The sequence below is a fragment of the Anabas testudineus genome, chromosome 9, assembly GCF_900324465.2.
Source record: "Anabas testudineus chromosome 9, fAnaTes1.2, whole genome shotgun sequence".
NCBI lineage: Eukaryota > Metazoa > Chordata > Actinopteri > Anabantiformes > Anabantidae > Anabas > Anabas testudineus.
The window spans coordinates 2,969,109-3,113,287 of record NC_046618.1 but is presented as its reverse complement, the minus strand read 5'-3'; the positions used below and the strand labels follow the sequence as shown (position 1 = coordinate 3,113,287).

The 144,179-nt window shown below is 39.4% G+C and overlaps 1 protein-coding gene across 1 annotated transcript; it reads right to left on the bottom strand.

Moving 5' to 3' along the window:
* Positions 1 to 26,029: 26,029 nt before the first annotated feature.
* zmat4a (zinc finger, matrin-type 4a) lies at positions 26,030 to 125,733 on the bottom strand. Its single transcript, XM_026343823.1, is given in 9 exon segments — positions 26,030 to 26,095; positions 41,322 to 41,418; positions 52,948 to 53,169; positions 66,614 to 66,770; positions 87,080 to 87,169; positions 107,629 to 107,730; positions 125,516 to 125,626; positions 125,628 to 125,681; positions 125,683 to 125,733. Coding segments are annotated over 9 exon segments (912 nt in total). The 3' UTR covers positions 26,030 to 26,067.
* Between the last annotated feature and the right edge of the window lie 18,446 nt (positions 125,734 to 144,179).

Genomic DNA, 144,179 nt, shown 5'->3' with positions numbered 1-144,179 from the left:
TTCATACATCAAAGAAATCTCTAGAACTGCCTTTTTTCACCTAAGAAACATTGCTAAAATTAGGAGCATCCTGTCCCAAAGTGATGCTGAAAAACTAGTCCATGCATTTGTTACTTCCAGACTGGACTATTGTAATTCATTATTAATAGGATGTCCCAATAACTCATTAAAGAGCCTCCAGTTAATCCAAAATGCTGCAGCCAGAGTTCTGACTGGAATTAGCAAGAGAGATCATATTTCTCCTACGTTAGCTTCTCTCCATTGGCTCCCTGTTAAATCCAGAATTGAATTTAAAATTCTTCTCCTAACTTATAAATCCCTTAATAATCAGGCTCCATCTTCTCTTAAAGAACTCATAGTTCCATATCTTCCAAGCAGAACTCTTCGTTCTCAGGCTGCAGGTTTACCTGTGGTTCCTAGAGTTTCCAAATGTAGAATGGGAGGCAGAGCCTTTAGCTACCAAGCCCCTCTCCTGTGGAACCAGCTCCCAGTTCAGGTTCGGGAGGCAGACACCCTCTCCACATTTAAGACTAGACTTAAAACTTTCCTTTTTTATAAAGCTTATAGTTAGAGATGGGTCAGGTGACTCTGAACCATCTCTTAGTTATGCTCATATAGCTTAATCTGCTGGGGGACCTCTATTGATAAACTGAGCTCATCTTCTCTCTCCTGTATCAATGCAAATGCCACCATTGCATGTCATTAACTTTGTGTCTTCTCTCTCTCTGTCTCCCTCTCTCTGTACTTTTCTGCAGGTATCCTCGGCCTGGAGCTGTACATCTCCAGAATCCAGTTCATCTTCCCCAACCGGTCGAGGCAGATGGCCGCCCACTATGAGCCTGGTTCTGCTGGAGGTTTCTTCCTCTAAAGGGAGTTTTTCCTCTCCACTGTTGCCTAAAGCTTGCTCAAATGGGATTGTTGTGTTTTCTCTATAATTTTTTGTATAAATATTTTCTGTAAGGTCTTAAACCTTACACTGTAAAGTGCCTTGAGATAACTTCTGTTGTAAATTGGCGCTATACAAATAAAATTGAATTGAATTGAAATTCTAACAAGATAAAAATTAAATGCATGTTGTGAAATTAAAGTGATGCATTCAAATCCAGCATATACATATTTGTGCATTTACCTACTTTGCTCACTGACATTTCAGTCAGCTAAAAATCTTTGTTCCTCTATTTAAATATCAACTTCTACAGTATTATTGGTCGCCTTTGTTATGTTCACACAGTGTAGTCTACATGGGAAATGTAATGGCATAGGTTAAATTGAAATTACATTCCCTACAAAAACATATTTGTATAGTGACAGAATTCTTAGGTGACAGTGTTGAGCAGATTAGATATGAACTGTCATCTTCACTTCTCTGCAGAGATGCTCTTTGAGGATTGTCTTGGCTTTGGTTGAGCCACTTTAGGACAGTCAGAGACTCTGGAGCAGGGTTAGTATTGCCTGTATGGATGGTATTAGACATATGATTAACATTGTCTAGTGTTTGCAAGTAACATTTGACAAATTATAGGTCATAAGACCACAAAATGCCCTTATTATTTCAGAATCCTTTTAACGCTACTTGACAAACTCCAAACTGATTAAAAGAGTGTCACTTGCACTAAGATCCTCCTGTATGGTCAGTTGGTTTGGCTAGATGCCCACTACAGGAAAAGTCTGAGTTGATCTAGACTACTTCAATTTCCCATTTATTTAGGCCATTAGTTATAAGTTTTTTTTCGATCTACCTCACCACAAAATCTTATTGTGGAGGTCTATAAAGAGCTCCTTGGAGTGTTGGTTTGGGTTTTGTCCTCACATGCAGAATGAATTGTAGAATTACAATCACATTTTTTACACTCCCCTGCAAAAGTATTGGAAAAAGAACCCTATAGAACGTTACCTGCTAAAGAGGAGACTAAAGGGAGCAACCACCCAAAACAAACAACACGTAAATAAGGCTGCAGTGAAAGCCTGGAAAAGCATCACAAAAGAAGAATGCAAAAGTTTGGTGATGTCAGTGGGTCACATGCTTAATGCAGTTGTTGTAAGCAAACGATTCTCAACTAAATATTAAGCCTTATTAGCTTGAATCTATTTTAAGTCTACATTTTTTAATACTTCACATGAAAAATGGGTGTATTCAAAGAAAAGGCATGTATTGGATCTAGAGGTAAACAACTGGAAATAAAAGCTGAACTCCTCATATTCATCTTTTTTAAGTCAAAGTCAAATGTTTTTAGTCTACAGCAAAAAAATATATATACATATAGGAACTGGCCTCACTGTTCCAATACCTTTGGAGGGGAATGTATATAAACAAGTGTGTGACTTTCTAATCTATGTTCTGTCTCTGAATACTATAATATATAATAATATAATTGAGAGTTTTTGATGAATTAATATGCACATTGTTGATGTTGTGAATCTGTCTGAACACTTCCTAAAGTGACTATACAGCCATTTACTGCAGCATTCATTTAGTTTAAATGAGCATGAGCCACACTCTAATTTAAGATATAGCAACACAAGAGAATGACTGCAGACTGCATTTCTTTTGCCCTGAGAGCAGGGGATTGCAGATAATGTCACTTGCATTTCTTTCAAGATTAATTGCACACAGCATGTGAAATTGAAGGCAGTCGACTAAGATGTAACCAGCACTATCTAAAGCCCCTTGCTTCACCTTGATACATGCCTGGCAGATATCCAATATCACTCAAAGATTCGTTTTTGAGATTTTCCACAGAAGGCTGAGAATGTCATGTCTCACAGCTGGTGAAACATTTGTCCCGCCTGCTATTTCAGAACCCTGTCCTGATTCTGAGAATAGCTATGTTAACTTTATGAACACAGAAAAATGTCACGTCCTCTGCACATTACCCCCGTCGTACCTCTGAGAAATTATGTCAGCAATAGTCTCTACCTTTGGTCTTTATGAATGCCTGATGTGTCTGTCCTCTGACAAGAGGGCACAATATAACTAAGGAATGGACTTGGGTTGAAATGTCAAATGAGATGACGCTGAATGTGTGATGTATGAGGGGCAGGGTTAGAGCGTAAGGACAGAGCTGAGAGAGGAACCACTAACTCACAGCAGTGATTGACAGAAAGATGTGTCACCCATTGAGAAATATTAAAGTAATTACCTGTTGACCTTAAAGATACAAATGCATGAAGGGGAATGATGAAGTTATAGTAATCCACTGTTAAATGAGGAGGTAGACAAAACTACTTTACTCCTGTAACAACACTGAACACACTAGTTTAACTAAAGGGAACTGCACATCTTGAAATTGACTTGTCTATGTGATGTCTTAGTTGCTAATAGTTTAGTAATATTGAATATCATGGAAATGATTCATTTATTTGTTGACATGTAGACATGATCAATGCTAGCCTCATTATCGGTGGAAAGGAATTGACATAACGATGATGAATGGATGAACTAATCATCATAGTAAATGATGAAATGAATGAAAAACACACAGTTACACACAATTATGATGTCATGGATTGATTGTGATTTAGAGATTTTGTTTTTATGAAGTCATTTGAAGGTCAGCATCAATACATATGTGAGATCTGACAAACCGCTATTTTACCACTTGCTCTGACAACAGCTGTTGCATGTTTAAAAAGTGACTTCAATGATTCAATGATGATCATTAAGAAACAAAACCAACTTGGTTTAGTTTAAGTGCTACATGATGGGGTTTAGTAAACAGATTGTGGTTCAGGGTAAAACAAAAAATGTACCTTTTATAGCCATCACTGCCACGATAATCATCAGCAATCATGGTTAATGCTATGGAATAGTGAGGAATAGTTAAAACAACATTTCACATTAGATTTAAATGTCAGTTTCCTGTGGGTAAGTGTTTGTTGTGGGTTTTGTGACTTGACTAGCCATACCAACAATCCTCCCTCCTACAGGCTTTGTCTAAATATTACATAACTTACTTCTTACCTTGTGTCACTATTACTACAGCTGCGTGCATCGCAACTGTGCATCACTATATCATTGGTTGCAATAACTATGTATGGACAATATGGATGATTTTTAATGGATGGATGTATTTTAATGGACAGTCTCAATAAATCTGGAAATGTTGAGTATAAAATCAGAAACGTAGTAATAAGTTCTGTACCCTTCACCCCATGTAAAACTGTCTCGATTGCCGTGAACTGTGCAGCTCTCAGGTGGACGGAAATGCAAGTGAATGCATTTGAGGCTGACAACAAACAACAATACAAAACATCCTTGTTACTTTAAATATATTAAATATATATCACTATTAGCAAATTCCCCTTAGGAAAACAAACACAAAAAAAAAAACAGTCAGGCAATGAGACAACGCGTGAAGTGAAAGACAATTTCTTGTTTAAAAGATCCAATCAAACCAAATAAAAAGAGATTCATTCATTTTATGTAAAAACAAGCTCCAAATATGGACAGAATACGTAAATATCAGGAGCAAACTGAATAACTGTATATATTCCATAAATCTGATCATCGGTAGGGGACACCTTCACCTGATATGAATTGCTAATATGAAACCGGTGGTTGCTGCTGATGTTCCTGCAGATAAGCAGCACCATGTAATTTGTTTGCCTGTGTGATGATATTTATTCTGCTCTAATGCTAAGTGATTCAGTTACTGTTTGATATGTGACTACTGTTAGACCTGTGTGCACTCATTGGTCCCAGACATGAAAAATTGAATTGTTTCCTCTGTAAATAAAGATGCTCGGGTCCATTCATTAGTGTTTCTACAGGACTCTTGTGTATGCTCTTGTCTCTGCAGTATGCCACAGTGGTGGAGAGACCCGTGGATTACACTATGTTTACTGCACCACCTGAGAAATGATGATTACAGGCCAAAATGAGCCCCTTGTGGCCACTCAGGTTTCAATGAGCCCCTGCTCATGTGTATGTGGACTTTAAGGGAGAAAAGGGCTTGTTTGGAAGAGAGCCTTCACAAAAGAGCAGACTCGTGCTAATGTATCTAACTTACAAACAGCAAAATGAGCCAAAGGATTGTGCCAACAGGTGTAAAAGCCCCTGCTGATTAGAAATTCAACCAATTACAAAACAAACACTACCGTAGCCAGAGTAAGAGGCACCATCTGGTTCATGAAATACAACCAGAATTCACAGTTGGCTTCTTGGAACTTCTCTGTGACTGATGAAAAACATAATATTTATAGCATATAAATATATAAAGCACATGCTGTGGTGAGACCAGCCAACATTAGCACAGATATTGCTGTAATCATCAGACAACACTGTCTCCAAAAATGTAGGATTATATACAACCAAACTGGAACAGCAAATATTTGTTTAGTAAGAATTATCCTGAAAACAGTTCCTTTTCTGTTAAAGCCATAAAAAAAAAAAAAAAAAAAAAAAAAAAAAGATTTCAAAAACAAAATAAAAAAGAAGGTCTGGACATTACATTTAATACAGTTGTTAGGTTTGGCTACCACGGTCTCTGACTTAAATCGGGTTCAGACAGCAAAATGTAGTCCAACCAATGCTCTGCTCTGAATGTGAATGTGTGACAGTATAAATAACAAAATAATAATTAAAAGGTAAATAACGACTTACACACACATTGATCCCCTTGTTTTTGGGGAGCTGCAAGACAGTACATGTCATCACTTCTACAGGGTTCTGGTGTCTTATCTGAGGACATCTCAACACATATCCAGGAGAAGGAAGAAATTCAACCACTGACCCCAAAGGTTCATAGACAACTGCCATACCAACTGAGCTATTGCCGCACCAACCACCAGCTACCCAAACCACCTCCTTTAACTCACCTACTGTGAAAACATATAATACTACCTTCATACATATTCAAGATTCAAGATTCAATCCCAGAGGAAAATAGCTTTGCCTTTTTACAGCTGCTCTCAAGTCAGACAGAGGGGGGAGTTGTACAGTTTGATGGCCACAGGCAGAAAAGATCTCATGTGGTGCTCAGGAAAATCAGCTAAACAGCGATGTGATTGGCTGATACACGTATCTATTCATCCATCTCTATAACAGTCTGTTTATTTGAACGCGCATTTTGTCCTGTTCTTCTGAACGCATACTGAATCGAGAAGTGCTGAAGAAACGAAACAACAACAGTAGTAATATTATTGTGATTTGATATGAAATAAATATTAATAACTATTACATAAAGATTCTGCTGATTTTAATATGATTTTGAGAAAGAAAACATTGACAGTAAGCTTATGAGCTTATGTTTGTCAGAAAATGGAGTACTGTACAAGAAGGTATACGAACATACAGAGTAAACCCATTAGTTTGATTTATTAGGTAAACAGATTTAATCAACATTTAGTGGCTCAATATTAGCAACTGTAAAAATGCCTCCTTAGCTCTATTATAAATTGTTTAATTCAAGCCTTCAGTTAAGTTGCTCACTCCACTAGTGTTATTACTTGGGCATAGAGTCCTGTGGTAAGAGTATTGAAAGTCTCAAATTGTCAGTCATAATTTATAGCATATATTTTTAAATATTCTATAAACTCACATTAAGTAGCTAATAACTAATACAGTAAAAATAAATATTAAATAATAAAATAATAATAATAATAATAAAAATAGTTACATAAAACCTGTACTTATTATAGGTCTCATTACAAATACAGAGAGACAGAAATGTGAGAATGCAAGAAGAGATTAAACAAAGAAACTACATTTCTAGTATGTGAAAATGTGCAATATTGCACCTGAACACATGCTTTTTCATTTGTTTTTGAGGAATTTACATTGTTTTTTCCCAGATTTTTTGTTAAGCAGATGCAATGTACGTGTGTTATTTTTATATTTTACACTTTTACACACAGCTGATTTTGATGTATCTCAGATAGTTTCTTTATCTCCCCTGTTACTGTTTTCAGAAAAACAATATCAGGACTCTCTACATAAGTTTCAACTCTCCTCAGTCAAGATGATAACAAATCTCAATGTGGCCCCTGATGATATTCAATTTTACCATGCTGGATAAAAAAACAGTTCTGTACGACATGCACAATTCAACAAGCTAAGTATAGCTAAAAAGGCAGTTATAATATTTATGAGAACGTGTGCTGAACCTCTGTCAGTGCAGCTGCAGTCACAGCGAGGATGGAGCTGGTAGGGAAACTCCACACAAGTGGCAAAATATTGGTCTTCATATCTGGCATTGATGAGCACTTTGATTAAGCAATAGCAAAATACTTCTTCTAATAAACTTTGTAATAATAACAGCTGCTGCTGCATCTTCGTCTTTGTCTGCATAATATTCATTGATTCCCAGACACCTAGGTAGAGCATGCAGGTGGAACTGAGCAACTCAATGACACACAACATATCGCTACTTCACAGCTTTTTAACTCAGTCTCATAAAACCCACACATCATACACACTAAGCTGGAATCACGAGTGATTTTTATGTTGGGATAGAAACACATCGTTATTTCTAAAAATAGTAAAAAAGTTACTGGTTTAACATGTCATCATCAGATTGGCATTTAGACATTCAGTGAGATTCAGTCAGTCAGTTTTCATCAGACTTGTTGCGAGTGCAGAATAGAGCTTGACTGACATTGTTATTTTTACCTCATGATCTGATTCTGCAGTCTGACATTTTACAGAATTTGTAGAGTAGATAAAAAAAATGAACTGAAGTTGGGAAAAATGCCTGCATACAGGCAAACAATGTCAACAGCTTTTATTTTTAATACTTCAGATCTGTGGTACCTTAATCTAGATATGCTTATCCTACACTAATAATAATAATATTAATAATAATGGTGATGATGATTAATTATTATTACATGTCTGTATTACTTTACAGCCCATTGTGTTACATTATACATTTTAAAATGATTGCTGACAGGACATTCTGCAAAACAGTCATTAAGCATCACTCTCTGGACTGTTGTAGTAGTTCCACCACATGTAAAGTGTGGTGTGTAATCATGTGCGTGTCTATTCATTCATACAAAGGTGCAGAAAGTAATCAGTCAAATGTTTGTTTGTTTTCAGTGTTTTTTTTTCTTTTCTCTTTTTAACATTTTACATTTGTAGAGAATACATTTAAAATTATTCAAGAATACAGATAGAATTATGTAGTAAACAATAAAGCTGCTACTGACAGACCCCCTCATCTTCTGTAACTCTTCTGAGATTCTAATCTCTGTCCTGATTTTGATATTCTGGCTTGCTTTCTGACTTCTGACCCTGCCTCCATCCCTCGGATCTGACTGTTTCACTGTTTTGTACTTTTTCTACCTAAACCTCTGGGTTTGTTTTGGATCCATCTCTGTTTTTTCCTCTGCCTGTGTGACGTGGAATGTGTCTTGGACCCAGCTCATTGGACTGTGGATACTTGTTACTGTTGCCGATCCTAGTTTGTGTGCTTGGTGATTACTTTGTGTTGGTGTCTCCCCACTCACTGACCACGCGGCAGAAGCCACTTGTGGGAGCTGCCATCTTGTGTCTCCCGAGTGTCCAACTCATCCCAAACCATCTCAGTTGAATTGAGATCAGGTGATTGTTAATGTCAGGTCATCTGATGTAGTAGACGATTACTCTCCTTCTAGGAGAAATGGATTTTGCATAAGCTAGAGATGTCTCATTGACCTGTTGGAAAACCCATGATAGTCCCAACAACTGCAAACCAAATAGGATAACATGTTGCTGCAAAATACTGTGGCAGCCTTAACCAGACATGTACTTGTGGGATCAGTGAGCTGTTCTGAATGGAAGGTCACATTTGTCTGACTTGGACTCTCCAGCTGTTACTCCCTCACAACCCCACACATGAAATAAATACATAAAGACACAAACAGTAGTTTAGTGTTATCCTCTATCAGCCGTATTTCCTGTCCCAGTTACTCCTATTTAGTCAGGAACTGTCTAACCTCAGAAATGTTTGTTCAGCTTCAACTTTTCTGCTGGGGGGAGCACATGTCCTTTGCTACTTGCTAGTTTTAACCTAAAAGTTGAAATTGCTGAGGGGCAACTAGAGATTTATTAATAAGTACTAGATTCATGCAGTGGCTATGAGAAAATGGTGTTGAATTTCTGGATATACAGTTTATATAAGTACAGTCTGTTGCAGTATTGGAGAGCAGCACAATTCAGCACAAACATGAATAATAAGTTGTGACAGAAAAGAACATCCACATATTGTAGCTTAGCTGGATTTCCAGGTGTGCTCATCGATTTATCTTGAGGCTTGGCAAATCCCTCTGCATGCTGCAGCATTCTGGTTTATTAAAAAGCACAAAGTTGAGTGACTGTAGTCTGCATTTCTGCATCTGAATCAGTTTGTTGGTTTATTATTACTCCGATCTGGAAAACTATGCCACAGTATTTAGCCTGGCAAGTTTGTTTTACTTGAAAAAGTTACTAGACTCTATTCTACAATAGTTTTTCCCTCAGTGGTTTGGTTGACTCTTTATTTTAGGTTTGTTCCAATCTTGAAAACAAAATTTCCCTGGCTGCCTTAGAAAGGCAACTTACCAGAACTTACTGTAAGGTAGAAAGGAAGATCAATGATACACTGAACCTTCCACAAAATCCCATTCAAATTACAGATTTCTCCATCACTAATAAAACTCCAGCGTGGGAACACAGCTGGTTTCAACAGTGTCTCGTATCTTGTGGAACTATGCGTGTTAAGTACGACCGTTTTGGCACGTGATCTAAGGCTCATTTAATAGTTTGTAGTGGTATTTTGAGAACACAATTTCCCATTAGCCCTTGACATTTGCAGGCTCAATGTCAGTGCTTGATAGAAAACATGCACCTTTTTCTGCCCCGGTCAGCTCTGTGCCACAATGACTATTGAGCTCAATTATTAGTTATTTATTATTAATTTATACAACATGAAGCTTTTGATTTGGCATTCCTTACAATGAGATCTGAATCTGTTATTATACATTCATACGTATCATTCTATCCAAAATGTTTATGTAACACCTTATAACTATTTTTCTAAATGTGTCTCCTTTCTTTGAGTGTGCCTGCCCCCCCCCACGATTTAAAACATTCTAGACCTGCCTTTGGTTTGTTAATGACTCAATTCTGTTTAAATGGTGTAAATACTTTAGTTGTTAGTTAGTTAGTTGTTCACTAAAGGTAAGTCATTAACTTTCTGGTGCCTTTTAAGAGCCACATGTCAGCATTGTGTCAGCAATCAATAAATATCTGTACCAATATGACCAAGACCGACTGCAGTCATTTGTTATACCCGGAGAGTAAAGCAATCTCCTTCAATTTCTAATGATGCCCAATAAATGCTCTGCAAAAGTGTTTACTCCATCTGATAACTTTTACTGCATTATCTATTTTTTAACGACAGTAAATTATTCACACGCTGGTCTGCAAATGTGCTCTGATGCTGCAGCAGGGAACCGGCAGTGAGACCATTTAATAGTTTGGTTTTTGCGAGTGTTACAAATTTCCAATGTTTCCGGCTAGGTTAAGCAGAATTTCTGCTGCATTATTGAAAAGGACGTTCCCTAAATGCTGCTGTCTCTGCAGCATGTACCCGAGGAGAGATTGATGGGCAGGTATTACTAGAAGGGAGAAATATTTCCATAGATATGCTTTTCCTTGAGTGCAATTTGTCAGCTCCAGCAGGCGACATTTCAGATGACACTGCATCAAGCAAACCCCAGATAAAATGACATTCTACTCTAACTATAATCTTGCGCAATCCGCATGCATTTGTTTTTTTTTTTTACTTGTGTAGGTGTGCATGTGCATCCTGGTGGTGATTCAGCAGGCTGATAGAAATCCTTCCAAAACACAAATATCTAAATTGCATTTGACATTATAGATGGAATTTAATTTAGCCGAACAAATCAGCTTTCTCGGGCTTCACGCGTCTGGTGAAACTTTTAAATCACCAAAATACATTTACAGAGACAATATCATTCATGGGAGCAGAATTCATTTCAGCTTCACCTTAACCAACCCGGATGCAAAGCAGCTACTACTGAGGGACTACACCATAAAGGTACAGCAATGTTTTGTCGCTTGAAGAATGTGTAGTAATTTTCCATAAAGGTTTTAAAGGTACTTCAGTATCTTCTAATGTATGTTCACATGTTTCTGGCCTAATTTTAAATAACATTCTATGCTCACGCCCGTGTCTGTTTTGCCACAGGATTTGTTTGCTGTAATTGTCTCTTCCCTTCATAGTGGCCAATAAAGGAACATAAACTAACATGCTTCCAATCTAAGTATCTGTTGGGGAACAGTCTTGATTTCTAATCATTTTGAGTTTAAATGGAAAAAAAAGCGTTTTCTACATGATGTCATACAGTTTTCATCAGCACTACATCCTTGCTGAGATGAAGAAACACCCTTTCATCTTGTCTGTCGATGTAGAGACTTGGACTGCAGGGTGGAGACGAGGACGGACAGTTTGATAAAGAAGATCAAATGAAGTCGATATGATTCAGTGAGAGCAGCCGTAATCGGAGCGGTCACAGTTGGCCGCCAGCACCGGCTGCCTGTCTGTTGAACTGACACTGGATCCAGAACAAGACAGCTTTTGTACAGGCCTGGGCTGACTCTGCCGCGGCGTCCCTGGAAGAAGATTGACAGAGGGACAGAAACTCTCTGCTGGTCTGTCCCATCTCACTTCAGCTGATGAACATAACCTGATAGGGTTCAGACAACACTTTGAGGAGGCGCTGCCTGATATCAGCTAGCCAGTCAGTCTGAGCCTGGCAGCAGGTGAGCTGAGATCCTGTTGACAAGACGCTTACAGAGCACATAAACAAACACACGTGTGTGTGTGTGTATACTGTATAGTTTTATGCTCAGGCTCCATTGTAGCCAGTTTTCTCAGCATCCAGGTAGAAGATGTTGCACATGACTGTGGACACAATTACATCCGACACCTTATGTTCATGTAATGCAGATCCTTTACATTAAGAAATGGATCTTTTAGTTAAAGTCACAGTAAAAATATATGTATAAGTAAACAAGAGGGATTTAATCAAATCTATCAGATTGAATTGGCTCTCTCGTGTGGCTGTGGTTGGCATAATAACAGCCGGATGAGCATCTGTCAGGCTAATTTTGACATTTATTGCCACCTTTGGAACTGGTAAGACTTCTGTCTGTGTGTGTATTCTGCTGAATTGTCTGAAGTGTCCGTATAAACCCGTTCATAGTTCAAGCCATTTTCCTTGTTTTCTCTCACATACCTTCCATACCCGATTCCTAATCTTAATTGGATAAACTTGCCAGTTTTGCAAATCAGACTATACTCAATAATCTACAATGACACAGTAAAAAAATGTTCCATGCCTTCAGTTCAGTAACTTAACTTTGCACTCAAATTTGCCCATTTTTACATGTGCTAAACACTATTCAGGTCTACATGACTCTTTGCCTGTTTTGCATTCAGGAGGTGGTTGGTTTCAGATTGCAGGCCTCCCAGAGTGCAGAGCTTTTTTCACCTAGTTCAGTGGTTGTGAGAAGCAGTCCCTTCCCCAGTCATTAGACTAATTGAACCGTCATGAGCTTAAGAGAAAGAAACTCCTCAGGTGTTCTCCAAGACTCAATTTGTTTTAAATCTGTCTCCAATTATCACATAGTAATGTGATCAGTTGGCAGCTGCTCATTTGGAATAGTATCAGCAAAGTTCTGTCCAAATGTGCACATGATGAAGATTCAGGCTTAAATATTCTTAGAAGAAGAGACACTTGATGGGGCCATTTCAGTCACAACCACTTTAATGTTAGTTTGAACTGGTAATTATTGGTTTCACCTTGAAGTTCTAAAAGCTGTAGATGTAAGATGTAATCAAGTTAGTCAGTCATTATACTTCATGTGCCCCCTGTTTATCCCACATATATAGAAGACAGCCCGTCTCTCATCATGCCTGCATCACTTTTTTTTTATCCTTATTATACCAGACACACCAATCAAAATCCACATAAATGTAGATGACATTTCTTTTGCCTAGCAAAATCCAATCTGCAAGGGATAGCTGATGGCTTTGATCATTTGTCTTCAGTGTGATCCCACTGCTCAATCCTAGATTTCACTGATGAATAGAGGGGATGTGAGGATAGAGGATCTGGCTGTTTTATGGGTAGAAGTACATTATACAGACATTCTTAACTTAACATTGTAATATGTTAGAAGTACAAACACTGATGGCCATTATACCATGAAAAGATAAAGCCTCTTTATTGCTGGTGGACATTTTTTGTAAACGACCTTCAACCTTGACCCTCTGGCAGGCAGGGTGGCAGAGTTTGCAGGTCTGTCCCGTCTGGTGTAAAATACAACTCCCAGTTATGTCCATGCCCAAAATTGTCCCAGTTCCAGAAAAGCCTCACAGTACTTCTGTGGCTGATAGAGTATCTAATTGTAAATGAGTCATAATTAGCCTGAAGACACAAGCTGCATGACACAGAAAGTACTGCATACAGCAACACTGAAGGAGACCATCCTGCTATAAGACACTCTTTGGTTCTGGAACATAACCTTTGCACAGATTGCTTAGTTTTGACTCTCCTAAAAATAAAATTAACTGCTGGTTACAACAACTTTTGGCCGAGTAGCCAGCTAAGTAGCAGCCAAACACCGAACAAGGTGTTCAAAGGATCAACACCTCCTCTCAATGTACCCAGTGTAAGAAAGGCTTGTTATTAATGCACTGTATTGATCCCCATTTGAAACTTGTTGTTGGACAGCTGCACATACACGATGGCACTACTACATAAAAGTTCAGTGTCTTGTCTAAAGCCGCTTTGACATGTTGCCAACTGAGAAACCAAAAGTCAGCTACTGACCCTGGAATTCATAGATAATTGCTCTTCCAACTGAGCTACTGCCACCCCAAATATCCATGAAGCGTTCACTTGCAGACTGATTTGAATTTAGCCAACAAAACTTTTGGAATGTGTCACACTAGTTGAAAAGTACATGTAGTCCAGGACAGAGAAAGTCACACCGAGGACTGGAGCTTCTTTAGCAGTGTTTGGTAGTCAGCTGGTTACCAGTCAGACAATGGTCCGGTACATTTTGGGGACAATTTTTAGCAAAGCCTATGAATCTTTTAGAACATTATTCTGCTAATAAGACGGTTCACTTAAACAAGCTAAATCAGTGCACTCGACTTCTGGCCCTGGGTCAGGCTGCATTACTATATTAATGATGTCTGGGCTAAGAGATAAATTATTTTAAAGAAGAAATGTGCTGCAGAATCTTCTCTGCTGCAAATCTAAAATCTTTTTGTCACTATAGCACCTTCACTAATTGCACTAAGTGCCTCCGGACTTATCAGCTATTGGGTGCTCATGTCTTTGAAATGGATCAGTTAATCCTGATATTTTTAAAGAAATCATAATGACACACAAGGTAACTAACACCTGTGTAAAGTGAATGTTGGAGCATCTTCAGGATGGCTTTTTTAGGTACAATGTACAATGCACAAAATGTTTTCAGTAGGTGACAGGTCTGGACTCCAGGTAGGCCAGTTTAGCAACTACTGTATTTATTTAGATTTTACTCAGTCTCAACTTTTAGGAAAATTGTAGCACATCCAGCTACAGTGAGTTTGTCCCCACCCCCAGATAGCATTTGAATGGACCACTTGAGGCAAAATGGTGAAATAGGAAGTAAACCCAAATATCCCAAATCGTATATAGGTCACCTTTTGCAAAGACATGTTCGGTTTATTTGGTCTATTCTTGGCTGACATGTGACCTTGCCGTGGCCCAGATACAGTACAGGAGCAGACAACCAAAGTACCATCATTCCATGTTGTGTGTGGACCAAATGTGTGTCAAGTGTAAGCTGGATCTGGGCCGTAGCTACTTTGCTGTCTGGGCCATCACTGCTTAAAGTTAAACTTTGTCACAGACAGTATTCAGTGAGTTTGTAACACTATTTAAAGTTGTAATTCAATTTCTATTGCTGACAGTTTAGTTACATAGAAAAAGCCATTTGAGGGACCTTCAATACTATTGGGTCCTTGAAACCTGTTCGAATACCAGTGATTATGAAAAGCAGTTGGATGCCAATAATCAAACTGACCTTTCACATTTTCTATTTGCAGTTTAACTTTTAGCTAACAACAGTACGGTGAATTGAGCTGGAGGTCTCCAGGAACCACAGCTGAAAGAAGACAACTAAAGTGTGAATGTATTTGTTGCCAAGATGTGGCCAAGCACATTCAACACAGGAGGAGCCTTTGAATGAGATGTGAAGGTACAGCCAAGCTTTAGATCTTGTCTGTTGATTCCTTTTGTCCCACTCTTTTTCTCTCCTTCACCCCATCTGAATATTACACACATGTGTCACTCTGTCACTGGATCCTCTGGAAGTGACAGTTCCATTTACCCCATGGAGGGTGTCAAGAGCTCGAGTTGGGCTGTCTCCAAGTCTTTCCATCTGTTTTGATGAGCAAAATGAAGGGATGAGTTGCTTCGAAATAATCATCAACTTGAATCCTTCTTAATTGAATTAATAGAAACATGTTATATTTGACGTCAAGTGTGCTGCCAGTCACAGCAGATTTATTAAGATTCATACAGCACCATGTAACACTAATGCAGGGTTTTGGTATTACTCATATGTGGCTATCTTGATACATTAAATATATAAATCATTACTGTTTTTACCTTTACATATTTTTCTGTAAAAGCTTATCTTCCATGCCAGGAGGACTTTAATCAGAATAGGTGTCACATGTTTTTTTCAATGGCTATCTTGCGTGGGAATGGCTTTTCAGATATTTCCTTAATGTTGGTTATTTCAGATGCAAATGGAAATTTCCAGCAGCACACACCCACATCTAACAGAAAACCAAATGAGCTGAGGACGACGTGCAGCAGAAATGTGACCCACTATTTCTCTGGGAATACTCAGAAATCTGGATAGTGCACTATTTCTATCTGCACTCCATCACTCCACACATACACGGCCTGCAGAGGAGGCTCAGCAGCCCCATAACTACCAGAGGATTCCAGCAGCACTGACCACCCAGCTGGGGGATCAATACGCTGCCTGCCTCTGGCCTCTGGAACATATAACAGTATCATCAGCACCGGCTGCAGTCGATGCTAATAGAAGAACAGTGATTAAAAGTTAGGTGTAATATTTAATCAGACAATGTCTGGCTAATGCTTCGCTTGCTACTTGTGTTCAAAGAGGCACTGGTATAGTAGTGGAATATTGTTTTCCAAACATTACTGTGTTTTAAATTGATAGCAAAGTGTAGTTAGGACTTCACACATCCTGATTTTGTCAGCTCTGCAGTACGAACGACAGCATGTGCACTGCTGCATTAGTGTTTTGTACTTACAGTAAATAATACTATGCAGGAAGTGTGTGTACTTCACTCACAGTGCAGTCTGAGCATCTCAGACTGTTCAACGGCCGTTCACACAACAACCTGCATCATGATTGGATGCGAGACAATATGCCACATGTGATCTCAGCAACCTTCAAGGTGTAAATAAACTATTGACTTCACTGAAGTGAAAAACCTCTTAATCAGTCAATTAGAATAGAAGTAACCGACAGGCAAAACGTCTTTAAAAACCTCAAGCATCTTTAGGATTGTACGGTGATGTGGTTTTTGTAGCCCAGATCTAACATTAAAATAAAAAAATAGGTGCAGAATAGTATTTTAAAATAGTATATGAACATGATACATGTTTGTGGAGTCTACTCAGTGTTGTTTTTGTGGTTTAGATGTGCAGGTCTGCGTGTTTCCCATGAGTAATGAGCAAATACAAGAATTAGTGACGTGCCAAGATGGAGTAGAGTTGAGCTTAATGAGTGTAGTCAATGAATCTTTGATGAAGTCAGTATGTCAGGACTCTCCCCATGACAGAGTGGTCAGGAGTCCCCCTTGGTGTGGGCTTGCATACAGATGAGCGTCATGAAATCACAATGCAGCCTACCTCACATGGACCCACAAACACACACACTCACACACACACAAACACACACAGCCTTCAAGCGAAAAGGAAAAAAAAAAATGCTGATTAAAAATACATGACTGGGCTTATTGGAGGACTTGCAAATTTGCATACATTACTCTACACCCTAAAGGTGCTGCTGGGAATTGCGTGCCACTGTGCAATACCTGCAACATGCAGCCCCAGCACTGTGTAATTAACCTGCTAAACATGCACCCGCTGAAAAACATTATATTCAACTATCAGAAATGCAGACTCAAGGGAAAGTAAACAGTTACTGTACACGTGTTTCAGCACAGTTGATTCAGACAAATGGATTGTTAAGCACACGTCTTTGTCTGCTGCTATGAGAGGATGTGACAGTAATCTAACCAATCAGTCACTTGATGAATCTTTGAAAAACAGTTTCAAGAAGCAGCACAAACAAATCCTTTTCAGCTAAAGGTCAAGCTCCTTCTTTCGTCAATAGACTTGAGGGACTCGGTGACGCTTTCCAGTGATATTGTTTTCAAGCTCTCTGGGGGTGTGAGATAGAATGTGACTGGGAAGGAGACCGTCCTGCTGCCCTTTAAGCCCATCAATCATGAATGGGCGGCATTTGTTGCTGAATAATGAGCGAGACTAGCATCCAGGTGCTGGAAAACTGTTCTTGATAGTCACGTCAATCTCAGACAGTCAGATCACCTTAAATATTTCAACACGTTTCAAAAGCTCAAACATTTATGTATGTACAGTATGATATACTGCTTCTACACATATTCATGACTGAATTGGTGATTTTCTCTATATGGTTCAGTTTACCACTGTATGCTGAAGCCTGGCACTTTGATTGTGTGCAGCTCTGCTACTGTAGTCCAGTTCACTAGAGATAATGATGGTCCCCACAGGATAATACATGTTAGAAGAGCCCTGACCTTTTTTTTTAGCACCCTGAGGTTAACATTAATGGTTTTAAGAAAAATGTTATAGCACTTGTGAAAGGGTTGCCACAGAGTTTGCTGCAGATGTTCATGTCATGTGATCATTGTTTGTGATCCCTTTCTATTTAACATGATGGCTCACAGAGTCATTGCCGTGGTTTGAGGTAGTGTAGTGGTGTGTTGAACAGTGAATCGCCATGTTTTACCAATAAAACAGTGAAGGCTGAGTCTGGACCATACAATTACCATCCACTTTACACAACTATCTATCTCACACTCCAATCTAATAGGATACACTGAAAAAGTGTGTGAATATTTAATCCCCATGCTGAAGAGTTTAGCCTTCGTCACTATTGCAGCCTTCTGAGATGTGCTATGAACTGGATATTCTGTAGCATAGCTTAGTGTTGCCTCCACCCAGTCTATGCATGTGGTCTGGTTTGGAAACCAAGGATATATTAGTGAAATCGCTGGTAGGCGCAGGAATGCCAAAAATTTAACAAATAATATTGCATTAACAAGAAGCACTTGTTCCAGCTTTGAACAGTTCCTATTTTTGACTAAGGCCTTCCGGATATTACCATGCTCATATGCAGTGGCTGTCTTGGACATCTCTAACCTTTAACATGTAACTTTGCATTTCAAAGCCTGTTTCTACCTAATATACTTATGACTATGTGGTAATACACGAACATCGTATCATTAGGAAACGTATTTGGGTTGCAAACATGTCTGCAACAAAAACATATTCTGATCTTAGTATAGCTTTATAAAAACATAATTCTTAGGACACAGGATACCACATACTGGGTGATCTAAGATCTAAGCAGCTCAAGTAAGACAATAAAGTAAATACTTAACACTTTTCTGCAGATTTGATAATAATAAATTGATGCTTCACTGAGTTCAATCTCCCCAGTCATCTGCTATTTCTAAGAACACTTTTATCTTTGTGGAATCTTGTGATTTAAAGATTTTGTCAGAAAATGCAGCTTTAAAAAAAAACATTTTGAGGAGGAAGTGACCTTTTACATATATAAAATGATCTTCCATGACATGTGAGGGCATGTGAGTCAGGGTGGTATGTGGACAGATATACCTTGACATGCCTAAATTCCCTCTAGACATAATCTGGTTGTCCAGCCATGCAAGAGCAAAGTGGATAAGACAGCCTGCTAATCTATTCTCCCTTCTGGAAATTTCATCAGCATTATATGACTCATATGAAATGATGTGGGTTCTTGTTTAATACATATTAATGCACATGTGGCATCTCTAAGAGTGCAATGCTCCAAATAAATACTTCATGAACTCTACTCGGGAATGCTCGACAGTAATAGGCCTATCCTTTAGAGTCATTCTTCTTTTTATCAAAAGCCTGTCAAAAATGTCAGTGTTGGTTTAGCGGGGAAGAAAAACACAAGCCACAAGTGTTGTGTCTTGGTAGTAACACGTAGCTATTAGGTATATATTGGGTATCCACCACACTGTGAAACAGTACAAAAAATAATAATAATTACATCCAGCCTGGACAGTTTTCACATGGTAGAAATAGTAACAAGAAAATATAGTTTCAATATCTGAACTGAAAAAAAAAATAACCATATGCTAGCCTAAGGGTATTAGGGGTAAATTCTTACATATTACATCAATGGAAAAACTAAAAAAAGAAATCTGTCTTGGAATCTGCACTAATTTCAATGTGAGGAACGGGATGAGTTCAGCATTGCAAGCAGAGGAAATAAAATGGCTCATGTCCCACTTTTCTATTCTCTGCCATCAAATCTTGTTGTTCTCATAGACAACATATACTGTAGCACAGTATTTACTCTACTGGTCAAAACTTTGAGTTAACTTAGAAAAGTTACTAATCTAATTTAAAATATATATATATATATTTAAATTAAGCAAATTTGATCCCTTCCACTGAAGCACATATTCTGACACTGCTTGTCGTCCTCACTTGTTATAATGATGTCTGTGCCTCAAGTTTCCAGTAGAACATGGCTTAAAAATAGCATTTTGCTAGAAGATGATACATAGTTAATATAGCTTAGGTATTCTATTTCATTACAGCATCCCCAATCATATTCATTGTCAAATCCTCCAACTGGATAGATCTCATTTCTCTCTAATCTCTCTCTCACTCTCTATTATGCATACTCCTGTGTTGTATTTAATTAGTTGAGGAAGGATTTTACTTTTCCAGACTACAGCTTATTTTCATACACCTTTGCTTCCATAAAAGCATGACTGAATATATAAAATATATATAAATTTAGATGTCTTAATGTGGATACAGTGACAGCTAAGCAGCACACATTCAGGGTGGGACACTCCCTGAATATCGCAGTGCATGTACAATTCACTCCCGTAATGAGAGCACCACTTGCAGTCAGTTTCAGGGGAGTTTAAGCAGGCTGCGTTTCAGCCTCAGGAAATTATAAGGCAAAAAAAATGTACATATATTTTATTAATATGACATTAAAAATGGATTTGAGTTCATTACTTTCTCTGATAACTTTCATCATTCTTGTAGAGAGAGTGTTTCATTTCCTCTGAACAGGCATTAGTGGTTTGATGCAATAAATGCTAAATATTCTTTATCCAGACATGGCTGATTTATGGGACCAGAGTTAACAGGACACAGAGCTAAAAACTCAATTACATCTCAGTATCTATCACAAATACTGGGTAGCTGGTAATAAATTAACTGTCACAGGCTGTTTACTTCAAATGAATGGACAGTAACGCTCAGGTGTCTGTGCCCCTCACACAGCAACACGCAACTCTGTGGTGTCTTCATATGATAGGTCAGGTGCCTGTATGAATATTTTACTTGGTGCTCTTGTTGATCACACTGACACTTAAACGCTCCCTTTCCAATACAATTCAAGTGTAATTTGACAGAGGACAACACTCAAAGTCACTCTCTTTGGCTTTTAAAAATGTGTTTTATATATATATATTATCTAAATCTAATAGTGTTCTGAGTTAATAAAATTAAGATAGGTTAACTGTCTTGTTTGTATCAAATTCCCTCATTGTGTCCCCATGAGTTACAGTGAAGGACAATAACAAAAACAGGGAATAAGGAATGGATCTCTGCAAAATGTCCACTAAATTAAAGCCTCTTATTAACCCCAGAATGATCTTTTGCGGCCAATAAAAAATCATCAAAGTCATCAATTTACACATGGTCATATACATAATATCATCATAATAATAATGATAATAAGTTTATTTGTCTTTGATTAGTTTTTATGGAGGAATGGTAAATGTTCCATACCAAATTTAACTTATGCTAATGAAATCACATTTTAGCGCACTGCATATCTTGTCTTATACATTGGATACCATCTGCATGGATTGTAGAGGCCAATGGCACATGGTGCTCTAGCAATGCTTCCTAAATCACTTCTAATTCTTTTAGATTAGGAATAGAGCCATTATGTTATGTTATGTTATGTTATGTTATGTTATGTTATGTTATGTTATGTTATGTTATGTTATGTTATGTTATGTTATGTTATGTTATGTTATGTTTAAACACACATGATTTTGTTTTTCTTTTTCTAATGTTTGTCGTCTCTCATGGCTCAAACCATCTGTGAATGTTGTAGAAATAAGCCTCTTCCTCTTCTTCTTTTCAAAGGCAGAGACAGAATTGTTGCAACCCCTACAAATTTCCACAGCTGAGATGCTTCCAGCCAGGCGGCCTCCACCCCTCTTCACTGCCCTTATCACACTTAGGTACAACATAAAAGATAATATTAGTCCACCTCTGGAAACCACACCTTGGTAAATATAAAAGGTCCCTTCACATCAGGTATAAACGGGAATGAGCAAGTGTATGTAAACACATCTTGCCTTTCAACTACCCGTGCTTTAATTTCAAAGAACTTAAAAGTAAGTTATTTAAAAAAAAACTGTTCTCTGATTAACCCAGAGTTTTGATGTGCTCACAGTTGAGTGATGAATGCAGTCTGATCCATTTTAACATCCTTTAGAGGTCAGTCTAGATACCCCAGTATTACTGTGGTTCCTTTTGTACACGCCTTCTCATCCAGAAACCAATTTGGGAACCTTTCCCATTTACATTCTATTATTCAAATGTTAAAAGAGTGAATTAATGAGTCTTCCTGTTGTCTGCATTTGCCTAATTAGAATAATCTATCTTCATAGGTCAGAACACACAGCACTGCTGGAATGTTTCACTAGAAACTCTAACCGAAAGTAAGAATAAGTGGATTCATGGTAAGACACACCTACTGCCAGTGCTGGGCCAACATGTGTGTCCTCCACAGGTAGAGTTCTCCCTGGTCATTTCTATGTAAATTAGATCTAAAAATGACAGAGGAAAAACAGTTTTCCTTAGAAACTCGTCAGTCAGAGAAACCTGTGTCCACTTTCGCTGTGGACATAGCAGACTCATGAAACAGCCTCATGGGGAAAGGTGGAGCCATTACTAATGTTGGCAAATAGGAAGAAAAGGTTAGATTCCTTATTATTCCAAGCATTGTTCCCAGTTGTGTACCAGACCTGAACCCCATTGAATTGGTGTAGGAGAAGCTGGAGTGAAGAGTTCAGAAACACTGCCTCCCCAGCAGGAAGTGGTGTAGAAGACCTGGGAGGATGAATATATACAGCTGAATATCTACAAAAACTGATCAGTAGAGTGTCACAGATTTGTCAGACACTTATTGCTGCAAAAAGGTATTTTCCTCTTATGAGATTGAAGTAATCTGACCATTTTGTGTTCAAATATGTGCTGGTTAATTTTCTGTGTTTTGTAATTCATTTATATGATTGAGTAACCAACAAAACAAAACTAGAATACAAATGTGTGTAGATTAAGAGCTCTGATGCCTCAGTGGTGTGTGTGTGTGTGTGTGTGTGTGTGTGTAATTATAAATTGCTTTCTGCCTTTGCCATCTTGAGATTGATGTAGCAGGTTAACAACATTAATTACAATAATTAGAATAACACACTATATAGTCAGACGTTACTATAATTACAAGAGGAAAAAGCAACACAATAAAAGCAACACAATAAAAGCAACACAATAAAAACAAGCACAGTACAACGTAGAGTTTGTATAGTTGCGAGTGTCTTTAATTCTTTTCTCAGACACAGTAGAGCACATAACCCAGAGCACAAGGGAAGTATAGGGTGTATGATAGGTGGACATCCTGTGATGAAGGAGACAAGACTGATCCAAAGCAACAGTTAGACTGAAGCATTTTTGCAGTTCAGTGAAGTTATTACTATTTTTCGACTTGCAATAACAAATCATTCGTGCACTTCCTATTTGCAATATAAAAAACAAAAAACATTTCTATAACTGTTGATGATCATGGTGGCGGTGCCTCTCCCATCAGCTGGCGGCTCTGACATCTGCCAGCACCAGTGTGATTTCAGTCCATTGTGTTTTATACAGATCTTCAGCTCTACAATAATGATTTTACCTGTCAGTAATGAACTTAAGAAGTGTCTGCAAAATGAAAGGCTTTAACACGAGTCAAAGCTACATCGCTGATTAAACAGTTCTGCAGTTGACACAGCAATGAAAATAACAGTAGAAATCACTTACTGTACTGTAAACATATAGCCATTACAAATTAATATGAATCACAACAGTAATATATTATTCATTGTTAATAATTTGCCTCAATTTCTCATTTATACAACACTGGCTTGAATTTCTTTACATGACATGTAAGAAACAAGAATGCTACATACTCTTTGAATTAGATATACTGGATATAAGTAAAGCTGAATTACCCTTTAAAACACTTCACAATATCAATTCTTTTTGTGAAACCATTGCAGTTCCGGTTTAGTCTGTTATGTACCAACACACTCTACAAGGCTCTACTGTGGAATGAATTCAGTACATGTGAATGTTCGGCGCTCAACACCATTGTTAAATTTCACTAAAACAACCAGCAACACCTCCCTGAGATGAAGACCATAATAAAATGAAAGCCCGTTAGGCAGAGGAAATATTACATTAGGCTGTACTATATGCTGCATTTACATAGTGAAAGAAAAATTGGGAGTTAAATGTTTAATTTGTATTAAGATGTAGTTTCTATCAGTTAAGTAATTTAGTAAATGTAAATGCTACAACAAATTGTTGTGAAACACATAAGCAGTCAGATGACAGGTGGTAAACAGGTCAGTAGTTACAGCATGATGACCACTTTAGTTGTAGTTAAATGCTAAATTTAGCACTAATCCTTTACTGCATGAGAAAGCTGTGTGCATCCCCAAGTATACTAGGAGGCTAAAGTTAAAGCAGTAAGTCAGTAGTGAGCTGTTATTGATGTTAACACAGGACGGTTCACGACTGGATAGGATCTCAACTGAATTTAAGTGGGAATCTTGTTGGGTGGAATAACTTTGCACATGGGTTATGACTGAATCAGTCTTCTTCACTCACATTGTCACTCACCTATGTATGAAGGCAAACGTGTTTATAGCTCTTCAGAACTTCACATTCTAAGCAGGAAGCAGAATTTGAACCGTGCTCACTGTCCATCCACGTGGCCCATTCCTGCATAAAGAGGCTGTGATTGTAGGATAACAGGTGGTCTTACCAAAGCTTGGCGTGTGTATACTGACATTTAACTGCGTCAAATGATGACATCCAGTTCAAACTGTGGTAGTGTAGTGTACAGCAGCTGTGACACATTAAGAATGGGGGTTAGCACCTCAGCTGATCCTGACGGTAAAACTCCCACTTGATGGATGTTAAACCTTATTTATGGCCACAGATTTTGTTTTGCTTCTGTGCTGTGTCTGTGTTGAGTTGTATCAGCTGCTCAGCTGGTGTGTGGTTTTAATGTGTGGGTGCACGCTGACTGTAGCTGAGATTCTAATACGCGGCTGTGGTCCATGGCAATGTATGATTACCCATACAGTATTATGCTATTTCTGTGCAACAGAGATGTTTCTTATATCTAGGATACCCACAGAAGATAATGGAAGGGTCCATGGATGGATGTAAGTCATATGTTAATATGTCTGTTTACAACCTGTATGACTGACTGACTGCATTTCTTGTCCAACTGAACCTCTTTGTATTTTCGCAGTCCTGGGAATAATGTCTGTCCATTATTAGAGTAAAGTAAGTGCTGAGATCTAGGAGTGTGGTGCAACTGCTGCAACAAACTGGGGCAGAAAACATGAGATGTAACCGACTCCAGGATCTCAGCAATTAAAGAATACAGAGTTACTACCAACAGGATTGATGGCCAAAACCAGGAAAATAACAGCTAAGTTATAATGAACCAGAGCTATGATTTAACGGTTTTAAAAATATAATCCTCCTGTGTAGATGCAGATGTATTTTATTAGTTCTGCTGGTCTCCTTAAAGCACTATCACAGCCACAGACACATTTACTGTTCAAGACAGCAAACAGAAGGTAATACCATAACAACACATACTGTAGTAAGAGTTCCACCAGCGTTATTGCCATAAACCCCTTTAAGGGGATAAACTGTAGTTCCCTCCAAGCACATATGCAATGAAAGCATTATAGTTAAGTTGCACTGTGTGTATGATACAAAATCTAAGGGCAATGAGAATAGTTCTCTCAAACACTAAACATGTCGTTTTCTTTTAACTGCAGATAAATATGCTCTGTTCCATTCAAGTAAAAGCAAACAAAGAGTTAAAAACAACCCTCATATTCTCAAGTCATACTGCCACTTACAGTACTTAGCATCCCGTGGAATTGAGAGTATAATTTAGTCCATGCATTTTTAGAAAGGCTGTTTCAGATTCACCGCTCCCACACTGTCAGTGGATAAAAACACAGTACACAGCTGCAGTGGAATGTCAAAGTTCAATGATTTAAGAGTGGCAACAAATTTGGAGGAAATGATTAAACTGTACTGTATACTGACAGAGAGGAGAGTTGATGCAGTACTAGAGCAACACACACACGTACGCGTGCGCGCGCACACACACACACACACACACACACACAAAAAAAAAATCTCTTGATCTTCCTCCTTGTAAAGGGTGGCTGAAAGAGACGAAGTGAAAAGAGAAAAAAAAATAAATCAAAATGATGTGGAGGAGAGCAGAAGCAGGGCAGAGGCAGAAAAAAGCAGGGCAAGCTGACCACAGCTTGTCTGACATCAATCCAATAATTGGTTTTTATCTTCATCCCATGCTCACTGGACACATATCTGATTCTTCAGACTGTTGGAGGAAAGAAGACAGACAAGAGAGAAGAAAGGGTCAGGCTTATCAGCGATACGTTGCAAGTATCATGTTGTTAAATCTGCAGCAGGCAAATTATTTATGCAGAAACCTCACATCAGTACGGGTGTCACACCAGAAATCGGTTTTAGAAAGCATTACCAATGTTGTCAGTTACAGAGTATTAAAGCTTTACTATTTACTTATGTGGATAAAGAACAAGTCCATTAACTGTACCCAGATGGAGCTTTTTTTTAACCACCACAATATCTCATCTACAACATACAGCACCACATTCAGTTTTGTGAATACAGTGTTATTGGTTGAGGTTGTTTAAGGTCAGGGAAAGGTTGTCAGCTGGCTTAATCACAAAATATGTAACAGTCACTTTACACACGTCTGTATTTAAGTTCCCTTATCGTAACCAAAGTGACAACCTCACATGAGACTCTGGACTCAAACTCTATCTTTTAATTCTAAGTTACATTTTACTCACAAAGGTTGTTGGGAATTCTCTGAATCCATCTTTCCACTTCATCTGTCCTCCCACAGCTCTTTTGGCTGGGGCTGGACGGATTGATCCCCAAATACCACCAATACATATCTTTGATTTTGAGTATTGATAATAACTCTCAGTAGGATCAGCATCAGCAGGATTGATACCAAAAGTAGGATCAGCATCAGCAGGATTGATACCAAACCCCCACTGCTGTTCAGCAAACGTACTGAGCATGTTGGAATGAATGTAGTCTTCGACATGTGTTCAAGTGCCACTTTTTGCTCCTGACAAAGGTGAAACAACAGTTGGCCTTCAGTGTTGATAGTTTGTTGAAGTCAGTTTAGTGTGTCCCTGCCCTAAATCACACTTCCAGGGTCCTGCTTGTTATCCAGCTACTATCTCCAACCACTGAAGTTACATATGCACTCGGTGTAGTTCTGGACAGAGGTTGGCTTAATGCCACATTTATGATTTCACCTTTTAGAGATTCAAAACCGCCCACTCTTAAGATTGGAATTTCAAAATAGTTAAATAGCTTAAAACTGTAGAGATTGAATTTGGTAATTTAGTAAAGGCCTCCACCATTACCCTAATCCATACGAGTCTAATTATCCTTGTTTTCCATATTTCCAGCCCTTGAACATTTGGGCTAACCTTTAGAAAGTCTAGAGCTAATCTGCAGTATGAACAACCTGCTGAAGCCTGCAGGTGATTGACTGCATAAAGTAGCACACTCATTCAGTTTCTCACGCAACATAAAATTAAATAACCCCACAGGGGAAAAGGTTCCTCCACCAGATTCAAGACTCAATTATAACTGAGTAAAAACCTGAAGTGACTCTTAGAGGTGATTAGTTGTAGCATTGTTATTCAGAGTAGAAATTCATGATTCTCAAAAGAATATACCTGGAGCTATTGTGATGTATAAGAACATCATAATAATTTAGATTGTACTTATCAGCAATGTGCTGATTGTATTATCAACAATGTGAAGATAAAGAGCACAGCAGCAGGTCTTATCAGTCCCAGGATTAAAAACAAAAACGCATCCCTCTGTGCTTTATGAGGGTTTCATTTCACATGTTTAAGAAAGCTCTCCTTTTTTTTTCCTTCAGTGTTTTCATTGAATAGGTGAGTGGATGACCTTCCAAACGTCAGTCCGGCAGCCTAACACTAACAGATGGCTGAGTCAGTTTATCACTGGACAATCACTGTCCTTATCTCCTGTCAGCCAGCAGAACTGATACACTCGCAGGCTCAATCGCTCAACTCACTGAAGACTGTGTCAGGACACACCAAGGGCTGGCTATCTCATGCACAGCATCAACAACACAACCGGTGCACCTGTGGTTTAATAGCACAGATGGAAATGAAACAAGAGGAAAACTGTCAGTGCCCCTGTGGGGATAAACGATGACAGAGTAACTGGGGCGGAAACACAACAGATTGACAGCGCTGTTTTTGTTGCTTTATTTTACTCCACATAATCAATGCGGCTTCCTCCGTCAGTGCGGTGGGAATTGCATGTTGTCTTCAGGTGAACTAGGCAGAGTAATCACAGTCTACTCAGTAAACGGAACATCTTGCTGCGCGTGTCCCACAAGGACAAAACTGCCACAACATGACAACAACAGCCACACAACTGTCGCTTATTTTCCTGGAGAGCCTAATGTAGCAGAACGCACCAATGCAGCAGAATATAGACGCAGAGATACCCACAAATGCTTTCACTCGCTGTACTCCTTCAGATTTTGGGAAATATCACAGAAACCCTGGTGCTAAGAGACATTCATATAGCACAAGGATAATAAACATGGCTTTCAATCCAATTCACTTACTTACTATTCTGTACAACTTCCTGCGTTAAATTGGATTAAATGCAGATGTAACGAAGAGGAAAAAGTCTATAAAGCTGGATAAATCTCTCTGTTTTCAATAAAAACATTTATTGGCTTTTGCCCCAGCAACACACGTGTGAGTTTTTGCAAACTAGAGCTATGGCGGCGGTTTTGTCACTGAGGAAACTGTGTGTGAGTGAGATACTCTAAATGAACATTTCACAGATTATCAAAGGAAAAGCTTTTCTGCAGCCATTTAGGAGTAAAGTAAAACTCAGAAGAAAGTGAATGATGCAGCAGGATAATGATGCTAGACATCAGAATACATTCAGTACAGACACAACAGCCACTTTTTGCCCAGACCTCAAATGTAACCATCCTAACAATGCATTAAACAGAGCACAGTTTGTGCCACTCGATGCACTTTTAGTGTCTTTCAGCTGATTGTTTTAGTTTCACCTCCTGCAACTTTGCTGATGTGGTTCACCTTCCTGCTCCAGCTTCTGGGAGCTGGTTTCCTGTGGAGGAAATGTGTGCTACAAAGTTAGTAACTTACTTCTGAACATACTGGAGAATTTGGCAGATTGAACAACAGCCAGAGTCAGACATTATTCTTAGAAATAGGTGGACATAACATAAGGTAAACCAGCCAATCAAATAAATCAAGTGCAACCAGTCAATCTAGTCGAGCTTCGTACATTTAACTGGACTTAGTTCATATAATGTGTTTAACAGAGTCAGTGAAGTAGCTACGTCCTTAAAACCTGTTCAGTGGATTGCACATTTGCCAATGTACCAATGAAGCTGCCAAACAAACAATAAAAACTAAGAAATCTAACAATACATTTGTTACATTTTAAAATCGTACTCTCTCCTGTATTTCTTTGTTGTCTATACTGCAGACGCTCTTTTGCAAAGTTCTCTGTACACAATATTTCCACACTGTCAACTAGTCAAGTGCAAAGATATTTAAAATCCTAAGATGTAAAATTAGTGTTTAGAGGAAAATGTTTGAGCTTTGTAAAAATGTCAGTTGTCACGCTCACAAAAATGACCAATTTAACATTCCAGCTATTCTTCTGACAACGCTGAATAGTTATCACAATAAAAGTCACACATGGACATGTTCTCTCTTTACGTTTCTCATTAACGTAGGAAGTGAGAACGTGGTGGTATGATATTAAAATGAAGAGTGGGCTGGTGTGAAATTAAAATGAAGAGGTGTAAGAAGACTATTAAAATATCTCTGGAGTGAATAAATAGATGCAACCTAAAGACCTTTGGAGAAAAAAAGCCTGCACATTCTGAAAATACCAGTAATTGATTGCTTCTCCTTTGTATTCTGCTTTAATTTGAGATCCTCTAAACTCCTGGTGTCATTCATATGTATGAATACATAGTCAATCCTGAGCTTTGCATTGATGTAAAACCTGCGTTAATTATAGTGCATTCAGGATTATGTGATTCTGCTCTTTCCATAAATCCCTAGATGAAATATACATCAAATCAGTCTCATTCATATAGTGTATTTTCCCCTGTGAGGCATTTTACATTACGTCGTCCTACATCAAATCATATTTTATTGGATATAATGCAGCTGGCAAACCCCAGTGTGTGCCTCAGTGTGAAGGTCTCAGCCCACAGCAGGATTCTCTTTTCTTTTCAAAACACAGTTGATAACACTGCAGAATTTAGGACTGCTTCAAAAAAATCTAGAAAGTAAAGTATAACAAAAATATTATGAGCTATTGAAGTATATCTCCAAGACACTGTCCTCGTGTAAAATACAAGTCCGTATGTTGTTTGTGCCGACTTTATTACATATGACAGGAAATTATGTAATTTAAGCGTTTTCCTACACCTGGCGTCAGAACATTAATACAATCCAGGAAAACAACTCAAACTTCATGTATGCAAGTTGTAAATAGTGTAAATTGACACTGAGCATATCAGTAAAATGTTTGGTAAAGGTGATGAAACTAACAGTAGTAAATACTAGAACATGAAATTGTGCAGAGGAACATTTAATACTGACTGCTGTGAGGTAGTTAGTTAGACTTAGTTAAAGGTTCTCTGTGTCAGAACAGTGTGAGGTTTCCCACATTACTGATGAGCACCTTGAAATGTTTCATCAGTCAAGTGAGAGGTCTAAGAAAAATGTCTTAAGATATTGGCACAAGACACAAGCGTAAATTCAGTTGCTAAACTCTGAAAACAGATTTGTGTATCTTTCATCCTTGCTGCCATTTGCCTTGCTTGACATCAAAACATCAGCACTCAAATGTACATCCACTGCCACCCGAGAGCAGGACAGGCTTTAAAAAGATGCTCGTTGGGAAGATGCATGACTTGAAGCCCTGCCTTCACACGTTTAAAGTCAAGAGCAAAACATTTTCAAGGCTGCTGTGTGTCGAGGCTCCCAGCTTTTCCTCTTAAAGGTCTTGTCAGTAATTTGCTGTGCAGTCGGTGTAGGTTACACGGCTGCACAACCTCCAGTGGCCCAGAAAAACCACCCCTCAAGACTGCATCAACTTATTCACCGTGGTTACACTGCAACTTATGTATTCCTGTGGTGTGTGACAAATTGTGTCAGCACATTACTCTAGTGAAGCATTTTTCATGCATAATTCATCCTGGAGCCTACATTCCACATGGACATTTTCAAATCCCTTTGAAGTTAATTCCCCCTTCCTTGATAAACAGCCTCGTTTGCGCCGGCTGTGTTGCAGCCTATGATTGTCTGTGTCACCTGTGTTGGACAAGTCACCTGTCTGAAACTATTTTACTGTAAAATACTGGAGTGGTAGAGAGATATACATCTAAAAATCCAGGATGCACAAAAGCTGAAAAACCATTCTAGTACTTGGTGTGTTTGTATATTCAAGGAAACTTTTAGGTTTTACACAACACACACACACAATATTTGTGATAATAAAAGACTGGGGGACATCTCAGAGGAAGTTTTTTTTCAATGGCACAAAAAACTGACTGCTTGTAAAAAGGAAAAGAAAATAATTTATTTTTGACTGCACTGAAGATGAAAAAGCATTTAACTTTTCCATTTCAATTTTTTTTCATCCAAGACAGCTGAAGCAGGAATGGTCGTAGACCCAGTTATCTAGGGAGACCCCCTAGAGCAGGCCCACCAAGACTAATGAGTTAAAAACTGGTTGCTCATATTGTGCAAAACAGAAGAACTCCCAGAGGCAGAGGAAAATAATAACTCTTTGAAGCTAGAAGGAAGTTTAATATCATTCTTATTTACTGTATACAAGTTTCCCTTCAAAGTATCAGGTCCTTTTCATCATATACTATCCTAAATAATAGCATAGCCTCTTGTCTGATCTTCTTGAACCTTAAATTCCATCAGAGGCTTTGTGTGATCCAGTGCTAGGGTCTAAGGACAGCAGGTGTCGTATTCTGCACAGAATGCAAAGCTCCCATGAGACACATTTGTGAGAGCTGCTTATATAGAAAAATAGCATGACTTGGAATAAATGAAGGAGGGTTGGCATCTCATCTAACATCAGCAGACTCCAGGGACAGTATCAGTAGAGTATCAGAAAAAGGGACAGAAGGAAAGAAAGCAGGTGAACTGACAGGAACTTGCCCCACTTGGAGGTTGACAACTGCCTGCTCTGTAGCCAACCGGGTCCCTGAGTTATCTCCCTGTGCACAGGGGAATTAATTAGGGGCTTGATGATCGGGGGAAATGAGGCTGAATAATAACAAGCATGGCCGTTTATCTCTGTAGTGATGCTTTTCTGCCCTTTGTCCTACCCAACCTGTGATGATTGTCTTGCCTGGGAGCCTCTTTTGTCATTGATACCCACCTACTTCATACACATAAATTGGTTTGTAAAAATCCCTCTACTGAGCAGCTAATGGGTGCAAGGTTTTAAAAATGGCCTGGCTGTTCACAGAACTCCCACTGTGCATTGTTGTAAATCACAGAGCCATTACACACAAGATGAGTACTGGAAAATTATGAGCACAGAAAATTCCCACTGCATCAGCGCTGTTTTCTGCTTCAGCACACAAAGCACTGTACATACTCAACCACAGGTGGTCCAAATGATTATCCGCAGCCTTCTCTCTCTCAGGTTCTCTTATTCTATCTTCTTTGTTGAATTAAGTTGTTACCTGAAGATCAGTTCTTAAGGCAAAATGCTATTTTAGTCTTTTAAAGATGCAAATATATCAGTGGTTCTAAACAGAGAAGGGTGTCATGCATGTGTATAGGTTGGAAACTTTCCAAATTTCAACAGTTCATTGCACAGACTGTTGCATCATGCATTCTAATTGGTTGATCACAGAGAAACACAAATACAGACCCTGCAAATTTCACTGACCACCACTGTCTCTGAACCTTCTTGTAAACTTTTGCTCAAGCACAATCCAAATATTTCAGCAATGGCTGCAGGAAAATCGCACACACTTCGCTTTAGATACTTTGTTGTATGTGAAGCTAAGTACATTATCCATAAGAAATGCATCCTTTTGCTTGTTCATTCAGTGCAGCCAATTCAAATATTAGCACCTTCCATTTAATAGCTGTTCATCACTTGTTATTACAGCCACAATTATGCTTCAGTAAGGGCAAACTGCATGTTTATGACAGGAACAATGACAATCACAAATTATTATTACTTTAACCCTAACAGTTACATGATATTAAAAACAGGAGAGGATTGTTTGTGTTGTTGTTACTAGTGAATCTTTCCATAAAACCAAGTTCTTAACATGAACCAAGTATTTTAGGTATCTATGTACTATACATTAACCATAGGTTATTTGCCATAACCATATTCTTTACTTTGTCTTATCAATAACTATATTATATTTTATTGATCTTTGTAGCAAAATCAGGACACACCAATGACAGAGATGCTGTCATTTTTAATATGTTGGCACATAGTTGAGCCTGCCTATGAGCCAGACAATGGTAAAATAATACATTATGCTGAACTGGATTTTCAAATACAACACACAATGTATTGGTTCATGGATGTTAGTCAAGGATGCACCAATGTTGATTTTGATTCACCAGTTCATTTCCTAGCAAAGACTTGAGCTCTTCTACAGCTGTACCAGCTTCTGCATATTGTACAGATAACAAATGCTAGCAGCTGAATCACACTTCCTCTGGAACAGTGTAAATCTGCTGTCTGAATTGCAATGACAGAAACTGTTAAGGCTTATTAGACAGGATTCTGTTACACTTTGAAGACGTGATTGTTTGCATGCGCATGTTTTACAAGTTTTATAGACACTGAATGGAAAGAAAGATTCAGGGAACCTGTCGTGATGGTGATTTGTGGAATGCAGGAGAGCGCCTCAAGGGGCTGATTGCTCCCCAGGCTAGCTTTTTGTATCAACTAGATTAACGGGCCAATGACACCTAGAGGAATTATTCACTGTCAGGTTGCTGCAGTGCTGCTGCCAATGATAATCAATGAGTGAAGAATTACAGAAAAGTATGATGCAGGCATTTTTAAATGAGTGAAACGCTACATTTAGAGAGGAGATTTGATTTGAGAGATGTTGGATGCAGGGTATGTAATGTACAGGACTGTAATGCCAGAGATTTGAGTTTGAGTTCAGAGTCCAGTATATGGTTGTGCTTAGGCAAGAAATGCTCATTGGTTAAGGCTAGAGAAAGATTGTGGTTTTGTTTATTAATAAAGTTAATTGGACTAAGTTTACTAAGCACATGAAGTGCAGTGACTTCATGTTTCTCTCTATTATGTACAGTACAAGTACAGTCTTTGTCTAACCTTAACCAAGTGTTGTGAGTGCCTAAACCCAGCCATAAGATAGTTTATGGTCAGGAAACTATATGCTATCCTGCAAGGTCAGACATTTTGGCAGAAAAGAAAACAGGATGTTGTCGATCTGATATTTTGGCAGAAAAAATGTCTTGTTGTGTACATTTTAATTATATGCTCAGTATCAACGTATGTGCGCCTTGCCATTTACATTAACTGATAACAAGTTCTCATTAGGTTAATAATAAAACATAATGCAATAACAATTACGTACTCTTTAAAAGTTTTTTTTTTGATTGCAGCTCGGTTGTATATTAAAGCCATTTTTAGGAGACAGAGTTGTTCGATTCTTAACCATAACAAAGAGCTGCTTTTGCCAACCAGCAAATCTAATGATATTAATAATGCATTCATCTTTAATTCATGTTCAGATTTGCTGGGTGTGCCCCAGTGAGCAAGGATTAATATTTACATATATACTATGCTTTTTGAATAAATTGTTTAAAAAGGCTTTTTTGTTTGCAACTTCGTTACTATTCATCTAATTAATGTTTTGGGATTGATTGGTCTTGCTCTGTGCATTTACGCTTGTGCTTCAGCAGAACCAGGCCGTGAATAGAATGTGTCTTTGTGATAATTTCTGCTTTTTTTATTTGTCATAAAGATTCTTATGAAGCTGTTTTTTTTACATGTTCTGTAAAATGCCCTGGCAAAGGCCCTGTGTGAAAATACATCGACAAATTAAAGTCTTTTTTTTTTTTTACAAAAATATTGCTATGAGTTTGATGAGTTTTCCCTTAATTATGCAGTTGCTATGGGCCTGTGCAGAGACATCAAGCTTTCTTTTGATCTTTAGTATACAGTATTATAAGTTAAATCTAAATGGCAGTAAAGTATTAAAATTCTCATCAATTATTCAGATCTCTACCCCACACATAACACATGCATTCTCATGGCCAAACTCAGTACAACTAGTTTGTACATTCTACATCTGTACTAGTTTAATTACTACTACTACATACTGTATATTGTGTCTTCTTTGGACTGTTATGCACATTCTGTTGTCCGTGTTTGTTCAGTTTGTTCCACTTTTTTATGTCACATTGTAGAGAGAACAAACACACCAAAAGGTCACCAATTGATTTTCTTTAAATCATGTTATTCATCTCTGCAGCAGTGACTGTGTGTCCTTGTTTAACTAAGCAATGGAAAAAAGAATCTGCCATCCAGCAAAACAATGACTGTTTTGAGAGGCAAAACACAGATAAACTAGCAGTAAATTGGGCAAGGTGAATGAGCAAAGGAACAATTCCGAGGAAATGCCAAGCAGCTGAACTCAATTCGAGAATGCATACCCCTTTTTCTGAGCTGCCATGGGCCAATTTCTAAAAAGAGGCAAGTGTGACGTGTAAGCACTGGGTGTTAAAGTGGACAGATGAGAGCACAAGCACTTCTATTTGTAGCCATGGAGAGGAGACATGATGCGCAATAGGGTAGAAATAGGTAAGAATTCTCTGGACTGAGTGTGGAGCAGACTACGAGGAGAAAAGGAACGCAAGACAGCACGACCAACTTGATTAAGCATGGATACAAATACATATTACAGAATGTTCTCCTGGCATGGCAGAAGACCCAGCATGAGTCAGAATACAGCACCCTACACACTACCATGTAATCTCCCCAGCCTCACCACCACATTGAGTAGATAGTGTAAAATAAACCCTTGCAGCAAAACTGAAAAACAAAACCCTTCTAATATGTCTTTTTTTACATGCTGCTGCTATTGCAGTTGGGTGAATTTGGCTAAAATCTCTCAGCAGCCATATAAGGTACTGTCATCACATTGTGTGCAGGCATTCGTGGTCTCCTGAGGTTGAATCCTTCTGGCTTTAGTGAAAACTGTCATTTAATTTGTCACTTGTCACAGATAAGTGAAATCCAAAAGATAGACTTTTGTTTAAGTGGGTTTCGAGTGGGCACTCAACTTGTCATTTCAGTTTTTAAATTATGAGGTTACATTTGTTCATGGTTTATGAGCCAATACCAGACTTTTAATACCATCTACCATTGTATTTATGATCGTGCCACTCAGACCATAAGTGAGAAGAAAAACCATTAATGTCAAACAAATTTCTAATGATTTGAAATTATCCTGCTGCTTAGCATGTGGAGATGAGCAAATGGGCAAACTAACCACAAAACCACAAACCACAAAATCAAGCAAAGAGGAAATGGTAACTATTCTGGTTCAAGCTTTTATATTTTATATAGTGACAAGGTTTAAAACTATGACTTTGTCACAAGCAGCAAATATAGTATTGCATAGCAAATCTGATTTATTTGTCTGTTCAGGCAATAAAACTGCTTATAAGAATGAAATGCACCTATACTGCCACCATTGTTTGTTCACGGAGCTATTGTTCTCTGATTTAGACATTTTGAAAAAAAAAACTCAGTTTTAGGGAGAGGAAAATGCAAGTTTTGTTTGGATTAAGGGCCAAAAGAGAAGACAAAAAGATGAGCTTATGAATTTATCCAACTTAGACATACTCACCATCACCATGGCTGACAGTTTAATATCAATGAAGTGTTTTTTTTCCTCTGCTGGTGCCTTGAATGTTGTTGAGCAACTGCAACTGTAATGAATTATGAATTATAACTTTCCATTTCCTGAATAATAATAATAATAACTGTGTGATGAATATTTAGCAAAATGAGTGGTTGACTGTCAAAATATGGTAGAGCAAGAAAAAATCTCAAATTTAGAATTCCCTAAAATAGGAGGTAATGAGAGGAAAAGAACATGTTTTTCTGAAATGAGGAATTCATTTTCAATGATTTTTATTTGACATCATGGTTAACAGTGTTCAAGTGCTCCAAGGACATGAAAGCAACTCATGGCAATCTATATGAATTAAACACTACAACCGCTCTATCAAACAATCTGAATCAGGGTCACAGTGTATATTTCAGCAGTGGACACACATCTGACTAATTAGTTTCTACGTACCAATAAAACCTCCTTCCATGCACATGTGTGTTTGTACGTATGCCTGTACGATGACTGCATATATGTGAGGTGGCTGTTTGATGAATGGTTTTCCTGGGAAGAGGTGATGGAGCAATAATTACACTGTCAGGTTGGGTTGACCTATCGACAGCAGCAGAGTCTGAACACACAGCAGGGCCGCGCCTTTCACCAATATTCAGTTTTAAATGAATACTTTAAAAAAGACAAAAATGCAAAAAGAGATAATTGAAATTGATTAAAATTGAAACGTATTCACATGCTGCATGTAGACAATCAATACAAGTATTAAGGCAACAAGCCTCAGTTTAGTGTTGCATTTCTTTTCTCGTGACCTCTGTCACCTCAAATGCTATTCTTCAAGACAAAGTGGCTGATTTGTGCTGGTTGCTTACTGATTTGACACAATCAATGGAAGTCACAATCAATATCTACAATAAAACTCATTACTCCGGAGATAGACCCAATAGTCAAGGAAAAAAAATACATTAATAATTAAAAGATGCCTCATAAGAAGGACAGAGCTGTACAGAGCCTATGACTGGTGGAGAAAATGATGAATCTCTTTATCATATAGACCTTTCTCAGTGAAACTTGCACATCTGAACTATGAAAATGAGGTCACTGGAATATGAGATGAAACATGAATAAGATAGGAGACATTACCCTAACTCTTCAAACAACTTAAATTCCTTGTATCCTTCTTATAATGCTTTGATTTGATAATGAGGCAGAATGCACTCTTTGATTAATGGGTGTTTGCACAGTTGGAGAAACAGTGAGTTGTGGTTTCCAAGGAAAAATGCCATTAAACAAAAGACTAGAAACCAATTTATTTGAACTCTTTCTGGCACAAATCCAGCTGTTTCAGAGTGAAACACAATGAACAGAGGTACTGTACTGTATGTTTGTGTGGCATTAAACCCTCTATACCCCCCACTATACACAGGAAGCGTAGAGCATGGTGGTGGTAGCAGCATGATCTGGGGCTCTTTTGCTGCCAGTGGTCCTGGTGAACTGCACAAAGTGGATGGGATAATAAAATGTTTTAAAACAATCAGCTAGACAGTTTAAATTTAGACACAATTGTGTGTCCCAACAAGACAATAATGCAAAGACAGAGACAAATCAAAGCTGTAGAATAAAACAGGCTTTTGATATACAGTATGTGCACTGTGCTTTAAATTGAAATTATGTGTAAAGCACCATCTAAAATGAATTTAATTCAGTTCAAATTTAATTAACCTCTAATAATTCTGCCAAGATTTCTATTAATGTAATCAAGAAAGTACTCTAAGTACCACAAACCACAGAAATCAGCAAGCAAGAGGACAGTGTAAGACTGAATAAAAGGAAATGGACAAATATCAGCAGCACTCCTGCCACATGAATTGCAAACTACTACCTGTTTGACCATTATACCATACAAAGAATCACATTTTTAGTTCTTACGGTATCGGGAGGCTATGACTAATTATCCCTAATCCATTGTGCTACTAAGTGTAGCTGCCAGTATGACGACAGTGCTGACTAACTGAACAACTTCCTGCAGCATCAAACCTACTTTTAGATTATAGGTGTAAAATATAAGCAGATAAGAAACAGACAATATTTCATATTTTTGAAATATGAAATCCACTTTAGAAGGCATTTTTATATCCTCTAAGGTCCTTGGTTTGAGGAAACTGGCTTTAATAGGCTTTAGATTACTGTAATCAGGCTGCTGCAGTTTATCATGCAAGTCAAACACTGAGAAAACCAGTGCATCAAACAACAGAACATCATCTATAGTGTTGTTACCTAAATACTAGGGCTGAAGTCAACAAACAGACCACCATGAAATACAACCACAATTTGATTGTCAGTTCGACTCCATTCTTCATTTCTGTGGTGAACATTGTTTGGGAGAAAGAGAGGACAGTAGAAGGAATGCCAGCAGTTTGTCTCATTAAAGGGTCCAATTGATTAAATCTCCTTTTTTCTTAGTTAACTCTGACCAGTCACAGCAGCCTACCGAAGCTTGGCTTCTCTGCAGAACCCAGAAATAACCTGAGACAATGAGCTCCTTCCTTCCAGCCAGGAATGCACACAATGCTGCTAACTATTTTTGTCTTAGCTAGACAGGTTTACCGTGACGCTCTACTAGAGTCGAAAAAGAAAGAAGCTATTTTAGGTTTTCTCTTCTTCATGTTTGGAAACTGAGAGGGTGAAAGCATGGCAGAACACTGAAACTGTGAAGAAAGGGAGAGCAAAGATCCATGCCATAAAACCAAATCAAACTAATACATCATCAGACAAAGTCCATTAGGTTAGAGTCCCCTTTTTTGGGTGCCAGCAGCAAATCAGAGGGTTTAAGCACTGGGGGTTGTTGTACTCATGTAGTCGGCTCGTTACAGGGGTATTGATCACACTTTACCTACACCTTAGTACACCTGTCATGGATGGGTAATTTGTTCCTTTCTTGAGCTAAAATAGAATTTCCTCATTTCGTGTCCTTTGTTCAGACGGGTCATACTTTATAGCTTAGTTTCCTGTTTTAAGGAGTAAGGAGTTTTATCAGTGTGACCTTCATATCAATATATGTGGCATAATTAGGCCGACACCTCAGCTAACCTGGTGAGATAAAATCATTGGTACTGAAATCACTAACCATCACTAAAGTAGCTTGAAAAGCACTTGGAAAAAGTATTTAAGTACAATAACAAAGCAGTTGTTCTTATGGTGAACTTGAACTTTCCACTCCTGGTTATGCTGTAAATAACTGCTTGCTGCATCCAGAAATAATCATGATTCGAGCAAGGAGACTGAGGGCACTGAATTGTGTCTGATTAAACCAAAACAATTAGCTGAAAGATGCTGAAATGCTTCCTAAAGCTGAGAGGGAGTGCACAGTCAGGTGATAATTCTCTGTAGGTTCACAACCACAAGCAATATTGTATTAATATACACAATACTACTACTTCTAATAATTCTGCCCCTTCATTAGCTTTTAAGATTTGTTCATCACCTTTAAATAAAATCCACAACACTTTCCATCTGAAATTTGCGTGTTTCAAACTGTTTCAAAACATATGAAGGACAGCCGGGGCAGGACCTCCAGCTTCCACCCATATATTCACCATAAAGGCCTTTGAGTAATTCTTTATTTCAGGCCTGTAGTGATACATAACACTAGACAAAATAAAACCGTCCAGTGCTCTCTGGAGTTTTGTAGTCATTCTTATTCCTTTGGGGGTACTATGTCTAAGAGAGCTTTACCCTGCTCTGATTTTGGGTGTGTGCACTGGCCAAGGAATAGTTATTGTCCACGTCCCCTTATCGGGAATTGCTTCAACAACATGAAGAATAATAGTTTGCAAGCTTGATTTTGTACTAAAAAGAAACTTTTTTTTATTATGTTATGTCAGGAAAGGACTGAACAGAAGGTACCCAGAGATGCTCTAAAAGCTAGTGTTCACTTCAGTACCAGTCCCATTTGTTCAGCTCAAACTTGTAGATCTGCTTAATGATGCATACATTTTCAAAAGCTTCATCCTGGTATTCATTTAAGATACCTATTGTTAATAGCAGGGAAGTGACTGTGTGCAGGCTTTTTAAACAGTCTTATGTTTTATAGCTCGTTTCAAGGCAGATGTCTGCTGGAGATGAATTCCAGCGGGCTGTCTGTCTGTTTTGACTGTACGGTAAGAACTTGTTGATTCTCAGTATGAGATGGGCTTCTGCAGGTGCAACAGCCACCAGTTACTGTTTCAACATGGTAAAAACAGGAAAGGGCTCAATTAGAGAATTTTCCTTAATACTGTAGACTGAGCTTAAAGGATACCCTCAGCAAAATGAGCCCATCTGAAACGTCTGTCTCAGCAATACAGCTCGCTACAATACTCTCATGATTTATGCATACAATGTGAAATGTACTGTATCTTAAGTGCAAAGGCCCTCCTTAAGAAGCAGGGGATTTCAAGGACACAGATGAAAGCAAAGAAAACAACATATTTCATGCCAAATATAGGGTCTAGCATTTTGCATTTTAAGTAGCAGCATTAAAAGTTAAACAGGAAATTAGCTTTTTTTTTTTTTTTTGTGGTGCACTCACTTGTTTTGGTGCTTTGAGCCCTGCAGATGTGCATGATACTGTGCCACCGAGTTAAGTGTGACGCTACAGACTTCACAGGTGTAGCTCCTTTTCAGACCTGCAATCAAACAGAAATGCACATTAAAATCTAGGAATGACATAGACATATATACTATTGTATACTAATCTGACATTTCCAAATGATTTTCCCTCCTGTGTACTAAATCAATACAGCATCCATCCCTGTGCAATAACATTTGCTCCATGCAGATACACTCAGTACCGTAGGGGAGCATTTCATTTTCCAGATTACCTCGCTGACAGAGCCTGGAGATGCAGTGGCAAGAATCAATTAGAATTGTGTAGACAATTAAATGTCATTCATTTCAAAATCCCAGGGAAATGAATGTAACAGTTGAACAGGACAGATGTAATTAATGATTTAATATTGCATTTACCAGGAGATTGTAGAGAGAAGAAAATAACAGTTAGTTTAAAAAGGTGTAAATATCCCTGTATCTATTCTGCTGTGTTTTACTGTCCAGATACACTTCATGTCTCCATTGTACAAACTCACGGGGCCTTTTCTGGGTTTTAGTATTTAATTGACACTGTTGTACCTGAAGAGAGATATTGACATCAACACAGCTCTATGTGCACTTCTATCACAATGCTTGGTTCAGGTCTGTTCTCAACTGTGACCAAGCAAGTATTTATGATTTGGGAAGTCTTTAAGTCTTTATTATTATTACACATAATGTTTTATTTCCCTTCAGTTAAACTCATGTCTCACAAATCACAAAGGGTACCTTTAGTGTTGGTATGGAGACACAAAATGGGAAGTGTTACTATATGAGACTGTGGCTATGAGAATGTGCTGCAAATGCTAAAAATCAACAAACCAGGTCATACAAATAACAGACAGACAATCCTCCTCATGTCCCGTACAGAGAAGACTTACAGAAACCTGGAAGCAGGCGGGAGAGTAAGTGCTGTAGTGGTAGGTGAAATACACCAGTGAGCAGGTGCATTCAGTCAGGAAGTAATCAGGGTGGAATAAACCAAATAGAGAGTAGGATCAAAACAGCAGTGGGGAAAACAGAGGACCAAAGGGACAAGAGAGTGAAATATTAAATTCGACGGTAAACCAGGAAATCAGGGAAAATATAGATTATATTCTGATTTGATGGTGATGCTAGAAAATGAGGCACTTTGATGCCTGTCCAGTCAATAGCTGTTGAAACATTTCACAGAAGAACACAAACACTGGGTGGGGCGACATATTATTAGGATTTGTCCTCTGGACGTCTGGACACCATGAGTATTGAGATATTTTGGTTCAAACTGACAATGCAACGATTTATTTTAAAAAGTTACCACAGAAGTAAGAGAAAACTTACAAAGTCACAGCAGAGAGTTATCTGTCAGGCTGCGCACAGGTGTCTGATTTATTTGCCGTCAACAAAATTTAATCAGTTGCCTAAAAATGTTTTAAATCATGTAAGCTAAACACTGTCCTCAGTGCCTGTGATAGCAGTCGCATTGAGTCAGCACCCCGTTGCTGCAAATTATGAGCACCTCGCATAATCGCTGTCATGTTATACTAATCTTATTGTAGTATGAAAAACGGCTGCCTTGATTGCCTCACTCTCGCAATTGAGTTACCTCCACTATAAATATGCCTCAGAGCAAAAGGCCAAGAGAAAATAAATGTCACCCTGCGCTCATTGAATCACATTTCCATATCCTCCTCAATCAAATTTCCCCCATGAATGATCGCTTACTGTCAATCGCTGCGCCGCGGAATAAGCCTCTGAAAATTAGAAATACTATTTTGTTCTTTGAGAGCAGAGGCAGGTGATGTAGAAAATGTGCGCCATTTGCTGACAGTTTACTTCTGAGATGTTGATGTCAGCTGTTTCCGTCCACCGTTTTTTGATGGAGTGCAATATTCCCCAAAGAGAAAGAGGCAAATCTCTCCATTTCACTCTCGTCCCGATAAGCTGTACAATAACCACTCTGTCAGTCGGCTGCCACCAGGACTGAGATTTCAATTTTGCACGGCCGTCCCCAGACACGGTCGTGAGCTGACGTTAAAGTTTTGCAGCGGGCAGCGAGGGTCCGCTCTGCAGTGGCCATTTGACAGCTTGCTTCTCAAACTATTTTTGAAAGGGTGAAACATTATACAGCAGCCAGGTTATCCATCATTGCCAGCCACCTGCAGCTCTTCCCCCGAGGTGCTGCACTGCATGAGCGATGAAGGCACCAGGAGCCTTCGGGCCTCTGCTGCGCTTCCCCTCCATCACCTTAACTTCTTACTTTCTGAGGCATCACCACTGAGCCACCGGAGACCCGTTTGTATTGGTTAACATGTCCCTTAGCCGAGGAAAAGAGAAGAAGCTCAGGAGAGGATGCAGAAAAGGAAAAAAATGCGTTCTGCAGTCTCATCTATTTAAGTTAAGATGGAATTTGTTATTATAAAACCACAGTAACAGGTTGTGGAGCTGATGCATGGGGAAGAAAATGCTGTGTGATGTTTTACATTTTCATTTGATCTTACAGTCACAGAGGAAACTTTTAAAAGGAACTAGGCTGTGGTTGTGGATGAGAACACACACCATGGCCTTTTCATGAACTCCACGCAACTGTCTCATCTGTGTAATTCAATGCATTTATTTGTTCTATAAACTCTACAGCAGATATGTTTACATATATATATATATATATATATATATATATATATATATATATATATATATATATATATATATATATATATATATATATACACAGGCCCTAATTTAAAGTGATGTTACAATAAAGTAGTTGCTGCAGGATCCGTCCTCCTTAAGGACTAGCTCATTCATTATATACAATATCCAGTATCTGTGTGTGTTTCGGTTATAATTATTTTAGTCACACACTTATTGTAAGGAAAAGTAGAGACATTGTAAATATAACATTATCGCTTAGTTACAGTGCAGTGTACCTGCTAATTTATCATCATTTTGTCAGATCACATTGTCTTGGTGGGTGATACGTATCCCTAAATGGGACAAAAACCTCCCTTTCACTCCAGCAGAACATGGAAATTGCTTCCTAGTGTGGACCTGCCACATTTACACTGACTTACCAGCGGGCCACAGATTGCTGGTCTGGGAGCTCAGTGGAGTTATTTGATTTGCACCTTAGTAAATCTCTACTTGTCTCTCCGCTAATTGAGACCTATTGCCTGAGCCCTTGGGAGGGAACATGGTGGCAGTATGAATCATCGGCAATGTAGTTCTCTACATAGACTGTTTATGAGCAGTGGAAAGGTGGTGCAGGTCTGGGGTTCATGCTAAATTAACCAGCAACCATCTGCCCTGCTCAGATGGCCCTAGTTTAGCTCATTCTCTCTGCGGCTGCAGCAGGGTGCCCAGGCTGAAAGAGCATATGCTAAATCAGAATCCACATGAAACAAAACGTTGGCTGAGTTCTGACTCTGGGACATATCATAGAGAGCTGCTTTGTGAAATTGACTTGAGAATGAAATCATCACTCAGAATTGTTTTCATCCCTTTGAAGCAATAAAACATGCATGCTCATCAAACCCCGAATAGGATTGGTCTTTGAAATTGGATGCAGTTAAGAAACATGCAATGAGTTAGGATGTAATATCTTTAGCTGGGATGAATAGTTGTGCTTCTGCTGGTCCAATCTAGTGTTTAAATTGAACCAGTTTGGACAGGCTTTGCCTTTTGTTTCCTCTCAAAGAGGACCCTGATCAGCTGCTTGTAATTTGCCCGTCTGTGAGGCAGCTATTAAGGCAGTAATAGATCTATTTTGAGGTCATGGAGGAGTGGTGAATATTAGACGCAGCCAAGAGCAACAACTTGAGAACTGTGATTGCGGGGCTCTACAGAAGGAAATGAAAAAACAGAGGAAGTGAAAAAGAAGGAGACAATGTGCTAAATCTGCCTGAAACACATCCCCGATTAATGTCTGTCAAGGGGTCTGGAGAAACACAATTTGTCAGTCGGGAGGTTTGACGGGCTCGACTATAGTCTAAACGCAGTGTTTTGGAGAGAACACTGACAGATACAAGCAGGAGTCGAACCACGGACTGAGCGACACATTGAAGAAGCAACATCTAACTGCTGCTTGATCTACAAGAACATGACTGACAGTGTTCAGACAAAGTTTTAAGATTTGTTTTTCCTTCACAGCCGTCAGGAGACCAGTTCAGTTGAGTCAGCCAGCTTGAAACATTCTGTGTACCTGCACAATATCACATCAAATACCTTTTATTCTTGTAGCTATTTTTGGTACAGTTTTTTTTTTTTTTTCCTCAATGAGTTGTTTGAATGAAAAGACCTGCCGCTGGCTGTGCCTGGTGAGCTCAAAAACACAATAGAGCCACAGATAAGATGGAAATGTATCAAATGTGGAGATGATACCAGTAAAATCCAACATTTGAGGTTGGTTCTCCCAAACCTTTTTCAAACTAAAACAAAAATGGTCATTTTGAAGCTATAAAAGAACTCTAATACCCTCTGTTTCAGTCCTGTTCAAAATGGAAAATTGCTGTACGGTTTATGTCTTTATGGAGAGGCTGAGGCTGGGAGAAGCTAATTTCAGCTGGTTAGGTGCACGGTGTGCTTTAGTAAAGGTTGGGTAAAAAACTGACCTATATGTAAGTGTGACTTAATCAAATCTTGAGCAGTTCAGTTGTTTTAAGAAAGTCTGTTCGCACAGAACATTCTGTCCCTGTACCTCACTGAACAGTATCTAGTTATGATTAAAGTAGTAGTAGTATAATTAATGGTGTGTTATTGCCCAAAGTCAACAGTACCTATGATATAGGTGCAAATTTTTAAATCTTCTTTCATACTGTACTAGCAGAGAAAAAATTTCCCAGAACACAGTGCAGTATTCTTTAGATTAAGCATTCTCTCTTAGCACTACATCAGTACTATAAGATAATATTCGATATTAAACTGCTCACTTGGCTTTTTAGCACTGTATAGGACATACTCATCCTTTCTCTGGGAGCTTTCCCAGAACAATCCGACTGGATGCCGTTGAAGAGTTAAGGTGCCTTCAGCTTGAGTGGCCTCTTCACCAGCCACCATTCATTTTATTCATCAAATCCAAGGCAGGTGGCTGCGAAGCGCCAGCAGTGCACAGTCTGTGACGATAGATATGGAGGGTGCTTAAAATGTTTCCAAGCGCTTTACAGCAGCTTCATTTTATAGGAGATGACATCATTCTATCCTGTGTATTCAACGCAGTTCTTTCCAACCTATGGTAGAAACGCTGCAGAAATATTCACTTGTACAGTGCTGCCAGCTCCTGAAAGCAGCTATTGGCTATGCTGAAAGTCGATAGAGGTAGTTAAATGAAGCCATCACCTTATTTGCATAGTTGGCCATTTGTATGTCATTGTAACAGACAATGTAGGGGAAAGGGAGGAGAACACCCAAAATATGTTTAGAACTTTCTCCTGTAGACTCTTGTTTTTGTTTTTTTTTAATAAAACAGGCCATTTCTTAAAATAACTTCATGACTTTAATGCTTTGTCTAGACCCACATTACACAAATCATTTTGTCCTGTATTGTTAAATGTTAAAATATCAAATTTAATCAAAGACTGTTATGTGCATCTGAATTCCTAGCTCTACGTCCAACTCCTCTCCTTTATCCGGGCTTGGGACTGGCAAAGTGACCCAAAGGAGACACTCTGGCAGTGACTTAGTGTGCCAGTGAGAAACATTTACATCCCGCTCTGTAGCCAGGGCGGGCTCAGCGGCAGCTTGGCACACATTTGATCCATTTAAAGTGTGGACACAGCGCTGTGGGTCTCCTCTCTGCTCTGACTGCAGCCGCGGGAGGCTGCTGTGACACTGAGCGCCTGTGAGAGCTTCGGGATGGGGGAGGGGCTCAAGGCAGCACAGGCTACTAGGTGAGGACAGTAACTGCACAATGATACGTTCTTTCACGTCGGAGTCAACAGCACAATAATAGAATGTCACATAACAACATTATATTTGGTTTGTGTTCTTACAGTAGTTCGTTGTAAAGCTCCTCACCACTTAAAAATGCTCTCAGTATCAATATACCCTACATCCCTTATATAAAGAGCTTTCTGGCTGGCTAAGGAGGAGCTGGCTCACCAGGAGACACTTTGTGAATATATTAGTATGTTGCTCAGTCTGAAATCATCTTCAGAGCATTTTCTTGTCAACAGCAGATGCAAGAGATGCAGAGCAGACAGGGAACATAATGGACTATTCCATAGCCATGGTAGTGGATTTGAGTGGAAACACCAGGTGTGGCACAGCATGAGTTTTAGTAGCTTTTGCATTATATCCAGTATTTTAATATGTTTATCAGAAAACCTGCTATCTATCCAAAGAAAAGAGCTGCGGGATTGATTGCCATTTTAACTGTGATTTTTTTGGCCTACAATTAAGGTAGGCAGCTGGATACATGGTTTCTTCCCATAGACAACGTTATAACTCAAAGTTTGAGCGCTTGATGACTAAAACATGAGAGTTTCCTGGGTCAATCATCAGTACAAAAGATAAACAGCTGTATTAGAAAACATGTTCTTTGATAAACTGTAAAAGTCACGATCTAATATCTTCTAAAATATTATACTTGCAAATGAGTCATGTGCAATAACAGGGGCAGGAGCTAACTTATCAACCATTCCACTGAGAAAAGTGCTGCTGCTATCTCCAGCTTAAATCTGAAGCCTTCTGAATTCGCAACAACTCCCATTCGTGCCTCTGGTCGACTTCCTTTCCACAGCAACGGGGATCAAGTCTCATGGGTAATGTGGTGTTTGCACTATTTTGTGATTTGCTAAAACAACATAAAAGAGAATCTTGGCTCCAGGTGGCTCAGTAGCTGGTGAGCGTGGACAGACCGGGGCCCTAATTTCTTCAAAACTAAATCCAAGAAGATGGCTGCTGCATGCATGAACAGTGTAAAAGCTGTAGTAATGCAGTGTTTATTAGCACATCTGTCTTATTTGTGTCTCATTACAGTATATGCGTGGTACACACAGCACTGGCCAACTTCTATGTGTGGACATGTTGCATTGCCAGCAATGACTAACCTGGCTAGATCTGGCGTTGTTATGGTAACCTGACTGGTATACTGGAATGTGGCCAACTTAGGCAATGACATCCTTCCTAGCTCCAACTTCTACAAACTAATAGGTGGAAGTGCAGTACACTGTGATTCATCTTGAAAGGGCGGCATTATTCTGTGAGATCATTTTCATATCACTCTCTTCCCATCAGCCGTCTTCTCTGTCGTCTTTTCTTTCAATCGCACTTGTAGAAACAGTAGAGATGTGAAAAGTCACGCTGAATATTTTTTTCTTAGATTCAAAAAGAAAAAAAAAAAAAAAGCTACAACAGAGCCTTGAAAATAGTTTTTAGAAAGGCTGATCCTGCTGGGAATATTAGGAAATAGAAAGTAACTGCTCAAGTCTACTTTGCATAATTAAATAAGTAATATTATCCTCTCTGGCAGGAAATAAGATGATTACCGTGTCTTCAGAAAGAATTCAGACCCTCTTTTGCATTTGCTGTGTAGGAGGTATGATGATAAAGCTGACATTTTGGACAAACAGAGTCCAAGAAATCAGCAAAACCTTGACACCTGACGAGCAGCTGGATGCCCCACTAGTGAACTGGCGGCTAACAGTCAGATAAACCAAGCTGCCTGTCGTCTGATTGTCTGTCACTGTCAAGAGGGGAAACCAGGGATGCTTTTTTCATTCAGTCACCATTGAAGCAGAACAGATGCAGAGGCTGCAGCTCCTGTTTCATTTAGCTGCTGCTGCACGGAGACACAATGTACTGTAGGAAGATAAAGGAGTCTGGTCTCTTTAAGGAGTTCTATTATATCCTGTGCAATAAATAGAATTAATCTGCAATTATGTCTTGGTATTACTCTATTTTTAGATAACTGCAGTGTTCCACGGTACCATGTGTCTTTATTACTAAGGTCTATGCTATTGTAAAATTAATATGATATTATATTAAGATCTGGGCTATGTTTTGACCTTTCAACAGTGTGAACAAAAATTGAACATAACAGTGATTATTGTATATTCCTAATATTTTATGCCTCTCATTTAGGAGAGTGATTATGTGAACATCTGTAATACTATATGTATAGGAGTCATTATCAAGAGAGCAAAGGCTGGATCAGTAAATCACTGCTGGACTAAAAGTTTAGAAGTAAAATATTAACAATATCTATAATTTTGTGAAAGGGAGCAAATAATTCTTGTTTATTCTAAGCTAACAATTGCTTGTTTGCTGTACAATGTCATTCAGGGCTTTTGTGGAATGCACTCATATTTTCTTTAACATATTCAAAGTGTCTACATTTGAAACATTTCAGTACATAAAGTAATGGTGGTTTATTTTCACACAAGTAAAAACTATGTGGGTCATGAGAAATGTTGATGTTGAATTCAGTCCCTAACCTTGTGCACTTACACTGGATTTAGCAGTGACTGGGAGCTTAACATAATAATAGACTCTGGTCGACTGTGGCTCCAGTTGGAGCACATTTATCAAATTAACTGGAGAACTATGGCTCTTTTCTAAGAGTTTAACAAGTTATATTTTACAGTGTATTTATATTCATTTCAAGAAAACAAAACAGAACAATAAACTTCCCATCAGCTCGGTCTGTCCACATTAGTGTCATAATGAACGACCAACAATTCATTTTTAATCTGCAAACATAACAGTCCTCACTGTTACAGTAAATGGGATATCTTTTCTCCACATTATGGACAACAAGCCAATAGTAAACTATGAACTCAATGAGTCAGCTACATCAGAATCTAATCAACTATTGGTGCATTTGAGAACAGTTATCTGCAGCACATACAGACCTGCTTTTTATATACAGATAGCTATAAAACATTTAAAGACCTCCTTTATAAGAACTAAGGGCTTTTTATTACGTTGCAGCTAACCCTTTAGGGGTCTCTGCAATTCAGACCAAGGACAAGTGAAGTGCTAATGGTCTTTCTAGAAATAGCAGTGCACCTTTACTCTCCCTCTCCGTCTTTTCCTGCTCTCACCTTTACATAGCTGCACAGACCTCTATCTGCAGTTCCCTGGATGACAGCAACCCCTTCTTTATGGGAGCTGTTGAACGTTTCAGCACGTGGCCAGTGTCCCGCCTGCACGGCTGCCTGGCCACCCGCGACGCCTGCCTTGGTCCCATCCTCGTCTCTACAGGCTCACAGTGCTGGTTTTGCCTGATAAGATGATTTGCCACTTCATTACTAATTGATAATCACTGGAGAGAAATGCTCATTAGACCAAGTGCTGAATAGTGCAGCTTGCACGCTGATATTTTCAGTCTCTTCATAATGACTGTGTTGATGTTGGCGTCTCCTCCTAACATGCTGCATAAACAGGCACTGTGGCAAAGAGATGAGACTGAAGGAGGGGAGAGCTGGTCAGAATTCAAACCACACAAATGCTTTGGGTTGTTACTGTGTATCAGCAGCAGTATATTGATGGTGAATTTACAACTTTTGAACAAGCCACAGATCTGTTTTCAGCAATACCGCTGTCTTCTGCTATCCTCCAACTCTCTAGTGATTAACACACAGTGCCGAGATCAATGCCTATATAATGAGGGAATTAGAGGAGCAGTATTCTTAGACTCTCATAGTATTGAAAAAAATAATGAAAAGCAGAACTTAACACTGAGAGTTCTTGTGGTGTTTAGAAACTTTAATTTGAATTCATTCATTTTCAGTGAACATTAGACACTGTCATCCACTTTAATGGCCATGAAAACCGTTTTTTTCACCCAGCTTCCTATAATGAATAAATGGCTCCCACAAGGGTACAGCATTTAAAAAAGTTAGAGTTCCTACACGTTAAAGACACACTGAATGCATCTTGAGTACAAGAAGAACTGTGTTGGGACTGCCATACAGACTCACATCTTGGACTTAGTTTTCTATCCATCATTCTTGTATTGTCTTTAGTGTATGTTGTTTATGTTGTTTGCTGAATATACAAAGTCCTTGTATGTGTTAGCTCTGTATGTTGATCCAATTTACAGTCACTAGGTGGATCAGATCAGATAGCTGGTCTGTAAGCAAATACAACTATAAGGAGCACAGTTTACAACTGTAGGGTCCATCTGATCCTGTGGTTTAGCAACAATAGGTCAGTAACAGTAACAGTCTGCTTCATTCCCTCTTCACTATTCTACCTCCTACATTATCCTGATTATTCAATCACTGCATGCATTTTGACCTTCTGTGTACATCTCTTCCCATTTGTACATGCTCCCTTACCACATTGCCTATCTTGAACATCTCACAGGGACCCACATCTATCCGAGCTCCACCAACCCAACCCTGTTTCTTAAAAATGACATGTCTATACAACAAGCACAAATAGATACTACTTTCAATAGGCGGGGTTGTTAAACTGTTGAATTTAATGTATTTTCTAAAAACCTGTACTGTACCTGAAATAGACATCTTGTACTCTAAACCTCATCATCCTGTACTCAAAACCACACTACAACATGAAAAAGCTGAACTGACTGGCACCAATCAATTTGTCCTCAACCAGCCACAGTGCACCTAAAAGCCATAAAGAACCAATCAGGCCTGGGATTAGGAATCCATTCGTCTGTGACGATTTGTTTTGCCATTCGCTACGGTCACGCACTGATGCCCTTTACACCTTTGGGCTCCTCTTGCTATTCTGGCAGCCAGCCTTCCACCAGCTGGAATAATATTGTGTTATAGTTATTGACATATTGTGACTGTGAGATGATAAGCAGGAATGTCTCTCATCCTCCCTAAAATTAACAGCTTGTGACACACTGGTGGATTCCAGAAGGACTCGAGCTCAGCGAGCTGTCTTTAACAGCAGAGTAGGCTTACAAACAGGCTGCTCCCTATCTGTGCCATTATCGCTGGTGCATCTGTATCACTCTTCACTCATTCTACTGCTTGGTGCATATAAAAATAGTAAGGTTTAAATTCATATCATTTACAGAGATGATCAATGAATGATCTTTAAGGCTGTGCTGATATGTTTTTTATTTTAAACAGTTCACTGAATGACTGGGTACAATGTAAATGGAGTTATCATCAGTGAATTAACCCATTGCTCCCAGCTGTACAGAGTGTTTTAGCATGATTCAGCTCATTGTACTGCTTCTCCTGTACGTTGCACAGCTTTATTGTTTTAGTTCAGCCTCGCCGCTCTCATCATCAGCATTTCCAGCCACATCAGTCAGCTGTTTACAGCTCTGACTGCTATGCTACTTGCACAGCACCAAACAGACAGAGGAAGTTAGTAGTTTCCATTCCATTCTGTTGCTTTCTTCACAAGATCCTCTCCTATTTTTCACAGTGCATTATGCTGTAAACAAGAAACCTTAAAGTCAACAAGACTGCTGCAAACTGCACTTGGTGTTTGCAAACGTCTCTTCATGTGCCAGCATGTGTCACGTATGCTGGTGACTGCTGTTTGTTTCTTGGCATGCATAGAAACACCACCCTGTATGGTGGCAAAACCTCCAGTGTGCGTTGCTTGGTGGCTCATACAGTACAGGCACCAAATAAATAAAGGGCAGTTGGCCATACCTTTCATCTCTCCCATGTCGAGAGTCTTGCCCAGCTGCTCCAGCAGGTCTGCTCTGGCTGCGTTTTTCTTGTGCTTTTTGCCATCATAATGCTGCTGGGCCATGCCAGGATTGTTGAACCAGGCGTTGCATAGCTGACAGTAGCGGTCTGAGTCGCGGCGCTGTCGCAGGGAGGTCATGGGAGATGTTTCTGGGGAGCTCTTAACAGGACTGTGGGATGCCTCTGAACAACAACAACAAAAGACAAAACTGACGTTCTATAAGGTTTTTAAGATGAAAAAGAAACTCTTGGTGATTATTAACACGTATAAGGTAGACAGTAGACTCCCAGCATGCCTCCAGGAAGCTCTTGGTTTAACTTTTATATTGTATAATATGAAGAAATATAGCGAAATAAAACTATAATTTGGTGATTGAATACGTGTAATTAATAAAATAAAATATTTTACAACGTTTTTTTGTAAAATATTTAGAAAAGATTTACAAAGTTCAAAAAGATGGGGAAAGACATGTTACAACAACAAAAAACTGCAACAAAAAGAGATCAAGATTTATGGTATCTGCTTGCTGTAGCTAGTTCAATTCAATACAGCTTATTTATATAGCACTAAATTACAGCAAAGGTCATCTCAAGGCACTTTACAGGGTTTAAGGTGTAAGAAAATAACAAATATTTAAAACTATGTAGAGAATTATATGGAAAAACCAACAATTCCACTTGAGCAGCATTAGTATAAGTTGACATTCGTTCAACCTTTATTCATTAAATCTATTTATCATATAAGACCTGACATAGGAATTCATTAATAGGGCAACATAGCTATAGAGCATTGGATGAAGGGACTGAAGATAAGGATTCTTAAACAGTTCACCCTTTCAAGATTTACAAATTATGTGCATAGAACAATGGTCTTAAGTCATCCTAAACACTGTCAGAGAGTAGTTTCATAATACTGAAGATAACAAATGCAGTGCATGGCAGTTAAGTCCATGTCTGGAAAATAGCTTTAGGGTAAATGGGAACATAACAAACCTTATTACTGGAATTGGAACTAAAAACACAAGCTGACTTTTTAAAGTGGACATTTGTAGCCTGTAGAACAGTGGAAAGGTTTTAATGAGCACTGATCAGCTGCAATGTAACAACGGATGTGGCCCTGCTACTGTAGCCCTCGGAATAACAAGCTGTTATCTCCATTAAATGCCTGAAGATGAAAACCTAAATTCTACTTGGCAAACGGAATAAAAGGCCTGCTCTTCTCGTGGCTGCCCACTTGTGCCTTTACGCATGGATGACAGCATTAACCCCGAAACGAGCGCCGCATTGGACCGAGCGCTCCCTGACACAAAGTGGCACTATCAACTTAATCAGTTTTAACACTTGAGCGCTTGGCCCACCCTAAGTCAACATTTAGTGTTGTCCCATCATTTTCCATTACACCAGTCAACATGGTTCTAAATGGTATCAAACATAAAACTACAGAATATATAGTACCTCAACTTTCAGCAGTTTGTAAAAGTTGTATGTTCTATGCTCAGTAAGTGAGTGCTCAGAGTTTCGATTTGCATTAGATTCCACATTCAACACTTAGCTGATGCTCTCATCCACAGCAGCTGACTATTACAGTATGTAGGATTTGAATCTGTAAAGGGTGACCTCTCCAACTAATAGGCCAATGTATATTGTCAGGCTTAATTTAATCCCTGTAGTCACTTTAGCAACGAGGTCAGAGGTCAGCTACAGAAGAGTGCCCCCAGAGCTGTTATGGATTTAATGCCTTGCTCAAAGAACAGTTACTTATAGGGAGTGTGCACCCACCATACAGTACAAAAACTGAATCCAAAGACAGAACACTAGTCATTCTGTAACGAGCAGACCCTCTAAAGTTCAGATTAAAGGAACCCCCCGATTTATGCTTGTCAGTAACTTAAAATACAGAGAGCGCTAACAATGTAAAATTCCACCAAAGCTGTTTAGACACCTCTGGCATTTGAGAGATTAAAGCACAACTCTTGGTTTCAACAACAACATTCCAGCAATTACCAAGCGGAGCAGAGACAGGAATGACAGTGTGTGAACGGGAGAATTTAGAAGCAGTGGGGAAGCTCAAAGATGGTGAAATATTTACTGTTATTGTTTGGAGATGACAAAGAGGTTAGAGAACAAAAGAGAAAGGAATTGTTGATTCAAAGATAATAAGAAGAATTAACACTAACACTTTTTTTTTTTTGCTCCAAACTGTATGTTGTAGTTGTTGTGGTGATTTATTTCACATGCTATAATCGAAAATAATACACTAGTATGGAGCTCAATATGGACATAGACATGGAAAGACATGAAACAGCTAACCTAGCTTTCTCGAAGAAAGAGTCATGTTGGTGGTTTCATACTGATGCATGATTAATTTGATCCTCAGCCCATCCAATTATAATAAAATAAGTAAGAGAGTAACAAAGACATGTACTGTACCTGAAGTAATCACATGTAAAATGCAGAGTCTGGTAGTAAGGTTTAAGTCTGGCAAAGTGTTTGTCTGATATTCATCTCAACAGATCAACAAGAGTTATAAAGAAGGTATTGTAGTTTGTTGGAGAATTTGTTGATCAAATCTCTTGTCTGATATATACCCACAAGTTGAGAAGAAACGAGAACCAAATGAGGAACTCAAATGTTCTTTTGCAAATATGCAGGAATTAAAGGGCTGTGATTACACTATCTAGGCAAAGATCATTTATCAGCATCAGTGCAATCTTTCTGTACAGTATTCTCCTCCAGCGAAGTGTAATCACACTCTGATTTAATATTCTCTCTGCTTTTATGACAGAGTGTCCGGGCCATTTGTCTAGCAGCCCACAAGTTTTACCTAAAGTGTTTATGTTCAATGCAAGGCAGCAGCCATTTATAACAAGCTGAGATGTTGCAGGGATGACTCTCCAGTCTCGTAGACAACCCAGCATGCACATAAAGGGATAAACCCTTTCCTCCCGTTTAGTGCATCATTAGAGCCATACTGTTTAACACCCCTCTGTGCTTTGATTGAGGGTTTAGCTCAGTTCAGAAGGCGAGGTTCATCATCATCACCAAGCGGCAGATGGTGTCTGCTTGGTGTGGCACCTGCTGCGTAAAAGGCACTTTAAAGTCGACGAAAAGGCCCTCACACCTGTATTACAGGTTCAAGCATCCACATGATAAAAATGTGCCATATTTTGCTGCATAGAGATGGATTTATGGGCTTCGGCCACAGTGCTGCAGTAAGCACTGAGAACACTCTGAAAACCCTCTGAGAGGATTGCAGCTTTTGTTCCTGAAGCCTTACAAATTCTGACATTGATGTCTGAGAAGAAAATTTATTTTTTGTGAGAATCATCGGGGCACCATGGTATGAATCATCTCAGCCTGATGGTCCTTATTTATCATCGTCAAGTCAAGGAGACAGCACACATGCCACGTTTCATAGTGGCAGCCATGTAGCTGGTTAGTCAGAGGACATGCACAGTGCAGCGTTTACTTGCCTGATAGGCTCTCTGTTGTCTGACGTAATGTGAGGGTGAGGGTTTTGGCCTGTAGATTCAGATTATGAGGAGGAGAGATTGAAGCAATCCAGCACACACACTTACAATGCAGCATTATTAGGCCCCAAACATGGTCTACACAAGTATGTTGCGTGGACCATGACACATGTCCCTGATGACCATACTCACTGTGCATTTTTATATGCCTGTGGAGCTCTGTCCACATGGTCATACAGGCTACTGAACACTCAAAGCATTTCCATGACCACAGCATTAAACGCACATGGCGTTTATTAGGATTTGTCAAGTCATATTGTTGTTGAGAACAGCAGCCATTCAAGGCACCTCGGTGTCATGTCTAATGCTTCAAAATATGCTCATGAGAAATTCAATTTGTTTGTATAGCTCCACATCACAACAGAGGTCATTTCAAGACATTTTATAGTAAGGATAAGTGCAAAGTTTAAGACCTTCCAAAATGTTTAGAGAATATACTGTATACAGAATTATATAGAAAACCCAACAACCCCACTTGAGAGGAAAAACTCCCTTTAGAGGAAGAAACCTCCGGCAGAACCAGGCTCAGAGTGGGTGGCCATCTGCATTGACCAGTTGGGGGAAGAAAAGAACAGCAGGCAACAAAAAATAACACCAAACAACAAAAATACTGGGTAAGTTGGTACGGCCAAAAACTGGGGATCAAACCATTAACCTTGCATTTTTTGAATGGTCCCACTTAACCAACTTAGTTATAGTCATCCCAGTAAAAGGTTATTGTCCTAGTACTAGACCAGCAGGCTCAGAGTATAGGCACTGAGTATTTGATTGCAGATCTGTACATCTGCAATCAAATACGGTCTATTTGATTGCAGATGTACACAGAGAAAAGCTTTGAGAGCAAAGGTTTTGCTAGTAGTGCAGCCAAGAGCCAGTATATGAATAATAGAAATGCAAATAGTTTTGAGTTCACACTTTGGCATCAAATGTTATGCTAATACATTCAGTAGTCAGAGATATTTTACTGAAAAACCCAAATGTCAATCTCATTGTAGTGCTACAGATGAAGCTACATCTTCAAAGTCATTAGGTTCATCCTCTGGAAACTATGGGGATCTGCAGAGAGTTTCCCAGGGGGCATGGGCTCACACCACACACACCCACTGCAACACCGTGACAAGGGAACCTTGAAAATACATTTTTATAGATGTCAATCTAGTAACAATTCAATGATGCAACAATACATGCAGATTGTTCACAAGGCACACGTCCCCTGCACCGCACCCTCATGTTCAACTTCCACAGTTTGAATCCTCAAGATGGAACAATTCATATGTTTTTTTTGCTTTACACACAGGCAAGCTGTTCTTCAGATTTCCAGTTTATATAGCAATAATTTACTATCGTATGTATTTATTTTACAGTTTATTTAGATAAGGTGTCTGGATATAAATCAATATTGTTCTATCCCTATCTATCGTATATATTCTAGGAGGTGGCGGAAATTTCTTTTCTTGGTTGTGGTAGTTGGGAGCTGAATTATTTATTGATGCAGTTACAGGATTTCTAGTAAATTTTTGACTATGTATGAGGTCAGAGGAAATGGAAATGATGACCTGGATCAACTGGAGAATAGAGTGAAAACAAATGGAAATGAGACAGGATTCTATAGGGTGATTTCCTGGTGGGGCATGTATATGTTGGCTATGGCTATAACCCTGTTCACGGTGACTTTAAGAATAATAGAATAGTTTGTTCTGTTCTGTCCTGTAAATGTATTTATGGAAGTCCAAACTATTTGTGGCTTCTCTGCGGATGCAGAAAGCCGGAGCCCCTGTAGCTGCTGGGCTGTCTACCTCTGGATCTGTTCAGACTGGGCTCTACACAGCTCCTTTCTTGTCTTCACACTTGGAATTTAAAGTGATTCAGATAGTGGCTTCTGTGTCCTACGGCAGGGACATTTTCCATGCCAGTTTAGTCATATAGAGTGTTTGTCTCCAGGAAGATGCATAGCACTTTTGCTAAATAAAAAGCTTATATTTCCAAAAAGGCTTTACATAAACAGCCTGATTGTAATGTGCAGACTATAATACAACATTTGTTTGGGCTCTACTGGTGAGGAGTAAAAAACAAATAGTTGGGAGGTTTTGATCCAGCAGAACTGCACATTTTAATGCTGTTCTGTGTTGATATCACTGTATGTGGGTTTGTCAGCTGTCAATTTAAAGCTCATTCTAAATAATTTATCCAGTTCTTTAATTTGCTTGTTCTGAGCTTTAGGAGGCTGTTAGTGTGAAGACTTTACTCATCCATGCTCGAACTGGTTAATAACAGAAAACTAAGAACACATTAGGAATCTAATCCACAGCATAGCAAAGCAAACACTTTGCTTTCATCCGCTCAAAGGCGAAAAGAAAAAGAGTCGCCATGTGCCACACTAATGCAACATTTTATTTCTCAGCTGAAGCAGAACACATCATTTCGCCTGCACTAGTTTCAAACATTGAGATTTGTTTAAAAGCTAAATCCCCTCCCTGCATGGCATTTGTATGCAGACAGAGAAGCAGTACAAAGTAGACCTATTTAGCGTGAACAGAGCTATAAATCTGAGGAGATTCAGCATCTGTGAGAAGAAGGGATCAAAGTGCTCTGAATCCATGCAGCTATGTCTTCCTACAATGCTGCTCTCATATGGGCTTTCCAGACCCCTCTCAACAGCCTGCAAGCTCCAGCTCTACAACTCCGGAAACGTTTTCTCATATTTTCACTTCGTCTCTGAGGAGGAATCTCTGCATGCTGTTCAGGCCATGAAAAGCCAACAACAACAACAACAACAACAACAACAAAAAACACATTCTGGAGATTACTCACTGCTATTACTCTCTGCCCTACAAATAAGAACCTGCACTACAGACTATTTGTTGTTTAGACTCTGTAAAGATGGAACGGGACCTGAATTTAAGTTTTATTGGCTGAAAGAAAGAAACCACTTGTGTACTGAGCACTCTGATCACCGTCAAGGAAAACAACAACAACTGATGGCAGAAGTCAGTGACACAGCAGAGGCAAACGCATTGCATTCAACAGTTTGAATAAGACATCACGAGAAAAATTAGGAATCCATATAAAGAACTTAGGAGAACAGTGAAAGGTTTTAGACTGGCCAAGTGACCCACCAGAACTTCACCCAATCGAACATTTTTTCATCAATTGGTCCAGTAAAAGAGGAATCCAACAATGTGCCAGTGAGTTGCAGGTTTAATTAGTATAAAAACAGGGATATAAAACCAAACATTTAGTTTTACATAATTTAAACTGTGTTCCAGCCTCATATAAGCGACTACAGGTAATCCTACAGAGAACATGGATTTGTACACCAGACTTTTCTCAATACTTACAATTATTTTTTGTTAATTACTGCCATTAAAACCCCCTGTTACAATTAAGGCAAATTTTTAATTTATCTTCTGAAACATTTATAAATAATAGTGTTACTTTATTAATTATTAATTATTGGGGAATTTCTTTGGGGACAGGCTGAAAAACTTCTCATCATATTTTGACAGGTCTTACACTTGACCTAATCAATTTTCTCCAGACTTCGCACTCAGTATTTGTCGATTGACTACAGAAGCTGTTTTCTTTCTAATATTTTAGTGTTTTATAATTCTCTGTATAAATGTATTATATTTTATCAATCTATTCTAATAAAAAGACCAATACACAAATATATAAATGGTCATTATAGCATCGCAAAAACAACAAATCTAATGGTGGCCTAAGACATTTGCACAATACTGTATGTGGAAAAAAACTACGAGGGAGAAATATCAAAATATAAAGCCCTTTAAGTGTTGCTGCTATGATTTGGATAATAGCCCAAGTTACAGTTAATGTTTGGTCATGACCATGTTCCAATTTATCTCTGAAATCCTACAATCACTTCCCAGTAAATCAGTGGAGGGGAAAACATACCCCCCTATTAAGCTGCAGATGTTAGAGGAAGTGACAATCATGGAAGCTATTGTGCTTACGGCCCAGACAACTGGAAACAGGCCAGGGTGTGGATATAGTGCTTAGAGAAACCATGTGGAGGAATATAAAAATACATGTGGCTGTGATTATATAAAATACTAATGACAAATTAACATTTATTCACCCTGCTTGAGTTCTACAATAGAAACTGAATTGGAAGCGAAATGGCACTGCAATATTGGCAGTTGCTATTTAACTAAAAACGCATGCAGATGAGCACGTGCTATATGGGTCAGTGAAAATATTCACATTAGCACAATTGTGCCTGAGTAAAAGGGCAAAGCAGGGTTATTTGTTGGCTTATAGAGGCTATGTGTAATACTGCGCCTGTGGGGAAAAAAACATTAAACATTAATTTCAACTGTCAGATGGAATTCTTGCATGTTTAGAAAGTTAATTTGAAATTCAGAACAACAGCTTACGCAGCGTATTCAGCACTATGAGTTCGGTCTGATGATGTTGCATTTTTTAAAAATTTCTATCATGGGATTAGAATGGGAGCTGTGGGACCACAGGAATGATGTACGCCATGAGTTCATAACAAGTAAGACATTTTTTAAAAAGCATCAAGTAAAGTTTAAGAGACTCTCTGACAGAACACAAATGCTATGTTCTCATCAGTTTACTTAGTTTTTTTTTTTTTTTAAATAGCATCTGCATGGCTGTTTGATGTTTGGGTTGAGTGAGGATAAAAATGCATTGCAGGCTAGAGTTTGTGCAGCTGCATATAGGCTGACAGCAGGCAGCAACAACAGAGAGTCCCAAGAGGCAGGCGGATCAACAGAGGAACTCGGCCAGCCCGCTGACATTGCTTATGAAGAAATCAATAGACCGGGCCTCCTGGTGCCCTGGATTTATCTTCCGGACAATTTCTATTTGTGACAGATCTGGGTGCCTGTACAGTAGAGGTGGGTTAAATTACTGTTTCCGAGGAGAAAACAAGCTCAGTCCACTGGCTGGCATTTCAGCTGGGATATGGGACGTTTGAACATGCCTGCACACAAATATAAATAATGTTTACACACTGCCCCCCATCCCCCCCGCACCCAAAAGAAAAAAAGTCACACATTCTAAGATTTAGTTAGACAGCTTTTAGCTTTAATTACGGCATGCATTGACTGTGGCATTGTTTCGATAAGCTTCTTCAATGTCACAACATTTAAGCCTGTCCTGAGTTGCATTAATTTAAACTTTCACCAAGATCTTGTATTGATGATGGAAGAGTCAGACCACTGGAATATGCCAGTGCCATCAGGGAAGAAAAAATCCTCTGCTGGAATAACCTGGTCATTCAGTCAGCTGACCTCATTCTTTAGACACATAATGTTGCTGAACCTAGACCTGACAACTGCAGCAACCCCAGATCATAGCACTGCCCCCACAGGCTGGTACAGTAGAAAAAGAAGCCTTTATTTGTCATATGTGCATGTTACAATGAAATTGGTCCTGCATCCCCCTGGGGGGAGCAGTGGGCAGCCACACACAGCACCTGGGGAGCTAGCATGGAGTGTCTTGCTCAAGGACACACCTGGTGTGGGTGACAGGGTTTGAACCCCAAACCTACATGCATCTAAAGCTAATGATCTACCCATTGAGCCACCAGGCCGCCTAGCATAGGCACTAAGCATAACGGGTAATTTACTTCACCCACCTCTCTTCTTTCACTGATGTGCCCATCAGACAGCAGCTGGCTATGTCACAGCTATGTTTAATTTACTATTAAACATAGCCTTTATATGATTTGATTTCACCAAACGTTTAAGTGACCACCAATCACAATCATTCAAGATGTTTTTCAGGCCATATTTTTTCCTTGAACATGATGGTTCCCCACTATCCATGTGTTGGACAGTTTTCTTTGCTTGGTTCATGCCAATAATTTGACCAGTCTGCAAAAGATTAACATCTTTTTATGACCACAGGATGTTTCTTAAGACATGGTTGTTTAAGAAATGAGAAGCTACTCACTGCATGCTGATATAGACACTGTTTATGATATATGACAATGTAATACTGTATATTGGCAATATTTGCTTTTCATGGTATTTGGTGTTCCATGGTGTTTTAAAAGGTATCTGAAGTTTATACTTCATGATAATTGTATCTGAAGATATCAGATTCGTGAAACCAGATGCAAACTAAAAAAGGAAAACACTTTTTTCTGACATGGGTGGTTGGGTGTCAGTGAAATTGATGACAGTGTCCCCCCCATCCCATCCATTCATCCCTCCCACACACACACACACACACACACAAAGGCTCTAGCAGGCATGGAGCTGCCTCTGTTCTGAACCACTGGCCACAGATGGCAAGCTTAATGGCTGTGGCATGTGGCAAAAAGAGCAAATAGCAAAGTGTGCTGGAGTGAACACTGAACACTGCATCGACAGACTGCAATCCAACTTGCAAGAAAAGACAAACTTAATCAAGTTTTGCTGATGCTTCTGATTTCTTTAATATTTGTTATTTTCCAATGCTGACTCTTCATCTTCTAATCTTCTAATTACAAAATGAGAGTTTTTTTTTTTTTGGAAATGTGTTTTGCCCCCTATGAATTTGAACTTTGGAACATTGCATCAACAAATAAAACTGTCAGGTTTTGTTTCGATCACTCCCTAAGAACATACATAAATACTTCAGCCTGAAAGGTCGATACAAACAAAGATTAAAAAATGCTTAAAAAGAACAGAGTCCATGGTTGGGTGCTGGGCTGTGAATGCAAGACAGGAAGCAGCAGCAGCAGGATGGTGCAGAAGAACTTGGAGAAAATGTGGTCTTGATTGAATTGTGAAATCCACAGAGGTAAAGATTCTTATAAGAATTGAAGACCTTATTGGCATTTCTTTCAATTCATATTACTAAGAATTTTTAATTTCCTGCAAAATACAGTCATTTGGCCTCTGTATTTGGCCTGAGCTAGAGCTGCAAACTTGAGTTTTTCTGTCCCACTTTTCACTACGCCTGAATGCTACTTTGGTGCTGCTGCAGAAAAATGAATTATTCTATTCTTTTGTCAGCCAGAGGCTTCAGGGATTGATCTGACAAACATTAGCTCAAAGACAAGAGGTCGGTGCCTCAATCTACTGATTCAGTCTTAACACTCGAGAGGGAAAATGGATGCAGTGGCTGCGGCAGTGCTAATGTAGGATAAATTCGGACTGTCCAACATTGGGAGGCTTCAGATGATACAACTATGAAAATGCACCACCTTATCAGTAGACAGAAAACTTCCAGCAAATGAAAGAAAAGTAGTGGGTAGGAACCACTGAGAGCATGAAATAAAAGACAAAGCTGTGAAGTGCATATAAATGACTCAGTACTGGGGCGCCAACAAGCTGTGGTAAACAAACAAAGCTCAAGGCTGATCTGTTCACATCCGCGCTGCTCACTGCAGTTTTGGGCTCGTCTGAAAATATATTGTTTGCCATATTCCTCATTCACTGTTTCCCCCTCTGACCTTTGCTCATTATTCTCACAACTGCCATTTTGTTAGTAGATTCAAGGTGAGCAGCTGTCAGTGGACTTAAATTGCCCGAAGGTAAAGAACAGTTGGTGATTAAGTCTAAATAAGACACTCATAGACACACACATACAAACACACACACACACACGCTTGGAAGAACACAGCCAATCACACCAGCTTTTTGGGCAAAATACAGTGTTGCAATTGGCCGTAAAAAATCAAACCATGGCACATTTTCATAGTGAAGACCAAGAGTCTACAACCATGAGAGCAGCTCTGTGAGATTCAGCAGTGCTTTGGGCTAAATGCTAACATTGACATGGTATAATAGTGCATGTTAGTATTATGCATACCAACTTCTCCTTAGTACTAAAAACAAAGTACAGTTGAGTCTAGTAGGATTGTTATTTTGCAGGTATTGTGAAAGATTTGACTAAATAACATTTTCAACTGATAGTGGTGCTCGATAAAACATTTACATCTGACAATTTATTCTGAGAACAAAAAAGAACGTACAGTGTTCATATCTCAAGGTGAGCAGGTAAATAATGGTGAAGGAGAAGAGTGAAGGTGGACTGGACTTGGCAACGGACCATCTAAAATGACAATCTTAGTGTAAGTGAAACAGAACATCATGTGTCCCATTTTTGAAAAAATGTCAGCATTGTACAATACACATAGTTTGTTCTTTTTCCTTACACAACTAACTTAGCTTTAGCAAAAGCACTGGTAATTTATAGATTTAATATCAGGACCAGACCCATGTCCAAATGGGTTTGGTGCTACATGACAATGGAGGTAGTATAATGTGATCATTTATAGCAAAATAATATTCCTAGAATTCCTTTTATAGCATTAAGTATCTTAGTAGTGAATAAAATATACTGAGACTGTGCAACAGGGAGATTATTCTCACAGGACAAATGCTGGGCATATGACTGAAATCACTGAGCCATCCCTGTCAAACCAATATTACATGAACAGATCTGCTCTGGCAGTACTTTTGTTATCTAGACAGAAACACTGACCTTTCTCACATAAATGTATTGGCTACGACACAAATGTATTCAGTTATACTAAAAATGTGACCAGCTCACATAGTGATGATGCTCTCATCTCCAATCTAGAATTCAAAAACAACCACTTGGTTGTCATGTCAGAATGTTGGCTAAAGTGTCATTTTTGTCTATATTTCCCGCATTTGTAATGGAGGCCTTGAAATAACACATTGTTGTACATTGACGTTACTCACTTGTTTGCTTAAAATGCTTGATCATTTTAATTTACTTACTCGAATAAAAAAAAAGTGTTTTCAATCCACTTTATGTTTTGTCTCTAATCTCTAAAAATTTAACGTAATTCTAGAAATTAGCCTGAAACATCCCAACACAATTGGGAACCTAACATGCACATTTCTCAACACTGCTTCTGATCCTGACTTAGCCTTTTGTCTTGCACTTGCCTGCCTGGCTGTTTTCTGCCTGTTGGACCTCTGTTTTTCCAAGACCTTTCCTTCTTGGCCCCCCTGGACAACGGATACCCCTTGTTTTTTCTTGTAATTACCGCTCTTTTTGTTCTCCCCTTTTGTCACCTTCGATATCGTCTTTTGTTTTATTACTTTCTTATATTGCCTTACCACGCTACAGCTGCCTCACCTTCATTCAGCTTCCAGCAAGTTACCTCGCAGACCCCTCCCTGGATTCAACCTCCAGCATCCCCCTGGACTCCACTGACAACCTTTCCCAAGACACCCTGCCCTCCAGTAGGCCAGTTATTTTGTCTATCCTAGTTGGGTAAACCTTCGCCATTCCGAGGCTCCCAGCTAACAACCCGGCCAGAGGGTCTGGCTCTCTATCTGGGACCTTCCCTAGAAACCTCTCTGCTGTAAGCTGGCCCCCGGTTTGTAGGTCCCTTCGATGTCTCAAAGGTTATTAATCCTGTGGCAGTGTGTCTTATGCTACCTGGCCGCTACAGATCCACCCCACTTTTCATGTGTCCAGACTCGAACTGGCCCTCACTAGTCACCTCAGACTCTCCCTCTGCCGTACGCCCTCCACTGACTATCTTTCGTAGAACATCCTGCTCTGCAGTAAGTCAGCGTGGATTTGTGCCATCACTCTGGCTTTTTAATCAAGTCCTTTAAAGATCCCTTACCGCTAGAGCCAATTGACATCTCCTTGAATTTTACCAAAACAAAATGTCTGAATTTAACACAGAAGACGTTTATTTCCTGCAAAAACAACTAGTTCATGTAATTTGTTCCCGAGCCCTTGGCCATGCTGCTATATCGATTTGGCTGCTGGGGTTATGCAGTATATTTTGACCCTTCTACTGTAGCACCTCTCTGTACATGTGAGATGCTGGCAATGCTATTTGATATGACTCCAAGTCAGCAACAACAACTGGAGCAATCAGGGGAGGACGTGCTTAGGTTGAACTGAGTGCTGTTGTACATTTGTTTCAAATCATCTACATAGTTCTGTTGCCATTAACACATGCAGAACATAACAACAGCTTTAACCATTATAAACACCTCATGTGGCATCCTGTGTCTCATTCTTTTATTATTTGTCATCTCAGTAGTTCAGTAAATACCCTTTGGAAACATGAGGCTTCTCTAATTTGTATACCCACAATGCACTTTGAAAAGGGGTCATACCTTTTGTTATTATGGCAGGCTGCTCCCCCAGTAGCAGTTTTAGCCTCTTGGCGTGGATTTTACCCTGATAATGTGACTGTGCCACCACAGCTGAGGTGAAGGACATGTTACACAATGTGCAGCACTTATTCTTGTCCACGTCGCCCTCATCGCTGCCCTAAAGAAAAGAAAAGAAAAAAAAAAACAGTTACATCTTATCAATTACACATCAATCCATCACAACATTCATCTCAAGATAGGATTCAACCCACTCTCTACCACTTCAGATGATGGGAGAGCTGCAATACTCCTTGCCAAAGGCGTTTAGATCCCGGCAGGATGCAAATGAAGCAGACTCTATATTTTAAGGGGTGATAGTAGGGCCAATATGACTGTTAGACTACTCGACTACTCCCTGGGCCACCATCTGTGCACCAAAACCCATTATCCTCAGAGAATGCAGAGGACATTGACATGCACTGAGAGATGGATGCTACTGTTTTTACTGAGGAATGGCGGGGGGGGAGGAAAATTGTGTCCTGCGAGGCAAGCTGGGTCAAGGAAGGGCTCATATTTAGAGTGGAGGAAGAGGCGAGGCAAGTGAACCCTCTGACCTCGTTCAGATGTCTGCTCCTGGTGCATTCCACCACATTTAGTAAGTGAACAGCAGGCCTGAGCACAGGGAAATGATCTCAGCTTGAGTTAAACTGAGATAATGAGCCCATTCACCTTCATGATGCACTGTATGTTTTGTGCTTTACAAATACTTTTGCATTTGGATTATGAAATCTATCTCAAAAATAAAAAGCACACACACTCAGAAGCTCAAGCCAGAGACAACTGTACACACTCACATTTGACACCTACAGTATGTGCAATTTAGAGCTACCAATATTTAACAAACATGTCTTTGGAGGTGGGAGGAAGCTGGAGTACCCGAAGAGAACCCACGCAGAAGATGGGAGAGCATGCAAACTCTGATCTTTCATGTCATTATTAAGAACAACCAAAAAACCCCCCGTAATAGTTAAAAAACGTATGTGAACCCCTCGGGCTAATTTCTGGTTGACAACCTCAACAATACCAAAACCAACCAATAACCTCAACCAGGTGCTTCCTGTAGCTGTGGATCAGACCTTCACATCATTCAGGAAGAATTTTAGCCCATTCTTCCAGGCAGAGCTGCTTTAGGTCTTTGAAGAGAGCCACACACAAAATGTCCAACGAATATGATGTCTCATGTGTATGGCTCTCTTCAAGTAGTCCAATTAAATTAAATTAAATTTTATTTGTATAGCAATTTTATTTGTAAATTACGACAGAAGGCATCTCAAGGCACTTTACAGTGTAAGGTTTAAGACCTTACAGAGTATAATCGTATAAAAAATTATATAGAAAACCCAACAATCCCATTTGAAGTTTTAGGCAACAGTGGAGAGAAAAAACTCCAGCAGAACCAGGCCCATGGTGGGCGACCATCTGCCTCGACCGGTTGGGGTGAGTGGAAAGAAGACAGAGAAAAGAACAGCAGGCAACAAAAGCAACAACAAGCAGCAGTTTCATAGCAAGCCTGCTGTGTTTTTCCATGTCAACGCATCTGGCTCTTCTTCTCCGACATGCCAGTGAGGGTACTCATTCATTGGTCCCTTCCCCATCACTAAGATCGTCAACCCTGTGGTAGAGCCACCGACTCCCTAGACCACTCCGCATACAACCGAGATTCCATGTCTCTCACTAGAAGCCAGAAGTTGCGAATGCACTTGTCCTTTTATTTTATTTTTTAGAGATAGTTATGAGATATGTTAATTTGTGTCAAAATTCTCCTTTAATTCCCAGCAGGACAGTGAGGTTGTTTCACAAAAACTATTTATCTAACTGGCCAATATGTCTTATCCTTCAATAAAAGTCTAAACGGAGCCCATAGTGCTTTAGTAAAACTGCCCATCTATACCTACTATTCAGTGCATTACATCATGAAATAACATAATAATGGCTTTGTCATAATAATAATGACAAAGCCATTGTTCTAATATACATACTGTATTCTGAGATAGCTGAATCACAGGTCAGTCTAGTTCCAATAATGCAACTGTGCAGAAATGCATAAAAGGTCTGATGGTCTGCTGGAATTATAAAATTGGAAAAATCCAGCAGTGTTGTTTATGCTTTAATGAACTGAGTCAAAGAAACACTGACTGAACTACAATCTCCGGCTGAACTGTATGTGACAAGACTTATTAATATATTTCACTGACGGAAATATGAAATATTTGGAAAAATAAAATGGTAGTGAGTGTAACAGAAAAAGTGAACCTCACCAGTGAAGCTAGTAAGGAAGCTGATTAATGGCTTTATGATGGGTAGTTAACACAGGTGTATGAACAAGGTGATTTTGTTTTTCTTGACGGATGAGAACTCTGATATAGCTGTAGCTCCATAAAAGAAGGTGATACTATACATCCACATTACCCTGCTAAATAAAACTACAGTTTATGCAGTAAAACCTGACTGGTGTCTGTACTGAACTTACAGGAAGATGTGGTCCTGAATCCTGATTCATGCTGTGTCTATAAACAATGCACTGTGCTATGAATCAAACTTAACTGTGGAGGGAGACAGATGTGAGGGAGACGACAGCCACACAGATCCACAGAGGACCACACGACCTGCTCAAAAGGGTTTCTCATCACAACACGTCGTTATCTATCACTCTCTATTTGTTAGTCCTTCTCTCATATTTTATAATTTGTACTGTGCTCCCTTCATGTTTCTGTGATGTCATTAAATCTTGTAAGTATGAATATACTTTTTAATTATTGCACCCCTTCTGGCATGTTTACAACCATATTATTGTCATTACTGTGAAAAATGGCAGATTTTAGTAAAAGTCATCAAGTGTTCCCAGCACATCTCTTCCCTAACAGGCAGGGACACCTCTAAATGTCTCCTAGGTATCAGCATAGACAAGAACGATTTCCTAATTGATCTCTAACTTTTACTCGAATACTTAATCTCATAGTAGAAGCACAAATACATTAGTCTGACAAGCTTGTCAATATTGTCCCGAGTTTTAAAATAGGCCATGCCAACCAATGATTGCCTTTAGTGAATAAAATAACTAAATCACATCAGGATTACTGCTTCCTGGTTGAAGGCCTCCACCAACAAGCTGCAGCTGACGTGGATGACATGTCGAGATTAATGTTGTTGTCATGAATTGACAGTCCAACTGGACGTTGTTCCAAATGTGATGACATCCCCTGCATGAGTTTGTGTTGACGATAAATCGACAAACAGGAAGTCACAGTGACCATTGACCTCTGATCACCAAAATCTAATTCTAATTCAGTTTAAATCATTCAGTTCAGTTCAGTTCATACTACTTCCCAGCTGTCATTAGCGTGGGGGTACAAGTGTGCATGTGTTTTAGCACCACGCTCCAATTTTTAATTGGACCTTTTACTGGAATGCAGTTTGCAGTGTGTGAGCTGTTATCTGGTGGGAATCACTACTGTCTGTGTGTGTATGTCGGCCTGTATTACTCATTTTTATGGGGACATAAATCAGCTCATGCTGTCACTTTGTGGTGACTTAACTTTCTCCTGGGGACAAATTCCTCATAATGTAAATAATTACATTTTAAAAGCCAAGATTTGGTTTAAGGTCAGGATGAAGGTCTAGTAAAAGAATGTAAGTCAATGTAATGTCCTCTGAAGTGATGGAAGCACGGCTGTTTGAGTGTGTGTGTGAGGATATGGAGAACACAAAGACTGCTCTTGCTCCCTCAGTGTGTGACAACAGAAGAATAGTGCTGCACTCTGAGTCATTCTGACATACACACACACACACACACACACAGCCCCTCGTCCCGCCCTTGGCCTTGTCCTTCACTAAGTCTTAACACACACACACACACACACACACACACACACACACACACACACACACACACACACACACACGCTTCCTTCAGCTACCAGGGTAGCAGCAGTAGAGACACTATTTCATCATAGATGCAAGATTTCATGGCCATAATGAGCAAATATATATTCAGGAAGACACCAAAATACACCAAGCAATGAGATGCCACCTCCAAATCGGAAGAGCCCTTAATTTCATGGTTAATTAAAACTGCATAAACGAGAAGCTAATTGCAGGCAAATGTAATTAATGAAGCAGTAGGTAGGTGTATGTTGCCAGATTGACAGTCACGGTGTAATGCACAGACTGCCCTGCTAGAACGATGCTCTGTGAGTGGCTGTAGGGTGGTTACGCAGCACGGTAATCATTCTAATGTAAACTGATTATCTAACTTCGGGAACGCGGATGGGGTTTCTTTTTTGATTCCAAAAAACCCATGAGTCATCTGACGCACAACACATCCAACCTCTTCCATATTTTGACAGTCATGTAAGCTGGGGTTCATATTATCTGTGTGTGTGTGTGTGTGTGTGTGTGTGTGTGTGTGTGTGTGTGTGTGTAATCTTAACCCAACAGTGAAAAATAATTGTTCTGAATTGGCAGAATATACTGCTGTGCTGCATTTCTCTGAATATGTAACTGATGGAGGAAGGAAAGCACACACACACATACAGTTTAGGGGGGGGGGTTCTGTATCATTACAATTTATGTGAGGTACAATAAAATAATCTTTTTGATTTGCAAGCAGTAAATTCTTTTTGCTACAAGCTCTGTGCTGCAGATTTTCATCTTGGTTTAAGTGAATCAATGTACACTTGCTTGCCCATATTTGCATGTTCTTCTTTGCAGATCCTCCATTTACAGTAGGATACAACATTTTCTTTCTAGTCCTTTAGTCGTGAGGCTGAATAGCACCTCGAGGTAATAGCTTTGGGCTGCAGCTTCTCTGCACTGGACTGGCCTCATCCTCGATCTGGCTTAGCTCCGTATAATGCCTGGGCTAAATCTGGAGGTCAGGGAACACTGACTACTCATGTGCATCTCCCCTGAGGCACACACAGAAGAAATAGGACAGCCCAGTGCAAGGGTATTCCTGCAAAAGGGAAAAAAAAGACCTGCTCCCGACATAGCTGTGGACAATGCAGCCTATTGCTGCCAAGCAGAGCATAGAAGGGAGTGTTAAGCAGGGCGGACACAATAGTCTCTGCTGCTTCTGCTGCTATCACCACACACACAGAAAAGTGACCTTCACATTAAATGGCAGGAGGTACGAAGAGGGACAGGGAATAAGGTTGCTACTTGAAAGTGCATTAAGAGGCATAAAGGTGAGGAATGTAAATGAAAACGTGTTTACATACTGTTAGAAACGACGTTACACATTCCATTTAAATACAAAATGAACAGTTTTGGCCCACAAGCAATTTTTTTTGGCTCGTGAATTGATTGACTATCATTTCCTCTTGAATGGCAGGTGATTTAGGAGAACTATGTGTAGTCACCAAACCCCAAACCACTGAATGAAGATCTTATTGTACTCACGATGCTGTATTGAATAAGATCTGTCTACAAACAGAGCAGTGGAGCTTTATACAGTGTATAGTTATAGTTTAGTTAATCAGTTATGTTACGATCACAAATGAACACTTAAAGCTGCAATAATGGACTTTTTGTGACTTTTTGTTAGTTGCTAGTTTATGGAAGTTCATCTTTCACCAGGAATGACATTTACTCAAAGCAATTTAAGCACAAAGATGCACTTTAGTTATGATTTGAACTTTCAAAAGCCTCTTTTTACACCACACCTTCCCTTCAAGGCAGCTTTACAACTTACTTTAAAGTTGAACTCAGCACTAACGATTTGTGCAGATGTACAAAATTGGCTGCTTAAAATGCTGATGTTACAGCAACTTAACTCATGTGCAGATGGTTCGATGAAAGCGTCCTCAAACAATCATACAAGCAGACCTCAAGAGATTTACTATCAGTTTAGAAAATATTCTTGCATGAAGACCATTGATTGACACAAATCTTAATCCAGCATCTGCTGCTATCTCTTTGTCTTTTGACAAGGTTATAACAGTTCCCTGCACGCCCTTATCTCAGCTACTCACAATGTAGCATAATAGTGAACAGAAGGTTCACACTGTGGATGACCCAACCGAGGTACACAGAGGATATTCTGATCAGTTACACCGACTCAGCAAAATGTACAGCTGTGAAAACTGCACACTCTTGCGCTTTAAATGAAACATATGAAGCTGGCATATTCACCCAAATTAGTTTTCCATTGTTGGAGCTGCTCCTTACCTTGATGATGAGCTCCAGACAACGTCTAAAATAAAGTCTGTTTGAAGATAATTTGGGATTGTTAAGACTTTATTTTAAGCAGCACATCACCGACCAGCCATCTTATCAGAATAAATCCTACTTTTGGACTGCAAGGCAAGAGATAACTGTCCTCTAAATCACACTAATTAAAATTCAGACCCAAACCTTTGAATTAAAGCCATGGAAGGAAAACTGATGTCACTGATGTAAGAGCTTTTTCCTCACTTGTTTCTTTTGGAATCCTTCTGGGGAAAACATCGCAGACCACCCAGCCTGCTAGACGTGCTCAGTGCTCAGTGCAAACATTTTTTTTTAAATGCCCACCTCTCGCTGTGAGTGGGGTGCAAAGTTGTGCAACGTGTCTAGCGTGGCTAAAGTGCAAAAAAGCTGGTGGGATTTAGAGCACGGCTTTTACAAGTATTTGCACTGTTAGTAGCATCTACTGGCTGAGCTGATATGAGATTGAATTTAAATGATCATCCAATCGTAAGCATGCTTTTTCAAACTCTCTTGAAAAGGTCCACTGTGCATCAGCGAATGTGGAATATTAATATGACCCCATCTATTCAAACAGGGCAATGAAATACATGAAATACAGTCCAATGCGGTGTAGGGGTCAGATGCAGCCCAGGTAGAGACAACATTGTAGGTTCTCTCACACCTTGCCGTTGCTGGAAATGACTTTCACTCCACAGCCTTTGTTTGGCTGCTTTTTGAAGCTTGGCTTTTTAAACGGTTCATTTCCCACAGATACGTGCCGTCCCTATTGGCTCCCGCCTCTGTTCTGCTAGGCTGTGCTTTCTGGAAGGATGAGGGTTTTTGCTAAATCACAGTCCTTCACTGGGAATAATGGCCCACCTCCCTCATAGAGTGACAATTCACATTCATCCCCTTTGTAAAGAAGCTCTGAGGACACTCAAAATGTTCACTTTTGCCTGGGTTCCACTCTGAAGGGAGCAGCAAAATACTGTTAGGGAAGCAAAGGGGCATCATCCTGCCTCTCAGTAGATTTTTCAAAAAGCAGAAGATTGACACTTCAGTCCTTGGGAAACATTTGCTATCATATCTAGCACTCCGTGGTGCCTTCATGTTCATATAGCTTTGTGGGCTGTATCTCTTTCTGCCAAGACTTGAATTGCTCTTTTTGAAATGTCACACATGAAAGATGGAATTTAGAGTTCTGGTTCCAGGCAAAGGTGTCAAAAATGCTGCATCAAGGAACCAGCAATGTCTGGGACCTTTGTTTGTTTTAAATATAACTAATCTTAACCACAATGCTTTGCTGTGAGAGCTATGTTCAGTCTGTGACTGTCGGTCCCCAGACAGACTTCACTTCCCTTCCTGTTTTGACCATATATGAACTGGTTCCACCTGTTCTCTCCCTTTGACATATAAGCAGGTCTGCAGCCTTTTGTTCTCTGCCAGATCATCTGCATTCACTTCTGAAGCGACATTCCAGCATCTGACCACTGATTCTCTGCCTGATCTGTTCTGTTTTCTGCCTTTGTGGATTACCTTTTGGATTGTGGATTTTTGGATTTGTTTGCCCCTCACTGACTACCTTTCTGTTGCTCTGAGTGCTTTTGCATTTCTGGACCTCGCTCTCTGTCTGCCTCTGGTGTCACAGTTGTCTACGGATCCCTCCTTCAGTATTTGTTTCTCACCCAACCTGCTCTCCCCAGCCACTCCCTTCTCTCAGTATTCCATTACCCTGCAATCACTACCTCCCTCCATTACCCTCCTTGCCATCTTTTGGGTTTTGGCTCTGCTAGTCACAATTCTGTGTTCAGCTGTTTTCAGTCCGTTACATCCCTTCAGCTCTTGATCTCCCTTAAAACCAGTCGTAGCCTGTCGTGTCCTCTTGTGCCTGGTAGTCATATAGTTTCCAATGACTTCCATTGTAAAGACTAACACAGGAATAGCTGTGCAACAATAAGAAAAACGTAACGTCGAACCTAAGTATTCGCATATTGCATATTATTAAAACACTAGTGACCTACATTCTGTACTGTCCCTGAATGTCACACAGTAATACAGTTTCTGCTAGCAGGCTGCTCATGTTATGTAGACAAAGTGTTTATGTCTTAATGCAAATGCTTATGCAAACTAGGTTCAAGGTTACTCAAGGTTGTTGACTAAAAAAGCCTAAGTGCACAGTTGACAGTAAGGAAACAGTGACAGGTTAAATCACTGCCGTAACTCCTCAGTCCTCGTAAGAACTGCTGGCATCAGCATTTGAGTGACAGCAGAGGATTCGCTTATCTGTTGAATCTTTACTTAATCACTATAAAAGCTAATACTACCCACTGCACAATACTACTAATGCCCAATTATTCCTTATTCCACTAGGTGACTTTTTAAGAATCTTATAAGATTGGAATCCGATTTTCCGTGTTTTTCCGCTATTTTCTGTTTTTATTCATTAACTATTAGGAGCATACAGTATGAACATATCTTTGTTTGTATTGTCGGACCAACCTAGCATGAAATTCAAAAGCTTGGAAACAAAGACACATGAGACATACAGCGAAGCCGTTTCTGCACATGTGGTGCCTCCATCTGTTTTTTGTGAACAGTGAAAAAGTGGTAATGCAATATGTGTACTGAAACGTAATGTATGGTCACAAAGCTGCACATGCATAACAAGCATGTGGTATAATTTTCACTGTACATGTCTACACACTTTTTATACCCGAGTTATTGTTACTCTTTATTTACATTCATTTTATTTATACATTTATTTGCATTTGATGATTTAAATTTCGATTATCGCATGTGGTTTCTGCAGTAACTGACAGTATCTTAAAATGAGTCCTCCAGTAGGATGGGGTTCTGGCCTTAGGTGTCTGATCTCACTGTGAACCTAAAACTCCACAGGCCCTTTTTCTTCCTGTCTCTGTTGTTCCCTGGCTATACTACACACTTAATGCCAAAAGAAATATGTGTACTTGCTATAGGTGTGTGTGCACCAAGTGTGCAATCTGTTGGTTATTGCTCAAGGAGAGGTCGAGGCAATGAAGCATAAGACTGCAGTCACTTCTTGTTCAGTCAAGGCAATGCGGGACACCTGTGCCATCTCCAGCGCGACTGCTCTGTCTCTCCGCCAGGATCCGATGGCAGTGCTGCGGGCCTGATTTAATGCAAACTGGCAGTTGAATAAACTGACAGGCAAACACCAGAACCAGTCTCCACACATGAGCATGTATAATGGATATTGCCTCTGCTTGTTAAGTTGGTATTACTTCATAATATAATGCAAAGATAAAAAAGGAATTTTGTGCTTGAGTAAAGGCTGGTGGAGAAATTAGTCCTTGGGGTTTATGGGGCAGAAATGCTGAAACTGACTTGATAATTCTAGGTATGAATACAAAATGTTTATGTTTAGCTGGGTCTATGTATGTTCAGCCATTTAGAACATGTAACAATGCAACAGTGTTATTAGATGTGCAAGCAGCATGGATGGATTAGTGCCAGTGTGATTTAAATAAATAAATATGCACATGTGCAGGGTTCAAATGAACTTTTTGGCAGGTTAAGGTGGCTAGTAGATGAAAAAAATACACTGGCAAACCAGATAGTTTACCAGACTAAATAATAAATTGCCCTCTTGTGTCACTCAGGCCTATACATTTGTCTGAGTGTTTATATTTGGATAAACAAACTTAAAGAGGACAGAACAAACAAAACACATTTGAAGAAATTCTAATATGATGATCAGTGATTCATTAATCTATTAGAATTCACATTAAAGCTAATTCACATTAAAAACAGAATACAATGCAAAAGGTCTTGATTCAAAATTGACACCCCACCGCCAAGTGGTTTGGCTTTTGGAATTGCAGAGCGACACAGTCACACCAGCATACAGTATGTATAAAAGCTCCCAACTGTGTAAGCTACCTGCACAGCCTACAGCACCGACTCTGCATAGAGTTGATTCAGAGGCATAAATCAAGCCTCAAGTGTGCTTTGACAACAGTTTCAGATATTGTGAGGATTACATCAGCAACATTTCCCTCAAAAGCTACTATTATAGAATTCTTGTCTACATTTATTTATGGTCTATTAAAACACCTGAATGAAGAAAAAACATGTTGCCATCCCACGGCTGCACTTGATGCAGATCAGTGTGACAACGAATAGTTAAAAGACCTCATTTGCCAGTGTTTTAACATTGGACCATTAATATGGTCCAATGTGATGACATGAAGTGCTGCTCGTATACTGTACATGCCATATCAACTGACACCATGTTGTGTATCATTACGCCCATGTCTGTGTATTACTGTGGGTGAATGAGGTCCTCCTCTTGTGCTAACTTTCAACTGCATATTCAGTTGAAAGTCAGAACTGTAAACCTAAAGCAGTAGAAAGTATCATCTAGGTACCATCCAAACAAACTTTGTGCATTTATAATGCATGTCTGCAGCAAAGCTTTCATGCAGCATGCTGAGCTAAATGAAAACACGTTATCTGTGTTCACAAATAGAGCTTTGATGGTTCCTGTGGGCAAATGTCTAAAAGCAGCGTGGCCTAATGCTGCACCTCTGTAATGAGAGTTTCATCAGACATCGTGCTCTCCTGGTTTACATTCAACTGTCAAACAGCGTTTATTATGCTGTGAAGTGAAGCAAAGTCCTTCCATCTATTATCTTAAATGGATTTTATGTAGTCAAGGGGATGCTGGAGCTCAGCTATCACTGGGCAAGTGGCAGGCTACACCCTGGACAGGTTACTCATCTATCCCAGGGCTGACATATAGAAACTATTCACTCTGGCATTCATATGTACGATCAATTTAGATTCCCCGATTAACCTAACACATGAATGTCTTTGGACCAAATTAAAGGATCAATAAATCAACAATTTTCACTTTCAATAAGGCTGTTACAAATTTAGCTAATCAGAAACTCAGAAATTCTGTCCATTTAATTTTAATTTTTACTTATTATTATTACTATTATTAAAGCAGAAAAGAACAGCCTGTCCTATTTGGACGGTATTAATGTGAGGCAGATAGTGTGTGATGAGAAATTGAGTCATGGTCTTCCCAAATGTGTTTGAATCCCTTTAGATTGCTAATACTGTATTTATTACAACCTCAAAACGATCAGGCACTGGTCATCTCTCATCTTACCTTCTGCAATGTCCTATTAACAAAGGTAGCATTTCAACAGCCCAAAAGTTAACAGCACATCTCGTACAGTCTGCTGGTGGCTCACAGCCAGCTACAGTTGGCTCTGGTCAACTGATCAGCACCTTCTTTCTTGGAGTACAATCCCTTTTACCCACTGCAGTAGTGTCTGGTGGGCCTTATACAACAAAGCAGAAGATCCCAAGCAAAGCGCATCGGCTCAGTGGTTCCATGATGGTGGAATGAGCTGCCTTAGTTTGCACACTCAGCAGTCTCACTGCAAAGTTGCAGAAAACTGTTTTTTATTAAATTCCACAACTTTCTAGGTACTATGAAAAAAACACCTCTGTTCGTTGATATCCAGCACTCACATCTCACAAAATGAAAACACTTCTTTATGGAAGAACATACATACAATTACATAACTTTTTCTGCCACTTTTAGTCACTTAGGTGCATTTGATGTGGCAAATAGTGACAACAAAGGACTGATCAAGTGTCACAGTTTGATACTATGAAAAGTGTCTGTGGAATAAGAGCGTGCTGGCACATTACACTCCACCAACCTCACTCCCAAGGTGCAATTTACAGGCATGGCTGATATTCTAATTAGTTTATCTATGAGTCCCAGTGGACATTTGTGTCACATATAATGAGATTCCCTTCATTGCATTGTCAATAAAAGGAAAGTTGTAATGTCACAGTGACCTTTCACCATCAAAAGCTACGTTTGAGACGTCACATTCGCGAGTATGGGGCAGATGAAAACTTAAGAACATAACACTGTTGAATCACAGAAAAGCAGGGCTTAAAATATAAAACAGTATACTTCATCCCACACTCTCGTGCCACACTGTGTAGAGAAAAAGAAATTTAACAGCTTGAAGTTAATTATGCATTGTAAAAGTTTTACAGAGCCAACAAGTTAAAAAAAGGTTACCATAGTCAGTCAGTATTTACAAGTGACAGGCTGCTGCTGGTGAAATTTACTGTACATGTTCTGAAACAATCAAATGTGAGATCTGGTTCTCGTTGGCTGTGTTTGAGCCAAAGTCATTTCAATAAAAGGCTGTTGCTTTAGGGCAGCCACATGTCATGTTGTTGTCGTTCATGGTAACAAGCAAAGACATTAACATGAATAAATGTCTGTGTAACTTCCTCAAACTGTTTCTCTTTTTCACATACAAACAATCAATTTCTTTGTCAACAAAATGTTACAAATAATGAGAAATTGTCATTACAAGTCGCCAAAATATAATATGTACTGTCCCAGGAGTTATTCTTTGTCTGATGAAATGTCAAAAAACAACCCCATGGTACTCAGTGCAGCGTGGATAAAAGTCCTATTCTGAGCTTATTTTATTAAATCTGTCTAAAACGAATCAATTAATAGAATCAATATTTCAGCACTTGTATAACACATACTTTATGTGACAAGTTCATTTTCAGCACTATTATGAACAAGAATACTTCTGCCTCGAGTGAATGTTCAAATGTTTTTGCACTGCTGAGGACATTTTTTGCTGAAATGTGCAATTCTCCCAGAGCTGCCCAAATTTGATATTTCATCATTAACATAAAAATGCTTAGATGGAATTCCAGCTGCTGTCTAAACATTAGAACAGAGGAGTGAATGCACCGCAGTAACACATTACAAACAACCCAGTGGAGTCAGAACCACAGAAAGTAAACAGGTCTCCGACTGGTAAAACTGCAGCCTCCTCACTGCTTTATGTCTATTCACTGTTTGACTCCCTGTGCCAGGTTTGATTTGACGACACATTATCACTGAAATGTTAGATAATAGCAAAACATATTACTCCTGAAAACTACAAAATTCATTCAACATAACTTGACTGACACTCCCTCCCCCACCACAAGAGAACAGGTTATCACAGCGATCTAGCATGACCAGCAGCGTGTATAGTTGTCAGATGCCATCAGCTCAACCAGGTCCACACGCCGGGCCATGCCAGGCCATACGCACTCCCACAGTCTCTGGAGGCGGTACTGCTGAGTGTATTTTTAGACAGTGCCACCTTACAAGCACCGCCTGGTCGCATCACATCTGTGTAGTTTAAGTGGAGCCCTCTCCCATCTAGGCGATGTGCCCTTTTACCAAGGACCTAAGGTTAGGACTGTAGACCCAACACAAATCAACAGTGACACTTTAAAAACAGAGATGTAACAATGTGTGAGGCTGCTCCTGAATTGGCCACAAATTTTGTAAGGTTGTTAGGAAAAGCCAAACTACAGTAAATCTACAGTGGGACGGGTTAGAATAGATCTTTTCATAGAATTATTACTATATTTAAAGAGGTTTTCTCATATGAACGTGTAAAAAGAATAAATGGTCATTGAATTCAAAAGGCACTGATATGCTGCTGGAAATCTTACACTGTCAGTAATAGTGAGGGTTCATCCTGTGGGGGAAATGAATTTTCTAAGAAAAAATCTTCCCTTCAGAATTTCATTTTATTTCGTGCATGTGGAAACACAAACTTAAGTAAAACTGTAAGAATAATTAATGGAAAACACGGTTAGGAAAACTAAGAATTTACCCACTTGAAAAATATCCACAATAAACTGTGTAGAAAACTGCTCACCAGGTTTTAAGACCTTTAACTGAAGCTAAAGAGTTGGAAAGAGTTTGTCCTGATCTACAAGATGAAAGACAAGATAATGTCCCAGCAGTCTGGTTTAATCAACATAGATTCTCAGAAATGAAAAAGGTGAATATAAATCAAACAAATCGCCACGAGCTTCAGCCACAGAAACCAACCAGAGACATTCATCAGTGCAGCTGCATTTGGAAACAAACACTCTCGCCAAATTCATCATTTAAAAGTGATAAAAGCGATTCATACAAATTGCTTTATTGCAGCTACCGAATGACTCATCGGATTTTATGAATCCTAATCTTCTGCTCACCAGTATTCCCAGAGAGTCGTTCATATTGAACAAATCAGAAAGATTTACATCCGGTGGTAAAGCAGTAGTTAGTGTGTCCTTCATGTAGCTAGCCTTAGTTTTAGTTGCCAGGTCTACACACGTCACAGCGTTTGTGCCTCAAGGCTGTATTAGCTGCTGCTAAATAAGTGTGGACATGCACTACAGTCTTCATCCAAGATCTGTGCTAAGAAATCATAGCACATCGTCCTGTAACTGTTTGACTTTGTCATATTATTTTGTGGGGTGGGTCAAGCAACAAGGTTCCAGACAGCAGTCAAGGGATGCTGCTGTTTTATGGAACACATTCTCATCTCTTGCACTTATGATACAAACAACACTAAAGTAAAGTTTAGGCTGTGAAATTACAGAGTGACACAGAGCGACCAGTGCACAAATCCGATCTAAATACATAATAGATGGCAGAAATTAATCCCTCAGAGGCAAGCCAAGCAGCTTAGGCAGAAACACGGAGAGAACAGTAAAGTTTTCTAGCTTGTGCTATGTCCACATCACATCTCCAAACGTTCAGTTCTCACATCCTCCCCCATCTCTACCTCTCTCAGTGAAAGTGGAGCAGTCAGTCTCCCCTCAAATGGATTTTAACCCCATGGTTGATTTCATTTGAATGGCAGTAGGACTCGGAGGAGTTGTTCTATCTGCTTTAAACTCCTCCCCTGGCTCTCACACTCTTGTCTCCTGACATGAATCTGCGCCACAACCCCAGAGATCGTTCTGTCTCCATCCTGCAGAGGTCTACGTGCCTATTAGTGGGCTGATGTCGGCAGATCTGTGAAGCGCAGATGACGACGGAGCGTGTATCTATGAGCAGATTCAATGGCTGCTTTCCTGGTGGATGGCATCTCGTTACAAGCAATACATTCACTGTCAACAATGGGCGTAAATTGAAACATGCTGAAGTTGAATTTGGGTTTGATGGATACTGAATAAAGAAGATTTTATGGCTTTCCACTGCAGCTACAGACATAAACTCTGAATCTTTTTTAGAACACAACTGAGTGAAACATATAATACTGGGAGTTAAAATAAGCTTGATTGTATTGTTGTTTTTGCATATGTTGCTTATTAGATACATAATGCCATGACCCTCAGTGCTGGTTTATTAACACAGCCCTGTCTCTGTCTCCAGAGTTTGTAACCTAACCATAATGAAAAAATACATCCTGAGAGAAATACACGGTGGCTCATTGTATAATTGGGGAAACATTTTCACAACAAAGCTGCTACAGGAGCAAATTCTCAGGTGGTATCACAGGCCCGAGTAATTTGATTCAGTTCCAATTAGTTTGTTGTGCACTTTATTTGGCAGAAAGGTTGATGTTTATCTTCAGCTTGCATGACACTCGTCTCCAAACAACAGACTGAGGAATTAAAAAATTAAAAGTTCATCATTACAAATATACAGAAAAAGTAGAAACATTATGAGGCATTGAGATTGTCTGAGGGGTAAAGAGTGTTGGCATATACAATAGTGATATATGGCAGATGGGGTGAATGATTGTTTTGTAAATATTGTTTTTTGCTGAAGCAAACCTTTGCTGTGTCCCGCACTGTCGCCCTCAAAATGGTGATTCAGGGACAGAGTATGAGTGCTCTGAAGTTCATGTGACCATTTTGTTGTGGTGAGAAGCTAGTAGTTGTTATTTCTAGCCTGGAATTATACTGTCAGCTTTAACTATTCTAGACAATATAGTTGAACCAAGAAACAACGCTGAAGGTAAAAGATACACTCTGTTAGTGTAAATATTGACAGATCAGAGGCATCAGTTAGAAGGAACTAAAGCAATGTCGTGTGCATACTAGTACAACTACTACTAGAGTTTAATGTTTTTAATAGCTGCACATAATGACACTAAAGTCATGAACACTTGATTTCTATTGTGGAAATAAACTATTGGATCAGTTCAGAGATTTGTCTCATACAGAAGAGACAGTAGAAACAGACATTTCAGTATTTCAGAAAGTGTTTCCACAAGTTCTGCATCTCCAGCTTAGAGTCTAAAAAAAGTCACTACCTCCCTCTGGCGAGTCACAAAGTGGTGATATTGAAAATCATTGACTTGAAGCATGACATATTTCTTAATATTTAACCCAAACTATAATCTGTTTAAACCCAACCACACAATGGACTCAGGATGCAGGTCCGAGGCATTTTATGCCACTCTGACCCCCTATCAACAATTTCCCTATATGTACATGTATAGTAAAGTATATTATATTATTAAATTATACTGTACTGGAGCACTTTTTTCATTCACAATCACACACTGGTGGAAGTGAGCTCCCAAGGCACTGGCACCACAAGAGAAATCTGTGGAACTAGTAATCAATCTGTGGTCACTCTGATTAGTGTCCAATCCACTCCAGCTGTCAAGAGGGTTGTTCAATGCGGTGCTTTCATCACATTACCACCAGTTCCTCTTGGCTCTTAATGTCCTTAAGTGAGACTGAACCCCAAGTTGCTCCTGGTGAATAAGCCCAGTGCCTTGTTTAGCAGCCCTGCTGTCATCAGTGTGTGTAAGTGGGTGCATGGGAGGCCAATTGTAAAGTGCTTTGTCCAGCAAGGTGGGACTGCACTTATATAGTATAAGTGCAGTCCATTTTCCATTCAGTTTCCTGGAAACTGGGTGGTGTACTATGGAGATGCCTTATTTTCAAACAAACACTCTAAACTTGCAAACACGTAACGGCGGCTGTGGCCCTAAGTGCTAACTCGCTTGAAAGCACCTTTACCCCTACCTCTGATAAAAGTGTGTTTATCAGTCACACTGATTTATGCAATGGAGTTTTACTTCAAATGTACAGTATATTGTAGATATGACCGTAAAAAACAGCATATTTATGTTGTACTATAGGCAGTACAACTTGACTACTCTTGGTTAACAGTGGTACACAAACCACCAAATTAAAAAACCTCATTCTGGCTTCAAAAAGATCAAAGCAGTTCCTACACTTCTATGTCATACAGACTTGCACCGAAATCCCGAGCTCAACCTTCCCCAAGGCCCTTAGATGACACAATCCATCAAGGTCACCTCACATGAACCAGCCTGCGAAGCTCAACTAGAGCCCTTTTCATGTCAGCTTCCCTGCTCAGTGATGCTGCGGTATGAACACAGACTCTGGGAAAACAACTTTATTCACGTAGACACCCATTTCCCTGTTAAGCACAGCCAGTGCAAGGCAGGCACAGATTCTTCCTAACAGCCTTACATAAAATACTAACTGCTCTGATAGAAAGAGAGCAGCTGGAATAACAGCAAAGGCCATATTGGGGAAAGTACGGATGTGTTTTACTATCAGTAGTCACTGGAGTTTAAATGCTGTAGTAGTATAAATAAACAAGGTCACTTAAGAAGGTCTTACATTACATTACATTACTATTTCACTATGCAAATGCCTAATTACTTACAATATGGTCAACTCTATATGTGTTTTGTTCCTACAAATACTGCTGTAGTTATGAAACTGGATGTTGTACTTGGCTATTTCGGCTGAAAATATTTCTGTTGTCTGGAAACATTTTATTTACTTAATTATTTAGTATATGTTCAGTATTAACACATGCCATTTACATAAATTAGTAACCTCATTATGTAAAACAAAAAATGTTATGTAATGCTTCATAATACATTCCCTGCAAAAATATATTTGCATTTGTAGTTTAGTTATATAGGAGACAGTAGTATTTATCTGCTAGATGTTCCATTAGATGCTGGTATGGTGGTATACAGTTGATTTATCAGAGTCTGTAGTCTGTGAGGTGAGGGGAGCTATCAAGGTTATTTCTCCGTGGGACACATTTCATCTTGCCAGCAGTCATTTGATCCATTATTATTAATTTTAAGAATCTGTTTATTTCTACAGCTGAATTGCTGTTTCAGAGGCTTTTCAAGCCTGACAAATCTCTGGAGAAGCAATGGATGATAATAGTTTTCTTATTTTTAGAATTGACAACTTAAAGATAATGAATCCTAAATATAGAAACAAATAATTTAAGTGTCTATTATCAGATCTCAAAAGCCAATATTAATTAGGAAAAGAGGAAATAATTTAACTCTCATTGTGACAAAACGGGAGAACAAATTCAAACCAGCAATGTTGGGATTATCTGTGCTATTATATGTGTAATAAAAGCTGGATTCTTTGTAGATCAACTCTCAATATATTTTCAGTAAAAGTCATGAAAAACACTTGTGACCAGACTAGATATGACACAGGTTATTAAACATTCAGACAATATGCTGCACCTCTGTGGCCTGACAAGAAGGTAACAGAATGCACAAGAAAAATTGAAAGAATGATGAGCTGTGACATTCATGCTCCCACATCCCAGACATCACTCATCACTCCGATCCCACATAGTTTGAGTGCAAGTGATAAAAGCGCCAGTAAGACGCTGACAGGAGATGGAGTACAACATGCCAGTGTCTTAGAGAACAAAAAATCATCAAAGAAACAGTCACAGAGTAGAGACTGCAATCTGGGAGGAAGTAAAGGAAAAGACTTCAGAGTAGAGGGGAGGAAAAGAACAGTGGTTTGGAAAAGCAGAGTGAATGAATAGAGGGAGGAGAGGAGAGCAGATAAACAAGATGATAGTAATTAGTGAAAAGACAATGAGGAAGGAGAGGATGAAAAACAAAGGACAAGGGAGGGTAAGAAATGGAAAAGGAAGCAAGAAAAAGGATGAAGATACAAAGCACAGAAGGAAGTATAGATAACTAAAATAAATAGAACAGACAGACAAGTAAGAGTAACAGAATGAAAAGAGAATGATTGACAAAAAAACTGCCTGAAAAGAAAGAAAGTATTTCAAACCATAGAAAAAACAGAAAGGAAAGGAAGGGACAATGTAAACTGTATAGACCGAGGGAAAACATTCAAGCAGAGGAAAGTAGAGGTAGAGGGAGTATAAAGGGAAGAAAAGAAATGGAAAAGGAGATGTGAGATGAGGTGAGATAGAAAAGTAGTGGAAGCAGAGGAGAAAGGAACTAAAATTATAGTAAAGTAAAGGTAACGAGGAAAGAACGCCTAAGGAAAGGATAGAAACCTTAGGGCAAGAAATTATAGCAGAGCAAAGAAAATGTATGAAGTAGAGGGAAGAAATGAAAAGGAAAATAAGGCAGGATGAGGTTAGATAGAGAAGCCGTGGAAGCAGAAGAAGAGAAGTACGGGAAAGGAAAACAAGAGGGAAACTAAAGGGAATGGGGAGAAAACAGACGAGCAGAGGCGTGTGACAGGAAACAGAGGGGAGATGAGGAGAGGAGAACAAAAGAAGACAGAAGCAGAGAAAAGAGTGACACATTAGAGGGAAAAATGTACAGTGGAGGAGAAACAGAATAGCAGAAGTGGAAGATGAAGTGAGGCAGTGAGAGAAAGCAGCAGTGTCTCTTTATGTGTCATTATCTCCTTCGGAATGTCAGATTTCCAGCCTGATAGCTGCCCGCTCTGCCCCTTCGCTCCAATCTCTCCTTTACATCCTCTACCAAGCTCCTCCACCGCCCAGCTCCACTGGAAAAGAACTTGGACGGGCAAATGCCTCTTTTCAAATACATTAAATCTGGCATAAAATCTGTACATGCACCGGGGAATCTCTATACCATGATGCGTATCTGCGAGTGTGGGCAGAGTTGAGCGTGGATGTAAAAGCCGCATTGTCGTATATTCTACAGCAGACACAAAGAGGAACAGAAGTTGCTTGAAGCTGTAAGGGCCAGACTAACCCAACAACACACATCACCACCCTAACACTTATTGAACAGGGAATGACAGGCCTGATAATTGTGGCTGTCAGTACAAACGCGTTATGTACTTCCAATCTTCATGACAAATGCGTCTTTGTGTTTGATGAAAGGTTGGCATCCTCCAGCCTCCAACTGCTGCACCATCACTGACACATTGTGCATTGGTCTAGAAACATGGCACTGCTGTTTATCTGTATTCTATTGTGACACAATGGAGGGGTGTGGTGGTGGTAGGTGTGTGGCGTTGGAAAAAGCAGGAAAATCCATTAACAATGAAGGTTTCCGTGTGAGACTGACGGCTGTGGATTGATTTGGGCATGTTTCTAGGTGATTACCGAGACCGTGCGGAGACAGGCGAGATAGTAAGATGTAGAATTCACACATGACTCACGTTGTCTGTTCTGAGCTTCTTGGCAGGGCAGCCTCCATCCACGGGATGTAGCATGTAATATAGCCGCACTTTGTTGGCGTGTTTCCGACTCTAGAGGAGAGAAAAGAGAGGAAAAATTCAATAAAGAGGAAAGGAAAAAAAATCCTTATAAAAAATATTACTTAAAGAGCAAAAAAATAGATTTAGTAGATTTAGTATGGATCAAACTTGCAGTCATCAGCAGGCTTGACAAATACTACCTGATGAATTGTCAAACAGCTGTCTAATTGTCTAAGCTAGTTGCCCGTGCACTGCGGTTACTTTGATTTATGTACCAGTTAATGTCAGTGTTCTCTGTGAATGATTATACTATTGAATCATAGCGTAACATCGTCTGTGTCTAGAATAACGACCAGAACAATGTATTCACATTGCACCTTTCCAACAGGTTCTTCACCCTAAACAACCACAAACCCATTCTTTTCTAAAACATTTCTACACCTTACAGGATAGTAGACAGTGAAGAAACTGCAGTAAATGACATAAGAGAGAGAGATAGAGGGACACGGGGTCAGTGATGTCAAGCCACTGTAAAACAGTGAAAGAAACATCAACACAGAGTCAAGAATCCTGTGAAAACTGAGACTTTGAGTGATATGGCGCTCTAGTTTAACAGTGCTCAACAAATCTCAAGTTCCTGTGGTACTGCTGGTGGAATCAGCACCCTGTCGCTGCACAGTGTAAACACTCTGGGTAATCGCTGTTACGTACTAATGATATTGAGATGAAAAATCACTATGTAAAGTGTTTCGCTTTCACACTTCAATTAACTCCCTGTACAATGTGTTGTTGGAGCAAAAGGCTATGAGATATTGAACCGGGCTGAATAATGGGTTGTGTTACAGTAGTCCGTGCTGAACTTTAATTGAAAAAGTGGCACATTATTTACAAATCGTCAACCTGAACATGGGGCTTTGGCTTTCTCGCCCTTTCTCATACTCCCACTCACTTAGGTATGTTGCCAATGGAATCAAAAACAGGAGACTGTCAAAACAAGTGCAAGTGCTCCCTGACACTGACACTGACACTGAATTGATAATTAGTACTAGGTTCACTGAGAGTGAACCAGGAGTCTTCTTACCAGTTGCCCATCGATCCCCTAGGATCTGATAGCACAGCTGGCAAAGGCGAGATTTGGAAGGACACATTCGTTTATCTGAAACTGCTTCTGTTTTACGAGATGACGGTTCAGACGTCAAGAGGAGTGATGGAGAAGGACTCGCTCCTGTGTTACTGCCATTGCATAATCTGGGGAAACCGGGGAAAAGGGAGCCTTTCTAAATAAAGCATACGGTCCAGTGAGGCATGCTGCAGTGTAGACAGGTGCCCTGCACATTACACCGCAGGGCAAAAGGGCAGCCACTGGCTTCTCTTCACAAGGTCACAACAGGCAAACTCATCCCGCCTGGTCAGGGGGGTGAGAGTGAGGTTGCAGGAACCTGGTTTTCTGGCAGAGATACTGCAACATGAGCTCTGCTGCTTGTTTAGGAAAACGAAAAAGATCAAGGTTAAAAAGCATGATGGCTGCTAACTCTACATGCTTTAAACTGAAATCTGTTCTGTTTTCCTAGCTTGTGTTTTAAATAGATACTACTGCAGTATTTGCATAAAAAGGAAAAAAAAAAACAATCAGGGCATGTTTAGCTCAAATGAACAAGAACAAAGAGTATTCTGCCTTTTTATGAAACACCAGTCATGTTATGTGCTTTCAGGATGTGAAGTAGTTCTATTTATACAGTATTACCTTCTGAATATAACATGCTCTCTGCAGCAGCAACAGCAGCAGAGATGTTTCAAGTTCAGTGTGAAGAAGAAGAAAGGAAAGCATTTGAAATTCTAATTTCCTCCTCACGTTATCACTAAATTGTCAGAATTTAAAAAAAGGTAACACAACAGAAGATAAGTTTTGAATTGCTCTGTTTGTTCCCTGTGCTAAATATATGATTTGCAGATCTATTTTTCTGTGCGATGAGATATAATGATCATGGAGCAATTGCTACTTCACATTTGCCATTCATGAAGCACAGGAACAAAACAATCAGGCAGAGTTTAAGTTCAATTTCCTGTGAGGTCACTGACGCTACACAGAGGCATCATTTTGCAGCACGATGGGTTTTGATTCGCCCTCTGAAATCATATCAGTGTTTTTTATTTCTTTTTTTAGCAGCAATCAATTGCACTTCTGCTGCACTGACACATTATTTGTTATGTCACCCCAAAGTGCTTTTTTACACACTGAGGTAACATCTCTTCTGTGCCACTGAGAGATACTGTACTTGAGTTTCTGCAGCACAAACACTTTCAGCTTTTTTTCTCCACCAGCTCACAGCTACTAGCCCTTATACCCACTGGCCTTTATATTTGCACATTTGAATGGCATGTCTAGTACTGTACTCTTAATTACCTTAATTACTAATAAAAAAATAAACAAATCTACAAGAACAGGTAGCTTACCAAATAAGCTATTCACATCACAATTAGCTTATCTGTGTAATGAATAAATGAAATGACACACGATGGTTTTACAGAGGGGAAATATGCAAGATTATTTTCTGGCTCTAAAGTTTCATGCCCATGATTTTGTAAACCACATATTTTCATTTTGATTTATTTTTATTTATCCATTATCTATAGCACTTATCTTGTGAAAGGTCACAGAGGTGCTAGAGCTGATCCCAGTTGCCATTGGGCGAGAGGCGGGGTACATGCTGGAAAGGTCAACAGTCTATCACAAGGCTAATGCATAGAATAAAACAACAACCTTACACGCTACAGTCATACCTAAGGCCATTTTTAACCTAGCTGGCCATCAATTTTCCTAACTGTATGTATTTAGATTGTGGGAGATAACCAATGCCGGCATGGGAAGAACGTGCAAACTCCAAGCCACAGCAAACCTGCAGGTCAGAACCCAATTCTAGGTGTGATGCAGAAGCAAAAACACCACAATTAAAGAGATTAAATATGCAAATAACTAAAAAATAAACAAACTCCTTTCTCTCTCAGAGAAGAGGATACCTGAGGCCATTGCATACCAAGGTCTACATTAACAGTTACATTTACAGAATGTAAAATGCAAGAAATATAAAACATACATAAAAGCCCCTCATAGACAGTGTCAAGTATTTTGGGGTATTAACTACATTGCTAATGATGAGTGGCTAAAAACTACAAAATGGGTGTAAGTGATGCTGTAACTGCATGATATTGTGTGATATGGCTTTGGTGCATTTGGAAAGCTGATATAATCCATGTGATAGTTCTTTGTTCTAGTTTCTGCCAGCATGTCCACTGTCACCTCCTCCCACTGTTTGTTACCAAATGTTAAACCAGTTCTTTTGCCTCCATCTTTCCAACCTGAAAAGCTAATGTGTGGCCTCCATATATAGCATTAAATGTGAACTGCGTGAGTTAGGTAGACTTGAGATAACTGAAATGAAAATGAATGGTGGCTGAAAAAAACAGTGTGGTCTCCCCATTCCGTCCGGGCTGACCCAGGATCCCCAGGAGAGCACTGCCTTTGGTCGGTACAACCCAAGGCAGGTGCCGTGTGCCAGTCTGGCCTTTTTTCTTTTGCTGTCACGTCTTATTTCACATCTGCCTGTGAGGCCCTGCAAATCTTAGGGCTCCTGCCCCCACCTACTGTCCCAACTGCCCCATCACTAAGGTTGATAGCTTCATGGTGGATGGCCTTCCCACCATTCCTGCTCTTCCAAGGATATTTTGGTGGCTGGTCTTGCTGACCGGTTGCATGAGTATTCCTATCAGGTGACAGCAGCGCCAAACAACATGTCACAGGCCCCTCACAGGCCTTCCACCTTCCACCTGTGTGACGGCGGAGGGAACCAAGCAAAGGCTTACAGGCTGTACAGAAGCGGGGCAATGTGCAGAAGCAATGCACGATGGACAGGTTGATTGGCAGTTGACTAAAATATTCCAGCGTGGCTAGAAAATTTTGAACTAGCTGCGTTCAAAAGAGATTATCTAGGTGGGCCCAGTTCAACACATTTATGTTGGTACGGCGATTTCACATGCTCATATCAAGGCAGGTTATACAGTGTGTTCGCCATCATTACTGGCTCACCTCAGTCTGGGGGATGCTTACTTCCACGTCTCTAGCATCCCCCAGCACACGAGGTTCCTGCACTTCTCTTTCCAGGGGGTTCAGTACCAATATGACTGGAGGGTTTAGTTTGAGGTTTAAGTTTAGGTTTCTACGCTGAGGTAGTCCATGTTCACATGCATTCTCTCTCTGGTGCTGTTTTTTCTCAGCTGTTCCTGAAGAGTAATATGGCTTACGGCACCATTAAGGTTTATGCTGCGACTATTTCATCATGTCAAGAGGTCTGACAGATCTCTTTTTACCCATCCTCTCCTTAAACGCTGTGTGAGAAGCTTGGGTTACAATACATAACCAACAATATTTAAACTAAGCTCACTCAGTCTGTCTGGGTATTCTGATTAAAAAAATGACCACCGACTGAGAATGTAACTACACTATTTTTGAACAGCTCCTCTGTGGGACAAGCTTTTATTAGAGGGAGGTTAAAGCATTCTTGACATAATCAGGGCTGAAGAAAAATCCATAGTGCATTACCACCACATCAGTGAATGATTAGCACTTGTGCAGCCTTAGATGTTCCTTTCCCCAGGGCCAGGGTGGGTTGGGGACAAATATTCCTAGACATCGGTAACTTAGCTGTGAAACAACTGCCAATTAAAAACTAGCCTTGTGTCTAGAAATAAAAAAAAAAATTCCATCACAGAGGTGATGCTTGTTTGTCTTTGTGTTATTTATGTTAACATCTAAAGAGCATCTTTTTTGTCTTTGCAGATGATTGCAGTGCAGTTGGTAGAATACTTACATTGTATGTAGTAATTTACAAAAGAGACATTAATTACTGAGTGTCAGAGTAACAGGTGAATTCTTTGTGAGCATAACTCAAATAACTGGTGAGAGCCAAAAAGTAGAATCATCAAATCTTGCTACTGGCATTTAAAAAGTGACAAAGTTTGTGCAGGGAGGACTTTGGAGTTGATCGGTATGACAAAACACAGGACTTTAAAACAAAAGACACCAGTCCCATTTGCTTTTTAAACCAGCAGTCAGTGTTGTACTGTTAATTTAACCCAAACCTCAACCTTTTGCTAACCAAATGTCCAGTCTTATAGTTTTTGTACCTAATATCTAGTTTTGGGCCTAAATTTAACAAACTTGTTGCTTTGTGTTTAGTTTTGTAACAGTGACATTGACAGTCCTGCACATGCTACTGCATGAAAACCACTTATTGTAACAGTGGCATTTGAAAAGCTTAAAACTATTTGGTATTATATTGGGAATTGCTGGAATTGTGTCTCATATTTAAATTGCTTTAAGAAGATTGTATTTGAAGAATGAAAAGACCTGATCCAATTATCGAGACACAGTACAGTACAGACTAGACTAGTACATTGAAGGACTAGCCCATATCTGCTCATCACTCAGCCCTTTGATTGATACCTTATTATACAACTTGGATGCACAATTCAACATCCTTGGTCATTTTTAAAGCCTCGGAATTTCCCCACTGTGGGACGAATAAAGGTTTACCTCTCTTTTACCCAAACAAAGCCCTATTCTGTGACTTGCACTAGACCAGTGCCTGAGTGCTGGCGGTCTCAGTAAGCTCTCTAATTATAGAAAGTGAGACCAAAACAGTTCTGACAGAGGTCAGGTGAGCTCAGATACACTCAGGTCCCAGGCTGAGCTGTCTTACTTAGCTGTCCCTAGATGATTTAAACAGAGGGTTTCTGTGCTTACTAGTTTGCCCAGGGCCCTGATGTACTAACTGTTATTGTACCCCCTCCAGCCTATAACAAAATGGAACCCTGGGAAAGCGCCACAGTCCACACTCAGCAAGGCATTATTTCATGAATCACCACTTGTTTACATCAAAACAGCAGGCTCACGCAGGGTATTGTGAGGGGATTACAGTGTGTTTACTCAGAAAGACCTCAGAGGATTTGATGTTTCCACCAGAGGACGATGTAAAGTTCTGCTAAAGCTTTTCAAAACAAAGCACAGAGGCTGGTTCAACTATTGCTTATCATCATGAGCCCACAGCAAATGTACCTACTGTAACGCACCAGAGACCCATAATTGATTGTCTTATAATGATCTGTTTTTGAATACAACTGTGAAGAAACTAGTCTTTATACTGCAGATATTCAGTGGGTCATGGCTGATGAATCGCTATACAGTAGCATGTATTTTATTTTAATACTACATAGAATGGCATTTAGTTTTATTTTTTAATGAAAATATCGCTACTACTATTTTGGACACACTCCTAGTCCACAAACAATGAATTGTAATCACTTTATTTCACATTAAGCTTCATTCAGTGCTATCATCTAGTCATACTTCCATTTTGTTCCATATGCCGAACCTAATACCTGCAATTTCAATCATTCTCACCCAGACGTCTCTTTGAAGGCCTTTGTCCAAAAATAAGAAAATTTGCATTCCAAGGACATGTGTTGTATTGCATGTGGATGCATGATTGTTTATGCATATGTAAGGTGCACGGTCAATAATCCAAGCTTTCACCAGCACTCTGCATGTACGTGTTTTGTTATTTTTATTATATTAACATTTAATCTGCAGCATTTCAGTATAAATGCAGATGTCACAAAAGTAACTAAAACAAACAAATATTATTTCCTCCCTATTCTCTTTAATACATTAATCTTCAATGACTGCACCACATGAATGTCTGGGCAAGAGGTTTACCTTTCTTTTTTTTATAGTCTCATCCCTTTGGAAAAGTACATCACACACCAGCCAGAAGACCCAGAAAGAAACCCCACACAGGATTTGTGCTGTATTAGTCGAAACTGCCTTTACAGGCTGCTTTAAAAACAGTGTTTGCAGAAAGGACACTGGACCAAATGACTTTTCACACTGACGCATGAATATAAAAGAGGCCTGTATACGTGAAATGAAAAATGTTTGAGGACTAATGGAAATGCCTGGGCGTAAGAGCAGCCATGCTCCTGCTGAGCTCCAGCTGGAATAGACCTATCCATCAGCACAACTTCCTACTAGTAGCACTGGGAGAGGTCTAACATATTGGGCCAACACCTCTCATTTCACATCATTTTCCCCATCATATCACATTTGTCATGCTAATACCTGCCAAACTATGAAATGTTGGAAATCAAACTCACTTCAGCTGGTTCATACCAACACAAGCAATTGCAATCAGAGCATAAATCAAAGCATTCATTACTCAGGACGAGAACCAGCTTAGTTCTTCACTGCTGACAGTCTGATGTCAATAAATAGCAGCATCACCACTTCATTGCTTTCCCAACATGTACAAACCTCAGATGATTACTAAAGGGATTAATGATCCTTTGTGTTTAACCCTTTCTGATGCAGACAGTGCACAGGAAGCTGGAAATAGCTTTTTGTACATGAGCCAAACCATCATGGAAAAAGCGGAGGATTGTTGAGCAGGTCTGTGAACAATGCAGGGAGCAAACCCTGAGACAGCTGACAACAAAACACTGCCACAGAAGTAGGCCATGCAGTCAATTCGCAAACTCCCACTAAAAACGCGGCATCGACCACAAACAAAAGCCTCTCAGATCAAACAAAACAGGCTTGTCGGCTTTATGCAACATCCTGTATTAGAAAGCACAAATACGAATGTTAGCTGGCTTCTAGAAGAAAATTAAAAAAAGACATTGCATGCACGTCACTATCATTGGCACCTACAGAGCCACAAATAAAGAACAAGTTCGTCAATGTACAGCTGATACAGTGCACAAATCTGATATACATGTCTGTGAACACACCATGAAAGCTGCACTTACATTTGGATATTTCAAGGAAACCGTGCCCAGTCAAAAACAGATGTAAACCATAAATATATTATGATTCTGTGGGTGATTCGGGTGCAGTGTCTTCCCGCTAAGCCTGAGGACTTTCCCCTCCACTGATTTTCTTTTTGACAGCCCCTAATATTATATCTCATTTCTATTCCCTAGAGCTTAGAAAGCTTTTGTTCTTTCCATCAGAGGGTTCCAAGATGATTTCTCATGAAAGTTAGACTGATGAAAACAGTGTGTGAGCACTGCAATGCAAAGTGGAGACGACTTCTCCACATGCAGGACATGACCCCAACCAGCCTTCAACCTTTCAGTAAATGTTAATCATAATAACTTTCTCACGTTATCATTTTTTAAGTTAGTTTAGCTTAGTGTTCATTTAACGATTAGGCTTCTGTTATTAACGTTATCACTCTTTCATCATGGTTGCTAATTACTTAAGTAAATCTAGTTGATTAAACAACTCACTCCTCAGCCCCGGGTAACAGACTGGTGACCTGTCCAGAGTGTCTTCACTATTCTTTTCAGTAAGAAATTCTTTCTTACAGTAAGAAAGGGGAAAATATCACTAAAATGCTGAGGTAATACATCATTACAGGAATTACTATTTGTACTGTAATTTTCGAGTTCGTATATGTGTATGTAAATACCAAGGCATAAAAACAGAAATACTGAAGCTTTGTTTCATATAAATTTTTTGATATTAAGTCCAAAGGCCTTCAGTCTACAGCAAACACAAATAAATGGACACTGCACGTTTTTCTTTGACATTCTTTATTATTTCAATATTTGCTGCAAATGCAGGAAGTTAAAAATTGGTTGACCTTTAAACGCCTAAAGCCATCTGCAGTATGAACACTGTCTGCTCTGCATCCATGGGCTCCACTTCTAATGTACTGCCATACATTTTATACACATTCCCACAGTGTGGAACTTCCTTAATTATTCAAATCTTCAGAGTTGTGTATGTAAGCAGAAATTACATTTTGCTTTCTGCACAGATATGAGATGTTAAACACATATTTCTTCTACAATATGAGATCATTTGTAAAGCAGCAATGTTTTTTCACTTTTTTTTTCTTTAAGCAAAACTTCAACTCTTACTTCTTCTGGACACAGCACAGTCATAATGCACTAAATTCTAACATGCAAGTCAACAATTTTACCATGCCACCAAAGGCGAGATTCACAGTGGTAAAACATCCAGCTTGTTGTTTTGAGTGTGTGCCCCACAGGGCTGGAAGTGCATGTGGGGAGGGAGAGGAGAGTTACATAGAAATTAAAATCCTGCCTGGGATTATGAGCTGAGTCATGCTGAAACTATGAAAAAAAAAAATCCAATCTACGTGTGAGTTGAAATGTGCGCCTCACGTTCTTTTAATTTGACACGCTTCATCGGTTAATCGCCTCCCTGTCACAAAGATTCCGGGCCATTTTCCAACTCGTTTCATCATCTTGTGAGAGCTGAAAGCACTGTTTCACCTATCCTTCTCTTTCTCTCCTTCACTGCTGATCTCCTAGGACTATTTCTATTAATAACCCCTCCTTCGCGCCACTGTTTCCCGTTGAGACAGACTCATAATTAAACTGTGTAAACGGTGGTGCATTTGAGTGAACTAAATAAAAAGGGCTAAGCATCTCAGTGGTGCAGTTTCTGCTTACACAAGAAGCTTTGGGCCACTTTTCTTTGTACCAACATGTTTGGAAGCATTTTAATTACCTTCTTGGATGTGTTATTAGCACATGGCATGTAGTCCTGAGGATGTCACGTTCATCTCCTGCGTTTTTTATTTAATGAGAAGGACTTATAAATTATCAAAGCAGCTTTACTGTTGATTATGTTTTACACTCCACATTTATCACACTAAAGGCTTACTGAAAACTTCTTTCCAACCTCTTTTTACTACTGCAGATAATTTTCTGTCAGCACTACAAATGGCTAATATTTCCATTCCATTAACTCCCAAGTTTATGAAAATGACATGGGATGACTGATGGGTGAACTGTGGACATCACTCTTGCAGGCGCAGACAAGTGCACCTATAAAGATTCCAACTCTACAATAGACCTGCTGCAACTCATACAGTAGAAGACCTCACTTGGCTAATGATGCATGACAAGTAATTAAGTAGGGATAATGGAAATGAGTTTCTTTCTTTCTTTATCTGACAAACACATTAAACTCATGACAGAGTACAGCTGGGAGCAAGTGTGGCTGCACAGAAATTGCAAGTGCTGCAACTTAGAGAGAAGCAGTGGAATGTCAGTCTCCAGCATAAGTACTTGTTTATTCAAAAGACAGTTCAGAGCACCAAATTACACATATTGTAGTACATGTGTACTCACTGAATCTAATCATTTGTAAGCATTTGTACCACAAAGTGTTTTTCAAATGAGTTGTATGTTTGTTGACTGCAAGCGAAAAGTAATACATTGGGCAAATAGTTCAATCATTCCTTCTTTCATTCCTAAAAACTACACCTTTGCATCAGTTTAGAGAAATAAAATCTACACCAGAAGCGAACTACTACTACTCGTGCTGAGCTACGGTGCTTCACCAATCCTGTCCTCCAAAGATCAATATTTGCAAAGGTCAAACAGAGGGGGCATAGAAAATGCAGATTAACTCGTCAATAGCTGACACACTCTCCTACACCCACATGCTATGATCTAACACTATGTGAGTAGAGGGAGGCGTATAAGCTCAGGGTTTATAAAACGTTAGAAAAACCTTCTAAGGTCACCTTGGAATAAATAGGAAACTGTGTAATGATAAGATTTGACCCAACAGGCAGACAACCGCTTATTTCATGTGTACATGCAGCTAAATTTGAAAATTTGCTACTGACTGAAATATCTCAACTCCCACAGGATGAACAATGGTGTTTTGTATAGCAGTTCGTTCTCCCCAGAGGATGACTCCTGCTCATATTTGTGATCTTGTGATTTCCTCCAGTGCCCCTTATTCTATCAGTTATCCAGTTTCTGATTCAGAGCTTGATGTAGACATAAACAGTTGTAAGAAGATGAATGCCAATCACTTGGTGGCCCCCTGACTTGTGTGGCCCCCTGACTTTTCCTTTAGCACCACCACAATGTTGACATTTGCAATTTTGAGTAAAAAATCTCACGTGAGCAGCTGTTGGATGAATTTCTGTGACATTTGATATTGATGTTTCCATTTGTGATGCTAATGTTGCACATGTTAGAATGCTAACATGGAGTGAAGTCACAATATGACGGATTGACCTAATAATATGTCCACAAGATGACTTTTTTAGGCATACCAGCAATTAACTGGTTAAAAGAGGGGGGCAATCTGAAGGCATATGACTAAACCCCCAAATAAATGCACATGTAGAGTTTCTACCATGGTAAAAACATTCATTGTTTTATAAGAGGATAAAATTCAGTGACAAGAAATCCCTTGCTTTATAGTAATGTTGTTTTTTCTTTTTCGGTTGTTTTGTCTTTGTAGTGTAGTTTTTAGCCAGAATACTGAATCACCAGTAAGTGGACCTTCCAGATACAGCTGTCCAATCCTTTAAACACAATCACTGCCGTGCTCTTGGGTGATATATTGTATGCTTATTTTTGTTATTTTCTTTTTTTATGGGTTAAATAAATATTGTAGTTTTAAGGTTTTTTTTGTTGGAATACTGTATAAATTAAATGCATATACATATATATATATATATATATATATATATACATGTTACGAGTGCTAAAATCTGCCGACATAACAAAGGTCATGGTCACAAATCAATACATTTTTAAAAAAATCACTGACATTTCTAGTTTTAGTCTCACCACAGTTCCCCCCTTTGCCATTTAAATTTGGCCTTTAGCTAACTTAGATTTCAATGAACTGTGCCTTATTTTCCACCCACCCATATTCAGAAGTCAACCAATGAGGCACTTGTTTCATCTGCATGTCTGCCATCCCCTAATGTGGATTTACGACCCCTAGGTTTTCATTTTATATGAATGGATAAAAATGGCCAAATTTATCTGATGGTAACCACATGCTTTCACCCTAGGGCCCAGTAGAATGATAATCACAAACAACACGCAAGTGTTGGAAACTGGGGAAAACTGGGATGACACAGTTTTCCAGGCATCCTTAAGGGCAGATGATATCGTCATAGTCAAGTGCAGTTATTAGGCCCCATGGTCTTCATACATATTCAACAGCCTAAATGTGTAAATTTAGCAGACAGTACATCCAGGATGAGAGTAAGGCAGTGGCGCACATACTGTAGAAAGGTGTAGTACCATCATATTTAGGGGAGGACAGTGTAAAGTTGTGCTGTTGGCATTTACCTGCTTGGCCAACATGTTTAGTCTCATTCATATTCATACACTGTAACACTCTTTCTGAGCATTTAGCAACATCAGTCTAAACACAGGCAACAGTCAAATAATTCATGTCACCTGCCACAACATCATCTATCCTGCTGCCATGATTTATATATGTGACCTTTATGAGAACGTTGTATCAAGCTCACTATTTAAGACTCTCGAGAGTGTGTTTGGTGGTTATACCTTTAGGAATATCCTGGAATCAACAGTGACTGTCACTTTCACATTATACAGTATATTAGTGAATAACAGTATGCACCTCCCGCACAAGGGGATTTTATTTTCTTAGACTGTCTCATTTGAATACTTTAGAGTTCTGAAGAGGAGAAATGTAGATGTAGGAATATGAAGCTGAATTTCACCTTATGAATGAGAGCGTGATTCACCAGGTTCTTTTTCCTTGTTGACTCCATTGTCAGATTTCTTAGTTCTAATCAAGTTAAGCATTTTGGGTTGCTGCTCTTGGAACTCACTGGTTGGTTAAACTTCTGGCTGGATGTCATTGAATGTTATAGCGTTGCAGTGTCATTTTTTGGCAGTATTTTATAATGTACAATTTTGTTATTTAAAGCAATTAAGCATATAGCTACAGCTTATTTTCTGTCAGACAATTACAATACAGGTGCTAAATGAGAAAATGGAGAGACCATTGCAATTCATCTCGTGTCAATATAAAGTGAATTATCCAAAACCAAGCAAGCAAAACCAAAGAGAATAGACAAAGGTTTAATGCTCAGACCAGACGTACACTGGCAAGAAAATGTATAAAGTAAAGATTTTTCTGCAAAATAATTCTGATATTATATGTCCTGCCTTCCGGCAGCAATAACCTCAGCAAGGCACTGATACACTTGGGAATTAATCTCCCACCCCAATCTCTGCAAGCTGGCCAGGCCCTGATATAACAAAGCAGGCCCAAATCATGATGTTTCCTCCACCATACTTTAAGATTGGGATGATGTTTTCATGATCATATGCAGTGCACTTTTTACGCTAGATGTAGGGTTGTGTGTCCTTACCAAATAGTTAAATATAGTTTTGTCAGTCCACAAACAACAACAAACAGACATTTTGCCAATACTATTTTGACTGGGCATCCACTGGCCATCCACTTCTTGGTAGAGTAACCACAGTCCTAAAGTGTCTCCAATTCTACCATGTTTGTCAACTGTAGACTGGTCATCCCTTTGTAACCCTTTCCAGCTTTATGTAAATCAACAATTCTTGATATTAGAGCCCCTCAAAGCTCCATTTGATGAGGCATGACTTACATAAGCATATTATTTTTGTGCAGGACAAATTGAAAATGTTTGGTTTTTGTAAGTAAAATTAGCTCTAGTTTACTCCTCCAAACTAATTTTAGCAGGTGGGTGGAGCAGGATCAGGTGGCAACACTGGTGGGAAAGCTAAGTAGATGAGGCAGGCTTTGGTTTCTGACCTAGGGATGTGATGGTTGTTACTTGGCCGTTTCAGCACTTCAGAGCTCTAAAAAGTATCAAAATGGAAAAACAATGGAAATCACTTTTTGGTGGAAGAGCACATGATGTTGCTTATCGATGTACTATGTAGGAAAGCAAACAAGAAAAAAACTAATCAGGAAAATTTAGCAACATGAACCCAGGCGGGCACTATGAAAATTCCTGTTTCAGTTAATGTGTTGGTTACATTTTTGGTTGACTATTGGTTTAGAGAAAGTGCCCAATGTCATAAAATTCACTGTGATTGTGACATTAAACTGCTAGATTTGAGTGACCAGAAATCCCAAAAGTAAAGATTAATTTAAGAACTCGAAAACTTCTGCTGACCTTTAGTGATTTAAATTGTAGATGTGGGCTCCGGAGTGTGTGTGTGTGTTTCATTACTCTATGATATCACTCTTAGATGTGGTTACAGGTACAAGCTAACCACACCAACAATTGTGTTTCTGTTATGTCATTGAGCTAATTTGCTCAACCTTCCCAGGGCTTTGGTCCTGATATTAGAAACTCCAATCTCCATAAATCATCCTTTCGTTTGGCACCATACTTACATTTTAGAGTTTTAACAATACTACTGCCCAACAAAGCATTTATCTAAGAAGGTTATTCCAACTTTTCAAAAATTATTTCTATTATCTAAATCCCAGCTAATCGAGTGAACATGACGGCACCTTAGCAAAACCCAAAAGCCACAGTAGGGTAATTGTGTGAAGAATGTACCAAGAGTCATTATATTTGATGGTGTACTTTAAGGTTACACTGTTTATCTGTTGAACTCCTAAGTCCTTCTACTCCTCTTGCAAACCAAGCGAGACAAATTGCTGTACAGTCAGCAGCACAAACAAAATAGCATATAAAACACTGATAAGCAAACTCATTTTGCAGTGCATCCAAGATAATGGAAACCAATTAGTGAAGACATGAAGTGGACAAAGAGCACAGCAGTCAGAACAGCACATGTCAGCCAAATGCTGAACCCCCCGTGCAGCTGAATACTGCTGTTATTGTCACTGCGGCTGGCTGCTGCCTCTCCTGAGCTCCCAGAAAATGATTATGCTCTGTATTTTAAGGAGAATCTTGATTTGATTTACTGGAAGTGCAAAATGTTTGTCTGGGACAGGTACAACAAGTACGGTCCAAGTCATATACCCTGCAGTTTTCATAATAGTATATGTAGCTGTGGTATTGTAGTGCATGCTGCTGAAATACATAACTTTGGAGTCCACACTATTAAAATCAAATCATAGTCAAACACATGGAAATGGATGTGATTTGTTTTGTGGATAACCCATGGCTTGAAATGTCTGAGTTCATTGATTGTGTTCCTTCACAATCCTTGAGAAGATCACATATTTTCTGAATGCACTCTCACTCCAGGTAGCTGTTTATGTGTTACGGATGGATGGCATGTGCAGGACTGAGAAACAACAGACCCGAGTTGGGTTTAGGCAAGACAAGCACTTTGTTGGTTAGTGTTACAGAAAGTTGAGTTTTTATTTAAACTTTAACCTGTGACATCTGTGAAATGACTGTTGATTTTTCTCTCTTTAGCAAACCCAGAAGAAGAGAAGTCTTTTGCACAGCGTGAGGCTTTTTAGCATATTTTTTGCTGTGTATACAAAAGAAAAATGTATTAACACACCTATTCAACACATAAATAGTGCCGGACAATATAGAAAAAAAATAACAATATAATTTTTTATATCACTTAAAATCAATATATATATCTCGATATAGGTAAAATCACTATTTCTGTCGAGCTTAAATCTTCCTTTTTACTCCTAATGGATGACTATGCCGGTGACTTTGGAATCCCAGAGGCTGGGCCTAAGGAGGAAGCCATTTTGTAAAACCTTATTTCTTGACCTTGCCAAATACTGTGGTCAGTTTTAAAATGAGCAAACTGAATCAGTAACCAGTGTCCATACATCCTTGGATGATTATTAAAATAAGAGAGGCATTATATGTATATATACATATTTATTAAAATATTGTTCTCTGATATTAATATTCTACCAGTGCACATAAACTACTACTCCCACATCTCCCCTAATGACTGCACCTTGTCCTTCCCCTTTCTTTTTCTCTTAATTGCAGCAGGGCTGCCCGTCAAGAGAGGCTGCAGCACACGCCCAATCCCGTACACATGCACAGAGACATATACAGAACTTAACACGAGCCATGCAAGTCTTTGAACTGTAATACAGAGCGAGCTCTGATCTGCTCTGCAGAGGAGCACAGGCTTTGATGTTTTTTAAAAGGAGGTTTAAAGATAAATTACATTTCCTGTCTCTACTGTCACCCAAGGACTGTTTTGGCTTTAGAGTTTAAAGCTCAATTAAAGGAAATACAAGAACATACTAAAGGATACTGACTAGATCAGACATCACTATATTAGGGTCAGCCTGTCAAATGTATTGTAACTCATTTTAAGGTCATTAAAACATGTCCATTTACATAAAGGAATCAATGTACAACTTTACTCAAATAAGAACTTACATACAGTTTTGTACACTGTTTAGAAGTAATTCAGTAGTATTAGAACCTCCTGATAAAATATGTATCTGAAAAGATAGCTACAGCCTGGTAATCGTGGCACATCTAATTTCATGCTATGTGATACTTAAACGCACAGAAACGCTCCACTAATGGTTGTACAGTGGTGTTACAGAATCTTCCCTTACAAACACTTTTACAGACACCTGCTGCAGGGCGTGCTTTAACCTGTCTGTAACAACCTTTCATTTTTCTGGTTAGTCACAAAATTGAATATGTCTTATGTATTATCAATTGAATATTGTATATTTTGCCAGCCTCAGTGTTGGAACCCATTTCCACAGGTACACACAAATTTTTTTATTCACACTTTTTTTTTTTTTACTAACTACTGAAACAAAATGCTTTTGTTATGGGCAGTGTATCAGGTGAGTAGCTTTCTGACAGCACGCTAAGGTGGTCCAAGACAGTTGAATTTGGCATATGCAAGAGGTTTAAATCCACCGGAAACTGCTGCGTCACAGTCCAGCTGCAACACAGTCAATTAATCATTACCACTCTAGTCAATGCTAGTGATTCCACTAGATGTTAGGGTTCCTTCCTGCTAAGAGACACTGTATATGAACACTAAGTGTCTAACTAAAAAAACTCATTTAAAAAACTGGATGGCAAAAATGGTAGATGATTTAAAGTCTATAATCCTGAGAAGTCATAGCCGTGTTGAGTCCGTGTTCCTCTAGGGATGAATTTATTATTGTAACTCCTCCTTTCCCTAATATGCTGAACTTGGGCTTCTGTGTAGGGTGTGATATGTGTAAAATAGGCAAGAATTTAGCAAAGCAATATGTATCATGATACGATGCAGGGTTTTTGGTTTGATACTGTGATACTGAATACAAGACGATATATCGTCATTTTGTTTAATGTTTATTTTATGTTGTCAACAACCACCATATGCCTAAATTCTGAGTAACAACCTCAACATACACAAGTAGTGGTTTGGAGTTTAGACACAACACAAAATAAACCACTACCATGAATCTTTGAATGGAAATGTAAAATCAATAGTGTTTTCGATACAGTAGCACACAACATCATGATGCTCAGATGTATCATCTTTTTACATCCTTAAAGTGAAATGGAGATAACAGTGCTTCCATGAGGCCTTTTCAGTTGATCAAATCTTTGTATTTACAATTGTGACTTGTGACAGTACAAATATATTTAGGTACTATGCTGAATTTGCATTTCAACTTCCTTAGGCAAGCTGAAATGCAAATCAGGGACAATCTGTAAGCGTATTGGTTATTAGTCTAACCACTGAATATCATTCAGCTCAGGTTGTAGTGACAACACTTCTGTCATACACTCAATATTCAACAAAACAGTCTGAACAGTAAATCTTCAAATATTGTTCTAAAGGGATAGTTACAGATAAAGCTATGCAAACATAAACTATAATAACTACTTTTGAAGTGCAAAACAATATTCTCTGGGAAAAAGTTAAGTTTGCACATCTTATTTTCCCATCTGTTTTTTTTACTCACTGTCGTCACTATGACCCAAACATGTCATGATGCATTAGACCCTAACTGTGCTAAAAGAGAAATCCAAATACGCCCCATCTCCAGGAGGCAACAGGCCAAGTGCTGTATTCAGCATCCAGCACACAATAACAAAATGAATATTTGATTTGCAGTGGTACAGCCACTTCCTGTCTCCTGCAATGTCCTGAAAAACAAAGCAGTTCTCCTCCTACCCATGGGCAGTTACTACTTTAAATAGTGCTCTATAGCACTGGTGAACACAACACCTTGCAGGAAATAGAGTTTGACTTGTTTAGAGTTCGCAAAAGAAAAGTGTAGTCAAAGACAAAGTAATGCAAAGTTTGAACAAAGTGACACCGACACAGGAACAACAATGGGAAGATCGATAAAAACACTAAAGTGGCTGAAGGTCTCAAATCATTTTCTTCCACTCTGTGAGGGAACAACAGCCAGATGCCCTTTGCTAATACTTCACAGTGAACCACAGTACTCATATGAATCCTTTCAACTCTTATTACTGTAGATGTCCAACAGCAGCGGGCCTGCTGTCAGACTCACCGGCCTTGAAACTCAAAGTGACAGTGATTGAGAGGCAGCATCTGCATAGAGAGAGAGAGAGAAAGGTCTGACAATGCTCAGACAGGAGGAAGGAAACCAAGTGGTTTCTTTACACTGTCCTTGAGGTGATTGATAAGGTCAACAGCTGCAGTTTATGGACAACTGCTTAAACAACTGATCATTCAGTTTGGCTGAACTGAATTCTGGTTCATTTCCATCTATACATCTCACGTAGCCAGGTGAGCTTTGCATTCTGCCACGGGCATCTTATGGTATCAGCTGGCTGGAGAATTGATCAAAGGCTGACCTGGACTAGAAAGAAAATATGGCCTTCTGATATTTGGGCAGATAGTGGTAGTATATTCACATTCTAGTATTTAGTTTCTAACACACCTACACCAACTAATAAGAGAGCAAATATTCTCCATTGGGCTTTTTAAAATGCAGTTTGTTCGCTCTTTACTGTGAACAGAGAAACTACGAAGGAAACATTCCAAGTTTACCAACTCATCCACTGATTTGAACCAGAACAAACATACTAGATGATATAAAACCCCCTCAGCATCAGAAATTCAACTGGCCTACAGAAACTGAAAACATCTGAATATTAAATCTTAATGACTCAGACCAAAAAAAAAAAAAAGCATATAAGGAGCAAGTTGTGCTGGTTGTGGGAGTATTAACTGTCTGACAAACTGACAAACTGTCAGGTTTATCTGAATTTATATTATTGGACACTAACTGACACTGAGAATTAAACGGAGTATTATTAGCTGCAATTCGCTTGATAACCCTGTTTTGTTCTTTGTATTATTTGAGTTTGGGGGCTTTAAATGTCCCTGAACGCCTTAACCTAGGGATGACCTACATCCTGTACTGTCCCTAAACACATCACACCAAAGCTGCAACTGACAGCCCATGCTATGCTTTCTCTATAGACACAGTTACTTTTTAATGTAAAGCACATGCACAAAGCGATAAGTCTATATATATATATATATATATATATATATATATATATATATATATATATATATATGGAATCGAGTCTGACTAAGAATAAACTGTGTTTCACACTTCACTGATGGCATAAAATGAAATAAAAACACCAGTTGGTAGCTAAACATGAAAAAAAATGTGACCATGATGACACAGAAGTGACTTATAACACACTGGCACCCACAAACTGCATCTAGAACTCTTTCCATGGCCCCAGTGACTCCAAACAGTCAAAAGTCCTGTCCTGTCAAAAAGCTGCAGGATTCACACACTCTCCACATAAGAGTTCAAATACTTTTATTTTAGGCACATTATATTTGTCAATACTCTTGACTTGATTGACCAGAGCACATTTTATAAAAAATGAATGCTGAAAACTCTTTCTTGCCTTTGTAGACTTACAGAAGCTTACTAGTAGCTAAGAAAACACAACACATGAGCATAAAACAATATGAAGCTACCAGACAGGACCCTTTTAACTCTTTGGTAGAGGCAAACCCTCTCACCAAAACTCTAGCCCTTGTAGCAGGAACACATTTTGAAGTAACTGCATTTAAAACAGCAAATGGCCACAAAACAGGTAAGTAATTTGACATGAGTGGCCTTTTGTGTGTGGTCCTGATTATTGTTCTGTAAATAAATCTCATTTCAGTGTTTTTTATTACTTTTGGCTACTTACACTGCTGGAACAGCTGCCACATTTGCAGCCTATGTTTACGCACTGCAACACAAAGTGAGAGATATTAGAGCAAGGTGCCACACAATGTGATAGGCAGTGTAAGTAGCTTTTCAGTGATGGATTTGCTTGTTAACTGTAATTATATAAATGTGTCAGAATGAATATGGCAAATAATCTATTCAGGTTCAAACGCAATACAGCAATACGCTCTCTGTAGCTTCCTCCCTAGAAAATATACATACTAGGTATGGTAGGTATCATTTAAAGCAGGAGTAGAGAAGTAATTACACCTAAAATTCAATTTCCACTGCTATTAATCCTTCTTTTTTCAGTATGGTTCTAAGGATAAAGAAAACAGAGTGAAGTCAGGTGCGTTTATTGACAGCATGTAAGCTGTAGGGCTCAGGTGTATAGATCAGCCAAGTGTCTCTGGGGGCAGAGCTGAAACAGTATGACTTCTCATTAACTCCACAAGAGTGTATTGTATCAGTGGTGTCATGTAAGGCAATGTGTCACCTCATAATGGGCGACCCTCTGGGACTCGGATATGAGCTGAGCGCTGCACACTTTGCAGTAGCTGTCTGTGAAAAGCCCTTGGTCCACCTCTGTTGACTTCATCTGGAGAAAGACACAAATGTGGACATGGTTAGTGACCTGGATGCACTTTGTGGCAGATGTGCTCCAAGAACTTGACATGCAACACTGACCACAGAGTTCAATGCAAAAAGCCACAGAGCTTTCATTTTCAAATAGCCTAAGATTTGAAAGGCACTGTTGCTGTGCAGAGTCCTTGGCCTGAAAAGTCTAAAATGCAACTCGACTTTTGTTGTCACTATCATGCAACCTTGCTTTGTTGCTCTGTAGGGACCAAAGGCAAACCAACCAAGTAATAGAGCAAGTAAACAGAAACCTCATTTTGTACTTTCATTAATCAATATTTCATTACTTCAAGCATCTGAGCAACAGATGCTGAGTAGCTTGTGTGAGCAACGAATCAGAAAAAACATTTAATACTAAACACCCCACTAAAGCCAAAATTATATCTGACCACAATAAATAAATAACAAGGACAGATCACGCTGAGTTTTCCCTTAAAGTTCATTAAAATATATGACTGAACTTGGTGCTGTGTGCTGGGAGGAAAAGATTGCAAAGAGGGACAGCTGCAAAAAGCTTTTATTTCCTTTCCACTGACACAGCTGAGACATCTCTGCTTTCTATTACTTATTCAGCCCAGCATCCATTAGGGGCTTAGATTTCATATTTGGAAGCAGTCAGGCTCAACCCATCCTCATTTACTCAGTCACGTCTTCATTAGGAGCAGCAGGACACATGAGATCTGAGGTCGTGTGGGCATAAGAGCACATTTCCTCCAAGTTGTTTGCATACTCTTCCCCAAAATACTAACAGAAAAAAAAGACACGTTGTAAAGCTAATACTTGCGTAAGCTGACAAGATGCCTGTTTGTGGATATGCCAACAGAAATTTGACATTAAGTAGGAGCTCTGCTGTGACTTAATGCACTTAAACATATTGGAATGTTATAAGCTGTTAAGTGCACAGTGTATTTCCCACATCCTCTTGTGATGATGTGTAAATAAATAATGGGTTCTGTGGGTTAGAGCCATTTCCAACATGTTGTTTTCCGCCTTCAGCTACAGGTATGGTAAATAATATATATGGAAACTACGACAGCAGAATCTTCAAGCAAAGAGAAGAATGAGCAAAAAAAAAAAAAGATTTTAAAGTTTTAAAGTGAATGTTTTCATTTTCGGGTCGTGGTGAAGGTATCTGTGGGTAGCTTAAAGTCTCACAAGGTGCTGCATTTTTCAGATCAGTATTAATATTTGAGCCATTCTGGTGGCTCAGTGGTTAAGCAAAGGAAACATTAGTAGGTTTGGTGAGGTTAATTTTATGCTGTATATAGAGTAAGCAAGTAAATTACAGCTTCCACAATTTAAATTAAATTGCATCAATTTATCGTGAGTCAACCATGATTATTATTTCACCCAATTATTGTGGAAAAGAAATGAATTTTAATTATTAAAAGCAAATTTTTCATTTTTACTAGCAATCAGAAAATGTTATTTTGAAAAAAAAAACATGTTACTGAAGCATAATGATGCTTACTTATTAATACATAAGTTTGTTCTGTCATAAACATTTCAGATTGTTTTCACAGTAATTGGATGAAATATTGTTTTGAAATACAATTCCATGTAATTATATAAACGTTATTACAATTGAGCCCAAATTATCAGGCAATTATATCAAAATGTCACATTTATTTCACACTGATTTGTTTCAAACAGTGGATCAGTTATAGGGTAATTATTGTGTAATTAACTTGTGTAATTTACTAGATCACTGTGCATAGTTTCACTCTGCATAATAGCCTTAATAACATGCTGTTTTGTATAAGTCACTGAACTGAAGCTACAACAGAATGATTTTCTTTTTATTTATAGCATTTAGGGTCACCTTTACCCAACACAGCATGACCTTGGCAGTGAGCAGGGACTCTACCTGTGAGCTGCTGCCCTTCTGCACTCTGACAAGGATAAAACATGTCAGTGTCTCAAGTGTGTGCAGACAAACAGTGAGGGAAGAGGAGAAACATGGCATAAATAAATCAGAGACGCAGCTCTTCTCTTAAGTCCTGTAATGTTTTAAGAGCAGCGCTGCTTCCTGTTCACATTCTTCAGGATAAACAACATAAATGAGCGGCTTCCAGAGCTCTAATGACTGGTGCCAGGGTTGGGTCCCCTACCTGTTTTAGCGAGGCTGCACATATGCTGGAAATTAATAATTAATCACACTAAATTCTGTTAAGAAGCAGTAGCAGGAACATCAGCAGCAGCACAGGGAGACACGACAACAGAGGCCTGGTATTACAAAACATCTGACATGTGACAGTATTGTCATGATGTTGAAACATTGAGTTCAAAATTTGTTACCTTGACTTGCTCTCAGACAGAAAGAAAGGGAACCACAACCAGAAAAGCCCTACACCACACAACATAAATATAAAATAATTTCAATACAGAAACTTTTTATGTATTTACACAGAATATGTCAGATGGATGAAAATAGGTCAATGGTGGAAAGACAACAAATAGATGACATAAATAATAATTGTGATGATAGTCAGTTCCCCACCTCTCTACAGAGGGGGGAGGAGTTGTGCAGTTTGATGGCCACAGAAAGGACCTCCTGTGACGTTCTATGGACCACTTGATGTTGATCAGTCTCTGGCCGAACATGTCAAGAAACACACTGTGTAGTGGGTGGGAGGGATTGTCCAGGATTGAGAGGAGTATGGACAGCATTCTTCTCTCTGCTGGTCCAGCTCCACCCCAAGGACAGAGTCAGCCATCCTGCCTGTCAGTCTGTTAGTGTCTGCCACCTTCATGTTACTGCTCCAGCAGACCACAGCACAGACGATGACACTCGCAACCACAGACTCATAAAACATCCGCAGCATCGTGCTGCAGACCTCCTTGGAAAGTACATCCAGCTCTGAGCCTTTTTGTACAGTGCCGATGAGTTCTTTGTCCAGTTCAGTTTATTGTCCAAGTACCATTGTTCTAGGTACCATGAATGAACAAAGAAAGACCTTAAATGTAAAATTTGTGTGTTTTAACAGTGACTTAAGACAAAGTTTGTTTTTCCATAACTTTAACCAAACTGCTTCCAAAGTGCACATAAATCTAACGACGTACCCACCAGCCTTCAACCTAAACAGCTCATCTGTCCATGTTCTCTCATTTGACCCATCTCTTGAAATAGCACCTCTATGACAATAAATGAAAAAGGACCCTAGTAGTAACCTAATGGCGGCTGACAGGCTTCTCTTGAGACGTGGTAAAATAGTGCTCCAATGCCAGAAGCCGTCTTTTGAAATAGCATCCTGACAGATGCCTCCTGGTAAACTGGTAAAATAGTGCCCCTGTGGCAGCCGGCGTCGCTTGAAAAGCACCATGTTATGTTCTCATAAAAGAACATATGACAATATAACCACCTATTTATGATTATGACAACCCTGCCAGTTTGGTGATGTTAAGCCATTAAAACTACATGTTTAGAGTTGGTAAGACAGATCATGGTTTAATGATTGTACAGTAGTGACACGTACTGCATAATAATCATGGTTAAAACATGCACTTCATGAACCTACTTGATAGCATCACTTGTCCTGAATGTGTCTATCGCTTAGCAGCACAGGAACCAAAGCAGGAAAAGTCCTGCTGATTGTGAAATACAGCTCTCCAAAGAGCAACCCTCACTGAATTAACATGTCCCTCTCCTTGGCGATCAATTCATTACGTTAATGGATTTTACCGTCAGATACGCTGCTGTAATTGCAAGAGGTTGACTCTCCACTAAATTAGATGCGGAGAAAAATATTAATTTTCACCCAGTGTAATTGGATAAAGGGAGCCATAGCAATTGTAAACCAACAGGGGGTTCTCAACACAATCAGTATCTGATCAGAGCAGCTGTTGTCAACATTATTACAGCCAGGGTCTCTCAGCACAGGGAGTTCAATAGAGAATCTATAGTGTCACTATAGAGGCACAGGACAGAGAAGTCACACGGCGGAGAGTTCAGCACGTCTCATGTTGACAGTCACATTAGCATGAAGCCAGCTTGTTTCTCACACCTAGTCAACACTGTTTACTGTCTGTCTTTGACTACGATGGGCCCCTAGCAAATCAGATGAAGCAAGCTGTGCAGGGCTGCAAGCACAAGGCTGAAAGAAGGAAAAAAAAAAATTATATATATATATATATATATATATATATATATATATATATATATATATATATATATATATATATATATATATATATATATATATATATATATATGATGAAACAGTGGGAGGGAAGGAGTGCAGAGATGAAAGGGGGGTCACAGTGGTGAGTGCCCAGCAGATGTTGCAGCTATAAAAGGTCAGTTGTAATTCATTAGGGAGGGTGTTAAGCTGGGAAGCTGGACTAATGCCTGCACTGACAAGCTGGACCCATGCTGGCCTTTTCAGTACGTGTCCCTTTTGCTGAAGACAGCTTATATCTCAAATTCTGATCACCAGCTCCACAGAGCACAGAACTCCTGTCATGACACAACAAAACAAATTTTGGTATCAGTGGCTGCAAAGAAGTGTCCCCATTAGTTTTGGCCAAATGTATTCATCAAATAGATATTTGGACAAGACAGTGCTATTACATGAGAAGTCATATAACAACAGTTATCAGTAATGTCCCACTAAACCCAAACTATACAGTGAAATCAGAAATTATAATCTCTTTCATGCAAGTTGAACCTTTATGTGTTTTGTGTGTATATATGATAGAAGATTAGGAGTGAAACGGTTGTGAAACTGAGACCAAAACCATGACACACAGGTCCACATTCATGGGTCCATCCTTCCCCACCCAACTCGCTGCCAGCCTCCTGTAGACATTCCTCGTCTTTCACAGTGGCGTCTCCAACATATCATTATTCCCCACAAATCTGACATTTCTTATTGTATGAGGACCTATTGCTTGTCTTTGTGCTTAGGTTATATACATTAAAAAAAGTAACAGTGTCCAGAGTGCTGTCAGTGATCTATCAGCTGCTGCTCCGGTGTGCTGTGTTCAGGGACACTACAAAATTGATCTAATCTGTGTTGTAAGGCATTGAGGAAGAATACAGAGTGTACCTCATTTTTCTACTTTAGTTAGTAGTTGGCAAGCTGTGTATCGCAGCAACAGCAAGTATTCTCAACTAGTTACTTCTTTCAACTCTAGCTGTCGCCACCTTGGCAGGATGCCCAGTGTAATTTTGACTGTAGACTAAACAGTGACAAATGACATAATTTAGGTGGAACTACTCATCCTGACGCCGCCTCTTAAAAGTCTCCCTTGAATGGATATCATCTTCTGGCACTTGCCAGAAATCAGTACTAGCCTGGTGTTCCCATGCTTGGCTTTTCTCTCCAGCTTCCACCTACAATGAAAAAGCATGCAGTGCAGATTAACTGCCTACCCTAAACTTGTCCATAGGTGGGTGTGAACATGAATAATCATCTGTCTTTGATTGTCCGTCCTATGAAAGACTGGCAGTCTTAAAGCCTATATAGTATCTAGGAAATCTTAATATGTGCACCACATTTTGTGCCAGTCTTGTAGACACTAAGATATGTCATTGCATTAATGCAAAAATTTGACCTAATCGGGCAACAGACAAAAAGTCAGGGGGTCACAAATATTGGAAACATTTTCTGGGGACCAGAGATGTCTGTCCCAAATTTAATGAAAGTTGAGATACTGGAGATCACTTCACTGGAATCTTAACACATAAACCTGCTGGTTAGGTCAGTAGGAATTATCCTCTGGGAATCATGAATGTCTGTCATGAATGTCAACCTGCTTGTGTTGCTTGAAAGAAAAGGTTATTACCAACATTATTTGAACTTATCGTTTAAGGATCACAAATATGCATAATGTCAGACATTATTTACAGTATTTTTTTGTCACAACGTCCTTGCAGGTCTGTCCAATACTAATAAACCTTTCCTACAGTGAGCATTACTTTCCCAGAACCAATGCAATATGATAACAAAAAGTGCCAACTCCTCCTAAGTTAATTTAATTTACAGTGCTACTGCATTCACTTGGGCTGATTCTCCACCTCCCACACTGAGACCTCAGGTTCCTCTTGGGAGAACTTGTTGTGGCAGATGAGCCCCAGACTGTTCTCTCCATCATTAAGTTGTCAGAGAGCTGAAGCACAGAGCACTGTGCTGTAAAAAGAGAGGAGGCGAGGCATTTTAAAGGTCATGACTGATAGCATAGCCCTGAGCACTTCATCCCAATCTGTTTCCATCTAGCTGCCCTCTGCACAACTGGTCATATTGGTGCCACACAAAGTGCACCACTCAGTAACAAAAACAGGACAGCACATGCCATTTTCAGCTCCATTCCAATAACAATCACAGCTACAATTAGCTGCTGCTGTTTTTTTCAGGAAACTCACTGCTCCTCCTGTAACTGTCCTACAGTGTCATTATATGTTAGTGGATCTCTGAGTTCTGCCGCAGCAGGAGTACAAGATCCAGTAAAAGCTAATAAATTAATTAATTAATGCTATTGTAATGGTAGCTACAGGTACAGATATAATATTTTCATTTTGCCTGTGTCCAGTGCTGTTACCAGTACCTATGAATATACAGTACAAACTTTCAATGAATTGAAATTGATTCTACTACCTATGGCATGACGGTCCACAGCCTCTACAAATAACTGATTCCATTTTGGTGGTGACCTTACATCTGCCCCATTCTTGTGAGGACTAATATGTCAGAACAACCTTCATGAGATTTCTTCAAGTTTGGCCCAATTGTCCACATTGACTTGAGAATGAACTGATTAGATGTTGGCAGTCAGAGGTCAAAAAGTCACTGTTACTGTTACTGTCTAAACTTTTAACAGCTATAGGGAATTTCATGACACAAATGCTCACTCTGGACGAGGTTATTAGAATAAAAGTCTGGGTGGACATGGGTGTAAAGTGCAATTTGACAGATTTTGTTCTTTGCAAGTGATTTTGTGTAAGTGTCCTTGTGGTAGACAGCACACCACTGAAAATGTGTTTTATGTCTGTGTTTTATTAAATCCACTAAGTTCTGACCCCGAGAAGAAGCATGACCTTTGACTCAGATATATTATGCAGACGTTTTGCATCACACCTCTCTAATGCACTTCCCTTCCTACTCTCCAGTACCCCTATGAGGACACTTTTGGCTTTATTTAAAGAATCAAATGTCTTTTACAGAAGAAATCCTGTAATTTCTCTTTACAACAATAAATTACTTAGGAGCCCAAAAAAACCCCTGCCCCAGTAATGTCAATCTGTGTAAAAGCCATACATCTATTGAAATACCCTGAACACATGGAAAAACTGCAGGTCTTAAATACATATACTACGTAAGGAAAAAGTGCCTATATAACTGATTTCATATTACATGTTTAACATTCTACTTAGCTGTGGACAAACTGAAGCCCTCCTAAAGCATACCTTAACTTGGTCATTACTGAATTCAGCAGATAGAGCACCTTGTATAATTCATGGCAAAGAGAGTTTTATTTAAGCTAAGTATCAAACAGGTCTATAAATTATACAGCACCTTAGAGTTGTTGCTTTTGACTTTCAAGGCCAGGGAGCCAAACTTTATGTGTTTTCTTCCTTCTCCTTGTTTACCATGACTATTTGTGGTTACTGTGGTCACCTCAGGGTTGCAGGTAAGTACTGTAGTAGAAGTTTTTTCAGTTTTTTGCCTCCTCACTGTTAACATTGAAACTGGTCTTTTGTAATCACTATTTAAAAAAACAACTATTAATAAGCATTTATAGCTAAGGTGAAATATTTACAGTGTTGAGTGTTGATCACATAGACCATTAATTGAAATATATGTTTAAAAAGACATAATAACACTCCACCATTGCCTATTTTCCATGTCTAGTTTTTTGCTGTTGTACTAGTAATCCCTACTTAGAGGGTGATATTTATACAGTAGCATAGCAGGAAGTTTCATGGAGGGTATAATGTAAATATGTAAAATAAGTGTTACTATAAACCAGTAGTAACACATCAAATGATGATCACCTGTCATGTGAATAATTAGATACATGGATTAAATCTAGAGCAACATTTATGAAAAATAAAATCAATGGAATCCTAACTACACTGCCATTTAGTACTCTATCTGCCCCAGGACAATGATCATTCAAATTATTTTAAATGCCTCTGGAGAAAAATAATTTGAAAATAATGAACCAGACTGCTGCATTGGATGTCCCTCAATTCCCAGAATAAAGTTACCTTCACCAATAAAGTCTGGAACTGTTTAATGGAGAATGATGACTACACATGATGGTTACACAATCATGGTTAGTCATAAATTAGAAGTTGGTCATTCATATACAGTATTACAAGTAATAAAAGTGGCAATTAATCATAGCACTCCACGCATTAAGTGTATCAGCTACTGGGAAGCCAAGGCTTTGAGCTGCTGTCACAAAGAACTGCTGAAGCACTCAATGTAGTAAAACTCATAATGAGGTTCTGTTGAAAAAGGACCACACTCTGCACTATTTCTCTTGCAAAACAGAGAAAGTCGTAACCACTAAACTGGTGCTTAGGACTGTACATGATTCTTTCAAGTCTCTTCCTATATTGGAGTGTCATACACTGATTAGAATAGTAATCATGAAGATTATAATTGCAAAGAGTTTCTATACATGTGTTTTATCACAAAAGGAACATGTTTCAGTCAAACTTCAGTCAAACTTGTAGGACTATATACCATAACTGTGATAAAAAGAACTACAGTACAATACATATACGGTATACTATACCCTATACCCCACTCTACCTGTTAGTATGCACAGTAACTGGTTATTATGTGTTGAACTTTCATGCCATGCTATATACAATATTAAAAATTGTTTTGCAACTTTGAGACAAAACCGCATGTATTAGGCACAACAAAAAATGGGGTCTCTCATTTCCAAGTCTTGTGCTTTAGATCTAAAATGCTGAATTTGGTGCTGTTAAATTACATCACTGCTACTTAGGTCATATTGAGTATGACCACTACATATATGTATCAATGATAATAAACCTACTGGCCTACGGGTAGGTGTCCTTTTGAACCATATGTGAGCTCCTGATATGATATGGACCATAACCATGGTTATCGTTAAAAAATTATACCAAACATTTGCATGATGAACATTTTTTAAGTTAAATATAAAGCTAAAATCTAAAGTTTTCAAAACAGCCAATAATACCTTTGATCCCAGAAGATTAAGAGCAGGGTAAAAAGTAAATTGACTAAAACAATCAATCTTTGCCTTACTTAAAACATGCTTAGTTATATATCAACAGAAAAAAAATAAATTTTTGAAATAAAGACTTGGAAGACTAATATTCCTTCGCTGGGAGAATCTATGTCAAAACGTTTAGTAATGTTGATTGTAGGGGACGAGATTATGAATGAGATGTGATAGCATTCAAGAGATAAACTAGAAGAAACTAAGTATTTTACAGAAACCAGTACAGACTACAGTCTACCAACTTGGAATATGTACAGAAGGTATTCCTGGTTATGATTCCTGCTTACTCTAGTACAAACAATTTAGACAACTGTCCATTCAGTTCCCACCCGCCATGGAAAACAAGTTTTAATAGTAGAATGGACAGACGTTTGAAATATAATGGAAATATTCAGGGGCTGCACTGTGGTGCAGGGGGTCAGCACTGTCACCTCACATCAAGAAGATGTTAGGTTCTGTCTTTGTGTTTGTTTGCACCTTCCTTTCGAAGCTCCCTTTTAGGCGCTGGCTCCAGCCTGCCCACACACACCCCATGATTCTTGAATGGATAAGTGAGTATTTCTAATGGAAGGATGAATAAAAGAGCCAGTTCAAAGCATTTTAGCTTAAATTAGGGTTAGAATGACACATGGTGTAGGTCATTCAATATAACAGTGTTAGTCATACTCTCCAGACCAAAGCCCTTAAAGCAGTCTTTAAATCACTATAAAGAGCTGCTAATATTGCTAAAGCTCTTTTATTATTATTATTCGGGGTTTCACTGCAGTGAGTTGTGTAGTGACGGTAAGTCTAAAGGTTGTCAGAGAATATTTTTCTGACTTTGCCAAACTCTGACAATTTGGTTTAAAAGAAAATCCCCTATTTTTAGCAGCTCTTTAGACATGGATGTATGTTTTTAAATTCAATACACCCACTCTTTACAGAGTGCTGATGTGTAGCAAATTAAAGCATCCAAACAAAACCATGCCTGTCATGATTAGGTTGTCATAGATGGTGTTCCTCATAATCCACCATTTATCCATATTCTCTGCAAGTCCTTACCACAGCACTTACATTTTTTCTCATTTTGCCTGACTTTGCTATTGAAACAGATGAGCTTTAAATGCCCTGCACAGCAGAGAGAATCAATCACTGATATGGTACAATGGCCAGAATTGTACTTTTGAAATGAATGGTGGTTATCTCTGCTGACCTGTTGCTGACAGTGAATGATGATAAGAAATAAAGTGAGCTTGTCGGTCATGAATTTTGGAGAGTCTCCAGCACACTTCTTTGGAGCCAGATATTGATATAAAACCCAGCGTAGGCAAGAATCTTTGCCACGTAAAAGTCAACAAACTATAGTGCTGGGGAATACACACTCTTCAAATTATGACACGGTGCCGAAGAAGCATGAGACTTAGAAAGACAAGAAGTTATGAAACGTGTAAAGAGTAGCAAAAATATTTAGGATTATAGCTCACAAATTAAATTTCAGCAAATTTCTCTCATTAAGCAGGTTGATGTCTGGGTACAAAAGGTCATGTTTTCTTGAGTTGTATCCCTTTTACTGTTGCTTGTGTTCACGACTTTCAAGTAGGTTCTACTCACTACAGACTTGTGGTAATAAATCAACTTGCAGCTATTGTTCATCTGTTATAAATGTATCTGTGCCTACGGTGTCCAGCAGAACATTGCTGACTTTAGCATAGTGGCAGTAAGAAACACTTTAATCTACTAAGACTCTACTAACACTCTATTAAGAAGAAAGTCAAAGAGGAGCTTTCCCAGCATTAAATCATGGCTGGATTTAACATTGCTGGTTTCTAAGGGGGAAGTGCATGACACCCAGAGCACAGCTGTGGAAACTGGTCCGGTTGTTTCCAAAGCATGATCATGTTGACCAAAGAATGTGATGAGCTACTTTTTTGGTAGCCCACATGCTAATGTTGTGAAGATCAACTTGAACCTAACCAGCTGCACGTCACAGCAGATGTATAGAAGCTTTCCTTCTGTATGTGTCACTTTCCTTTTATACATCTTCCAATGTATTTCTTATTGCAGGACTATGTTGGAAACCAAACCAGTAACATGTTGCACTCCATGCACACTAACTTCTTCTGACTCTGAAACAGACATTACCAGTACCCAGTTTATCTATCATTATAGTTTATACAGTTTATCTATCATTATAGTTTATACAGTTTATCTATTATTATAGTTTATACAGTTTATCTATCATTATAGTTTATACAGTTTATCTATCATTATAGTTTATACAGTTTCTGTATATATATGGAGTTTTTCTGTATTGATGTTATTGGTTATGTGTATTTATGTTGGTGCTGGATCTTTCCTGGTTGTGGTTCCTTTTCTTTCTGTCTGTTTTGAGAACAATGGTAATGAGGCAAAATAATTTCCCTCTGGGATTAATAAAGTTTTTTGAATGTTGAATCTTGAATCTTGAATCTGGAAAGTGATCCATAAGCAGTGTTACAGTATACATCATGGTGGACATCACGTTAAACATGTGATACCAGCAGCTCTTTAAAAAGAACAGTGGGTTGGTGCGCTACAGCTTTATTAGAGTGAAATGGAAATAAATAAACTGTCATAAAGCAGGGTCAACTTGTCTAAAAAGGGCTGTTACATAGTCTGATCTATACACCATCACTATCATCTGATGATGAGACCATCTCCATGCTCCTCTTCATCAACATAATTGTCATCATTGTCTCATCTGCCACTGCTCGGTGTCTGTATGACTGTTCTAGCCATCCACTGAATGTCGTTGTCATTTGATTCTCATTCTCAATATAGACTTGGTGTCACATAACCCAAAAGCAAACACAGCTCCAACTGTGCACAGCAGCTGATATATCAGAGCCAAAATAATTAAATTGCTTTACTAATTAAACTACAGCTAAAGTAATGTGTTGCAGTCACTTCACTTTCATTCTCAGCAGTCCACTCAATCACTGGTGCAGTTAAACATAGTTTAATGCTCCATATCCACACATCAAGTGATACTTGAATGTACTGTACATGTCAGCCAGCCAAGAAAACACAATATTCCTAAAAGACAACTATGAAATCAGCTGCCTTACTTCTTCTCTTATAGCAGAGGGCACTGCCTTCCCCACCACTCTATCATATCCCAGAAGTATCACAGAAGCCCTGCTGACACAGTCAACATATCAAATGATCATATGAAAATAAAGTGAAAATGTGAAAGGAGCCACATCTAGTGATGTGCCTACAAACAATTATCACCTGAATCCCCTGCTCGCCTTGGCTTTATGCAGCTTTGAAGTGAGATGTTCTCTTTCTTTCATCATTTACCTGAGCATTTACCTGTGTTCATTCTGAAACTACTGAAATCTATAATGTGTCGACCCCGTCTCCTAACTCCGTTCTATATAACTAAACTGCATTTGCTATTATGTTTTTGGAATGGAATAATATAATAATTATGTTGTGATGCAATATATGTTATTTAATTAACAATGTGCTACATGAATTAATGGAAAGCAAGTTGCCAGTGGGTGGTTGAAGTGGACAGAGTGTATACAATGTGCAGGACTGACAAACAGTAGGCCTATACAGTGCGAAGTTAAACGTCTCTCTATTAAGCCAGCCCACAATCTTACTCTGACCTTAACCCAGCACTGTGAGAAAAAGCATTGATAACATTTGAGTCACTAAAGTAGATGTTTTACTGCAAGATTGGTTATTTTGTCAGATAAATATAGCGAGGTCTTTACATGTTGCATTTGTACATGAAATCTTTATGTTAAATATCAACTTATTCACAACTTGTCATTTACACAAACTGTGAACATGTGATCATTATGTGTGTGTAGAGACCATCCTACAACACACCTACCATCCCCTACACAACATCCTGACGGACCAGAGCAGTAGCTGCAGTGGCCGAATCACCTCACTGTGTTGCAGGACTGAGAGATCCAAGAGATCCTTCATCTGCACGGCCATCAGCCTCTACAACACCTACTACTGGGGATTAATAGGGTTTATCTTATCTTATCTTAACTTGTGTCACTACAATTATATTATAGTGGGGTAAGGTCTGATTTTCACCTTTAAAAGTTTTTCAAGCAAATCTGGAGCAAACAAATACATTCAAATACAAAGTTATCAAGTGCATCAAATTCAACACAGTTTAACATAAAATGTTTTGTTCATGGAGTACTTCTACTTTAGTAATTTAAAGCTTTGATACATAACCTTTTTTAATATATTTTATTTTTTAATCTCAAGTAGAAAGTCCGCTAAATGTATCTCAGCGTGGACAGGTGTCCGAGTCTTGCAGCAGTGCAGAGAGGGGGGACTGGACTCAGCACAGTGGACTGATTTCAAGCCTCATGCGACAGTACTACTATAAGTTTCACAGTGTAGCTTTAGGTACATTTTAAATCATGAGCTTTAAAAAAAGAATATCTACCTGTAGAAGAAATCTATTATCTGTTAGAGGGTTGCAGGCAGATGGAACAGAGAGAGACTACAACCCTGCTCGCTGGTCTGTGAGGCTGTACGATATACATGCCAATATGGCAACATCCTCACAGTGACAGTATTTTATTTACATGTAGGCTACACAGGCTCAATTACAAGCCATCATTGGCCAGAGTCAACCTACAGAAGGGAAAAATGTGGGTTCCAGACTATGTTTAGTTCACTGATGTCACTTAATGTCCTTGTATTATGGTACAAATCCATTAGACAACCTGGTAGGTGATTTATCCAGGACAGGAGGGGAAAGGCTGCAGATATACGGAGCAGTGCAGCTGTTTGACCTCCCACTGCTGATTGTGACATGTGAGGTCCATGGTAACAGTTACCTCTGTCATCAGCAGCATTTTGTCCAGCTGGTGCTCCGGGCCAGTGAGAGACTCCAACATTGCTCCCGTGGGGGCAAATTAGCCAGACTGGGCGAGTGAGGCGGCACGCTCACACAGCAGAGGGACTGTACTTCATATCCCCGAGCCCTGTACACTGATCTGCCTCCCATTCCGCCTCTACCATTCTGCTGCTTTGGCTTGCAGCTAGCGGAGGCAAGCCAAATTGTAATGCTATGCTTCAGGGTCAAAACAATGAGCAGTTACTTTGTGTTTGTTGCTAAGTGGCCTGTTACCGTGCGGTGTGACCTAAGCGCCATCCGCAGATCTGCTGAGTGAAAACATTAGCACGCACACTGGGCAGCCTGCCTGCACTTCAGTAATATAATCAGCTTGGTGTTCAGCCAGAGCCGACATTTAGGGCAAATGTTGACTCCGTGCAACAATAAAATTGTGACACTGGTCAGCATAATGAGATTAATTCTCCAGCGCGGGCGCAACATCATGTTGGAGGATTCAAACTCAAATCATGTGCTGTCAAAGAAACGCTGTAGCATTAATATTACAGCACACACACACCTGTTGCAGGAGGCTGTTGCTTCAGTAGCTCTGTCATTACACCCAGTGCAGCTGGTTCATTTGGCCGTTAAAATGAGAGAAAGCACTAAGTGAAGTGTGATCATGCTTCCTTGCTACAGTATGTAACTAAGGTGATTCCCAGTAGCATTAACCAAATAATGACTGTACGTGAACTAGAACTTTAATAGACGGATGTATATCAGTGATCAGTACAGACGGCAACAGGCAACCCACCCTCACCCTCCTGTCTCTGTAAGCTACAGTGTAATGATGTACATATGTTGCATGAGACTCAGAATCCATCCACCCAGGGCATCAAATACCGATGATACCCTATTTCACAGTCTCATGTCTTAGTTCCACCTCCCAGAACAGGGTCAGAGTCGATGTTCTGTGCCAAATCCTGGAGGGAACCCTGCACCAGGTTGGGTCATATCCAGCCAAAAAATGGATCAGAAAACTTTCATATCCATGAAAACAACTGATGTTTGAAGTCCCGACTCTTCTGCTGCTCTTTATCCCCTCCTGGCCCAGCCCCTGACAGATTCGACTGGATCACGTTGAGCACTTCAGGCATTTTAGAGTACATTCAATAGAAATCCTCGAGGCCACAGTCTCCACAGAGTCCAGAGGGGGGGCGGCTGATATCTACTGAACAATTTTTTCTTTCAAGAGGGGGTTAAATTGTACCTTGAAACTCATTCACAGGTTTGTGAGACAAGATCAGTAGAGTAAAGCATCTATGATGTGTAACATAAAGATAAACAAAGATGCTAAAATGTGCTTTTCTGTTCTGCTATGAGAAACCAGAACTAGATGTTCCTCAGCTCGGATTAAATCCCTGTTTCTCTTGCTTTGCTTTTTGCCTCTCGCTCTCCAGCCTGTGAAAATAAACGACCATCAGAGCTCTTTTGTTACTTTGGGTGCTATTTATAAAAGCCCTGAGGCCCATCTCTGTTGACCTTCTGTACGCTAAATAATGGAGACTGAAGTGACAACAACAACGAAAACAACCAATAGAAAGCATCACACAGTCAGGGTCATTTTTACTTCACAAAAGCAGACGATCATCGACGCCGCTGAGGCACTGAGCATCAAAGCCGTGCGTTCGTAGGCATCACAAATTACAGACAGGGCAATGGAAGTGCGTCCCCCCCCCTCCTACTTGAATATTTTCAAAAATAGAAAGGATGACTAGAGGGAACAGAACACAGGCAGAAAATCACTGGAATATTTAAGAAAAGGGTTGACGCGGGAGCTTTATTATCTGGGACTGTTGGGAGCGTGCTGCTGTTTGGGGCCCGGCTTTCATCACGCGGCGTCTTAGAGGAAGAGAACAAGTGGTGAGGACAGGTCTGTGTCACAGGAAATATTTCAAAAAGCTCCGATAGTGCCAGGATGGGGCCATCTTGTGGTTTTAGGGAGGAGGTGGTGATGATATCGTGTGGTTTCTCAGGTTGGCACGGCTGTCTGTGTGTGTGTGTGTGTGTGTGTAGACGCTTCATTCTTCCTTCTCTTCATCATGCTTTAGGCTGCAGAATAAAACCCACCATCTACTGTATCTACTGTAGATGTGTTGGAGCAGGGCTGCAGGAGAAGTTTAAACAAAGTGACACCCACAGTGCTCCTAAAACAAACAGTCCGCAGAAAACAAACAAACAATTACGGAGCGTCACAGAGGATTCTTTTCACGTGTCTGCTTATGATACATATTCTGGAGTTGGGTTAATGTGCCGCACAGTTCCCAGCAGAGCCCTGATCAGCTCACTTCAGAAAACAATGAAATCCAACAAACCTGGCACAGTGTTGATAATGAATTCATTTCAAATGAAGGAGCTGGTTAAACCGACCAGAGAGTCAGAAGATGAATCGATAGAGACAATAACCAACAGGATAATGGAGACACATTTTAAAACGCCAAAGTGGACAATGTATGGGTGCAGAAAAACACACACATCAAGGCGTACTTTCCATACTTTCTGTTCTGTTTCTGAGCGAGAGCGAAACGGACACTGAACTTCCGAATGGCGAATGTATCCGCTAATTATGTAAGCTAAAGATGAGTCTGAGTGTGTCGACGAATACTGGTGAGCTACCAGTTTGTTGTCTTTTTTTCAATTTTAATGTCAGAGCATCTTTGGGGTTTTGACCATTGGGCAGAAAAAAAAGTCATCCTGGACACTTAGCACCGTTTTTAAACGTTTTACTATTAGAATAAACATATTATTGCATGTAAACTATTTGTAGTATTAATATACTGTCATTTCTAATTTAACAGTGCTCTGAAAGAAAGTTGGTCAGTTTAACCCATTAACAGATCAGGTCACTTGTTGGTTGAGAATGCAGTTTGAACTCTCACCCTGGAAACTCTTTTTAGAGCCCTCTGCTCCATGTCAGCCTCTGACCCCCCATCTGTCACCATTGACAGAGCTGACAGACCATCCTCCTGCGTGCAGAACAACCTGTGGTGATGAGACATGTGGAGGTGCTGATGCTGAGATTGTTGCAGCAGCAAACATCCGCTGCATCACCACTTCACTGGAACTCTGTTGCCTCTGGGATGCAGCAGCTTTAACAACAAAGAAGTGAGTGATAGATTTGTTTCAAACTATCGTCACACTGATTTGGCTGCTCTATTTACGGTGAGGGGACTCCCTTTAGGACGCCCCGGGGTGTCCCCGGACCAACCTCACGTACTGTACCAGCACGCAGGACCTGTTTATGATACGTGAGGTGAACCTCCACCAGGCTGCACCGCGTACTACTTTCTAACCCCCCCCCCCCCCCCCCCCCCCCCCCCACACACACACACACACACACACACCGTGTCCACCTGCCCTGCCTGCGCACAGCCAGCCTCCGCTCCGTGTCCTGGCTGCAACGCGCAACAAGACAAAACAAACAAACAAAGAAATAAATAAAATAAAACCAAGCAGAATCAGCATGCAACACGACGACCATGCCTTTCCCCTGCAGTAAAGCATCTCCACAAAGTCCCACTCACTCCTCTGCACTCATGCGCGCCTCTTATCACAGACAGGAGACGAGAAGAGGAGAGGGAAACAGAAGAGGACGGGACGAGTGGGATGAAAACGAATGTACCTGTAACTCCACACTGTAGCCCTGATAGAAGTGCGTCGGGAACACCGCCAGCTGATGTTGCACTTGGAGGGAAACTGTGTAATCCATTAACCAGAGGATGCTGGATAAAGGAGGCAGAGCGGGAGACGCGCCTACTGTTGGCAGCGGTACTACACTGGAGTACAATCAGCCGCCTGCTCTCCGCCCCGCTCCGCTCCCATTGGCCGCGCCGCGCTCATCAGCCGCGTCGGTTCGCTGGGGCAGGGTAGGAAGTGTCAGCTCACATCAGTAAATGAGAAAACTGGCCTTCAAATGAAGTGACGAGCTGCTTTTTAAAAAAACACACATAAAATTTGATTTATACAGTGCAAAAGTCAAACTAGAGTCCTGACCAGTACCAGTACTGAGCAGACATACAGCAACCCCAAGTGATGGCAACATCAGAAGGAAGGAACATGAGAAGCCAGAGAAATACCAAGAGCTGAGAGCAGAGTACAGAGGCTGTACTCAGGCCGAGCGAACACCTGCCATGAGTTTGTCACATCTATCAAAATGATATAAAATTCTGCCCAAACTCATGATAATTCATGTACCCTTATCATAAAGTGCAATCCGCTATACAGTATAGCCACAGCATACACAATAGTGGACTGGAGTAAAGCAGTGTAGCTTCAGTGCAGGTGTCCAGACATCCTGAAAAATGTGCATCGGTACCCAGTGACTTGCATACATATCGAGGTACAGGGGATTTTACAGAGACATAGCCTACTATATGCCAGGCAACACAGGGACCCAGCGGGTATTTGAGCAGGATGATGCCGGACCTCATTTTAAATGTGTCAGAACAGCGTGGCCTCATAGACGCAGACAAAGTGTGCTTGACTGGCCTGTCTGCAGTCCAGAGCTGTTTCCTACTGAAAATGCATGAAGCATCATCAATGAATCAACCAACTCGAAGAACAAGACTCATCAAAGGAAACTAATAGGACGTAAAACTGTGAGACAAATGCTCACAGAAGAGCATGATAATTATAATAATAATAATTAACAGGTTTATAAAGAATAAACAGGTTTTAAGTTTGCATTTAAAAATATTGATACGCTCAGTAGTTCTCTCAGGACCTCAGTCAGACTGTCCCAACATCTCAGAGCATACAAACTAAAAGCTGGCTCCTCGTGTGTTCATGGTCTGCACTTTGAAACAATGAATACACTTGTGCCAGAGAATGGGACTTTTAAACTAGTTTCCCTCTGGTTCAGGACTTGAGCAGTTCTAAATGAGCTGTAACTGATGAACAATGTTTTTGGCTAGAGCAGATAGGAGAGCACTACAGTAGTCCAGTCTGCTGGATATTAAAGTGTGCGTTAAGCTCTCTACAGTATCTGTCAAGAATAAAAAGTGCAATTTAAAGGGACGGTGATGTAACACGGTGATAAACATGCCTCTGTCCTGTCTTTGCTTATATCTAGAAAATGCAAAAGTTGGCCAGTGAATAAACGAGCGAAAGCGAAATAACAAGTTACAGATTTTAGATTAAACTGCAACTTTTCTTCAAATACAGTTTCTAGTCGTTTGACAAAATATAACCTGCTATCTGTTCCTGTCTTCGAACACACTTATTATAGTACAGAATTGAATTTGGAATGCAGTGAAAAACTACTATGCTGCCTTAGGAGCATTTGACCAAAAAGGTTTATTTTGTCCTGTATAAACAAGGAGGTCAGTGACCTGCTCAGTCAGACAGCGCATCACAACTCAAGGTCTACTTGCTGCTTCTAGTAGGCTGCTGCAAGCCAGCAGGACAACAGCATTTGCCTTCTAAAACCTTTAAACCTGAGAAATGTCAAATCCAGGCTGATGGTTAAATGTATTTACTCATGTAATTGTAAACTTGCTGCTGCTACAGTCAAAGGAAATGTAATTCCACTGCTTTAGCATGTGTGCTGGGAATAACCCAGCAATTATGGAGCTCTAATGCTTCATGTTCCCCATAGCTTGTAGTCTGCAGGTAGTGCAGCAGCTGCACACACACAGAATAGAATACAGAATATGCTAGATACTGATATTAGCTCCTAGAGATTTTCTCCTTCACTGCTTCAGAATGTGGGTTGAGGTTTAAAGGTGGCGTGTAGCTGCTGGGCAGCATTTATGTGCAAATAGGGTCAGCCATGTAATTTGCAAAATATATCTACTGCTGATTATTTCAACTAGGTCAGAATATCAGGTCAGTACAGAACTGAATTCAGCAGAGAAGGAGGGAGAAAGAAAAAAAAGCTGGAACATGCAAGTGTCTTTCATCTGCCCTTGAGCACAGGACCCATAGTCCAGATGGTCAGACAGTCACGACAAGGTATGTTTGCAGCGAAAAACATGTCACATCCTTGGGGGCTTCTGTCTCCCACATTTCCATCTTCAGTGTTTATCCAGAGTGCCTTGCAGATATCGAGCAGGTAGGCGTTCAGAACCTGGCTGGATGCACGAGCCACTGCGGGAACCAAACCTGTGACCTTCCAGTTAGGAGCGGCCAGCCTCACTACCAGGACACCCTGCTCCCCCTGGAGAAGTGTTCTTTGATCACAGCTGCACACTGGCCCCTGAATGGAGCCGTGAGATGAGAAAATGTGTCAGGGCCACGCGATCTATTTTTGTTCATTTGTAGATTTCTTTGCATCTCATTACTCAGTGCTCAGTAGTGGAATACATTCATGATATGCATTATGGAGGAGTGGCTGTAGCAGAGTGTTGAATATTAATTCTTCCCTCTTTTATATCGTTTCCAAAATTGGATTCCCACCTCCTTTATAGGCTTAGCGTGTCGGCTACTCATTTGCATGTTGCAAGGTATATACATGTTTGTGATAAATAGCTGCACTTAGCATAAGAAGCATAATTGCAGGGACTCCCATAGAAACCAGCATAAAAAGCAAAAACTAACAGTTATCTCATGAAGCACAAGCGGCCAAATATAGGCCATTCCTAAAGGTTGTTAAATTATGGGTGAAATCCAGTAATATATTACATTGTGCACAGTTCCCAGAGGAAAAGAAGCAGGAATCATTTCTCAGTAGACCGTGGATCCTTACCAAAAGTTCAAACAAGTGCACGTGAATGAGGTTATATTATTCTGAACACAGCAGGGAGCTGCAATTAAGCTTTTCAAACCCGACCCAGGTTGTAGTGGGGAGCCTTTATGTCAGCCTGCAGCACATATGCCTTTCTGTGGCTGGCACGCTGGTTTGGTTCCTGTCTTTCCCTCTTTTTGTGTGTGTGTGTGTATTTTTTGTTTGAGCTGCCGCACAAAGAAAGAGAATGCCACCATCAGTCTCTGTCTCATAGTCCATAGCAACCAACTGACTGTGACCCTAAACAAGCTGCAAGCTGAAGAGAAATATCACATTCAAGAATGGAAAAGTATAATTGATGTATCCAACAAGCTTATAAACCAAAACATCATTATCTGTACTGTGGCGATATGTGTGAGGTGACATTTTCTGAAAAACTGTCTTTAGATGCAATTAGAAAAAATGTATCCACTCGTATTCTTAAAAGGACCACTGTCTCAGGTTAACATTGTACTCATTTCTAAATTGTCCTAAAGACAAAACCATAAAACAACAATCAATGCACCTGCAGATCAAGCAACATTTTTATCTGTCCACTCTGTTTTCACAAGCTTCCCTCACTATGCAGCAGGTTTTTCAGCTAAGTTGTTGCTGAAGGATGGTGCTGTTCAATCTGGGCATAGTTTAGCCCACAAGAAGACTTCCACAGGCCAGCCAATCAGAACAGAGGAGGAAGGGGGGAGGGAGGTCTTAGATAAACAGGATCTCAAGCTTTTTTTGTCTTCAGGCTAAAGGAACTGTTGTACAAAGAGCAAGCATAACATATAATTGCATTTTTTTAATTTGGAAATCCTTTAATTTTGTGTCAATGGAGCCCCAGAAAAAAATACAGAAACCCTAAATTAGCAAAATATCACTTTAAAGATTTCTGTGTAATGAAAGAGGTTGGACCTGATTAAAAAGCCACAGGTTGTTTGAAAGAGAAACCAAGTTTATTGTACAAGAGATGGTAGATGCCAGTTTGGCATTGTTCTTATGGCGATAAGTGGCGTCGTAGAGTTAGACCACAAAAGTGAGACAAGTTGATCACCAAAAATAGAGAATGAAAAAATCACAGAAAGCAGGAAAAAGAAAAACACATTAATAACGAGGGTGAAGTCCGAGATCCAGGGTGGGTATCCACAGGTCCAGCCCAGGTCCAGGAGCCAGCAGAAAGATATGACCAAAAGATCCAAACACAAGCAGGCAGATAAACACGGTATTCATTCATGGGCAAAGCCAAAGGCAGGGTCCAAGGCAGAAGGCAGGTGACAAAAACATAATAGCAATCACACCAGGAAAACATGGCTAGAGAGAAGAGTGAGGTCTTACGATCTGGATTGATGCCACAAGACTGATAATCTTGGAAACAGGGAACAGCTGATTTATATAAATGCCATGTGTGAATTGTGCCCATTCTTGTCTTAGAATCTTACAATTTTGAAACTTTTTTGATCCACTTCAAATCTTGACTACTGTATATTGTTGCCACTGTGGCTGGACTGTTTTGCAAATGTATCTGTGCAATGGTATGTTTACATTTTCAATTGTAAATTAACAGGAATCTTAGGTAATGTCTATGTGGTTGTATTTTATCACTCACAGCATTTTGTCTGGCTCAGGAAGGAAGCAAAAAAAAAAAAAAAAGTGGTGATCACACACACCAAATGTATACAAAGTTAACAAGACCCTCTCATTCAAATCAATCACAAGAACTCCAAATAATACTCCTGTAGAGTGCACAACTCGACAAACTAAAGTAAATCTACGACCAGATCACATCACATAATACAATAACATGGTTATTGTATTATGTGATATTATATTATTGTACTTTACTTACTAGTCAACTAAAAACACAGCTGTCGACAGCATGTGACAAAACATTCCTTTCATTCCTTGACATTTTCTGTCATCCCATCTAAGTCAAAGTCATCCTATTGAATGGAATAAATCCTATATGATGGACATGCTTAACCAGATTTCCAACTCAACGTTCAAGTCTTTCTACAATAAAAACAGATACTATATACTGAGAATGCAATTGGCAGTGTCTGGGCAGAATAACCATGTCTTACACCATGTAATCACAAATTGTAATGATATGAAATCCACTGCCAGCACACTTGCAAACATTTGAATATAATAACAATAAAAATAACATAAAAACATTTGAATTAATTTTAAAGTCAAAACCTTAATCAAGGTTTAACATGTGTGAGAAAACATCTGTTTAAATAAGTTTCTGATGGAGCACAAAATGTGACTGACAGGTGTGTTTTTTTTCCGAGGTGTGCCCTATTATATTGATTAATCGAAAAGTAAATAGCACTGAATATCTGCGCTCAGCTTCAGATTTGGGTTTAGTCTATTCTGACTGCAATGTAACCAACAGAAAACCAGAGTGCTATCAATCGGTGAAAAACAATTTTGAAGCTGAGAGAAAATTTAAAAAACCAATCAGAGCCATTTCACAAATATTGGCCATAGCCAGTACTAACATTTGGAATCTCATGAAAAAGAAAGAAACCACTGGTGTACTATGTAACGAACGTCTAACAGGTAGACTAAGGAAGACAACAGCAGTTAATGCCAAAAACCTTGTGAGAGCTGTAAAGAAAGACTCCAGAACAACTGTTAGTGACATCAGCAACACTTTCTGAGGGCAGGAGTGAAGTCTTTGCAATCTACTGTTTGCGAAAGACTTCATGAACAAAAATTTAGAGGCTACACCAGAAGATGTAAACCACTTATTTGCAAGAAGAACAGAAAGGCCAGGCTAGAGTTGGCCAAAAAGTACAGAAATGAGCCCCAGAAAATCTGGGACAAGGTTTTATGGACTGATGAGACATGAAATGAAAGATGAACCGTTACCAAAGTGATGGAAAAGCTCATCTGTGAAACACAGTGGAGGTTTTACACTGGACAAGTCTCTAGACTTAAACCCTGTAAAGCATTTCACCTGCTAAAGAAGAGGCTGAAGGGAGTAACCACCCAAAACAAACAACAACTGAGGCTGCAGTGAACCACTGGAAAAGCCTCACAGAAGAAGAATGCAAAGGTTTGGTGATGTCAGTGGGTCACAGGCTTGATGCAGTTATTGCAAGCAAAGGACTTACAACTGAATATTAAGTCTTGTTCACTCTATTTTAAGTCTATCTGTTCCAATACGTTTGCTCACATGAAAAATATTGTACATTAATGGGTTAATACATGGGTTTAAACAAAAGGTGCTATCTTCACTTTTCCTTTCATAAGTAGACTGCTTTGGTGGTCACTTGGTTTGACATAACTCTGTGTGCAGAGTTTACATTTAAGGATACCAGAAGGTGTATGGTGTGCAACCCGACATCAGCTAAATGACATTTAGGGACTGTACAGACTGTAAGTTACTTTTGTTTCAGCAGCAGAACGCTCAGAGTCTCAAGGTCTATGGCAGGCGTCATCAAGTAGATTTCCAAGGGGAACATATTCTGTGCCATTGGCATGCTGCAGGGCTGACTGCACCACTAAATCATCAAAGCACAGAACTAATATAGTGACTCCATCACAGAAGAAGCTCAATCTATTCTAAGTAGAGTTAGACTGGGTGATATAAAGTTTTTTTATAATAATTCCAAAATCAGCCTGGTACAGTACATTGGCATTACCCTTATACACACAGGTACACACACACACACACATATGCAGCTGCCAACCAGCATAAAGAGGCCAGACAGAGAAGACAGGGGTCTCAGGGGAATGACATGACAGTGGTGGAGATGACAGATCCTGACAGGTGAAATATGAGTTTCACTGTTGCAGGGAGCAGGGGGATATGCCAGCAGGGTTCACACAAACGCACATACATCTACACACAAACATGTATTTGTTTCTCATAGTACCTTTCCTCTACAAATTCCTCACCTTCATTCACTTAAACCTCCCATACATCACTGTAACTTTTGGTGTGCACAAAGATGTCACTCTTCCTTCTTTTACCTACTATTCAAAAAAGGGTAACAGTCACTTCTCACCTTTTAAAGGGGCATTACCAGTTGCAGTATCATTTTGAAGTACTCTATTTAAGTATTTCTACTTGTTATGTTACTTTTACACCTTTAGTACAATAGGTGATTATCAAACCATAATATGTTGTACTACTTGGTTTTTTACTTAAGAGCTGTTTTTGGTTAGTTACAGACAATATATTGAGGTGGTTAGATTAGAGTTAGTGAAAGATCACTCAACTATCTTTGGTAGAGGGGAAAACAGTGTTATTTTCAGGTCCTTGAATGCAACACACATCCGCACCTGGCTGATCACACAAGGTCACAGTTGACTGGTGGGTTTGATTATCCCTCTTTCTCTCTGTGCCTCCTCTCTTACCTCTCTGTCACTTTTTTTAAATAAATGCAGGCCCTCTGATTTATATTCTGCAGAGGTCCTGGTGGTAAATGAGCAGATATGGTAAGAGGACATAGATGGCTGGATGCACGCTAGTCCTCAATTGTTGAGCACTTGATTGAAATTGCTCAGTGCAGCACACCAGGCAATTACTCACACACACACTACAATTATGAGACAATATATGTTTGTATACAACGGTACTCGATTGAGTAGAAAACAAGCACAAAAAGAAACAAACTTTTTTTGAGAGAAATGTGCTCACGAATGAAGAGCTTTCAGGTGGCCACAGAGGATCTGTAGCTGTTGAAAAGTTATGGCCCTCATCACTCATAATCAAGAATACATTTTTCTGGCATTTGGGGAGGCAACAACTGTGAAGAACACAACATTTGGGATTTCCATGTGAATATTACAACTTAAAAGCAAAGATAAATATGTGAGAATGCTATTTAATGACTATGGTTTGACATTTGACAATATGGTCACACCATCCAAGCTCCCAAAAAGCTCCTCACCCTTGGGCTGACACCTTTCCTCTGTAACTGGGTGCTGACAAAAAGATCCCAGTCAGTCAGAGCTGGACAAAGACCATGTGACATCAAAACTGTAAGCGCAAGGATCCCAAAGAATCCACTGCTCACACCCTCTTCATCTATGACTGTGTATCATCCCAGAACGACACCAGCATTACAAAGTTTGCAGATGACAGTCAGTGGGATGATGATTGGTGAAAAGGTGACTGCATACCATAGGCAGGGGGCAGAAGTGGTGTCCTGGTGCCAGGAAAATAATCTCTCCCTTAATGCAGAAAAGGTCAAGGAGATGATGCTAGGAGGAGGAGGAAGGAGCAACCAACACCAAGATGCATAAGTGTGACTGAGATAAAGATTGCTTTGAACCCACATCAGCAAGTATCGCTCCTGATCTCACAACAGCCACCAGCTCCTAAAGAAAGCCAAGCAAACTGTACTGGTGAGGAAGCTGAGGAAGTTTGGCATGCCAACCAAAATCCTCAGCAACTTTTACAGATACAGTGCCAACTCCATCAAGGTGTGGTATGAAGATTGTACTGCTAGGACAGAAAGGCTCTCCAGTGTGTCATAAAGACTGCACAGTTCATCTGTGGTGCAGCTTTCTCATTACTATAAGACATTTACACCACTTAGGTCATTAGGAGGGCTCACAACATAATTAAAGACAATACACACCCATAACACAGTCTCTCCACACTTCTGCCTTCAGCAAGTCACTACACACAGACAACTTAGGATTATTTTTCATATGTTCTAAGAAAGATGAAAATTAAACACTGATCATAGTAAGTGCAACTGTTAGTCGCCAGTACTACATTTTCAAGTGGTGACTGCAAACTTGATCACTGAAGTCTGACATTGCAACAAACATGTACACTAACTCTCTAATATCCTACAGTTACTGATGCAATGCTAGGATAAAGGCAGGTCATTTCATGTGTTTCATGTGTGATTGTGTAAACAATGTGACCTGCAGTGTTGTGCACAACAGTGTTTCCTCAACCAAATCAAAGCAATCTCCATGCTGTTTATCTATTTGGTCATGGTAAGTGGTGGGAAAGGTCTAGATAACCCCACTGTTGAGCTGCTAAATTAATTCCAATAATTAATTTATGAAGTAATAAATTCATGAATTGAAGATGTGTGAAACATTGCAGACATGACAAATTTTCAAAATTAATAATTTGGAAGTCAACCAGGTAATTCCTAACCTCATCTTCCTACTTTATAAAGTAGATATGGTGTAGATGTGTGTGAGCAAACAGTGACTTACAGTATCTTTCCTTTTAGTTGATAAATGCTGTATATTCATTGACTAGCTCTGTCTGTCATTTGGTGAACCCACAAGGCTTCCAAACATTTGTTTCTATTAACTACAATCATAAATCTGTTTATGTAGGGAACACAATAATGTGTGTTGATACTGAGCATATCAATACACAGACAACTGTTTATCTTTTCTTCTGGTATCTGATCCTCGAGATTCCACCAAAATATTCCATCATGCAGTGAAACATCTTATGCTATCTTATAATTCTAGGTTGGGCTGTTTTATTAAATTAAACAAACCATTTTTCTCAAACCCTACTTAAAGTAATTTTGTTCCCTTAACTCAGCCACAAATCCTTCACCATTCACATCCAACACCTCCGTTCCACTTTAAGAAATGGAACATTTTATTTAAAGAAATGTTTAATTAGAATATATTAATAATATGATGACATGTGCCACTAAAACGTAATCACATTTGCAGTTTAATTGTATAGAGATGTAAGTTAGGAGACATTTTGTGGTAAAAACAGGTGCCTGCTGTGTCTGTAAACAACACTAATGACTAATGGTGAGGCAGAACCAAAACAATGAGCTAAAAGACACTAAAATGTTCCAAAGAGTCGCAGATAATATTCTCTGGATTTGTTACTGTGAGTGACACCTTTTGACATTATACATAGTTATTTGATCTGTTGTCAACATCAGTGCTTTGATTGGTGCAGCTTTAAGTTGCATAATAAACTATTAAAACATGAACCTATATTTGGAGCTTCAAGCTTGTCAGACTTAACAGCTAGTTCTGTTTTGTTTGTTTGCTTGTTTGTTTTTAATATTTCACTATCCTGTGTGTGCCTCCGAATGTGAAGACATCTCTAACAATGACAGAGAATGATGTAGGAGGGCTGACTACTGGGTCTGCTAATCCTTGTGCTGTCATACAGACGCTCCAGCCTGAGTCAAGCTCTTTGCGATCTGGCAGACATGCACTCTGAGCCCAAAATAATACTGCCAGCGCAAACACGCAGCTCTGAGTCAAGGATCCTTTGACAGTGCCCTGTCTTTCCCTCCTCCCCCACGAAGGGTTAGATACTCTGGGTCACCACAGGCATCACTCTATGTGAAGCTGGCAGCTACTAGTGATGGAGTTATGACTCCATCCTTCTGTGAGGGGTGTATGACAGTGAACAGCAGGAGTTTGTTTTTAAGGCCATTGAAAGGAGATAGAATGAGTTTCCAAGCTGCACAGAAGGATTTATCGTCCCCAGATATTTGCTGGCAAATGTTTTTTAAAAAATATTTTACTTTCAAGGAGTTTCGGGGCAGATTCCCATGTCCCCATTATTACAGAACTTTTGTAAAACCTTGGTTGTTTATTTAATATGCAAATCCAGCAACACTATTGACATACACGCTCGCCAACTTGTGATTACTTGCCTAAACACACCTGTCATGCTCACAGCCATCACACTGCACATGAGTATGCTTAGCATGGTGATTTGCATGATGACACACATACGCAAATATATTCCACTTAGGTTCATGCATTAAATGAAAAGGCGCATTCACAGACACACGCGCTGAGAAACACATACACACATTGAAATCCACTTTATTATACAGAGACACACAGCGAAAACAAGATTGCTTCCTGTTCAGTTTGTTGCTTAAATAAGCGACACAAACACAACACACAATACTACTATTGTAATTAAGAAGATGTGTGTGTCATTTTTGGGCAAACAGAATTTAGGATTACACTGAATAATGAAGCTGTCGCCCTTTAGGACTTAAAGTCAAATTTATCTCTTCTTCATGTTCAACTTCAATCTCTTCTGAGCATGATTTATTGTTTCATAATTTATGTAGGCCAGCATTTAGTTCATGTTTGGTCGTTTATTTACTTTAGTTTCACTTCTGTAGCTTTCATTTTTCTCATGGCGATGATTTAATGAGATATTAGCATGAAATCAAGTGGAAACTGCTTTTGCATTTCACAACTCTGTTTAATAGTTTCACAGTACAAAAGCTACAGATGTGTTTCTAGGTAATTACAGCATCTCTTGGTGTTTCTGTCTCAGATTAATACCCATGTGGTTTTGACTGATTATTACCTAGTTATAGTCATTACTCATATCAAGCTATTATATGGTTATTACTTTGATAATAAGTAATAACCATGAATATTACTTTGTAATATCATGGTTTTTTTTTTCAATAGAGCTTGAGCTTGTTACTTTGTTACTACCTGAACATTACCTTCTTATCACCTTGATATTATCAAACAATTACAGAATACACTCTTACCTGGTTATTAACAGGGTATTAGCCACAATTAACTTTTTGTTTCCCCACTATTAACTTGTTATTTCTAAAATATTACCCCACCAGTCATTACTGAGCTGTAACATGCTAACAGTGTTTTCATTTGCTATATGATGATTGGTATGTAGCAACACAACAGATAAAATAAAACAGACAGATATCAGATTATCAGACAGATAAAATAAAATACATACCCATGCCAACCTTGGAGGAACTTAAATTTCAGATAGCATCTGTCCTCCATCTTTGCTCATTAATCAGTGACATGGATTGATTTAGGAATCAGTTGATGGTATCCTGTATCTATTTTTTGAATTGTGTCTGGCATGTGTTGTTGGCATCTGTACAGTGTCTGCTGAGCCCCTGTCACAGTGCACCTTCGGTCCAATAGGGTGATTTATTAGGAGATATATGCTAGCTCAGCTTCCAGCAGTACTACATAGACCTGTATAGCTGGCTGTATGCTCTGTTTGCAAAATCTCATTCATCATGTCGACCCCCACCATCCCCCTGCTCAAAGAGAGGGAGGGAAATTAACATTGGCCTGCAATTATGAGCTAACACTGAAAATCCAATCAGATGTCTGACACTCCAACAGTAGAGCATTGCCTGGTGGCAACTTCACAGATTCAGTCCTTATCGGCAGTCAATAGTCATCAAGAGTCTGGTGAAATGCCCTTTAGCAAGGCATTACAGCTGTATCTACTCAGATATCTTACACTTCTCTGGAGCTTTTACTGAAGCTTCTGAAATGTGAAATGCTTAGGTTGAATGTCTAGAGATACGTTTTAGGCAAATGTTTTGCAAAAATTAACTGTATCAAACGACAGCATGGAATTAGTTTTCAATTAGGTCTTAATGGGATCACTGTGTGGTCGTTTTAGGATTTCAGGAGTTTTTAATGGAACTTCTTGCAGTTACCGACCATGATGTTTTCATCTGCAGAAACACTGTGATCAATGGAAACCTGGCCAAGTGCTATTTTTCAGCGGTTGTCTCCGCTGCTAGAAAGTGGTCAAGCCCCTGTGAAATTGGGAGCAGGGAATCGAGTGCTGATCAGCCAGTCTGTCGGCTGGGGGAGGCTATACTGTGGAACCAGCAGAGTAATAGCACTCTATATTGTACCGCACTAATCGGGCTGGTGTGCCATGGGTCAAATCTTCAAATGGCCCAGTGTTTTTAGCCTTCTTCCTAGACTGTGACCACTGTGGCCAGAGAAAGTGTCTATTCTTATGGTTACTTCATAATATCTTTATTTAATGTTAAACACTTTGGGATTCCACATCACTAGGTAATGTTTGATTCTGAATGTGCATCATATTATACAAAATGTGTATTCATCTATTAAAACGTGTTAATTCTCAATGAGGATGCAGTGACTTTGATATTGTTGTGCAAATCTGAAACACTCCACCACGGTGACATTTATTGTTATAGGTGGAGCTTACAGTTTAAAAGCCAGCAAAGGAAGCTGCTCAGTTCGGTTGATTGTTGGAGCTGGGAGCACCTCAGTTCAGCTGCAGTTTCACTGGAGACAGCATGTGCTAGCTGCCAAATAGCCGTGGGCCTAACCCATGTTGTCTTTTGCTGAGAGCAGAGTTACTTTGTGTTCTTTGAAAAGTTTTTGTTTTGTTGTTGCTTTTCTTTTCATAAAACTTTTCCACAAGACAACCAGCCCTCGGAAACAGACCTTTTCAGTGAGTTTGCCTTATTTATTTGTATTTTATTCAATTTATATTTTGTTATTATAATAAAGTAGCAGATATCAGCAAAAGAAAAAAAAATCAGAGGCAAATATCTCAAATCTGTGTTGTTGACAGCTCTGGTGTTACATGGTAATGGTTGGTATTTGTCTGTTTAACTACTAGTGTAGGACACTGATAGGAACCACATTCTGATTTGCTCATGTGGGGACTTCAGCGTGTGCAGGTGTCAACATATCCTCCTACCACCTTGCTGGCTCTCGCAGTGGTGGCACTGATGTTGCTGCTAGAGGAGATAGTGAATCACATTTACTTGAAATCATCCGTGGGCTGTTACCTTGCACTTATTCTTACCTTGCTGGACGGACAAAAAGAGGATTAAAGCTCAGTACCTCTGCTAGGGTGATGGGAGAGGGAAGAAAACAATGCCAGTCAAGAGCCACTCAGCATATCCTTCACTAACCCTGTAATAACCTCAGAGGGAAGATAACTAAGGCCAAAATCTAAAGTCCCCCAATTCTCAGGCGTGACAGGGGGCTGAGCTCTCCTCATGAGCAACCTAAGGTTTAACTGTGGACGAGCTGCCATGAGACAAAACAGACAACAGCTTTCACTGCTTCTAACAGTGTAAATCAATCACCTGGTTTCATTAGAATGACTAAGAGTGCACGTGTCAGGCTGACATAGGTATTTTTATTTATTAACGATCAAAGATTGACCTGTCAGTGTCCAGCTTTTGTATGATTTATAATTTATATAATGTGGTGTGTTGATATTGATCGTAGAGTTGATCACTAGTTTACTGGTCATCTGGAATTAAATCTAGTACATTCAGTCAATGGTGATTCCATGCAAATGATATTTATATTATTATTAGTTGTCATCGTACTCACCTTTGAAACTACATTTATTTTAGCCTTAAATTAAATCAGCTGTCCTGGAGGCCACACCCTGGTTCCGCCTCTGGCATTTTAACACAGAAGCACAAAGGGCCACTTTTTTACTTACTTACTTTTTCAGGACCTTAAACCACATCTGAGATTTTTTATCACACTTTTTATATAACACAATAAATAAACATTAAGCATAAAGTAATAAAGCTAAGTTCTCTGCAAACAATATCACTTACATTTTAGTAATATATAATATACAATAACGTTGAGGCCCAGTAAACTATGGGGAACTGCAGAACCAGGTGATGATTCATTATGAGCTTGTCATAATATACACCAGGCTAATTGTATCAGGTTAAATGAAGATACGAACTAATTATCAGTGAGACAGTGGATAACACGTGTTTCTATTGCTCTTAAATCAACAACAACTCCCCAGGATTCATCTACTGACAAAAGCTCTGACCTAAATCTTCCATTTTATGTCTTTGATTGTTTTATCCGCTGATAAATCAACTATCTCTGATTCTTCCCACTTGTGGTGCGCACAAACTGTTTAACAGTTCCCCCAGCAGAGTTGCTTGTTGTTGGAAGATCAGTTCTCTTCTGGGGACAATACAGCTGACAAAAGACGGGAAACCACCACATCTATGTGTGGCAACAGATCAATAGTCCACAGCTAAACACACCATCAATCAATGAGACACATGCGACCCAAGGCTCAGCGCCTCCACCTACCCTCATACGTGCTGATGAATAAACTAGGACCCTTGGGAGTGTACGAACCAAATCGCACACAATTCTCTGTGTAATTCTCTTTAATGGCAGAGCTCCTTGTTTTCTTTCTTCTGTAGTTTTTGCATGTGAGGTACAGTAAAGAGCACACATGCTGGAGGGGTGACCTGACTGTGTCTTCAGTAATGTTGTACAACAGCACCACCTTCAGGTAGTTTCACCATAGTAGCTACACTACAGATCTTCACTTAACCTGTTTTAAATTAAATACATCTTTGCATTATTTCAGTGGCCGCATTGTTTTTTTATGTTCCCCCTTCTTCCAACTAACATACAGGAATAATTCAGTAAAATAGTTCCACATTCTGTAGTTCTATAAATAAGGCATCCTTTCTTTCCATTAAAGATAGACCCTGTCAGGGACTGTAGTCAACTGAGATCTCATGTCACACCTCCAGCACAAACCTTTTCAGCACAACATCAGGGGCATTTCACTGGACTTAATAGCAGATGAAAAGGTAAAAAATATAAATTACACATCCTAGCAATGTGTGAATGATGGGTGCCGCTGATGTCACTTCCTATTACCTGTTTAAACTGTTACAAAAATAATAATATAGTAATAAATAATATATACAATAATCACTAATGTGATTCCTTAAACTTATTTTCAGCTGACTTATTTATTTAGAATAGAATATTATATTCTTTATTATAATATTCTATTTAATCATGATTTACTGGTTGGGCTAGATTGTACTGAATGTGCACCAAACAAACAAAAATAATTGATTTCAAATAACAGTACATTATTATTTATTGACTATTAAAAGGAAGGTTTTAGATTTAACAAATTATTTTGACTTATCTAAAATTTGGTTTAAGAGTTGGAATTCTCTTCTCCAAGAAAGAAGTAAAGGAGAGGAAACATATCAGGGTTCACTCCTCCACACCTCATTTGATAGCATTTCAACCCAAACCACTGCCAGCCTTCTCCAGCAACCACAGGCAGGCAGGCATCTGGGACTGTTTCCATTTAAGAACAAGACTCCAGCAGGAAAAAAAGAGGTAGAAAAAAAAGACGTCTAACCTTGGTAATGAAAGAAAATGAAGCACACTGTGAACACACATGGCTGTCACCACTCAGGGAAGGCCGGGAGAGTTGGTGGGGGGTTGCCGGTCGTACGCCAGTCTTGTCCACGGAGGTGGAGGGCCGCCAGGCAGCTGTGTGTTTGTCTTGGCATCCTGGTGTGGAGCAAATGGAGAATAAGGAACCTCTTGTGCTGCCAAGCAAAGGATTGAATATCAATTCAAATGTCCAACAGCATCTCACCTCATCCTCTCCTGGCTTAAATGGAGGAGAGGCCGGAGGTCAGTGAGTATGTGGGAATCATTTTATCATTTGGCTTTATGCTTGGTGGGATTTGGCACAGTGGGGATCAGCTGTCAGCCTGAAGAGCATCTTAAACTGGACCGGTGTCAACTTTTCACTTCTGTTGTTCCCTTGAGGCAAAAAATATTAATCTGGCAAATATAAGCAATATCTCATCTAAAAACAAATGTTGATTAATACAACAGCAATATTCACAAAGGGAGTGAAACTGGAAGTGTTTGGAAATAAGTCATGCACCAAATTAAATTCTTCAGTTTTTTCTTTTTTCTGCATCTCTTTTAAAAAAAAAACATTTTCAAATCATGATCCTAATGCTAAACCTTTGTCTGTGAACGTGCTCCATTTAAACAGTCTCGTCTGAGAACATCAGTGGCAACAGAAAACTAACTGAGCGTGGAATTTCTTAACACAAGGTCCACTTAATTTTTTCCATGTGTTTTGAGCCTTGTTGTGATTGAGTGGAAAAGTGAAGCAGCCCCTTTTCCCAGGACCCCAGCACTGCGTCAAACTGCATGATCTATGCTGTCACTGTGGCTCTAGTGTAACACTAGAGGGCGCTCTTTGCTCACACCAGACTGCAGCGGCCTGCTAGAAAGAAATCAACAATATATTTTACATGTGTTCCTTATGGGCACCAACACTGTTTTATATTTCCTGTTTATTCCTCTCTGTCAATAACAATTAAATCACCTTTGTCAATACATTTAGGGATTAGACTGTCTACTTTAAAGTTTAAATAAAAATACCCACACAGTGGATTCAGTGGATTTGCTTTTCTCAATACCAAGTCTACAACATCCAGACTGATGTCAAAATATCTGATCCTGCAGAACAACATCAACTTTGACACTGTTACATCATTGCTGCAGAGTTATTCAACTTCTTCATCGTTGGGTTCAGAGCATTAGGTTAAAGTCAGAGAAAGACAGTAGTCTGGATTGAGACAACAATCTCTCCTTAACCTTAACCAAAGTTCTTTTCCTGCCTAAAACCAACCACAGACTAGATTCTGGTGCCAAACTTGGGCTGGGTGTGTTGTCCTCCATAGTATACACATTATCTCTTATTAATCACTATTCTATATCTTTTAATTTTCAAATGCAGCAATGCTCCAATTCATGATGCTACAACAAACTCAGTTAAACTCAGTAATTTGTTGATTAGGTTTAGGAAAAAGGTAACCATGGTAGAGAGGGTGCAGGTTTAGGGTTAGGGTTTAGAGGGTGGAGAATTTTCTGTCTTTAGAAGAGTTTATGGGGCGAAAATAAGAAGTAGGTAATTTGTGTATTGGTGAAGGGTGAAATACACTGCTAAACCTTACACAGTGACGATCTGAAATACCCCGGTCCTCTGCATTAAGTGACAAAAGGATATGCCAAGTCCACAATATGACCCCGATTAGGAGTTTGGCCAGGACATGTGCTGAATAAAGTTACAAGACTCAGTAATGACAAGAAAATCACTCACACTGGCACCTGTAATTAAAATGTTATTATAACTTGGATATAATTAATTATTATAACTTGGAGAACTCTGACAAAAATGCATTATTCATTGGGGTATGACTCAGTCAGTGATTATCACAAAGGAAAAAAAAACATTAGAAGCTCTGACCTTAAATAGCCTCCATTCCTTTTGACTCTACTTACCGTGCTGTGTGATATGCCTTCCCATAATTAAGATTTATGTCAGCCTTTAAGGTAGGAACAGTGATTTTATGAGGGGTTTCCCTCGCCTACGTCACTGTACATCAGAAGACGATGGAAAAATGGTGAAATTACTTTTTAAAAAAACACACTCAATGACAGATAAATGTAGGGTGTATCACAAGTAAATCCAAAATCCATAGTTTGATAATTAAGCCACATTACACTCCGTGCCTATAATTTGCTTAGCCCTGTCACCAGGTGCTGTTGGTGCAATAGGCGTCAGTATCACAGCAGCTGTGTCCAGACCTAACTACTGGCAGCTTTCTTCTTAAACCAGTTTCAGACGGTTTTCCACACTGACACATTAATTTCTGACACATATTCAAACATTAATATTAACTATCAAAAACTATGAGTAGAAAAACATTCTTGTAGGTTTCGGCTTTCAAAAAGTCATATCACTCGAAGCCCAACTGGCAATGTTTTTGCAGACGCTGCTGATCTACGACCTGATACTGTTGTCCTAACAGAAACACCATGCTGTTCATTATGAGCCCTGCAGAACTGAACAAATGGCAGTTCAATCCCCCAGTCAGGGCCGGTGAAATACGAGCTGGCCTATTCTCCAGACTCATTCTTCAGGTTATCTTGCCATCCACGGCGCGCACAGGCTCTCCTCTATTTCTACTTTAGC